Consider the following 140,361-nt stretch of genomic DNA (forward strand, 5'->3'; position numbering starts at 1 on the left):
GGAAAGGAGACAAGACTCCAACTATTAAAATCAGGAACGAAAAGGGGGGCATCATTACTGGTCTTACAGAAATAAAAGGGATTATAAAGAAATACGATAAACAGCTGTGTTCCAACAAACTAGATAACTCAGATGAAACAAGAAAAACCTAGGAAGAGAAAAACTACCCAAACTAATGCAAGATAAAGGAGAGACCTTAATAGACTCGTAATAAGAGATTGGATTAGAAATCAAAAACTTCTCACAAAGGAAAAGCCCAGGTTCAGTAGGTTCACGGGTGAATTCCACCAAATGGAATATGAATCCTTCACAAAGTCTTCCAAAAAACAGAAGAGGGGAGAACACTTCCAACTTATTTTATGAAACCAATATTGCCCTTCAACAAAAACCTCAGAAAGACATCACAAGAAAATAATTTACAGACCAATATCCCCAGTGAATTCTCTTGTCAATACCAATGAGAAAATCCTCAACAAAATAATAGCAAACTGAATCCGACAACATATAACAAGGATTACACACCACGACCAAGAGGGATTTATCCCGCGAACACAAGGTCAACTTACCGTACAAAAATCAATTAACATTACGAGAATCAAGGGCAAAAACCACACGATCATCTCAATAGATACAGAAAAAGTGTTTGACCAAATCCAACACTCGTTTGTGATAAAAACACTCAAAAAACTAGGAACAGGGGAACTTCCTCAACCTGATGAAAAGTATCCACAAACCCCTGAAGCTCACTTCACACTTAGCGGCAGAGGACTGAAAACCTTTCCTCCTCCGAACAGAAAGGAGACCAGGATCTGTGCCTGTTGCCTCTTCTACCAACATTGTACCGGAAGGTTCTACCTAGGACAACTGGGCAGAAAATGAAATAAAAGGCATTCGGATTATAAAAGAATCAAAACGATCTTTATTTGCAGACGACGGTATTACGTGTATCAAAAGTCACGAGGAATCCACAAAATACTACTATAGCTAACGAACCAGTTCGGTAGGTTTTCAGAATATAAGATTAATTACGCAAAAATCAATTGTATATCTACACACTAGCAAAAAAAAAAAAAAAAAATCCAAAAATAAAATTAACCGTTCCGTTGACAATAGCATAAAAAATAAAATATTTAGGTACAAATTTAACAAAAGAAGTGTAAGATTAGCTCACTGAAAACTACATTGTTGAAAGAAATTGAAGACAAAACAAATAAAAATATATTCCACGTTCATGGATCCAAATAATTAATATTGGTAAGATGGTAATATTCCCCAAACTGATCTACAGATTCAACATAACTCCTATCAAAAATCCCACCTGGCTTCTTTACAGAAATCGACAGACTCAAAATCCTAAATTTGATATGCAAATGCAAGGGACCCAGACTATCAGAAGCAGAAGAGTTTCAGAGAAGAATAAGGTTGGAAGACTCCTACTTTATGATTTTAAAACAGGCAAAGGAATAAAAACAGCGTGGCCCTGGTGTGGGAGCAGCTGTGTGACCAAGGGAGTAGGACTGAGGATCCAGAAGGTCATCTTCACTTTCATGGTCAACAAGGTTTCAACAAATTTCAATCACTGTATTTCCAGCACAAGTAAGTAGAGCGGTCTTTTCAACAAATGGTGTTGGAACGGCCATCTGTCCACTTGCGAAAGAACCCAGCCAGACCCCTAACTCACACTCTGACAGAATGGAAACTCACAATGGGTCATAGACCAACACGTAAGAGATAAACTATAGATATAAAATTCTTAGAAGGAAACTAAAGGGTAAGTGTTCACGACCTTGTGTCAGGCAGTGATTTCTAGGCTGTGACACCAAAAACACAAGTGACACAGGAAAAAGAAGCAAACTGCATTTTGCCAACGTTTTAAACTTCCGGCCACAGATTATACCACCAAGAAAGTGGACGCACAGCCCACACACTTGGAGAACACGTTTACAGATCATTGATCTGATAAGAGACTTGTATCCTTTTTACATAAAATCCTTACAACTCAATAATGAAATGCCAATGGCCCGATTTTAAAATAGGCGAAGGATTGAACAGACGTGTCTTCAGAGAAGACATACGAATGGCCAATAAGCATGAGAGGCGTTACTCACCATCATCACTCCCCAGGGAACGGCACGGCAAAGCCACGGCAGGAGCCACGCTCAGCAGCCGGCTAGAATAAAAAGACATAATAGCCAGTGCGGGTGAGGGTTGGAGAAACTGGAACTCTCATAATTTGCTAGCAGGACTGTAACGTGATGCAGCTGTTTTGCAAGCCACTCTGGAAGTTTCTAGAAATGGCAGACAGATTTGCCATAGGATCCAGTAGTTCTGCGTTTAAGTGTATACACCCGGGAGAAATGAAACTCACGTACGCGATCCTTACAAATGAGTGTTCCCGGCAGCATTGCTCACAAGAGCCACAAGTGGCAGCCGCTGACAACTGGATAAATGGCGCGCGTTATGTCCGTACGAAGGAATATTACCTGGCAATGAACAAGGAATGATGTGCCGATTAATGCTAGGAGGATGTGTGCGAGGATGAACCTTGAAAAGATTATTTTAAGCGAGAGAAGCCAGTAAGAACAGTTACATATTGTGGGATGGCATTTATAATCGAGCGTGCCAAGTAGTCGTGGGAGACGGAAATCGCCGGAATTAGGACGTGAGGCTGCCACGCAGCCTTGCGGATACACCAACACATTGCCTTGAACACGTTACATGGGCAATTTACATGATCTGAAATTACATCTTTAATTTTTTTTTATTTTATTTCAGAAAGTGAGCGCCAGCGGGGTCAGAAAGAGAGAGGGAGAATCCGAAGCAAGCTTCCCAAAGTCAGTGCAGAGCCCGACTCGGGACTTGAACTCACAGACCGGGAGATCATGACCTGAGCCGATACCAAGAGTCGGACGCTCAACCAACTGAGCCAGCCAGGCGTCCCTGCAGATGCTGTATTTCGAAAAGGAGAATTAACGGGAAAATGTGAGAACCAGAGGATCTCACGTAATCACGTGAGATCAGATGTCCTCTCTTTTCAGACAATAAGCATCTAGAAATGGAGAGGGAAAACAGCCTCTTCTCCATAGCGGGGAAGCCAGGAGCAGCGCAGGGGCAAGGGCAGAAGGGAAGAGCTGCCACCCCTCTCCGGTCCCTGCGGTCCAGCCCTGGGGTGGCCGTGCCCATCTGGCACTCCCTCCACCGCCCTGCCCTCCCCGCGGTGTCTCCCCTCCCCCAGTCCCCAGCATTACACGCCCTCTGCCTGAAAGACCTGGAGTGGTTCCCCCCCCACCCGTGTGAGGAGAGCGTAGCATCTCATTTAAGGACGCAGAACAGACATTCCGCTGTCCGGGTAAGAACTCTGGAGATAAACGGTGTCATTCTCCGGAGACTGATGTTCCAACGTAATACAGTTTTATTAGATCCCCAGCAGGCCTGAGGGCTTTGTTGCTGTCTTAGGTAAAAGTATTTTGAAGTTTATATGATAAGCGTCACGCGCTGAATGTTGGGTTCCCCCCTCCCCCATCCGCATGTTGAGGCCCTGACCCCTCCTGTAATGGTGTTCGGAGGTCAGGCCTTTCGGAGGGGATTTTAGACGAGGCCCCGTGATGGCGTCAGTGCCCTTGTAAGAAAGGCTCTCCCTGTCCGCCATCTGAGGACCCAGCGGAAGGTGGACGCCCGCCAGCCGGGAGCGGGGCTTCCTCACCAAAAGCCAGCCGTGCGGGCACCTGATCCCAGACTTTCAGCCCCCCCGTCTAGGGGGCAATGGCAGCGCAAGCCAGCTGACTCAGGAGTAGACAAGAGCCCCAGTGGCACAGCCGGCCAGCACTGCTGTAGGAGAAGAGGCACCACTCCACGGCACCAGCCTCACGAGAGGCCGGACGGTAACGCGAGACCAGGGCCCTCGTTCCGGCACAAGAGGAAGCGCCTCGTCACGCGTGGGGCCGGGACAGCCAGCTGCACCCAGCAGCACATAAAAGGGAGGCCGCCCCGCGTCTTAATCGAAAACAAATTCAAGATGTCTTAAAGACTCCGATGGAAAATAAAGTAAAATAGAAACGCCGCCAGGAAGTCTGGGAGGCCGCGTGCGGCACAGGCAGGAGCGAGGAGTCCTTACAACGCAGGAGGCACTTCAAAGAAATTCTAAATAGGCCGGCCACTCATGCACTGTTGGTGGGAAAGGAATCCAGGGACACGGGCTCAGGGAACACCTGAGTGTGGCCTCAGCCCCCACGTCCCCGGCCGCACCCGGCCGCCCCGCTGCCCCACACGGGTCCGGCCCAGGGCCCCGAACCACATCTACTTGTGAGTCCTGGAGGCTGGGAGCCCGAGGTCCAGGCGTGGGCACGGCTGGGTCCTCCCGAGGCCCCTGTCCTGGGCGTGTGGACGGCACCTGCTCCCCCTGTCTTCACGAGGTCTGTGTCCAGATTTCTTCCTCTTATAAGGACACCAGTCGTGTTGGATTAGGATCCACCTTAATGCCCATATTTAACATAATCGCCCCTTGAAAGACTCCGTCTCCCAATACAGTTGGGGTCTGAGCTGTCCTGAGGGTCAGAGCGTCACCGTGCGAACGTGACGAGGGCTCAGCCCCTAGCACGGCCTTGGGCTTTGCTTCCGTAGAATCGCCAACCTCGTGTGTTAAGGGCTGTTTCCGCTCGTGGCCTGGCTCATGGAGGCGGGAAAAAGCACCTGAAAACGGAGAACTAGGAGACCCACAAGGCAAGCAGTCACACGAATAGGGTCAGGTCCACTGTGATGTGGAACAGCTGCCTTTGGGAAAGAGCCTGAGCTCCGCCGGGGGGCCCGGAGGAGGGGTTTGCTTCGTCCTCCCCGGGGTTGTTGAGCTAGTCAGCAACACGTACCACTGTGCGGGTTTAACCTGGGCGCTGGGCGGGATCGGTGCTTTTATTCTGAGAACTCCTCGCCACAGTGAGGTCGGTTAACACACCCTTCGCCTCACGTAATTACCGTTTCGTTGTTGTCATGGTGGTGCTACGTCCACAGCAGCGTCGAACATACAACACAGTATTGTTAACGCCAAACACCGTGCTGTACGTGAGATCCCTGGACACTAACCATCTTAGAACTGGGGAAGTTTGTTTTTTTTTTTTAAGTTTATTTATTTATTTTGAGAGAGACAGAGACAGCGCAAGTCGGGGTGGGGCAGAGAGAGAGAGAGAGAGAGAGAGAGAGGATCCCAAGCAGGCTCCACACCGTCCATGCAGAGTCCAACTCGGGGCTTGAACTCACGAAACCGAGAGATCACCACCTGAGCTGAAACCGAGAGTCGGATGCTTCACTGACTGAGCCATCCAGGCGCCCCATAACGGGAAGTTGTATCCTTTGTAGCCACCTCTCCCCATTTCCCCCACCCCCCACTGCCTACTCTCTGCTTCTAAGAGTTCGGTTTTTTAAGATTCTACATAGAAGTGAGAACATACAATATTTGTCTTTTTCCATCTCACTTGTTTAACTTAACATAATGCCCTTGAGATCCATCCACGTTGCCTCAAATAGCAAGATTTCCTTTTTCGTGGCTGAATGATATTCCTGCATGAGTGTGTGTGTGTGTGTGTGTGTGTGTGTGTGTGTGTAATCTCACATCTTCTTTATCCATCGTTTTGTATGTTAATGTTTTGGCTAGTGAAGGTCAGATATCTCTTTGAGACAGTGACTTCATTTCCTATGGATGTGCACCCAGAAGGGAGACTGCGAGATCATAAGGCAGCTGTCCTGTTAATTGTTTGAAGACTCTTCATACTGTTTTCCACAGCAGCTGCAACAGTTTGCATTCCACCAATGAAGAGTGCCCGAGGGTCGCTACTTCTCCACAACCCGGCCAGCATTTATCCCTTTCTGGTAACAGCCATTCTAACAGATATAAGGTGAGAAAGATCTCATTGTGGTTTTGGTTTGCATTTTCCTGATGATGAGTGAGGTTGAGCACCTTTTCATGGACTTACTGGCCATTCCAATGTCTTCTTTGAAAACAGGGAGGCTTTTGCCCGTTTTAGTCGGATTGTTTTCGCTTCGTCGTTGCCGTCGAGCTGTATATTTATGTCTTTGGGGCACCAAGCCCTTGTCAGAGACGGGGTGTGCGAACATCTTCTCTCATTCCGTAGGCTGCCTTTTCATTCTGTGTATCGTTTCCTCCGTTCGATGTGGTACCTCCCGTCCTTGGTGCCTCTGTTGTGGGTGCTCTTGCTGTCGCATCCAGAGAACATCAGGGAAGCTGGACAGGAGGTCCGGGTGACGGCCGGGACTAACCCGAGTTCATCGTGGGGGTCTCCTGGGCCACCAGGACCCCGTCTGCTGAGGGGCACACCCCCGCCCCCTGCTGGGGACCCCGTTCTCCCCGCAGCCCCCAGGCAGGTGGGCCGGACAGCGGGCGGCCTCCCCGTCCCTGGCAGGCTCGTCTGGCGGGGGAGCGGGGGGTTGGCCAAGTCAGGGCGGGGGCCGGCCGGGCTCCCAGCAAGGCTGCCTTTCCAAGCTGGGTGGGGCCTGGTCCCCGAGCAGTGTAACTCGGCTGCCCTCCCTGCCCCGTCTGCCGCCCTGTCCTTCTGGACACCCGGGTGTGGCTCCCTCCACTGGGGACGGATGTACGGGTCGTCTGCACCTTACACAACACAAGTGGATCATCTCCCACTTCCCGCGCTGGGGACCTCGTGTGGGTACACGTCCTCTGCTCAGCTCGCAGGGCTGCGGTCCCTGTGTCAGGGCCGCGCTCCTTCCTGCAGCCCCGGAGGCTGTCAAGGTCGTGGTGGAGGCCAGAGGAGTCCGGTCTCCGCTTTTCTGTGGGCTGCGGGCTGAGGACCGCTGTGGGCTCCCGGAGGCGGCTACGGACTCTGCCACGTGGCTTCTGTGGGCAGCTCACAACAGCCCTGTTTGCTTCTTTCAGGCCGCAGGGGGTGTTTCTGGTTCCTCGCCTTCTACAAAGGCCCCCTGGGTAGGTCAGATGCCCCCAGGGGTGTGCACGCCAGGGCAGGACCTTGGGGTCCCTGAGAATCCTCAGTTGGGGGAAGACAGTCCAGAAGAGGGAAGAGACTGGGGACGAGGACGGCCCCCAAGAAAGAAACGGAGGCCGGGGATGCTCGTCCCTCTGAGCCTCGTGGCCTCGGAACCAGTCTCTGCCCCTCCCCCGACCCTGGGGTCCCAGCCCAGGGGAGAGGTGGGGCTGCCAGAACGGCTTTCCTGAAATGCAGCACTGACCGGCCCACCCTCGGTGTCTTCCAGAAGACGGCCAGACCCCTGACCTCGGCAGACGGGCCCCGGGCCACTCCCAGGAGCCGGCATCCGCACGTGGCCACAGGTCTCGGCCGCCGGCGCTCTCCGGGCCGTGGGTGAGGCGGGGTGTTAGCAGGTTCTTCACTTGCACAGACTTGACCAGCATCCCGTTCCCTGCTCAGGGGGCACACTGGAGGCTTTGCACCCCCCCCCCCCCATGCACGGGAGACCGCGGTGTCTCCCGCCCGGCCCCCTCTTGCAGCCCTGTTGACCGGGAAATGTCCGGGAAGGCTCTCGCAGCCAGAGGTCGCCAGGCCGCCTGCTTCCCCCAGTCACAGCCTCAGCTCCGCCGGAGACACCCCGTGCCCACCCCCGGGTCCCCTGGACCGGCCGAGGCTGGCCCCGCCAGGACACTCTCAGGGGGCCTTCAGCCTCCGTTCAGGCCAGACCCCTCCCAGTGCACGTCCAGCGTGCCAGCCTCTGGTGCCGGGGCCCTAACCGGCCTCAAAGCCAGCAGGCCTCTTCCACCGTGAGAGGGACGAGGCGAGGGGGCGCGTGAATCCAGCCCAGGCGGCTCCTCTCTGCTGCCTCGGGGGGAGGGTGGTGTGGTGCGGGTGCAGACAGGGGTTTTGTGTCAGGACAGGAGGGGTTCTTCCTCCCTCCCCCGGAGAACGGCTTCGACCCTGGGTCAGAGGCCAGCATTCAGGCCAGAACACAGGGTTCATGTGGCACCTGTGCCCCCGGTGGAGACCCGGGAGGGCTGAAGCCACGTCCACGGCAGGCCGTTCCCAACGGCCCACGGGTGGGAACGACGCAGACGATGCGTAAACAGACGGGGATGCCTCCTTGCGCTGGGGTCGTTTTCCCGGTGAAAGGAATGTGGGGTCGACACGCTGGGACGCGGATTGAAGACGTTACGGTCCGTGGAAGAAGCCGGTCACGAAAGACCACAGACTAAGTGGCTCCTTGAAGTGTGGGGAACAGGCAGGTCTGTAGAGACGGAACGTGGGTTAGTGGCTGCGAGGACAGGGTGTGAGGGGAGTGACAGCAAAGAGAGAAGGGGTTTCTCTCGGGGGTGACGAAAATGTTCTAAAATTAGATTGTGGCGGAGGTCTGGTCGCACAACCCTGTAAATATACCAAAAACTGTCTCGCCTGTAGTTTAAAAGAAACAGCAGAGCCCTATTCTGCAGACAAGAAAGCTGCGGCTCAGAGGGGCTGCGAGAAAGCCGTCTTACCCTCTGCGGACGCTTGGGAAGGGCCACACCGGCTTCGGCCGCCCACTCAGGAAGCACGTGACGGGCCTGGGTCACATCAAGCCCCAGAGCCCCGCTCCCTGGGCAGGCAGGGTGCGCCAGAGGACACAGGGAGGCACAGGCATGGCATGGGGACCCCGGACCAACCCCGGCCACAGCTGCCCTGCCTGTGCGTCTTCTCCTTGTTAAGGCGTCACGGAGACAGCGCCCTTCCAGGCACCGGGGACCCACCAGGTGGAAAAAAAAAACCCTAAAAGATGGAGCCAGAATCTCCCAGGACACTTCGTGCCAAGGCCTCTGATTTTTTCTATTTCATTTGCTCACTTTTAGGCAAATGGGCAGGATGCCGTGGGGTCCCCAGCCGGGGGCTGACCTCACCTTGTCGCAGTTACAAGCCCAGGGGGGCTGTGGCTCCGGGCTCCCCCCTCGCTGCAGCCGCAGGACGAGGGGCTGACGGCTCCCAGCTCTGGTAACGGAGGTTCCTCCGGAGACGGTCAAATCCCGCCACGGGCTGAACGAAGCCACTGAATCCCGGGGCTGGACAGCGAGCCCCGTGCCGTGAGAGATGGCTCCCCGACAGCCCTGGGGGCCTGCCTGCACCTAGACAGACGGACAGACAGACGGCCGCACCTCGGCTCCCCGGAGACCCGGAGACGAGCCACTTCCCGCTGTCGCCGCAGGTGCCCCAGGCCTGGGCAGGTGCCCTGGAGCCTCTGCCCTGTTTGTCTGCCACGGGAAGGCTGGAGGATTGGAGCCCTGAGCACGGAAGGCAGAGCTGTGCCGGGCTGCACAGCAGGCGCCCCGGGAGCGGGGTTCCCACCGCACTTCCCGCAGCCCCAGGCCCAACAGGGAATCAGAGAAGACGGGCGCAGGAGGGAGATGTGGGGGTTGGGAGGGGACCAGGGCACTCCCCAAGCCTATGCTCCCCCCTCGCGGGTGTCCAAGAGACCGCCCCAGGGGTGGGCAGGAGTGGGGGACCCCAGGGGCCAGAACAGGTGCCAGGAGAGGGGCCAAGACGGATGGGGCAGGTGGTAGAGGCGGCCACAGGCAGAGCTTCGCAGGCCAAACGGAGTGGACCCCCGACCACGGGTATATTTAGAATTCCTTCTCCGAAGGGTCCAGGGCCTTCCCTCTGCCCCCAGCGAGCGCTCAGCCGGAGAGGGGTACGCCGACCCGGGTGGATGGCCCCCATTCACGGGGTCCTCCCCGGGCTCCCCACCACCACACGGGAGCTTCTGTCTGGTGAAGAGGGAGCCGGGGAGACTCCACGAGAGCGTGGACCCCCTGTCTGCCCCTCCTTCCTCCTCTCCTGCCCGGCACTGCCCCCTCCAAGTCTCCCTGCCCTGTCTTCTCCCGGGGAAGCCCCGTGCGTGCTCAGTCCTCAGCACGCAGGCCTGGGTGCTCCTCCTGGGGCAGCCACGGAAGACTTCAGGCGGCCTCGACATGCTACCCCCTCCCGGGTCTGAGTTTCTGCCTCTATGAAAGGAGGCGGGTGGACCAGAACTCCCCAGGTCCTGCAGGGGTCCCCCAGCTGAGGAAAAGAGAGCCTCCTTGGCACGTCATGGAGGACATCCCGAGGCCAGAGAAGCCTTCTGGCAGGGCCTCGAGGCCTTCCTGGAGGAGGCCTGTAGGCCTGTCGGCCTGTCACCACGATAGGGAGAGGGCCAGTGGGGAGTGACCCGGGAGCCCCAGGATGTGGACACATCCTGCTCTCCATGGCCTTCCGGGTGTGGTTTGTCTGGCCGAGTTGTGACGCCCCACCGCCCTTACGTGTTCCTATCCGGCCCCATGGCAGAATCGGCCTCTCCGCGCCGATGGACCCGGCACGACCCATAAGTGAGGAAGGCCTCCTACCTCTTTTAACGTGGGCGCTCCTGGGGACCCAGGGTGCCACACACTTACGTGTTAGACGTGTTTAACGATCAGCCAGTACCATAATTAGGTATAAAAATCTCACTGTGCCGTCATAAAATAACATGGAACGAATAATAAAGTATCATAGTTATAAAGTCATCAAAATGTAATAAAATGGTGTTATTACAAAGGCTTAAAATTTAACGATGGTTTTTTAGTGTGCCACTTATTATATAATTAAAGTTACAAAATAGGATAGAGTAATTAAAATAGAGAGTTGAGGCTTTGTGGGGGGTCCCACCTCCCCTCAGTGGGAGCAGGGAGAAACGGTCCGGCCTCCCAGGGGCTGAGGCCTCAGCCGGGGGTCCGCCTGGGTCGGGGCTGACCTTCTGCTCATGGGAGGTGGGGGGCTTGGGGCTCGCAAGGCCCACCTGTACCCCCTCAAGCACGCTTGGACTCTCCCCTGCCGGCACCCACATTTCTTTGCCAAATGCCCCGAAACCTGTCCAGGCTGTGCTGGACATGGGGCCCACAGGCGACCAGATCTGGTCCCAGGTTCGGGTGAACCACAGGCAGGATGTGATGTGTCAAGGATGTGACAATCAGCAAATGTCCCTACCCAGCCCGGGGTTGGGAGAGGGGTGGAGGAAGGTGGCTGGCAGAGGGGTGACGTGTGCGGGGCCCAGGGGAGCAAGTTCAATGGCCTCCGAGTCCTTCCACAAGGCGGAGCCGTGGAGCCTTCAGCTGAATAACGGTGGGTTCACTTCCCGCTGAGAGAAACGTCCTGTGCACTCTGCCAGTCCTCATCCCCGATCGGGGGCGGGGAGCCTCAGCCCAGGACAGGAGGGTGGGGGGAGGCCAGCCCCCCGGACAGGGCCCCGGGCCAGGACCCACAAAGGTGCCCTCGGGCCCGGGAGCCGGCGCTGGGCACCCGCCACTTTAGGCCCGGGTAGGCGAGCATGGGCTCTCCAGGAAGAAGGGGCCTGTCGCCTCACTGTAGATCATCCTTAAAAAAGAAACCAGAGACACCCCGGGTGCCTCCCTGCGGCCCCATAAATCTGGAGAGGAGGGCGCTGCGCTCAGAGAACACAGGCTTTTGAATTTTAAATGGCCAATTTGGTCAATGAATCAATTTCGCAGGGCTGAGGCGAGCGTGCGGATGAAAGCAGTTTTAAGACCTATTTGAAGCGGTGAGGGCCTCTTTGTTCACGCTTTTCTCACACTGCCATCCTCTAATATTTCATCTGTATTCATTTTTATGGCTTTCCAAATTATAGATGTCAGCTAAAAACTGAAAAAGAGAGGTGCAGGGAGGAGGAGGAGGGGACTCGCTGCTCCTAGAAGAGAAGCTGAGTTTGGCTTGACTCACCGCCGATTCCTGTGTATCCAGCCCGGCTCCCTCATCCGCTCGGGAGCCTTGCGTGGCCTGGGGTGGAGAACGAGGCAGACGCGCCCCTCGGCAGGGTTCGCGTCCTCGGGGTAACAGAGAGAGCCCCTAGGAGCTGGCAGGACAGAGACCCTGGTGCCCAGGGCAGCACAGGCTCTGGCCGCCGGCTCTTGTCAACAGCCCTTCCTCTGTGTCCGAACAGCACCCCACGGTTACGGCTCCCATCCCCGGGAACTCGTGTTCTGCCGATTCTGAACCCTTCCGACCCAACTGGCTGAAAATTAATAGGCGCGTCACCTTTGAAAAAGAGGGTTTGCTCTACAATTCACAGTGTGAAGAGATCCCAAATACTGGAAGCCGTAAATACTTGAAAGTCAGCAAAGTTTCTCTGGGAAGGGCCGGGCCTTTGTGGGCCGTGGCATCCTGGTTGCCACCACTCAGCTGGGGTGTGGGGGTGCGAAGGCAGCCACAGACCATGCACAGCCTACGAGGTGGCTGCAAGCAGAGCTCATTCCCAGAAGCAGGCCAGCAGGCCGCAGGTTGCCAACTCCTGCTCTAAGCGCTAACGTGAACCCACTGGTTTTTCTGCCGTGTCCAATCCCGTCCCGTGAGATGCTCACTCCAGATACTCTACTTTCCATCTCTCGTAATTTACATTTGGAATTCTTGTGTCTTATTTCTTTCCTCACTCTGGTCGTGTTTTTCTTTAAATCCTTGAGCATATGGAACATATTTATAACTGGTGTTTTTATATCCTTTTCCCCCATTTCTGTCATTTCTGGGTCTGCCTCTATGAACTGATTTTTCTCCTGTTCGTGGGTCACATCTCCCTATGCCTTTGCCTGTCTAGTGATTTTTGATCGGATGCTGGACATCACCTTGGATTTTGCTCATGGAGAGCTAGATTCCATTCCCTTCCTTTAACGAGTATGGGCTTCATTCTGGCAAGCAGTTTGGTCTTGGATAACTTAGATAAGCTTCGTCCTTTGGTCCTTTGGAGGCTTGTTTGGATGCTTTGGAGACAGGTCTCGGGTAGCCCTTTCCCCAGGATCAGTTCAGCCCACTACAAAGGCAAGGCTTTTGTGGTGTCCCTACTGAATGAGTTCTTTCCACACCAGCTGGTGGAAACACAGATGGTCCAGGCCTGTGGGAGCTCTGAAAATTGTTCACCTTGTGGCATTCTGATCATTGTCCCTTCTGCAAAGTTGCTCTTAGAGTTCACACTCCATGCACGGGACAACCGTAGTCAGGCCAAGACCCATGGGAGCCCCTGTGCAGAATTCTGGAGCCCTTTCTCTGCCTATCTCACTCTTCTCTGGGTTTCTTCTCTGCAAACTTGAGACATCTCAGCTTCCCAGGTATGACTCAGGGAGCACACCAGGTCCTGTGCAGGTCCCTCCTCCCTGCCCTGCATCTGGAAACCATCTTCAGAGCACGGGAAGGCTCACTCCGTGAGTTAGGGATCCCAGTTCCATGCTGCCCACTGTCTAATGTCTGAAAACAATTGTTTATATTTTGTGTCTAGTTTTCGGGGTGTTTAAGGCAGGAGCGTAAGTCAGGATGCTGCAGTAGAGACACCATCTGTTTTTTGACATTTTTTTTTATCGTGAGAAAATATACATGACCTACAATCTACCCTTCTGGCCCATTTTAAGGGTGCATTTCAGGGGCATTAAGTACATTCACATCATTGTGCAACTGTCACCACCACCCATTTCCTGAACCGTTTTTATCTCCCTAAACTGAAACTCTGTTCCGTGAACCCTCACCCCTACCCGCCTCCCTAGCCCCTGGCGCCTCCCCCCCCATCCTACTTTCTGTCTCTGAATTTGACTCCTCTCATGTAAGTGGGATTTCATATAAGTGGAATCAAAGCACCGGTCATTTCTTGGAGGACGGCTTATTTCACTCAGCATAATGTTCTCAAGGGTCGTTCGTGTTATAGCACGTCATGAACTGTCCTTCCTTTCTGAGGCTAAATAAGACTCCATCGTATTATCTATCGCGTTTGCTTATCCACTCATCCACTGACGGACACTTGGCGGCCTCCACGGCCTGGCCTTCGTGAAGAATGCCGCTCTGAACGTGGGTGTGCAAACATCGCTTTGACATCCTGCTCCCAGTTCTTCGGGTGCCTACGGGAAGGGGTCACCTGGTAATTTTTAACACTCAAGAAGTGCTCACGTCTGGCAGCTCGCTTTACTACTTTAACCATAATTCTGGTGAGTTTGGCTGCATCAGGGTTTAGGCTGGACCTCAGCTCACAAGCCTCTGGCTCACGTCTTTTGCTTTTCAGCAAGAGAGAGGGAGACCCCGAGGGTGGCAGGGCGAGGCACTCAGCAGCCAGTGGGAAAACAGGACCAAGGCAGGCCACGTGCCCCCCGGAACCACTCTCAGTGCTGCCCGCCCACGCGCTTCCCAAGCCTGGGCGCACACGCTCACCATAGCAACGCCCCCGCCCTGCGTGTCTCCAGGCCACGTGGCTGCTTCTGGAGAAGCTCTGTCCACTTCCACGCTCCCAACGGCACCGTGGTGCTGGGCCCAGACCCCCGTGCAGTCCCGTCCCTCTTTGGGGCCACCGGAGGGGGTCTGAAGTGCTGACCCTCCAAGCCGAGGCTTCTGAGCAAGCCGCCCCTCGGCACAGCCCGGGATTCCGCGTGCTTTCCTTCCTGCGTCCCGAGGACCGAGGCAGGGCTACACAGAGGAGTGACCTCGCATCGCCAAGCCAGCCTGGGCTCTGCGTCCCAGCAGCCGCTGTCAGTCAGCGAGAGCCCCGCACACAACATGAGGCACGTTCGGGAGGCAGAGGACCCACAGACAGGAAGGCCATCCGGGGCCCGGTGACTGCCGGAGAAGCATTCGTTCACTTGCTCACTCACTCACCCGCTCCCTTGGGGCTTCTTGGCTGGCTGGCTGCCACGAGTCACGCTGGGTCCTGGGGGCTGCCACGCCCTCCTTCCATGAGCCCCTAAGGTAGGACTCCCACCCCCCCCCCCCAGCAGGGTGACCAGCTGTCCCATTTGCCCGGCACCCGGGGGTTTCCCGGAATACGAGGCTTTGCCAAAGCCAGGAAAGTCCCAAGCGAACGGGGACGTTTGTCCCCTACTCCGGTGTGGCCAGCTCAAAGACGGCCACATCCTGATCCCTGGAGTCTGTGAATGCGGGACCTTTCGTGGCGGAAGAGCTGAGCGGGGACGATTAAGTTAAGGGCCTTGCGATGGGGCATCAGGTGGGCCCTCAACGCCGTCCCAGGGGCCCTGGTGAGAGAGGCCGAGGAACATAGACAAACCGCCGGGGCCACGCTCCGGTCGGCCGCTCAAAGTCCGCCTCCCCGCCTAGAAAATGGGGATGAACGATACGAATGCCGAACCCCGGCGCTGCTGTGAGGCCGCCAGGCGAGCAGCCCTCCCCCCGGCTCCGCCACCCGTCCCTGCTGCTCCGTCGGGAAGGTGTCGGGACGGGCGCCCAGCCTGCCAGCCACGCGGAGCCCGTCTACTGCCCCTGGGCCACGTGCCCCCTCCCCCAAGCCACAAATCGATCTCAGACCCCCCCCCCCCCACCAGTGGGCTGCATGGGCCCAGGCAGCACTCGCCACCCACTCCCGCTGAAAAGGAGAGACAGAAGAGGAAGCATTTCTGTGCGGCGGACGCGCTGTGGTCGCTGTAATTTCTCCAATTTCTGTATCAAAACGCAATAGCCGCCCCCGCCCCCGCCGGCAAAGGGAAGGAGGCTCCCCGAGAGCACTCAGGACCCCCGCCTGCCCCTGGCCCCCAGCCCTCAGCACGGCCAGCCTGCGGCCAGGGAGGCCCATGAGTGCCCCGACGCGGCCCCCTCTTGCCTTCGGACGAGGCTCCGGGTCCTGCCAGAGACCCTGACACAGGGCAGGGCAGGAGAGGGGGGCCTGAGGGCCACGGCCCACCCCCCACCCCCGCAGTTACACCTGCAAGATCAGGCCTCCACGGGGGACACAAGGAGGCAGGACGCGAGTTTCTGAGCAGACTGGCCACCCCCACCCCTCCCCCCCCCGCAGCACTCCCTGTGCCCCCTTCCTCTGCCCTCTCCCTGGACAGTGTCTCCGGTCAAAGGCGTCCTGCCCACGGTCAGTTCTCGTTCTCATCTGTCAGCCCAGCAGCAGGATTTGATAGGACTTGGGTCCCCCTCCCGCACCCCTTCCCATACATGCTCCCTGCACCCGCTCCTGCACCCCCTCCCGCACCCCTTCCCATACCCCCTCCCGCACCCCTCCCATACATGCTCCCTGCACCCGCTCCTGCACCCCCTCCCGCACCCCTTCCCATACCCCTCCCGCACCCCCTCCCACCCCTCCCGCCCCCGCTCCCCCAACCCCTCCCACAGTCTGGAGTCTCTCTTTGCTCTTGGAGGCATCCCCTCCTCCCAGAAGCTCCCGGTGGGGCAGTCATTCCAAATCCAGACCCATTTCCTCCAGCCCCGGGCTCGGAGCCACCCCTCACACAGGCACCACCACGGTCAAGGTCACACTGGCTGTGTAAGGCCTTTGATGTCAATGGTGGGACGGTGACACCTCATCTAAAAGCAAGAGGAGAGTCCCCAGCTGCTTACTTGACATCTCCCCGCGTGGCCGGGGCCCCTCAGTCCACACCCCAGAGACAGACTCTGTGCTTTTCCACCACACCACGTCCCTTCCCTGGGGGTGCCCGCCTCTCCAGGGCTCGGACCCCAAACCTCAGATTGTCCTGGCCCCTCCATACCTCCTCCGTGCACCAGCCGGTGGAGGAAGGAGGCCTTGCCCACGCTGGAAGAATAAGGACAGCAGGGTCTGGGGTCCCCCGGGTCCTTGGGTCAAGGAGAGGCCCACCATGTCGGGGGTGAGTGGGTTCCTCCGATGACCTCGGCGCCACAGGCCCCTCCCGGGCCCCATCTGCTCTTGGGGCTGTGCCCACCCGAGAAGGAGGCAGGACATTCTTCTGTCCAGGGCCCGGGTGGTATAAGGGGCTGGGACCAGAATGATTCTGTGACCAGTGCACCCCAACAGCTGAGGAAGTCCCCTTGCTGCTTGGCTCTCAGACCAGAAGCCCCGGATGTCGCGCTGACCTCATCCTTCCTTCTCCCTGAAGCTCTGACCGAGTCAGCGGGGAGGTGGGACTTGCCCCCAAGAGCGTGTCCCCGGGTGGCGGGCTCCCGGCTGCCGGTGGGCAGGAGGGAGAGAGCCCACAGTGCAGCTCCTGGGTCTGGGGATGGCTTCACTCCCCACGCTCGGCACCCCCAAGCTTCCCTGTGATGTAATCCGGCATTTAGGGGAGAATAGGGTAAAGGCAATTCTACGACTGCAGTGAAACCAGCAAAGTGACCCTGATGGTTGTTAATGAGTTCCATCCTATCTCCGCAGCTGGGCAGGCAGACCGCAGCCCCACACAGGAGGTCAAGGCGAACGCCACGCAGTCCCTGGCAGACGGGTGGAGCGTCACCACAGTCTCCTAATCTTCTGCTGCAACCGACAGAAGCGATCAGAAGATACCTCACAGGAAATTATTTCCCCTCCTCGTAACCATAGCAACAGATGAGCGCTGGTCTGGCTCAACTTTCCGAGTGAGGGTCTTTGTCAACATGGAACCAAACCCTGAGAGCAAAAGCAGAGACCGTGCCCAGCTCGCTCCCAGACAGGCTGTGGAGGAAGACACGTGTGGAGGCCTGGAGGGTTGTGGGCACAGGGCTGGTGTGGCTAAGATGCCAGTCGTCTCGGAGGGGTCCACGGACTCGGCACGGTGCCCTCAGAGCCCCAGCAGACCTCTGCGTGGGAACTGGGAGGTGGGTTCTAAAATCCATCTCAAAGTGCCACGGGTCCGGGAAAGGAAGAGCCATCTTGGAAAAGACGGGCAGAGCTGGAGTCTGACCCAGCACCACCTGACCCAGGACGTGCCGCAAAGCCACAGACATCAGGGTGGCGAGGCCGTGGAGGACGGGTGGACGTGGCTGGGAACAGGAGAGGCTCCACAACCAGACCCACAAATACGAAGCCCGTCGATCTTTGACAAAGGAAAATTTCTTCTGCGTGAATGTGTGAAAATAAAAAAACACCAACCCCTTCCTCACACCGTCTACAAAAATTAGTTCAAGATGGATCATAGATCTCAATATGAAAGACGGACTGGGGAACACCCAGGTGGACACGTGGGAACAAACCTTTGCGACCTCAGGGCTGGCAGATTTTCCTTGGAGAGCACACCAAAGAGACTGGCCGGGGGAAAAAATGGTAAATGGAATTTCATCAAAATGTAAGACTTCAGATCTTCAAGACGTGGGAAAGCAAAAAAAAGAGGCAATCCACAGACCAGAAAGAAGAAATGTATACCCATCTATACACACGTATATACATCCATAGATCTTATATCCAGAACGCATAAAGGATTCTTACAAGGCAACAATAAAAAGGCAAACAACCCAATTAAAGCTGCAAAAGACCTGAGCAGATGCTTCCCAAGAGAATCCAGACGAATGGCCAATACGAGTGTGAAAAGATGCTCAACATCCTTAGTCATCAGGGAGATGCAAAGCCAAACCTCAAGGAGATGGCATTTTCGCCCAGTGGGTGTGCGGGTGGGTGTGGGGAGGCTTCCACGGGGTCTAAGCGCTCCTGCCGCTGCAGAAACACCTTGGCCGTTTCTCACATCATTAAATCTATGTGGACCCTGTGACCCGGCCATCGGACTCCCGGCTCTCAGGTATTTACCCAAAAGAAAGGAAAACATACGTCCCCCAAAATACTTGCACAAGGATGCCGACAGTGGCTTCAATCATACTAGTCACAACTGGACACTGCCCGAACGTTCGTGCACCTACAGGAAACAGCATCTTGGTGTGGTTGCGAATGGAATATTAGCCAACCAGGAAAACGAATAACCTCCGTGAGTAGACCTCAAAACATCACGGTGAGTGAAAGAAGCCAGAAACGGAAGGATGCAGGCCGTAGGATTCCATGTACTTCAAGTTGTAGGACAGGCAAGACCCCGCAGAAGAATCAGGGCGGTGGCTGCCTGTGGGGGTGGGGGGCGCCACTTCTGGGGCAGCCCGCCTTTGGGAGACCGAGGCGTGCTGCAGCTTAACGGGGACGTGGGTCACGTGCTCGGTCACACTGGACCCTCGGGTCTCTGCTTTTATTCCATAACAAACAAGGCCACCCCAAAAGAGGATGTGACAACCGCATGGAGGGGCTGCCCATCCCCTGGGACGGGGCCAAGTCCAGGAGCCGTACTCTGACCCCACCTGGGCATTCCGGCCTTGAGATTAGCGCCCCCGATGGCCCAACGGTGCCCCCAACGGCCCAGCCGGGGTAGCCTTTGTTCTGTGCGCTTGAGTGGTGGCCTTGGGGGTCATCGGGAACCAAGTGTGAATTTAGTGCTGCCACTCAGTGGCACGTGGCCTTAGCCTGGTCCCCTCCAAGCCGCGGTTTCCCCCTGTAACCAGGGACCACGGCTCACCTCCCAGTGGCCGGTGCTGGGAGCCGCCACACCCAGCGCCTAGCCCTGCGTCTGGCCTCTGGAGGGCTTCGCGGAGGGCGGTGGCCTGGGGCAAAGCACTCCTTACTCGTCTCCCCCAACACACCCCGTGCTCCCTGCAGGCCTGCTGGGAATCAACCGCTGTCCCCCTGGGAAGGGCCCTGCGCACCAGGTCTTGCCCCACTTCTGACCTTTTCTAAATGCACAGCCTCTTGAGGCCTCCGGCAGGCGTCTCCCGGAGCCCCTGCTCCTGTGGCATCACCTGTCACCTCCAGCATCTGGACGCCCCGGTGTCCAGGTCTGCCCTCCGCCCCGTGAGTGCTCGCTGCATCTGGGGCTGGCCGGGCCCCTGCTTCAGGGAACCACGGTGACACGCCTCCATGGCAGCAAGCCAGGGGGTGTCCACCCGCCTGCCCGGGCTCCTCCGTGGGCAGCGTGTAAAGGCCCCCGGTCTCCCGGCAGCCGGGCCAGCCGCGCGCCCCCGCCCCTCTCAGCCTGGTGGGCAGCCGGCCCGGGGCCAGATGTGGATGGTGGGCAATTTTCTCCCGAAACAAATGGAGAGAAATTGCTCTAACAGGCAGCAGCCTCAGTTTCAAGCTAATTTGCACATAATACAATCAAATGACTTCCCTTTCCTTTCTGCCGCTCCCTCTGCATAATGCGACAAATTGCACAAGCTATTTGATTCAGGGGCTCAAGCGTAGGGGCCGATTCTTCTGAATAGTTACGGACAAATGGTGGGAGGCAGCGGGGGAGAGAAGGCAGAGGGTCCCCACAAAGCGTGGGCTGGCTCCGCCGCCGAAGAGGACATTTCAGGGGTCCCCCGAGGCTGCTCCGCAGCCGGGACCCGGGCGTCAGGAGCCCAGAGGGCAAGGCTGCCAGCACATTCCACCACCGTTTCCCCCTGGCGAGCAGAGACCCAGCCGGGAAGGCGGCCGTCCACGTGTCTGGTGCGCAATATGTCCTGTGGGGCTTGCCAGCGGGCTCCTGGCTCTGAGCTGGTGCCTGGCGCCCCCAGCCTCAAGCCCAGCCAAGACTTCGGCTCGTGCTTGTACTGCCGATCCCGCCGCGTGGTGAGAAAGCGCTGGCCCAGCCGGCACAGGCAGCTGGCACTCCGGTGCCCGCCCGTCGAGGCCGCCAGACCCCGCCAGCTCCGCACGTTCACGGCCCCATCCCCCAGATCCCTCACACTCCGCCGGGACTCGGGACCCCCCACCGCACGGCGCACGGCCGGGCGCACGGTGGGCACGCATTCGTGCAGCTGGGCTGGGGCTGTCCTCCCGCGTGGACCCCACCCTGACGTGCAAGTCGCAGAGAGCAAAGGGGACGGTAAGGATCCACGGAAGGACTTCTATCGTCCAAGGTGCCGCCGTTAAACGCAGGGAATGTTTGTTTCGACGGTATTTATTTTAAAATTACACCAGCGCCATTCCAGGCTATTTCCGTGTGAGTCTCCCAGCCCCGTGCCCTCCCCAGCGGGATTCTTGCTGTGGGTTGGCGAACACCTTCCAGTCTCCCCAGGCATTTTTATACACATGTGCGTGTAAGAACACGCACGCATCGATGAGGGCGGTTACGGGATGGGCCCCACTCGCCCTGTGGTCCTGTGCCTGGTATTTGCACTTAACAGACACTCCATTTAAATGAGCAGAGTCACTTCTAACTTGGGAAATGCCCTACTTCCTAAGATCCCTGGGGGGGACAGTCTGCTTCCGCGGTGGGCTCGCCAGGGCGACAGGCGGCCTTCGGACCCTGATCGATCGCCCAAAGCACGGGACAGTCCACTGTGTGCAAGGTCCAGGATGGCCCAACCCACCAGTGTCCCCCGAGAGCCACGGGCGGTGCTCAGGATCAATCACCCACCACCCCAGCCCCAGCAGCAGGTGGCCTGCGGGCAGGAGATACAGAACTGTGTTTCGGGGGCTTTCTGGGGCTCTCTGGGGAGCCGGGGATGTTGAGGGAGAAAGACGAAAGGAAGTCCAAGCCCAGGGCTGGAGGGGGTCTGGGGTCCGGTGCCCCCAAGGACAGCACTGTGGGGGGGGGCAGGGAGGTGGCACGTGGGGGGGGGGAAACCCTGAACGTCAGGTCAATCAGGGGGCCACAGGGACAGAGGGCAGGGACAGGGAGCCTGGCTGGAGTGGCTCCCGCCTCCTCCAGGCCTGCGGTGACGAGGGCTGGAGCACTCTCCCGAGATGGAGACATTCTGGAAGCTGGCATATGCTTGGGGAAAGCGAACGGATTGAAATATCAGCCTGAGAGAGACATAATTAAGAAGGCAGACGTTGCCAAAACATCTACTGTGTTTCAAAGCCAAAAATGTGTGGCTGGGGGACAGTCTGCTTCTCGGTAAGTCTGTCCTCCAAGGCACGTGTTCAGTGAGTGCGTCTGTCCTCAGCGGGCATGGGCGCGCCCTGACAGCCCGCCAGGCTGGTGGGGGCGGGGGCAGTCAAAGGAAACCCTCCAAATCCTCGCTGCTGCTGAGAGCACACACACAGGAGCAGAGGTCCCCCACTGGAGCATGCTCACCAAAGCAAAAGGGGCTCAGGCCAGAAGGACCTGGGGGACAGAATGTTCTGGAAGGCCTTCTGGAGGAGGCATGCAGTTCTGCCGGACAGGAGTATGGGGTAAGCAAATGTTTGGGGGAAGGCAGTGAGAGCACAGGAGCCCAGCTGTCTGAGGCCAACTACCCCCTCTGAGGGTCCCCTCGGCAGTGCGCTGGGGCAGGGGTCAGGCTCCCCAGGGAAACCCCCAGGGTGGCAGCAAGGTCACCTGGGTTTGGCTGCGCGCCGTTTCTACGGCCCCAGGAGCGCCGATCTGGGAATTTCAGATGGGTCCTGGGACCACCCAGCCTCTGGTGGCCCCCCAGCCTGCACCCTGCCACCCCAGCGCTCAGAGGGACAGTGCCAGTGGGCGCTTCTGTGGGGCACCCAGAAGCCCAGCAACGCCTGCCCACGGGGGCCGCCTGGCCACGCGCTCCAGGCACCGCTTAAGACCGAGTGACGAAAATATCACCCTCTTGGTGGACAAGGGGTTAATTCAGCCGTATAATTGCTGGCAACAGCCTTGCGGATGATTTATTGATTTTTTTTTTTTAAATAAAAATATGTCACATTCTCCGGTGTGGATCCAGCCCAATTACGGGCACGGGCCAACTGGATGAAAACTTAGGAGTTTATACCAGATGCCGGCCCGGACCCGATGCCAAGCAGCCCCAGCGCGGCCAGGACAGAGCGCTGCTGACTGACGTCTCTCTCGGGCTCACGCGCGCCGTCCTCCAGGCCACAGCGGGCAGTGGCACTGTGCCACATGCCCGGGCACGGGGTGCGGGATGCGCCAAGGCCAAGCGGACGGGGCCTCTGCCCTGCGTGGGCTGGAGGCCGCAGAGGCCGAGGAACACCCGCCAGGAGGCCACTGCCTGTGACTCATGTGGCGGGGGCAGCGTGGCCCGGGGCCCCGGGAAGCGTGCCCAGACGGGACCTCAGAGGATGAGGACCACTGGACAGGGCGAAGGACAGAGGACGCCACCGAGCGGTGAGCGGAGGCAGAAGCCGGGTGAGTCGGGAAGGGGAAGACGGCCGCGGGTACGGAGCCCATGAGGACAATAGCCAGGGGCTCGGGGGTCCCTGTGGCTGCAGCACGTGGGGTCTTGTGCATTAAGACCCCGGAAGGCTCAAGCAGGAGAGACTCATCCCCAGCTGTGTCTTAAGAAGCTCCCTCCGGCTGGCACGTCCATCTGCAGAGGAAGCGGCCTGCGGACGTGGACCAGCCACGCGCCGGACTATCACTCGGCCGCGAGAAGGAAGGACATTTGGAGACAGGTTACAATATGCAGATGGGCCTCGAACGCCTGCGTCTGGGTGAAGGAAGTGCGCCTCCCGCATGGTTCCGCTTCTGTGAGACACGTGCACGGAAAAGAGGCTGGAAGAGAGGGGGCGCGGGGCCCCCTCACCCGGTGCTGCTGGCGCTCTGGAGCTAGACGATGGCATCTGCACAACCGTGTCAGCGTCGTGAGTGCGCTCGGCGGGGGGAGGGCGGGGAGGAGGGGTCAAGGGCAGAGTCGGTGGTCCTGGAGGCCAGGAGAAAGGCGGAAGACGGAAGCTGGGGACCTTCACAGCGGGAAGCGCGAGGCCCCGCAAAGAAACGGAGGCACAGCTCGAGTGGGGTGGGACCCCAGAGATGGTGGGTCCTGGAACCAGAGTTTCGTGGGCAGTGGGGCGGCACCGAGCGAGGTGGGGGGGGGGTGCAGAGGGCGCGTGTCAGGGGCACCGGGGGCGTGGCGGTGCGGGGAGGACAGCCGAGCACCCCAGCGCGGACCCCGTGGAAAACTAGCTGTCCTCGCCTCCAGAGTCCCCAGGCAGGTGCAGAAGAAACAGCGGCCACCGCGCCCCGCCCTCCTCCCCGGGGGCTGGTCTCCCGCACGCGCCCCGCCACCGTCCACGCCGTCCACGCAGACAAAAGTGCGCGCAGGATGGGGGCTCCGTCTTTATTGGGTGGTTGGTTTCAAAAGGGGGCTCACGGTGAGGGGTGTGGAACCACGTGGGGCGGGCCCTCCAATCTGCAGTCCGCTGGGGAAGGGGGGCAGCCCCTCCCCAGAGAACCCCCAGCGGCCCCACGACTTCCCTGCTCTGTCTTGGGGCGGCCCCGGGGTCACTTGGAGCCCCCGCCTCCCGGTGCCCATCCAACCCTGGCTTGTGAGGGGGTCTTCTTCCCACAATCAGAGCCCCTGAACCTCCCGCCCAGCTCACCTCCTGCCAGGTCCCAGCCCCACGGCCTGAGCTGCTCGCCCAGGTCTCTATCAGGGCCTGTAGGCTCCCCCCACTTCTCTCCGGCGTGGCTGCTGCCCGAGGGGGCTCCTCCCCCGCCCCACTCCCACCCTCACCCCCTCACCCCTATCCTATCCTCACCCCACCCCCCCACCCCTGTGGGGACAGGGCTCTTAGTTCCCCCGCAGGGAGGCCAGCTCTTCCCTCCTGGGTAGAAGTCAGGCCCTGCGCCCTGGTCCGAACCCCAGGTTCTCTTGACCTTGGCTCAAGTCCCGATCTTGTGGTTGGGGAGATCCACGGCCTCTGAGCTGACAAGGCGGAGCCTGCTTGGGATTCTCTCTCTCTCCCCCCCCCCCCTCAAAATAAGTATTTTTTAAAAAAGAAAAGAAAACCCCCAGGAGCTGTGCTTTACCGCCCACCTGGCGTCTCTGGAACGAATCCCAGCCGGGGTCGGAGCCTTGTGACATCCTGTTCTACGCGGTTTTGAAATCCGCTGTCGTTACTTAATGGACCCGGGGAGCCCCGAGTCGTCACGTGCGGGTTCAGCTACTCTCCGCCTGCAGCTCAGACACACAGAGACGACCTGGCTTCTTGATAGTCTGGGATGGACGCCAATCCTTCCCGCGAGGACCCCGCTGGGGGTAGGAAACAGCTCATTCCGTCAGCGTCCAGGAGGACCCTCTCACTTGGCTCTTGAGATGAACTGTTTGACTTCCGTAATATCTTTCCGCCCCACTCCCCTCAGAGCTGGGCTCTGCTGGATGGGGACCCCGTGTTGGAGGGGGGTCACAGGACAGCACCAGGCCTGTGGTCTCCATGGAGCACAGCTTGATTCCTGGTCCAACTTACCGGGAAAGAACAAGAATTGTTCACCACTTCAGAGTCGAAAACTAAGACTCAGAGAGGTTATGTCACATGGAAAGGCTCACACAGGACAGCTGGCCCCTAACGCAATTGCAGCTGGTTCCCAGGCCCCAACAGCACTGGCCTCCCAAGTGGCCCCCAGCTAAGTTGGCCTGGACTTTCTGTCCCTTCACCCGGACCGTCCCTCGTGTCTGCTGGCCCCGGGGTGGCTCACTCACGATAGGCCTACTGACTCTCTCGGGGGGGGAGGGGCAAAATACTAACCAGCATTTGAACACAAGCTGAGAGCTATCAGTCACCCAGACAACCCCAAACAGTAGCTGGATTTCTGAACTTGGTGTCGGGGAGCCCAAGCTCAGAGGGATCGCCGGGGCCATTATTAAAGCATCTCTGCAGCGCATTCCACACCCCAGGCGCCACTCCGAGCCCCCAGCATAAACCGGCTCGTTTGCGTTTTGCTCTGTTTGGCTTCTGCAGACACAAGGGGCTGCCGGTCCCAGGTCCTCCCCCCAGGGGACCTCAGTTTCCCCCTCTGCACAGCAAGGACGAGCACTTCGGGGCCTCCAGACCCCCCAGGCTCCGGCCTCGCCGCGCCGTGGCAGAGCTGGAAGCCTAAGCCTGAGAAGCCACCACGTGGAGACTCTCCGGCTGGAGTGAGCCCTCCGCCTGCTCCCGGGCTCTGCTGCCCAGAGGCTGGGCTGGAAGGGCAGCCCCGGCCGGTGTGGGTGTGCGTGCTGCCCGGCACAGGGTGTCCCAGAACCCGCCTCGGCCAGGCGAGGCCCGGAGCGGGGCTCACACTTAGCCCGGGCCCGGCCTCCACACTGTCTGGAGCACAGAGCCCCAGAGGGACAGACTCCGGGAGCAAGAGAGCAGGGGACGTGACCCCGGCCAGGGAGGGAAGGGCAGAGAAAACCCCTCCTCAGCCAGCACTGCAGCTACAGAGAGCTGAGAAGGTGTGGCCAGGGGTCCTGCGTTTCTGAGGCTGGGAAACAGGATGGAACCGGTTCTGTCGGGTCCCAAGCGGATCTTTTGGGCTAAGTGTCCAAGGGGGAGAGTTTGGGGAGCAGGAGGTGAAGGCCGAGGGGGACGGTAGGGGTCAGGGCCGTTGGCTTCATGAAGACAGTCGCCAGGTCCCCGAGTCCCCTTCTCTGACCCTCCCCTCCACCCATGCAACCACACAGAGCGCCCGAAGCTTCTCCTGACGCCCCAGGCAAGACCCCAGCTTCGCCCGCCCCTCCCCAGAAAGCTTCCTCGGGACCCTGAGACGACCTCGCCTCCTGAAGCCCGGGGCCAACGAGGGCATCACGACGTGACCCTGTCCCCTGTCGCGCACATCATGCGATGCTCCGGCAGGCCGCCCACCTGCGGGCCCGCGCCCTAGGGGGCGCCTCCCAGGCATCAGCACGCCGGCAGCTTCCAGAAAGCCCAGCGCAAGCCACCACAGAGCCTCCCCTCTCCGAGTAGCAGCCGGGGGGGTGGGCGGGGCTGGACCTCTCCTAGATCTCTCCCATTTGGGGACCCGTTGCTCCTGACCCCGTGCGTCCTGCATCCTTCAGGGTCATGCCATGCAGCGGGAGCCCCTTCAGCCAGCGCTTCCTCATGTCAGACCTCCTTCCGTCCTCGGCCGTGTGATTTCTGGCTCCCCACCGCGCCTGGCTGGCAGGGTTGGTCCCGGAGCGGGCCCTGAGGATGCGGCCCTCGAGGCGGGATCACAGACTCCATATGTGGTGCTTCGCGCTGGAGAGCAGCCCACACCCCGCTTCCTGCCCATGGGAAACTGTGCAGACGGCGGGGGCGCGACATGGCCGTCAGCCAGGCCTCCGCGCCTGTGACCGTGTGTGCCCCGGCAAGAGGAGAGGACAGCACCCAATTCAACTCGGTCCCGCTCCCGGTCCCGCTCCTAGTCCTGGTCTGAACAGCGGTCTAGGGAGAATCTGCCCCTGCAGCTGCCGGCAGGCGCTGGTGAACATCAAGACGGCATCATGCGGGGCCAGGAAGGGAGGAGGCGCCCCCTGCACAGACAGACAGACGGACACACAGACGGACACACGGGCACACAGATGGACACACAGACACGGACAGGCAGGCAGACAGACACAGACAGGCAGGCACACAGACGGACACACAGACGGACAGACGGAGACACAGGCACACAGACGGACACACGGGCACACAGATGGACACACAGACACGGACAGGCAGACAGACACACAGACGGACAGATGGACACACAGACACAGACAGACAGACAGACACATAGACGGACACACAGGCACAGACAGGCAGACAGACATACAGACGGACAGACGGACACACAGATGGACACACAGACATACAGACAGACACACAGACAGACAGACACACAGACGGACAAACAGACACACAGGCACAGACAGACAGACACACAGACACACAGACGGACACACAGACATACAGACAGACACACAGACGGACAGACAGACACACAGATGGACAGACGGACACACAGACACAGACAGATAGACACACACACAGACACATGGACACACAGACGGACACACACGCACACAGATGGACACACAGACAAACAGGCAGACAGACGGACACACAGACACAGACAGGCAGGCACACAGATGGACACACAGACGGACAGACGGAGACACAGGCACACAGATGGACACACAGACACAGACAGGCAGACACACACACAGACGGACACACAGACACGGACAGGCAGACAGATGCACAGACGGACACACAGGCACGGACATACAGGCACACAGACGGACAGACAGACACACAGGCACAGACAGACAGACAGACACACAGATGGACAGACGGACACACAGACTCACAGACGAACACACAGACACAGACAGACAGATAGACACACACACAGACACATGGACATACAGACGGACACACACGCACACAGATGGACACACAGACGGACAGACGGGCATACAGACACACAGACACAGACACACACATACAGACACACTCAGACACACAAACAGACAGACACACAGACGGGCACAGAGACACACAGATGGACCTACAGACACAGACACACAGGCACAGACATACAGACAGACAGACACATAGATGGACACACAGAGACAGACAGACAGATAGATACACAGACGGACAGACAGATAGACACACAGACAGACAGACACACAGACGGACACACGGACACAGACGGACACACAGACATACAGACAGACACACAGACGGATACACAGGCACAGACAGACACACACACAGACAGACACACACACACAGATGGACATACGGACATACAGACACACAGACAGATGGACATATAGACACACAGACACACAGACAGACACACACAGACACAGAGATGGACACACAGGCAGACACAGACACGCCCATTCAGACACACAGACACGCTCAGACACGCAGGGGGACAGACAGATGCACAGACACACGACACGCGCGCTGTGGGGCTGTCGAGGCTGCGCAGGAGCCGATGGCGAAGCTACGACAAGTTGGGCAACGAGATACGCTGAACGTCAGCCCCGAGTGGAAAAACAACTCACGCATCCACGTCGCTGCGCACACGGGAGTCCGCACACGGTCGGGAAGAAGGGACACGTCTCTCAGCAGCAGAACCCGGTGCCCTCTCCTGGGCGTGGGAGGCGGAAAGGAGCCACTTTCCAGAAGCGACCCCGACCTGACAGCACCCCTCGGCCGGGGCGCGGGCGCCAAGGTCCACAGCCGCGGGGACGCGCGCACCCGGACGTGAGGTGACGGGAAAGGAGTCCCGTCTGCGGCTTCCTCCTAAAATCACATGTGCGAGTCCAGTCGTGACGAAACACGAGACGAGCCCCTCGCGGGGATCTTCCCCCAAACTCCGAAGCAGGCGTCTCAACGCCTCGAGGTCACGGGACACAAGGACGACCCACGGAACTGCCCGCCTAGACGGGCCTAAGGAGACGTGATGAAACGAGACGCGGTGTCCCGGATGTGACCCTGGAACGGACCACAGGCGCGAGGGGGCACAGGGGTCTGCACACGCCGTGGGCCTGACGTAACAACCACGATCGCTACCGCTTCACGCGCTCTGGCCACGCGCCGCCCTCCTGTAAGACGTGAACTCCCGCGTGGGCTGCCTTCACGATTTTTCGGTAAATCTAAACCTGTCCTGAGAGAAGCAGCTTATTTCAAGAAAGCAAACCACAAAATGTGTATGTGCCGGCTGCTGACCTGTGACGCCAGTCGAATCCGGGCTCGCCATTCGCTGGGGGAGGGGCCGGGATCCCGAGGACGCGGGGCTGGACCCCGAGGGAACGGGCAGTCTTGCGCCCCCGCGTCTCTCTGAGACGGCTTTCCCTTGGAAGCGACTCGTCCGGCGTCTGGCGAGGCTCCAACCTCATCCGTCCGCAGCCCCCAGGCCCGAGCGCACCGGCAGGAACCCCCCGTGAGCGCCCCCCAAGCCTTTCCTGCAGCCGTTTGCGGAGCAACTGTGGACGGGCCGGGGGGAGGGGACACTGAGGTCTTTGAGGATCGGTAGACACCGGCCTCGAACTGATGGGAACCCTGGGAACCCAAACACGACCCCAGCGCCCCGGCCAAAGGGGGACCCGTGGAGGTCAGGTCATCGGTGGTTTCTTCACTTGTGAGACTCCGTCAGACGCCGAGCTGCCCCCCCACCCCACGCTCTGGTTACCTCCCCGGTTCCAGAACGTTGGCATCGGAATGGACGTACTTTGCAGTGGGCAGAATGCAAACCCCATGGCTTCTGGGACCTGCGGATCGGGGGCCATTACAGCGACTCCCTCACTCCCAAGGGCCGAATAGAAATCCTGGAGCCCTCCCGCCTGAGGACAGAAAGCGGGGAGCCATGCCACCTCCCTGGAGGGATGGCGGGAATCGTGGCCAGCCGCCAGGCCTGAAGGCAGAGGGGCGAGGGTGCCCGACGCTGTCCCCCCGGCTCACCACCCGGGAGGGGGCTGCCGGAAACCCCCCCAGCTCCAGACGCTCCCCACTCTCGACCACGACAGGCACCTGGTTGCCCGCACTGACGGTGTCCCGCTGCCCGTGTCCCTGGAGGGCAAGTGGGAAGGACTTTACGCGTCTCGGGAAGACACAGGCTAACCAGATGATGGTAACTAAACCCCACCAGCGCCAGGGGTCCACCGTGTCAGGGAGGTGGGCGACCCCCCCACATCTGATAATTCATCACGCGAAACCCCCCCCTTTCCAAACTGCTGAGCCGCGGCGGCGCCCGGGGGCACCTCCGTCCCGGCGCTGGGGCCTGAGTCCTCTCCTTCGGGCTCCGTGTCTTTCCCGAGGACCCCCTCACTTCCCTAGGGAAGGAAGCCTGATGCCAAATTTGTCTGAAAATGTGTTTTATCACCTGCATTCTCGAAGCGTGTTCTCCTGGAAAGAATTCCATATTTTGAGTTGTTTTTTCTCGGTTTTTCTAAGATAACAGAATTGTCTTCTGGGCTCCCGAGTCTCTGGGGAGAAGCCAGTGGCGTTTCTGTTGCCCTTGAGAAGGTAGTCCCTTCTGGCCTTAGGGGTTTCCTCCTTGTCTTTGGTTTTCCACATTTTCATATAATGAGCCTGAGGGGCCCCTGAGGGGCTGGGGGGTGGGTGGGGCTCAGGGGGCTGAGCTCGATTTCGGCTCCAGTCGTGCTCTCACGGTTTGTGAGTTCGAGCCCCACATCGGGCTCTGTGCTGACAGTGCAGAGCCTGCTTGGGATTGTCTCGCTCTCGCTCTCGCTCTCTGGCTCTCGCTCTCTGCCCCTCCCCTGCTCATGCCCATCCTAGCTCTCTCTCTCTCTCTCTCTCTCTCTCTCTCGGTCTAAATAGATAAGCTAGATGCATAAGGAGCCTGGAGCGTTGCTGGCTGGGTGTTTCCGGCTGGTCTGGCAGCGTCTCTTGTATCTGCAGCTGGAAACCGTAGTGGGTTCCCTGCAATTGAACTCGAAATCCGTTGCCCCGCGGCCCCCAGGCTCTGGCTTTCAAGGAAAAGCTCACAGGAAGGCGGCAGAAACAGGAACGCATCAGCAGGCCAGGGCCAGGGCTGGGGAGCGGGGCTGAGTGTCATCCCACCCCAGGGCCATCCCGGGGCCCAGACAAAATGGGGCGTCCCCCGGGTCAGCTCCAGAGGAGGGCTGGGCCACCGTGCTTCGTCTCCTTGGGGCAGTTGAGGCCTGTGGCCCAGGCGAGAGGGGTCCCAGCTCCCAGCTAGGCCTTCTCCTTCCTTCCCTGGCTGTGGAGCCCTGTCCCTTTGAAGCATCTGGCCTGCAGCTGTCCTGGTCCCAGGGTCGGGTTCAGGACCTGGTTCTCTTTCCCCTCCAGTGGCCAAGACCCTGCCTTTCTGAGGACTCGGGGCCTGTGCTCACAGCCCCTGCCCCCCACCCCTGCTCCCTCCATGAGTGTGCTTCAGAGGTGACGTCTGGCCTTGGAGGGCCAGGGGTCGCAGCAGGGGCAGGGGGTCCCTGAGCCAATCACTGGGAGCAGAGATACTTAAATGGGCAGAACAGACTCTGAGACCCAGGTGTGAATTCTGCCCTCCCTCCTCCTCCCTCCCTCGTTTCCCCTCCCCTCCTCCTCTCCCCTCCTCCTCCCCCCTCCTCCCCCCTCCCTCCTCTTCCCCCCTCCCCCTCTTCCCCCCTCCTTTTCCCCCCTCCTCCCCTCTCCTTCCCCCTCCCCCCTCTTCCCCCCTCCTCCCCTCCCCTCCTCCTCTCCCCTCCTCCTCCCCCCTCCTCCCCCCTCCCTCCTCTTCCCCCCCTCCCCCTCTTCCCCCCTCCTTTTCCCCCCTCCTCCCCTCTCCTTCCCCCTCCCCCCTCTTCCCCCCTTCTCCTCTCCCCTCCTCCTCTCCCCTCCTCCTCCCCCCTCCTTCTCCTCCCCCCTCTTTCCCCCTCCCCCCTCTTCCCCCCTCCTTTTCCCCCCTCTTCCCCCCTCCTTCCCCCTCCCCCTCTTCCCCCCTCCTCCTCCTCCCTCCTCCCCCCTCCTCAGTCCTGCTCATGGCTTCAGGCACAGCAGCCTGGACCGGGCTCGACTTGCACAGAGACACATAACCACCTGCTGGACTGCCAGCTGGACGTTCCCCCTGAACCACAGCGAATTAGAACAAAGGTCCTGTGGTCACACGTGGCCCCGGAAATGAATGCGCAGCATCCTGAAGCCACCATGTGCCCAAAGGACAGGCAGTCCGGGGTCCCCCCAGCCTACCCGAGGCCCCGCGAGACCAGAAGAATCACCTTTCACTCCCTGTCGCAGGCCCTGCGTGGCTCTGGGCCCTGAGCCCGGGCCCCTCCCAGCCACCGCTGCCCACAGGTCCAGGTGGGCCCCCCACGGGCTGTTTGGCTCCCCAGCGCGGGCTGCTGCTGTGGGCGGAGAGAGGACAGATGTGCCCTCTGGGCGAGCTGTAACAGCCCGGAGACTCTGCACGGAGCCCCCAGGCCAGCCCCGAGCCCCGTTTGCCCCGAGGGGCCTCCCCAGGGACACAGGGCCAGGGGGATGAGCCTTGAAACACAGAGAGGTCCTACCATTCCTTTCCCGGACTTCCCTAGACTCCAGGAGCCCTCTGTCCCCTGTCCTCGGCTCCTCGAGGGCCAGGGCGCGTGGGAGCAGACACAGGCCGGCCTCAGCAGGGCGCCCACTGCGGCAACACACCCAGCATCCCGCTGGCTCCGGCCGGCGCGGCACCCGGGACCCCCGCAAGCCCCCGTGTGCAGGAAACCCCACTGGACGAGGCAGCGGTGACGGGTCTCGAGCCCAGCCTCTGTGCTCCCGTGGGACGCACTTCTCACCCCGCGGCCTCCTCCCCACACTGGCCCCCTCTCCTCTCTCATCCCCGCTCCACCCTCCAGGGCTGCTGGGCCAGAAACTGAAGGCATCACAGTCCCTCGTCTGCGTGGGCCTGGTGGAGGGGCTCGAAAGAGACGCGGCCGGGCCCTGCGCCTGTCCCCAGGGGCTCCGGTGGTCATCCCCCATCATCTGCCGGGCCCTCTGATCGGCTGGGCCTGGGAGGCTCAGCCCGGGGGTCCCAGGGCCCACCGGCTCAAAAGTTCCGCTGGGGTCTGCAGGGGGCAGCCGGGATCACGGGGCTGGCCGGCTGTCTCCGGGTCAGGGCCCTGCGTCAGCCCGGTGGCCCCACGTTGCTAGTCTGGTCACAGCTCTCCCAGATCACTTCCTGGTGAGGCCAGCTCTGACTCTCAGCCCTCCTCGGGGAGCGAGACCAGGAAAACACCGACACTTGCTCCTCTCCCTGGGACTGTCGTGGACGGAGACCCTGTGCCAGCCGTGGCTTGTCCACTCGCAGCCCGGGGACAGCAAACAAGTCACTGGTGGCTCTGAGCCCCGGTTACCGGTCTCCCCGCTGCGCTGCCACAGACGGGCCGCCGCTGCGGGGAGGGGGTAACAGAGATGTGGTCCGGAGGGCCGCTCGCGTAGGGGGGGTATCGTTACCCGTGAGAAGGGCCTCCCGACCCCTGTCCTGTGATCCGGGCCCCGGGGAGAGCCGGACACCGTCTGCCGTGGCCCTCAGCGGGTCCCGCCTGCGGCCCCGGCACGTGCCCCTCCTGTTACCCTCGTGCCCCTGCACCCACGGGACGTGGGGCTCAAAGGAGGCCGGGGGGCCCAGAGGTTCGGAGGTGCCCAGTCGAGGCCCCGCCTCCTCACGGACCCTCGGGGCCCTTCCCGGGGCTCACTCCGCAGAGCCGGCTGGAGGCGAGGAAACGAGGGCTGTGCCCCAACAACGACGACACGGACGCTCAGATGGCTCCCAGCTGCTGGTTCACAGCGGCCGAGTCCACAGAAAACAAACACAGGCTCCAGAGCCTCGTGGCACCTCGTGGCGGCCGAAGCCCACGATGCCACGTGCTCTGCGCCCCACCCCCGCCCCCGCTGTGCACACAGCCACCTTCACGCCACACCGGCCGTGACCCTACGTGGCCCGCCGTCACCCTCAGAGCCCAGAGGGCAGGGCCTGGGGCACGTAGCGTCGCTCTGCACCGACAGCGTCACAAGTGGCCACGGACCGAGGGCTTCGGACAACAGAGATGTGTCCCCCGGTTCTGGAGGCCAGGGGTCTGACATCAAGGTGTCGGCAGGACACGGCTCCCTCCAGAGGCTCCAGGGGACGGTCCATTCTGCCCCTTCCGGCTCCTGGATCTTCCCAGACACTGCCTCCACCTTCACACGGGCCCCTCGGTCTGTCTCTCCCCCATACGCTGCAAGGACACCTGTCATTGGATTTGGGACCCATCCGGGTAATCCAGGATGGTCTGCTCGTCTTGAGTGCCGGGGAGCCAGGAGGACCAAATCCCCCTCAAAACCTGGGACCCAGGGGTGGGAGAGGAGCAGAAGCAGGCGTGAGAAGCCGTGGGTGGGGTGGGCGCCTCCAGACAGGGCTCTCCTCCCACGTGGAGAACTGCACCTTCTTGTCCCCCTGCGCTGGCCTCCCAGCCGTGCCCACCCCCCCCCCCCAGGCTCTGCTTCATCCTGGGGACCCACGTGGGCCCCTGGGCTCTGGTCCAGGACGATGGCAATGTCCAGCCGTGGCCAGGACGATGACAGATGACAGGGGGCAGACACACACTGGTCGAGGGACCGAGGATGCCCCGTGCTGCCCCTCAGAGCAGCCCCCCAGGGACTCTGCCATCACCTGGGGCCAAACCCATGGGTCTCTGTCCCTTCCCGTGCCCGGTTCCCGCAGCCCCCGGTCTCTGACGGGCTCACACCCAACAGTGACTCAGACCCAAAATGAGAGCATTTAAAAGTTTAAAATATGACCCACACATGGGTGACCCCGTCAGTGGAGCATCTGACTCTTGGCCTCGGCTCAGGTCACGATCTCACGGTTCGTGGGTTTGAGCTCCACGTCAGGCCTGAGGAAATCACAGAAAATAAGATAAAAACAAGCACAACATAAAAATAACTAGGAGAAGAGGTGCAGAGTTCGGATGGAGGGGACCCACCACGTGCATAACCGATGTTTCCGAGGAAGACAGGAAAAACCAGTCTAGGGTGCCACAAAGTCTGTGTTTCTGACCTTAAAATGGAACCAGAGGTTCACAGAGAGCTCACGTCCCGGGCGGGAGGCTGACACGATAGCAAGACATCCACCACCAGTAGGGGACGTCAAGGGTCGGGTGGTGACGGCAGGACCGTCACTTACTATCTGAAGATGGGTCTACAACGTGTGGCCCAAGGAGTCTGTGCCAGTCGGTCTGTCTGCAGGGGCGCAGGGGCGCAGGGGGCGGGCACGCAAGAACCCGGAGGCAGCCCCCTCATGGTCATTGGGATGCCCCTCGCTCTCCAAAGCGCTCTCGTGCCGGTGGGAAGAGGTGCGGTCCAGGACAGCAGCCAGAGTGTGGAATATGATGGTGTGTTAGGTAAACACGTCCCAGAAAGTTATGAAGCGGTGACCACGCTGAGGTCGCGTAGACCAATAAATCCCCCGTTCTCAGGAATCACGCGGAATCATCTAAAAAAGGGTCACCCTTGGGGCACCTGCGTGGCTCAGTCCGTTGAGCGTCCGACTTCGGCTCAGGTCATGATCTCACAGTCCGTGAGTTCGAGCCCTGCATCGGGCTCTGTGCTGATGGCTCGGAGCCTGGAGCCTTGCCTCAGATTCTGTGCCTCCCTCTCTCTCTGCCCATCCCCCACTCACACTCTGTCTCTCTCTGTCTCAAAAATAAGTAAACATTTAAAAAACATTTTAAAAAGGGTCACCCTCTGTGTCAGTTATCCTCAAGGTGTTCAGAAGTCTTAGGGGTGCTTGTGACAGCGAATAAATGATAGTGCAAATGCAATAAAGTAATAGGCGCATCTGATGAAGGGTATGCGGCTGTCCCCTGTGCTATTTATATTTTTGAGTTTATTTATTTAGAGAGAGAGAGAGTGGCACGCGCAGGGAAGAGGCAGCAAGAGAGGGGGAGAGAGAATCCCAAGTAAGCTCCGAGCAGCTCGGAGCCCAACACGGGGCTCCAACTCACAAACCGTGAGACCGTGACCTGAGCCGAGATCAGGAGTCAGACGCTCAGCCGAGGGGGCCACCCAGGCGCCGCTCCCTGTGCTACGTTTGCTTTGACCTCTTTGGTGTCGGTTTGACGCCGCTTCCGAACAAGACAACCTGAAGAGGAGACGGGGGAGGCTCCAGGTCGGACAAAGCCGCATGGCCGGCCAGCGCGCGAGGCTCCCAACAGCCACGGGGGGGCGAGACCTGTTGCCGAGCAGAGGCCGGGCTGAGCTGGGACGCGGTGGGCCCGAGCCGGCCTGGGCAGCCGCGGAGGCCACGCCCAGGACGGCGGCCAAGCCAATCACGTGGAAACACGGAACCCGGTTAACGAAGTTGGGGTGATGGACGGGTGGGAGTCGAAACGTGACTTCCAAACTGGAGGCAGTTGGTTTAAGAAAACAGCGGCTCCTTTTACAGTTCCTGGCGGGACCTGGGGGGGGGGGGGGCCGCCGACCCGGGTGGTGACACTTGTAACTTAAGCATTCCTTCAATTGTGACATTCACGTCCGTGACGCGTCATGCCCTTTCCTACACATCAGGAGCCCGTGGCTGGGCGGTTTCCATCTGCGCCTCCCGCGGTCCGTCCCCGCTGCGGCCTGAGGAGGGGGGACCTTCAGGGTGTGGACTGTCTGGAAGGGACGTGGGGGCCTGTTGGTAACTTCCTCTTACCTTGAGGACGCGCTTCCTTGAACTCAGAGGAAAGGGGCGTTTCCCCAGCACTGAACTTTAAACGCAATTCACTTACAAAGTCCACATTTCACGCAACGGGCCTTCCCGAGGGCCGCAGAGGGACTTCGTGTCCTTTCCGGCAGCCTGGAGTTTGTAGAGCAGTTCGACAGAAAACCTGAGCAGTCAGAGCACGGCCCCCGCGTGACCCACACGGTCTCCCCGTCACCGGAACCTTCTGTCCGTGCGGCCCCGCTGCCTCCATGAGCGAATCACCCCTGATTCGTTAGTGCTGACTGGAAGCCATACCCTACCCAGGTCCCCTAGTTCCCCTGCCTTCCTGTGCCCCCGGATCCCACGTCCCCCTCGTCACCCTCAGTCGGCCTGCCTCCCCGGGCCCCTCTGCACTGACGGTCACCCCGGGCCACGAGATGTTCTAGCCCGCCAGCACTGGCGTCATACCTGACTTCATGCTAATGAGGTGGCCCCGGAGTCACTAGAAAGCCCCAGGATGGGGGCTGGCGGCCTGAGGAACCAAGTGCGACCTCCAGCCCCTGACCCCGGGGAGGCGACAGTGTGGGGATTGTGGGGATGGAGTCAGTCCCCGATGGCCAGTGATTCAACCTATGGATCGTGCCCATATGATGGGGCCTCCACCCTAAGTAACGGGTTCAGAGAGTTTCCTGGTTGGCGGCCGCGTCCACGTGCCAAGAACGTGGCATGCCCCAAACTCCACAGGGCAGAGCTGGCTCTCTCGGGGCCTCCCGCGTCTTGCCCTCGGTGCCTAGTTATCTGGCCGTTTGCTCGTGCCCTTCACGATAGCCCTTCGAGTAAACCAGTAACCACGGGAACTTGCTTCCCCGGATCCTGTGAACTGTTCTAGCAAATGACGGAACCCGAGCACACGGTCGCGGGATTCCCTGATTTGTATCTGGTCGGTCGGGCACAGGCCCGCACTTGTGCCCAGGGTGTGGAGCGGGGGCGATCACGTGGGACCCGACCCTCGACCCTGTCCAGGTTATTAGCGTCAAGACTAAATCGTAGGACACCCTTGGGTGTCTGCAGAGCGTTGTGGGATTGCTTGGTGTGGAAAACCCCACACGTTTGGTGCCGGAGTTGCCCTGCGTATGTAAAAACATCCCGGCAGTGGGAGGTGTTGGTCTCAGACTCCCCTTGACCCGATGACCCGGACAATCTTGAGGAATACTGGTCAGGTATTTCCAAATTCTGCTGGAAGTTGATGTCTTGCTCATGGTGCTGGTGCTGTGGGTCTGGGAAGTTGTCGCAGAGGTGGTCACATCACGTCGAGGGAGCACACGGTCGACATGACGTGTCACTGTGGGCCTCGGTCACCAGGCTGGGGTGTGTCTGTCGGGGTTCTCCACTGGAAAGTGACTCTTTCCGCCCCATCCACACTGTCCCTGGAAGGAAGTCACTCTGTGCAGCCCACACCTAAGAGACGGGCCGTCCCTTGATTGAGGAACCTCTTTGATGCAGAGCATCTGCATAAATTATGTGGAATTCTTCTGCATGGAGATTTCTCTCTCCTCCCCCATTTGCTTACTCAGTCATTTGAATCTGTTTATACCCGAGGATATTTATGTTAGTGTTTGGATTATAATCCGTTACTATTTGTTTTGCTAGGATTGTTCCAGATTTGGCCCCTGGGCCCTGCATCACATAGCATGCCCCCTTCGGCAAAGAGCTCGTTGGTTGAAGCCCCTCCTCACCCTTCCTTACTATAGGTTCGTCCCGTGCATTTCCCGCCCCAGCCCCGGGGTCCGCCATTTCTCCAAGGAGCACTCGTTCCATTTGCTGGAGAAGAGTGCTTAGAAGCCAAGAGCCAGACCCTGGGTGTGCTCACTGCTGCTGGGGTGGCATCGCTTCTCGGCCTCTCTGCCGACAGAGACGTGCGTGTGTGCCAATCCACATATGGATACGTCTCTGTAAATAATTCCGTAGTGATCATTTGTATCTAAAGCATGCTAAACACGAGGCCATGCTGACATTTCCACCTGCGATCTACGCCCCCTGGGTCATCCTCACTCTGCTCCTGTGTAAATTCTCCCTGCGATGTGAGAAGTCTGACTCCCATTTGCCCCCGAGTTACTTACTGACCCGGTCTGTCTACACATACTGCGACATGGGACTGTGCCCCTGGACTCCCGGGGACAGAAGCTTTACCACCCAGAGTCCAGTACTTGGGGACAATGGCTCCTGCTGTGACTGTCGCAGATCCCACCCATTTCCCAAGTTACTTAGGCCAGCGCCTTCCCGCCCGCTCTCCTCCGCTGGGGCCGTCCCACATGTGTGCGCCCCAGTTAAATCCTGTCGTCATAGAGTGTAGCCCTTCCTGGGAGCCCTTCAGCCTTAAACCTAACTTGTTGGCTTTTAACTAGCGTGCATGAAGGGTCGCTCTGAGCTGTAAAGTTCTATGGGTTTTGACCAGTGCATGATGTCCTATGCCCATGGTTACAGGATCGCACAGATCTTGCCTGTACTCCAAATGTTAGTCCCCCCCTTCCCCCAAGCACCTGGCATCCACTGACCCACTTAGTGACCATAGTTTTTCCTTTTCCAGAATGTCATACGGTTGGAATCAGACAGTGTGCAACCCTTCCAGACTGGCTTCTTTCACTTGTTGATATGCATGTAAGGCTTCTCGTATTTTCATGCCTCGATAGCTCATTTCTCCTCGTTGCTGAATAATATTCCACGGAATGGAATTTATCCACTCACTGACTGAAGGAAATCTTGACTGCCTCCAGTGTGGGGTGATGATATGAAAACTGCCCTAACCATGCAGGTGCAGGTTTGCGTGGTTTGAGGGGGTTGTACGCTGAGGCTGCCGTTGCTGGCTGGTATCGTAACGTTATGTTTAGCTCGTAAGAAAGCGCAGAACTGTTTTCCAGAGCGGTTGTGCCATTTTGCATTCCCAGCAGCCATGAATAAGGGTTCTCACTGCTCCGTGTCCTAGCCAGCACTCAGTGCTGCCAGGTTCCTTTTTTATTTTAGCCATGATAATGACTGAGTAGCAGTATCTCTTTGTTTTGATTTGCAATTCTGTAATACGAGATGGGCCTGCGTCCTTCCTGCCATCTGCACATCTTCTTTGGTGAGCTGCCTGTTTAGCCCTTCCGCTCATTTGTAATCGGGATCTTTGTGTTCTGGTTGCTGAGCAAGATTTCTGTATATATTTGGGACAGAATTGAGAGACTGAACATACAAAGGGACAGACTATATATAAAAACAGGACTGTGGCCCGCAAGCTGCAGCTGCCATGGTCTATGGCAGCCGGCCTGCTCTAAGGCAGACCTATAGGAAGTCAGACCATCACCAGCAACAATCCAGGAAACCAAACTAACCCCTGTAGCCATCAACCCCAAAAGGTCCAAAGCTGAGACTTTATTTATAACTGACACTTCCTTACTTTTTGTCCCACTTCTAACTTGGGACCAATCAGAGAGAGCCAAATAGGCTTCCCTGAGCAACCCCATGGGATGCCCACTTCTAGACCCCTGCGTCCCCAGCTCGGTCAGGGTCAGCCAGAGCTGCATGCCTGACCTGCGTTTTCCCACAAGAAACTTTTCCTTCTCCTCTGTCTGCCTTCGAGTGTCTGTCAGACACGAATGATGATGTCTCTTGCTATAACAAACTTTGAACAAATCGTCTTTGCCTCTTCTCATTTAGTTTGTCTTCCTTTATTTCCACAGAGTCCTTTATCAGATATGTGTTTTGCAAAGATTTCTTTTCTCTGTCCTCAGCTTGTCTGTTCGTTCTCTTAACAGTGTCTTTCTCAGAGCATAAGTTTTAAATTTTAATGAAATCCAACTTCTATTTTCCTTCATGGATCATACTTCTGGTGTTTTATCTAAACGTCATTGCCAGATCCAAGGTCCCTTAGAATCTCCTATGTCATATTCTAGAAGTTTTTGAATTTTACATTTTAGGGGCGCCTGGGTGTCTCAGTCAGTTGAGCATTTGACCTCAGCTCAGATCATGATCTCGCGGTTCATGAGTTCCAGCCCTGCGTCAGGTTCTGGGCTGACAGCTCAGAGCCTGGAGCCTGCTTCGGATTCTGTGTCTCCCTCTCTCTCTGACCCTCCCCCGCTCACGCTCTGTCTCTATTTCTCAAAATAGATAAATGCTAAAAAATTTTTTACATTTAGGTCTATGACCCATTTTGAGCTAATTTGGGGGGAGGATGTAAGATCTCTGTCTAGGTTGTTTCTGTGTTTGTAGGTGAATGTCCAGTAGTTCCAGCACCCTTTGTTGAAAAGTCTTTCTTTTTTCCTCCGTACTTCATTTGTGCCCCCATGACAGATAAGTTGGTTATATTTGTGTGAGTCAGTTTCTGCCATTTTGTTCCATTTGTATATGTTATATATTGCTGGATCTCATTGGCTAATATTTTGTGGAGGATATTTGCATCTATGTTCATGAGTTATCAGTTTGTAGTTTTCTATCCTTGCTCTCTCTTTATCTGGCCTGGGCATTAGGATAATATTTGCCTCATAGGATAAATTAGGATGTGTTCCCCCTGCTTCTATTTGCTGGAAGCCATTGTAGAAAATCCGTACCATTTCTTCCTTAAATGTTTGGTAGATTTCACCAGTCAAGCTACCTGGGCCTGGGGCTTTTTTCCCCGGAAGGCTATTAATCATGGATTCAACTTCTTTAATAGACATAAACCTATTGATATTATCTATGCCTCCTTGTGTGGGTTTGGGTAGGTTGTGCCCTTCAAGAAATTTGTCCATTCCATCTAAGTCATCAAATCTGTGGGCATAGAGTCATCCATAGTATACTTTTAATCCCTATGGGATCAGAAGTGGTCAGTGTGGCTCAGCAATCCTTAGAATTAACAGATTGAGACCCACCTGGGCCTGGGTCCACGGCTTGTGCATTGGCCTCAGAAGATTTGAGGCCACCTTTCCAAAGTTTGGCATGGGTTACTGGGTGTGCTCTGACCTTGCCTTGTTATTGAGTTTATTTTATTCCCAACTATAGCCTCCCATTTGGAATTAGCTTCTGGTATAAAATTGGATTCAAATCTTCCCCTTCAGTTTCATCCAGATCAAGGGGGTATACTGGTGTCCCAGTGGTGCCACCTTGAATCAGAGCCATCCTCAGGATTGGGGACCACAGCCAGGAGCATGGAGATGCATGTCAACGAGGTGATAGGACTCGTCTGTGTCCCAGCTAAGCCTGTAGGGGCCTCAGAGGAAGCTGTTCTGAGTTAGTAGGATCCCCGGCAAATGATGTGGAGGTGGAAGGCTGGGAGGGCAGCCCCACCTGATGGGAAGTGACCAGAGCTTGGAGTAGTGGCTCTCAAACTTGCCTACATATTGGAACTCAAGAAAAATACTGATGTCCAGGCTCTGTGTCAGAGACCCTCACTTAATTGGTTTGGGGTGCCACCTATGTTCAGATACCTTGGATAAAGGTCCAAGCACAGGCACTGACTACATCTTGGGACATTTCACCTATATATGTGCCCAAATAATTGAAAGCATGGAAGGAAGGAATGTGTTGGGGCTCCTTGGGTGGTCACACCTTAGGAAGCCAAAGGGCTTCATTCGCCATAGGACAATGCTGCCTTCTTCACCTGTGAAGTCATCTATTGTCATCAAGAGAGCCTGGCAGAGCTGGTGTAGACCATTCCAACCCTGTGAGGTCATTGATAGAAGTTGTAACATGCTAAAGAGAACAAAACAAGCCTGATGGCTCCCACTCAGCCTTAGGAACATTTATTCCCTTAAACTTCTCAGTGGAAATTAAAGAAAGCCTCTGCCTGAGGGCCCTGGATGAGAAAGGAGTCCTCGGATGTCATTGCTGTCAGTCTGCTTGGGTGTAAAAGAAACATTGCCCGCAGGAAGGGGAAGCTATGGCTGGGTTGTTTGCACAGGGCTCGACTACAGAGGCACCTGGTTTTGCCTTTTCCTGCCTGGAGTCTGTGGTCTGGCTTCAATCCCAGATAAATGTCGGAGAGAACCCAGAACAAGCTCTAGAGTGTCTGAATGCAGCCAAACAAACAGAAACGCTACTATGAGATTAAGAGAAATGAACAGAATGTACAGGCTCGCCTGACTGAAAAGTCCAGCGGTAGTGACTTCAGACACAGCTCGATCAAGGTACTCTGATCTGCCATCAATTGGCCTCCACCTTTGCCTTCTACTCTCCTCTGCATTGGCCACCTCCTCCCCCCAGGGTTTCTATTCATGGTAGCAAATGGTTTCTGCCATTGTCAGACTCAAGTCTTCCCAGCTTGGCAGCCCCAAGGGGAAGGGAATGTATATGCTTCTCACCTTTCAATGTCCATTTCCCCTTCTCCCATTGGAATAGAATTTTGAGCAAAACCCATAAACCTAATTACCTATTGACTGTCTACCTAGGCTTGCTGGAATCTTCTGTGAGCTCCTCCAGACCTATTTGTTATAGCTCTCCACCCTGCTGTCTGCTCTACATGAGCAACAGCCACAGATTCGCCTTGCCCTCTGTATTCTAGAAAGGTCTGGTCAGTGAGAGGCTCCGGCAGGAAACTGTGGTCACATTATTTATTCCTCCATCTCCCACGTGTCGGCACTGCCTCAAGCTGGCTGTGTTACTTGTCCAGAGTTCACACTTCCTGTCACAGCAGCCCTCTCCACCTGCCTTTCCCTGTCTTGCCTCCTCCCCTCACCCTTCAGACAGGAGGGGTCATGGTCCTTGGTTGTTACCAGTTCGGGGTACAGCACTATCACTTGAGGGCTCCTATATCCCATCCACTGTTAGAATGTGCTCTCTGAATCCCCTCCCCCGGAATGCTGATAGTTGCACTGGGTGCACAAGGAAAGGCTCTGGCCGGTCAGACGTGCACAGAAACAAAGTGGGAAGCCTCCCAGGCCACACCCTGCAAGGAAGAGGTGTGCATCCCACCACTCGTCTTGTTTGGAAGGTGGATTCAACGAAAAGCCATCTTGGACCCACGGATGAGAACACCCTAGGAATGATAGCAAGACCCAGGACTCTTGCATGCTCCAGATGGCAGAGCCACCAAACCAAGTCAGATGAAGCTATTATTGGGGTATTTCAGCCATGGTGATTTTGGGCCTCTGTCCCTGCAGCTGAACCCATGTTCCGATCACACAGCAACCCTCTCTTTCTCAATAGCTTCTGTCAATGTTCCAGAATCGTCTCTCTGGCCTCGAGCCACATCTCTAATCACAATCCAATCGTTATGGCCAAGGAAACGGAATATCCTTACTGGCCAAGCCTGGGTCCATCCTTGGAGCTGGAGCTCTGTTACAAGTACAGGGGGGATAAGTGCTGGGCAAACCAAGGCAACTGTCCCTTGTAGTTGTGACCACAGCCACATTGAGCACCTCCTACGTGCCAGGCACCTGATACCCATGGTCTCATCATTGTGCTATTTTATTCTTAACTCTTGTCCTTCCACGGACTTGTCATTCAACTGGGCTTCCTTGAGCAGTTCTTGCCTGCGTCTCCCATCAGTTGCAGTAGAGGGTGAGGTTCATCTGGGCTGGCCATCCAAAATGGCAACAGTCAAACCGGAAGCACAGCTGCGGCCTCAGACCAGGCCGCACACAGCCCCTTGACGTGGTTTGGGCTTCTCACAGAAAGGTGGTCCCAGTGTAGTGGTCCCACATTTCCTACATGGCAGTGGTTTCCAAGGAGTGGGAAGAGGAAGCCATCCGGTCCGTTGAGGGCTATGCCCAGAACTGCCATGGCGTCACTTCTAACACATGCTTTCTGACAAAGAAGCCTCAGGGCCACCCAGTTTCAAAGCTGTTTAGAAATACGTTCCACCCCAAAGTCGTAGTGGCAAGTCCACACCGCAAAAGGGAATTGTGGGAAGGGAGATATCGTGGCAGCTGTCTTTGGGAAATACGGCCTGGTGCAGTCTGCCCTCTGGCCACAAGTCTCATCCCTCCCCCACACAAGATATGCTCCCCCCCTCAACCAAGACCCCAAAGTCTCATCCCATTACAGCATCAGCTCAAGGTCCAGGGTCCTACTCAGTTGGGTCTGTGTGTGCATGAGATCCCTCAAGTACAACACCTCAAATATGGTTCTTCTTTATGAAGACCTGTATGATATAAGTGATCTGCCCCCTCACACCCAACATGAAACGAGGGCATGGGATAACTGTCGCTTCAGTCCTAACCAAAAAGGGGCCTCACAACCCTAAAATCCAGCCAGGTGCATTGTACTTTGATTCAGACAAGTTCTGTTCCCTGAAAGTGACTCTCTGTGGTTCTGGCTCTACTCTTTGAACTCTAAGCTGTATTCCTAGAATGATTTCCTTGTTTTCCATAACAAATGGCCCACATTTTCAGCTGAGTCCTTTCCTCAGCCTGCTTTCCACCTTAGGAAGCTGAGGGCTCAAAGGCTTTTGGTTTTGAACTCTTTCCCTTGCAGCCTAGGCTGATATAATTTGTTTACAAATTGTGTGGTTTTCTTATATATCAACTTATAATCTCTTAAGACAGGCTCTTCTCTACCTTGGGTTGAGAATCAGGGTGTATGGGACATCACCCTTAAGACTCTACAAAACCTGATTTATAGGAAAGAGTCTACAAGAGTGGCTCCCAACTGGAGGTGATTTTGCTATTGCCTGAAGAACATGTGGCAATGTCTGGAGACATTTTTGCTTTTCACAAGTGGTGAGGAGCTGTCACATAGTGAGTAGAGAGCTCATATGATGCTAAACATCCAATACTGCACAGAAGAGCTCCCTACAAAAGGGAATTATCCATCCCCAAAAGTCAATAGAACCAAGGTCAAGAAACGCTGGTCTACAGAAATTGCCCTAAAATATTTCTAAATTCTTAAGTAAGCATCTTATAGTCACATGCTTATCTTCATTTTTACCCTGAAACATCTTGCTGTGCTCAATTTGATCTTTACCTTGTAGCCCCTCATTACTTTGAGAGTCTTTTGCTGTCTTGAGAGGCTGAAAATGAAGAAAAAACTTTATTTTCAAATCCAGTAAGTCCTAACAATAGCACATGACTACTCACTTCATGAAACTCCTTCAAATTTGCTGTTTATTATGTGATATTATAATAATAAGCCATCGTGAAATAAAAGCCAACTTAAGAAATGAACGTGGGAGTTCTTTCCCCTCCTGGATGGATGGTTAAGATGTGTTCCCGGAGCTGCTGATGCACAGAATTTGACAACGGAGCCAACACCAAAGAACCAAAGCTGATGCGTGTATCATGTGACAAGGCTTGAGAAATAAACTCATTATTGTGTACCACCAGTAAGGTGGCAGAATTGAGTTCTTACCACTATTCCCCACAGGGAATATCCATTTTGACAATTAATCATGGATGAGAGTACCTTTGTGGGAGTCCATGAGTCAAGTGGAGAAGTTCCAGCACACTACTAGAGAAAAAAATACAATCGACACATTGAAAAAGTGACCTTACCTACATCACCCCTCTGTAGCCAGTATGGCTCAATGCCAAGAGAGACCTCCCCCCAGCCAATGATTTCTCCCATGTGGTAAAGTAAGAGCATGTGAATGAGTGCCCAGGTTTCCCGGTTGTATGAGATGCTACCCAAAAAGCCCACTACTTTCTTCATCCACCCAGAATGGTGAAGTGATCTGCAAAGCTGAGGAGTTGAGGAAGGCTGGGAACACAGCAACCAGGACTCAGAACTCATCAGATCATACTCACACTTCAGGGACTCCATCAGGAAGACTGCCCACAAGCCAGTGGGTACATCTTGCTTGCAGAACCCCTCAGTGGCCCACGGGCACCCCCAGTGGCTCATGCACCTCACCTACCCTCCTCTTCTGCGGCTGGCTCCCTGCCCATCCTCCCATGGACAGCAAGTGTGAGCCTTTGCAGACAGCTAAAGAGCATGTACAGAAAACCAGCCCAATTCTGTGGGATTTGGAAAAGGCACACAAACTTGAACGTTCCAGGGCACCACCCTAGGCAAACAAACAGAAGGCTCTCAGCACCTGACTCTGCAGGATCACTAGAAAACATACAATCTCCAAACTTCTTCTCAAGAGGAAACAAGAAGTGTAGAGTGGGTGCATTCATAAGAAAGGTCTGATTAAGCCTCAGAATCCCTAGCCAGGCTGACTGGTGAAGACATCTCTTTCCCAAAGCCAGTTGGAGGTGACTGCCTCTCCAAATGTGAACACAGCAACACACAGCTTCAAGGAACCTGAAAAAAAATCAAGAAAACATTATGACATCATGAAAGGAGCACAATATATTTTCAGCAACTGACCTCCCCAAAATGAAGATCTATGAGTTACCAAATGAAAAATTCAAAACACCTGTTTTAAGGAATCTCAGTGAGCTACAAGAAAACACAAATTGACAACTCAAAGAAATCAAGAAAATAATACATGAACAAAATGAGAACAGAGAAATAGAAATTATAAAAAATGACACAAACAAAAATGTGATGGTTAACAAGAGGGGAGATGGGCAGGGGGAAGGGGGAAACAGGTGATGGGGTTTAAGGAGTGCACTTGTCATGATGAGCACTTGTCATGATGAATGGAAGTGTTGAATCATTGGATGGTACACCTGAAACTAATATGACACTGTATGTTAATTAACTGGAATCTAAATAGAAACTTTAAAAAATAGAGTATTTAGAGCCCCACCCCACCCCCCAAAAAAAAACCTCACAAAGAACCAAACAGAAATTCTGGAGCTGAGGAAAAGAATGAATGAAATGAAAAATGCAATCAAGAGCATCAACAGAAGACTAGATCTAAGCAGAAGAAAGAATCTGTGAACACAAGCATAGGTCATATGAAATCATCCAGAGAAGAAGAAAGAATGAAGAGTGGAGAAAACGTATGAGAAGGATAGGACATCATCAGATGACCAAAAGACTTATTATGGGAGTCCCAGGGGGAGGGGGAAGGGGTACAAAGCTTATTTCAAGAAATAACAACTGGAAAATTTCCAAATCTGGGGAGAGATAGGGACACCCAAGTGCATGAAGCCCATAGTTCTCCAAACAGATTCAACCTGAGGCGGACTCTGCCGAGACACGTGAAGGAAAAAACTATCAAGGGGCGCCTGGGTAGCTCAGTTGGTTGAGCTCCAACTTCAGCTCAAGTCATGATCTCACAGTTCATGAGTCTGAGCCCTGCATCAGGCTCTGCACTGACAGCACAGAGCCTGCTTGGGATTCTCTCTCACTCTCTCTCTCTCTCTCTCTCCTCCTTCCCCCATACATGCTCTCTCTCTCAAAAATAAATTAAAAGGAAAGAAAATAACTGTCAAAAAATCAAAGGCAAAGAATTTCAGAGCAGCAAGAGGAAAGAAACTCGTTACATACCCCCATTAGGCGATCAGCAGATTTCTCAGCAGCAACCGTGCAGAGTGGGGTGAGATATTCGAAATGCTGAAAGAAAAAACTGCCATCCAGGAGTACTTTTTCAGGCAAGCTGTCCTTCAGAAGTGGAAAGGTAAAAAATTTCCAGGCAAACAAAAGCTGAGGAAGTTCCTCACCACCAGACCTACCTTACAGGAAATGCCGGAGGGAGTTCTTCAAGATAAAACAAAAGGACACCAACTAGTAAACTAGGAATGTGAAAAACTACGAAAGTGTAAAGCTCACCGGTAAAGGTAAGTATATACATAGTCAAATTCAGAATAAAGTGTAATGGTGGTGTTTAAATCAGGTAGCTCCAGGGGCACCGGGGTTGGCTCAGTCTGTTAAGTGTCCGACTCTTGATTTCGGCTCAGGTCATGATGTCATGATTTGTGGGTTTGAGCCCCGCGTTGGGCTCCACACAGTCAGTGCGGAGCCTGCTTGGGATTCTCTCTCTCTCTTCCTCTCTCTCTCTGCCCCTACCCCACCCATGCTATCCCTCCCCCCCCCCTCTGTCTCAGGAATAAATAAATATTTTTAAAAAATCAGTTAACTCTAGTAAAAACGGTGAAGCAAAATGTATTAAAAGAAACATAGCTCGCACAATTTGTTAATGGATAACAACATTAAAAATGTAAATTGTGACATCAAAAATATAAAATATGGGGGCACCTGGCTGGCTCAGTCAGTTAGGTATCTGACACCTGATCTCAGCTCAGGTCCTGATCTCAGGGTTGTAAGTTCAATCCCCGTGTTGGGCTCCACGCCGGGCATGGAGTCTACTATATAAAATGTGGTGAGGAGTATAAATACAGATTTTTTTTTTAGTGATTGCAGTTAAATCGTTGTCAGCTTAAAACGGACTGTTATAACTATAAGACACTTCATGTCAGCCTCACGGTAACCACAAAGCAGAAATCAATGGTAGATGCACAAAAGGTAGAGAAAGGAATCAAAAGTCGACACTGCAGAAAATTATCAAATCATGAAGGAAAACAGTAAGGAAGAAAGGACCTACAACCCACCCAGGAAAAAAAAAATTGGCAAGATGGTAATAACAAGTGCTTACCTGAATAATTGTTTTCAATGTAAATGAATTAAATTCTCCAATCAAAAGATGCGGAGCAGCTGAATTCATTTGTTTTCAAAAACCCAACTATATACTTTCCTGAAGAGATTCAATTCAGCTTCAAGGACACACATAGGCTCAAGGTGAAGCGACGGGGGAAGATATTCCATACACGTGAAAACCGAACGACAGCAGGTTATCCTTAGACAAAACAGACTTGAAGTCACAACCTGGAACAAGAGACAAAGAAAGTCACTATATGGCGATTACGAGTTCAGTTCACCAAAAGTTTGTAATGACTGTAAATGCATATGCGCCTGACATCGGAGTGCCTAGGCACATCAAGCAAATAACAGATCCGAAGGGAGAAATAAACAGCCGTGTAATGGTGGTAGAAAACATCAGTAGCCCGCGTTCAGTAATAGAGAGCTCATCCAGACAAAACACAGACGCTGGGCTTGAACTACACTTCAGACCAAACGGACCCAACAGGCACATACAGGGCAGTCCGTCCACCAGCAGCAGAATGCACATTCTTCTCCGGGGTCCACATAACATTCTCCAATATAGATCATGTGTGAGGTCACTAAACAAGTCTTAGCAAACTTAAGAAGATTGAAATCGTATCATGTATCGTCGCCGACCATGACGGTACGAAACTAGAAATCAATCACAGGAGGGAAGGTAGACAGTTCACAGATGTGTGGAACTTACACAACCTACACAATTGGAGAGGTATTTGCAGACCACTTAGCCGACAGGGAGTTAGTACCTAAAATATACAAGAAAATCATACAACTCAATAGAAGAAAACAGAATCCAATTTTTCAATGGGCAAAGGACCTAAACAGACAAGTTTCCAAAGACACAGAAATGGCCCACACGAAAAGGTGCTCAATGGGGCTAATCATCAAAGAAATGCTTGCAGATCAAAACTACGGTGAGATACCATTTCGCAACCACTAGGACAGATGGTCCAGAAAGACAAGAGGTAACAAGCGTTGGCGAGGATGTGGAGACTCTAAGTTGGCACAGTCGCTCTGGGAAACAGTATGAAGGCTCCTCCAAAAATTCAAAATGGAGCTACTCTATGACCCAACAATCCCTTCTGAGTGTGTAGCCAAAGGAAATGACATCAGCATTCCCAAGAGGTATCTGCACCGCACCACCATGTTGATGGCCACGTTATTTACCGCAGCCAAGATTTGGAAACAACCTAAATGTCTATCAACAGATGAGTGGATGAAGAAAACATTCTATGCAGTGGAATATCTTTCAGCCGTTAAAAAGACAGTGAAATCTTGCCCCTGTGATGACATGGGTAACCCTAGAGGACATTATGCTAAGTGAAATGAGCCAGAAAAATAAAGAGAAATACTGTGTGATCTCACTCATATACGGAATGGTAAAAAAAAAAAAAAAAAAAAAAAAAAAGCCACGTTCAGAGAAACAATGTAGAATGGCAGAAATAGGCAGGTGTTGGGCAAAGGGTACAAATTTCCAGTTGGAAGATGAATAAGTTCTGGGCATCCGGTGGACAGCACGGTGACTATGTATTTCATGCCTGAGTATGCTTGCTAAGAGTAGAAGTTAAATGTTCTCACCACACGCACGCACGTTCGCACACACACAAAGGTAATTATGTGAGTTGATAGATCGTGTTCATTGCGATAATCATTTCACAGCGTGTGTGTATATATATATCAAATCATCACATTGTATACTTTAAATATATACAATTTTATCAGCCCAATAAAGCTGGGAAAAAGGAATAAAATGACCAAGACCGTTAAATCTACCTGCATACCCCATCCTTACCCCATCACCCCGTCGACCCCAACGCCAGGCCCCTGGATAAGTAACTGTCATCCGAATTTGTGTTTACCATTCCCCTCGCTTTGCTGTAGAATTTTATCACACATGTATCCTTAAAGGCACATTGCTTTATTTTGGTTTGGAGGTCTATAAAAATAATATCATGGCATGAATATTTTCCAGAACCTTCCTGTTTTTACCGGGCATCGTTTCTAAGACGATGCTGAACCTGACTATATTTCGTTTCTTATTGCTATATAATATTCCACTGTATTGCTATATCACAATTTATGTATCCACTCTTTTGCTTATGGGAATATGAGTTATTTCCAGATTTTTGCTCTCATGCACAGTACTGCTCTTAACGTTCTTGGATATAGCTTCTGGCACACATACGCCAAAATGTCTCTAAGCTCTATTAACTAGGACTGAAACGGGTGAGTCATAAGCACGCTTATCTTTAACTCCACAGGATATCAAACCGTTTTCTCAAGTGTGGCACCAACCCGACCAGATGGGCAACTCGGGTCTCACAGTCCCAGGTTGGGCAGCGCTCTAGGAGGATGGTCAGGTCATGCATAACCCCACCCGAGCTGCGGTGACTTGGGATGAGGGTCCTGCCAGGTGGGCAACCCTCTCTGGTAGCCGGCAAGCACTCCTTAATGTGGAGCCTTGGCAAATCACGGCGCCTGACTTAATCACTTATTGTGGGGGCCTCCGCTTCAAAGGCTCTCTCTCCCTCTCCCTCCAACCCCCACCCCTAACCTCGTTTTGTGGCCACACCGGTGCTGTGTAATTCCCAGGCCTTGCGTTTTGAAAGTTGTTCAAACTTTCCTGGTCCTTGTAGCTGAAGGGCGTCCTGTGAGCCTAACGGGAGCCACCAGGGCGGGTCTGGGCACAACACGGTTGTTAATAAGCCGAGACCCGCACGAGACAGGTAAAGAACGGGCAGAGTCTCCAGGGCGCACCCACACCTCCAAAGAGGCAAGTGGGGTAGCTGACCAGGCCTGACGTGAGCGGGGGGCGGGGGGGGGGGGGGGGACAGGAAGCTCCCCCTACCTGCCGGCCGCCCCCCTGCCCTGGCGTAACCTGACACTCCTCATCTGTCCACCTTCCTGGTACCCAGCCAGCTCACCACGTTTGAAAAAGCCAGGAAATAAAGCTTTGCAGAAACCTAAACTTCTGGGGAAGAGTGGACCCAGAGCAGCCTCCGGCATCCGGACCGCAGCTGCTCGAGCGTCTTGCACCATTCCCAGCCCTTCGTCCCCGGCTCCCACGCTAGTGTCCCCCCCAACCCGTGAGAAGCTCCAGGAGGGGGCTCGAGGTGCCTGTACTTGGGGCGCCCCGAGCTCGGCTCCCGTGGGGACCTCCACGATCAGACACCCGCGGCGAGACCTCTGCACCCAACCACGCGGTCTGGTCCCCGTTCGACACAACCTTCCCGAACGGGCGCTGCCCGGGCTTGACGGCATCCGTCCCCTCCACGAAGTCTAGGGACGGGAAGGTGGTGGGCGATTTGGCCGGGGCCCAGGGCTACGCCTCCTCTGCCAAGTGGCTGGGCATCTGGGCCCCGGTCGTAGGCCCCCCCTTCGGATCATCGCCTTCATCGTTATCTTCACCCCTGGTTCACGGGTGATTTTCCGAGCAATTTCAGAGATCATAAAAGGTTATGGAAGTTACTAGTAGCTGCCCGTGGACTGAGACTGTCACTCCCCTCACTGCATTTTATGTACACGTCAGTCTGCAGTTGTATCTTCTAGATTTATTCTTTTGATGTTGACTGACTACTCCTGCTGCCTCCTCCATTAACTAGTCTGTTGTCCATTTTCCTCTTGGTTTGTTTTCTTATTGAGTTTTTTTATGTGTTAATAACACATGTTATTAATCCTGTGTTGTTTGTGGGCTGCTTCCGTCTTTTCCCAAATTCTGACCTGTCTTTTTACTTTATGGAGTCTTTGGGGAGAAAGTTTATAATTGTATAAGTCAACGTCTAATGTCTAATAAAATCTCTGAAAATTCTTCTCCACGAATGTCACGCCCACTCCTAACCTTCTCTATTTTCATAAGGTTTTTGGAATGAGAGGTCTGTTGAGAGGGCACCTGGTGGCTCAGGAAGTTAAGCGTCCAACTCTCGACTTCAGCTCACATCATGATCCCAGGATCATAAGATCGAGCCCCCCCATTGGGCTCAGCGCTGGGCGCGGAGCCTGCTTGAGATTCTCTCCCTCTCCCTTTGCCCCTCCCCTGCTCACACACATTCTCGCTCTCTCACTCTCTCTTTCTCTCTAATTTAAAAAAAAAAGAATTAGAACTCTACGAGGAACAGACATTCGTATGTCTCATGCAATTCAATTCACAAACACGGTACACTTCCCCACTTAACTTCTTTTTTAAACATCTTCCAGAAGATAAACTTTTCTAAAACTTGCTCTTTTTTATTCAACTTATTCCTACGTCTATTTGGTGGAGTTTTTTAATTGTATACTTTTAATCTTTTCATTGCCAGTGTACAGAAATACAATTAACGTTTGCTCGTTGATCTTGGATGGGACACTTCATTCAACCTTCATTATTAATGTATCTGTAGAGCCTTTTGAATTGTGCTATATACACATCATGATAATGTCTTACTTTCCAAAGAAATTCTTTCTTGCCTTATAGACTAGGGCCTCCAGTACCAGGCTGATAGAAGCAGCGATAGTAAATATATTTTGTTGATTCTTTTGAAGGCAATGCCTCTGGTGCTTCACGGCTAAGAATTACGTTTGCTGTAAGTGAACAATACCCTTTATCAAATTAAGTTAGCTCCCTCTTATTTCTAGTTTTCTAATAGAGTATTTTCCCCCTAAAGAGATGTAAACATTCATCATTTTATTTTCTGTGCCTACTGAAATGATTGTATGTACTTTCTCCTTTACTAAGTTAGGGTGAGTGAATTCGATTTATAGACATTCTAATGTTACATGACCTTATATCCTCGGGATAAAGCCTGGTTGTATTTGCTTAGGAATTTTTGTGTTTTTGTTCTTTTCCTTTTTTGTCGTACCTTTGTTTGCTTGTGATATCAAGGTTATTATTGCCTCATGAATAAGTTTTGTGACCAACTTTCTAGTCTTTGAGTTTGTGAAAGACCAGAATAATTTGTCCTTGTACATTGCAATAGAACTTTCCTGGAAAACCAGCAGGCTACACTGTTTTTTTAAGAGATAGGTTTTAGCCCTGATTTGATTTTTTAATTGTTGTAAAATTGTTCAGATTTTCTTTATTCCTGAGTCGGTTGTGGTAACTTACGTTCTTCTAGAAATTCAGCCATTTCATCTAAGTTTTCAAATATATTGGCAAAAGCAATATTTATAATATTCTATGACCATATCTTCTGTATATGTTATTTTATCTTTTTTATTCTTAATTTTTTTTTTTTTTTTTTTTTTTTTTTTTTTTGCATTTTAGCTCTTTTCTTCCCCCAAGGAATCTGGCCAGATATTTGTCTGTTTTATTTATATTAAAAAAAATTTTTTAATGTTTTATTTATTTTTGAGACAGAGGGAGACAGAGCATGAGCAGGGGAGGGGCAGAGAGAGGGAGACACAGAAGCCGAAGCAGGCTCCAGGCTCCGAGCTGTCAGCACAGAGCCCGATGTGGGGCTTGAACTCACAGACCGTGAGACCATGACCTGAGCCGAAGTCAGATGCTTAACCGACTGAGCCACCCAGGCGCCCTGTTTTATTTATATTTTAGTAAACATTTGGTTTATTTGAAACTTTCTACTGTTTGTTTGTGTCCTAGTCCATTCATAGTCATATCTTTATTTTTATCTCCCTTCGACCTTTTTTTCCTTTTCTACTTCTTTACTACTATTTTTATTCTTTGTCTTATCTAAGGGCTTAACTCATTTTCAGCCTTTATATTTTTCTAATATAAGCATTCAAGGCCATAAATTTCTTTCAAAATACTATTTTCATGGCTTCCCACAAGTTTGCCATGTAATATCTTCATTATTGTTCAGATCAAAAGATTTTCAAATAAATGTTATAATATTTTATTTAACTCATGATATATTTAGAAGTATGGTTATTAATTTCTTTGAGGGATTTTAAATTTACCTCATTACTAACTTCTGACTTGATTACATTATGGTGACGGAAAGTGATCTGTATAATCCCAGTTCTTTGAAATTCATTGCAATTTGTGTCGTGGCCTAAATGGTCAGTACTCTGTTCCGTGTTTTTGGGTTTTTTTTTTTTACCATTTTATGTATGCTATAAAGAAATATGTATTCTTGAATGGATGAATGCAGAGAAAGATCCCTTACCATTTTTATCATTTTAGTATTTGTAAGTGATGTCACCTTTCTCAGTCCTGATATTTGGTGCTATCAATTGCCCTCTGCATACTGCCTTAGTAGTGTGCAACAAATTCTGATATGTTGTGTTTTCATTTTAGCTAGATTAAAATACTTCACAATTTCTCTTTGAATTCCTTCTTTGACCCATAGGTTATTCATAAGCGTGTTATATTTAGTTAAGTATTTGTGCATTTTCCAGATTTCCTTTTGCCGCTGATCTCTGACTTAAATCCGCTATAGTCGGATAAAATGCTTTGTACCATTTGAATACTTTTAATTTACTGAGACATTGACTTACTGTGGACGGTCTTAGTGAATATTGTGTGCACTTGATGACAAGGTACCTTCTACTCGTTGTGCAGAGTATCTTAGAAATATCAACTAGGTCAAGTTGGTTGATAGTTTACAAGTCTGCCTTTGATGGGTCTTTTTCTTTTTTTTTTCTATCAATTATCAAAAGAGGAATAAAATTATGGATTTGTCCATTTCTTCTTACAGTTCTACCAATGTTGGTTTCGTGTATTTTTAAGCTTTGTCATTAGGTTCATGGACATTTAGGATTGTTATATCTTCCTCATTAATTCATACCTTTATCACTATGAAATGGCCTTCTTTATACCTAACAATAATCATTGTTCAGAAATCTAGTATTAATATAGCCACGTGGTTTTCTTTCAACTAGTGTTAGCATGCTAGGTCTTTTCCCCATCTATTCTAACTTGTGTCTTTATATTTAGTTTTTGTTTCTTATAGGAAGCATACACTTGTGCCTTGCTTTTTTCTGAACATCTTTGTCTTTTAATTCAGGTGTATAGACCATTTTCATTTAGTGCGAATATTGATACAATTAGGTTCTAACCTTTCATCTTGCTATTTGTTTTCATCTGTCCCAACCCAAAGGGGACTCTGGGGAAGATCAACAGATTTGAATGGACACTTAACCGAAGATGATAATTAGAGTGACAGATAATGAAAGCATATGAGAAGATTCTCAGCATCACTTTTCATTATGAAAATGCAAACTACAGCCGCAAGGAGGCACCACTGCAGACTTATTCAAAGTCCTCATCCTTAGCTAGTGCTGGTGGGGATGTAGATGAGCTGGAATTCCCACATGCCACTGGGGAGAATGTAAACTAGTACAAACACATTGGAGAACAGTTCCCAGCCTTTTAAACAGGTAAGCATACCTACCGTATGACCCAGCCATCCTCTCCCAAATACTTACCCGAGAGAAAAGGAAGCCTTCTTACCCGAGAGAAAAGGAAGCCTTATGTCCATACAAGTGCCTGTACGTTTATGTCCCTATCAGCATATTTGTCACAGTCCAAACCTGGAAGTAACTAAAATGTCCACCAACAGGGGAAGAGATAACTTGGAATGGAATGCTAGTCAGCAATAAGGAGGCATGAACTGTTGATAGATGTTACAACAGGGAGGGATCTCAAAACGATTATGAATGAAAGAAACCAGACACAAAGAGTACATACTTTATGATTCTATTTGTAGGAAATTCTGAATATTCAAACTAATCTGCAGTGACAGAAAGCAGATCAGTGTTTTCCTGGGGAGGGAGGAGTGAGGAAAAAGGTAGAAAGAACAGGATTTAACAAAGGACATGAAGATACTTTTGTTCATCTTCGTGATTGTAATGGTGGTTTCATAAACATATATATGTCAAAACTTATCAAATTGTACACTTTAAATATGTGCAGCTAATTGTATGTCAATCATATCTCAATAAAGCTCTTTTTAAAATACATCTTAAGCTTAGAATTTATCACCAAGAGAATACAAACAAGAATGAGGTCTTCCAAAACACTAGAGAAAATAAAATAGTAAACAGCTCACAAAGCCAAAGATGGGGAAAGAACAAGGAAAACAGAGCATAAATAACAGATGTCTCAACAAACATGTCTGTTTTGACAATACTCTAAATAAAACAATCCAAATAGGCACTCTTTGCCCAAGGTACACCTAAAATAAAATACTTGAATGTTCAAAAGGAAAGGATAGCAAAGACGTGTTGTGAAAACCACAAGAGAAAGGGTCAGTAAAATGAAGGTCAGGGAAGGCTGAAAAGGACAGACAATAATTTGGTTTGAGGAACTATTCAAGACCCAATGAAGGCATAACAGTGATTAACTTTTAAGCGGCAAATAACTCACCATCAAAACCTATAAAGCAAAAACTGTAAGAAATACCACAGTAAATTAATAGCTAAAATGTGAATGTGAAGTCCTGAAAATGTTAACCCCAAGGCCCAAGTTACATAAATCATGTTTTGTTTAGTTCTTTCGAGGGCTGGTAGCTGCATACCTGTAGGAACTTGACCCAAATGGCCGAGTCTTCCACAGATTTGCCTAAGAGGGAATTAGCATGCTCTGCAACTCAAATATTTTTCGCCAACATAAATGCCTGTATTAAAGCAGTCAAGAATAAATATCCACACCTGCCATTGCAGTGTGGTGAGACTATAACAAGAATGCTGACGATAATGAAGCCAGACATCAGCCGAGCCCCACCACTGTTTGCAATTTTGTTAGCCTCGGGCCCTGCACAAGCTCCGTGATCCATTAAAAGTCAGGTGGGTGCCTCTCACCCTTCTGCAAATCCCCAGGGGGTTACGCCCAAGGCCGCTGACCCCAGTCCTTCCACTGCTCCCGATACTGTTCTCCTCCCCGAGTCGAGGCAAACCCAGATGCAGAAATGCAACCCTTTTCCTTGTTTCTTCAAACCCTCCTCCCAGAGCCCCTGTGTGGCAGCCAAGTCCACTAAGGTCTGGGGAAGAGGAAGGAGTTTGAAGCTCAGATGGTCAAATGCCTCACACATCTAACCCCAGGATCCACCGAGCCCCCGTGTGTAGGGCCTTTCCCTGTGGTCAGAGCTCCTGCTTCCTTCCCGCCAAGCCTCGTCCAGCTGAGCCGAACGTCTCCCATCCCTCCCATCCCTGTCTCTCTCTCCAGTCTTCTCCTTTGGCAGCTCTTTGGGCCTCCTCCCTGAACAAGGATGACTCCGGTGCAGGAGGTAACAAAATGGCCCTCGTACCTGCTTCAGAAAAAGTCCGTAAGACAACACTTGGCCTCTGCCAGGTCCTGGCCGCCTCCGGCTTCCTTACATCACGGTGTTGAGCCCTGTCCCAGCTCTGGAGGCACGTGTACTGCTGTCAGCCCCGATCAAACGGGGACACTGAAGCTGGGAGAAACTGAGACACATGACCGAGATCACAAAGGCAGTGTGCAGCCAGGATCCAAAACGGGATTCTCCTGCCTGCGGACGCCGGGGGCAGGAGGCTGGATATTTAAAGATGCAGATTCCTGAGTATTTTTGCAGCACCCCCAGCACCACGGCAGCTGCTCCATCTGGCTCGGGGTCGCTCTGTGTTTAAGCACACCACACCAGGCTTGACTCAAAGGAGAGAGAGAGAGAGACAGAGTGTGTGTGCACGTGCGAGAGTGTGCATATGCATGTATGTAAAAGTGTGTGCACACGTGTTGTGTGTGTGCGTGTGTCCACGAACACTTAGGTCTGGGGACTGAGGTCCCCACCCTCGCCCCCACCTCGATGGCTATGTCATTCCTCTCAGGCAGCCCAAGGGGAAGGCGGGCCCCCCACAAGCCGCACCCCTGCTGAGTGACTCTCCCCTCGACAATGAGACGGGGCGGTCTCAGAGGTGATCTGGGTTTGTGCCTTCCCTCGGACTGTAGGCACGCCACCAAGGCTGGGATGGCACTAACCCCCATCCCTCAGGTTGTGGGAGGGGGAGACGGATGAGTCTGAAACAGTAAGTATGGCTTTGGAACCAACTTGGCTCTTCTGATGACAACGTGCCTTGTTCCAGATGGTTCCTGTGCATGTTCTCCTTCGTTAGCATGCTAATTTATTCTGACTCATCGCGAAACTGCTGCAGGCGGGGCTGGCGCACACCTCAATGCCACAGCAAGACCCGGGGGCCCGTGATTCCCAGCTGGAACAGGAGCCCTCCCTGGGGGCTGTCACCAACACCGGGTATATAGAGAACAGTTGGGGACAAGGCCTCAGTGGCAGCCTGAGCAGGCTGTAATTTCCCCTCCGGTGGCCCTGACATTCTGCGACAGGATCGGGAGGGCAAGGCTGGAGACACAGGCTCTGCGAACGTTCACGCCAGAAAGTTCCAGATAGCGCACAAACGTAAGTTCAAACATAACGGAGGCATCTGAAACAAAGACCCGAAGCAGAGTCGGGAACCTGACATCTCTCGTCCGTCAGCGCGGGCGAGAGTCGGGCGGGGCAGAACCTCCAGTGTGGGCCCAGGCCCCGGGGTGACACCTTTGTCCTCTGGTCCCAGGGGTCCCACTGGGGCACGCGGGAGTGCCACCACAGACCCCCACTTCCCACTGTGCAGGCCACGGCTCAGCCCAGAGACATTTCCTGGTCACCAGGATTGGCCCAGACTCTGCAAGGGGCACCCGGGGACGCGGTGTGACCTCTCAGAGCAGCCCTGCAGCTGTGAAGTCCGGGCAAACACCTGGCCTCGAGCAGGACAGCCCTCGGCCCGGGAACCAGGCCCCCAGCAGTCAGCTGACCCGGGACAAGCCTTCCCTGCCTTGCCCCCACCGCACCCTGGGCACTGCTGGGATTGTCCCCAGGGCTGGCTTGTCCCCTCACCCCATCCCAGGGTCAGCTTCTGGGACACCCAGCCTACTGTCCCGTCCTACTGGGCAAAACTCACCGACATGGCCACCCTGACCGCTTGGGCCTGGAAAACAGGTATCCATTCGATCCTGGCCCAGGTTCCCAGGTAAAACCCCAGGTCCCCCACGGCTGGCTTCCTGCCCAGACCTCCCCAGGTCCCCTCCCACCGAGGGCTGCTGGCTGCCCTCCTCGACCTTGGGGCTCCCTGCCCCTCAGCCCTCCGCGGCAAGGAGTTCCCGGCCCCCTGGGAGACAGAGTGACAAAGTTGCCAGGGCACGGTGAGCAGACTTCTGGAATCCCCCAGGGCTCCATCGCATTGTCTACAGCTTCCTGGCAGTGGGAAGGGCCCCTTCCGTGAGGGGGAGGGAGTCTGAGCCGGGCGCTGGGGGCCCCCCCAGCGGGGCCGCCCTCGGTGCTGGCGAGGACTCTGGAAGGTGAGCACGGCGCAGGTCCTGAGACCCTCCCCCCCAACTCCTGGGAACGTGATGCAGGCAGAGGGCCGTGTGCGGGAGGCCCCAGGGACCAGGATGCCCGGGGCGGGCGGAGGCCAGAGCCCGTTGGCGTCCTGGGTACTTGGCGACCCTTGAGGCCCGGCCCCGCCTGCACTTCCTGCTGGGAACAAGCATGTCCAATCAGGCCACGCTGCAGGGCGGCCGCTCGCTCGGGTCTGTCGCCAGCCACTGGCATCCCTCGGGAGAACCCCCACCGCCCGGGGCCGTAGGAGCGGCCTGCCCTCGGCTCCAGGAAAAAAGGAGACGGACGGACGAGCAGGAGGCTGTGCTGTACCCTGTTCTGTCCACGGCACCCACACAGAACAGCGTCCCTCCTCCGGAAAACAGGCGTCGTAGGCGGAGGGAGCGTGACCATCCACCCCCGCTGGCCGGGGACAGTCCCGGGCGCGTCTGGGGCCCTTAGTAGTTGTTGGAAGCACCGCTGTCCCCCGCTGTCCTGCCTGCACAGGACACCGTCTCCCAGCTCCCGGCGAGCAGCCGAAGGCTTAGTGTGGGAGGAAGGCGGGGGAGGCGGGAAGCAGCCTGGCTGGGGTGGCAGACTGGGCGGGACCCCCGTGCAAGGTGGTTTCCGAAGCGCAGAGGCTTGGACCTCGGGGCCCCGGGAGGGAGCCACGGAAGGGGCAACACGTGACATAATCAGCAAGGTCTTCCGGTGGGACCCACCAGCCAGCCACGGGGATACCTCCTCCTTGCAGGGGTGGGGGAGGGGGCTGTCACGTCGTGGGGTGACCTGTCCTCACCCCAGCTGCTGCACCCCCAACTCTCTGGCAGGAATCCGCGTTACTGCTCGGTTAACGCACGTTAAGCGGAGCACAGGCGCTAGACGATGAGCCACGGCCACCGACCGGCCACAGAGGAAGTGAAGGAGGGACGTCCGCACTCACCGGTGCCGGGGGAAGTGCCAGGACACGGGGAGACCGTTGACCACAAGGCTTCCGGGAGTCAGGTCGGGGCTCTGTGGCTGCCACCCAGACGCTGTGCCGGCGGGAGGGGCTCGCACACACGGCCCCCAGGCCGCACGGCCGAAGCCCGAAGTTCCGCCCCCTTCCTGGAGGGATTTGGGGACAGAGGCACGACCCCCGGGTCTTTGCCCCGGGAGCGCACTCACCGGGGGCGCAGCTGGTCACCCGCAGGTGGACGTGGGCATCGAAGCCCCCGGTCCTCGGGCGGGAGACAGCCCGGCACCTGCCGCCCCGCGTGCAGGCAGATGGGGGCAGGGCTTCCTCCCTGCGCTTGTCTCAGGCACGTGCCACAGGCTGGCCCACAGAAGTCCGGATTGTTCCACGGTGACCCGGGCCACGTGCGGACTTCCCCGTGCGGCCCGTGGTGCCTGCCAGAGGGTGGGAGATGGGCCCCATTAGGAGGCTGACCTCCCCGCGGGGCTGTGTGTCCGGGGGTCTGGTGGCCTGGGACTTGTCAGGACATCCCTCCTTGTCCCCCAGCTGCTAAGAGAGACGTGGCAGGCTCAGGGGCCTTTGTGGGCGCGGAGGAAAGGATGCACGGAGGAGTGCCCCCAGCTCCACGCGGCGCAAAAGCGGACCCCACGGATGGTCTCCGGTGACCAAGGGCGTCCCCGGAGCCGGATAGGTGGGGCCGATGGGAATTCGGTGCAGGCCACTGCCGGGGCCCCTGTGGGCCGTGGGCGCCTGACGGTGGGACACCGTTTGCCGAGGTGGCCCAGCTGCCCGGGGTGGAGGGCGCTGTCCCGGCCACCGTGCCATCGGCCCGGCTGCGCCCACTCTGCTCCATCACCAAGCAGGTGTACCGTGTGCCCTTCAGGAACCCGCTGCCGCCCCTGGGGCCTCCTCCACGGCCAGCGGGGGAGGGGGTCCAGCCGGAAGGGGCCCAGTTCACAGATGGCCCTATGTGGTCTCAGGCTGTGCCAGAGTCAGCGAGGGTCTCCACCTGTTGCCTGCTCCCCAGAGCCCCACGGGGCCTGTTACCCGTCCACGGACCCAGCGCCCTGTCTCGGGTCTGCTCCCGCCATGGCCCGCACGGCCCCCAGGGTCTGCGGGCCCCTAAAAGCCTCCAGCAACACCACACGAGATCCTCGAAAGCCCATTTAAAGCTCATGGTAATTACTTCCAGGGGGTTTATAGCCCCAGAGAGTCTCGTAGCCACGCCCCGCCGTCCAGGAAGGCGATATTTCACCATCAAGGACGCGACCCTGGGTATTTACAGACGGTAATGAGACTGTCCACTGCTCGATGTTGCCATAAATAAGCAGGAAAGTGCTGAGTTTCACGCAATTCTCCCTGATTGCCTGGAAGGCGTCATTATTTTAATAAAAAAACTAATCAGCAGCCTCCCCAGATCTCGGGCTCGGTGTTAATTACAGAGGGGCTGGCGGGCGGGACCAGCGCCTCGATGTCACGGGGGTGGGGGCTCTCTCGTGTTGAAAGGAGGGAATTCAAAGAAAGAGGAAGAGTGTGCTCGCCTTCAAAGTAGCGGTGACGATGCAGGATGTCCTTGTGAGCCCCGGCACGGACACCATTACCCCCACAGGGGGTTCAAGGCAGCCACACGCCTTTCTCCACGCCACGGTCCCCCGGGGTAGCCGGAGAGGGCCCCGCGGAGCCGTGTGGCCAATTCCACGGGAGCAAAGTGCCCGGCTGGGCTCCTCAGAAAGTGCAGGGAGGCGGGGAGACTTGGTTGTCAGGCTTCCTTCCCTTTTTCACTCCCCTCTGTGCTCTGCCCTGCTCTTCCCCCTGCTGGGAGCACAGGTGCGATGCTGGAGGTGCAGCAGCCCTCTTGTGACCATGAGGCTGTAAGCAGGACAAAAGCTGCATCGGGGACCGCTGAACAGAAAGACGGAAGGTATCTGTGAGCTGGGTTTGGAGGCCGCCTGCTCTGCTCCATGCTTCTCGTGCCACAAGAGACATAAAGCCCATTTCATGAAACCGTTGTAAGTTGGGTTTTATTTAATCCCTAAGCGGTGTGTCCAAGAATAATTGTTACTAAAAAAAAAAAAAAACCCAAAAAGAAACAAACAAACAAACAAAAAACGGGGTATCTGGGTGGCTCTGTCAGTTAAGTGTCCGACTTCAGCTCAGGTCATGATCTCACGGTCCGTGGGTGGGTTCAAGCCCCACACTGGAATCTGTACTGATCGCTCAGAGTCTGGAGCCTGCTTCAGATTCTGTCTCTCTCTCTCTCAAAAATAAACACTTAAGAAAATAATAAGGCCACTGGAGAAGTTTTAAGTGGACTCATTTGTAACTGCACCGCTCCAGGTACCTGGACCCCACGTCTTCCTGGGCACACGGAGGTCGGGGGCGGGGCTGGCTGTCTGACGTGGCTGGGCCGGTGACGTCGGGCAAAAGTGATGTGTCACTTCTGGGAGGCACTCTCTTGTCCTGTTTCGACAAACGTGAGAACGTGTGCTGCGCAGAAGTCCCCCCTGAGCCCTGCTGGGAGGGCAGCCGGCCCGGGACCCTCTCGGGCTGTGCGAGGGTGAGGGCTCAGCTTTCCGAGTCCCTGGGGCTCGGGTTCCGCTTGTCAGCCTCTCCCGACTAACACAAGCAGAGGCCCCGTGTCAGAGAAGGTCGCGGGGAAAGGTAGGGGCTCTTCCTCCTGAGAAGTGAAGCCAGAAGAAAGTTCTCTGTTGAGCAGAGGCCGAGGCTTTCACGGCAGCTCTGCCCTGAGTTTCAGAAGGAACAGAGAATTGCACCCTCTGATTCCCGTCACTAATTTGTCCCAGTGCAAGTATTTGGTGGCAGGGCTCGCCCCGTGGCCCGCCGCTGGCCCTCACCACAGGCCTGTGTCCCGCTGTCCCCGGAGGCATCTTCCCCCGCCCCCCCCCCACCCCCGCCAGGCACCACCGCGGCTCCTGGACAGGAGCCCGCAGGGGCCAGGGCGTCCAGGCTCTTCCCGATATCTGGGCCGTCCCTGCCTGCATCTTCGTCAACCCCAGGAATCTCCACACGTCCCTGCGTCGGGGTCACACTGCATGTTAACGGGGTCCCCAGATCCGGCCACCGATGAGAGACCGACCGAGAAGGGCGGGGGAGAGGGATGGCCTCACAGGCGCCTTGAGCCCTGTCCTTTCCCGGGGGTCCCGGGGCTCCAGAGGAGGCCCCAGCCCCCCCCCCCCACCCCGCCCAATTTGCAGACCCTTTACGTCTTTTCCAGTTAGCGGGCCCCCCACTGACAGCCAGGGCCAGGCCGCAGCCACACGGAGCCTTCGAGGGGTCGGCTGATGGAACTGGTGGCAGAAAATCTACTTGTAATAAAACTGTTCATAAAAGTGAAATGTCATTCAAAGACTCCGTGTCCACGGGGAAACAGTTTTTACGTCCCCGTGTGTCTCAGAGAGCAGACATCTCTCCGCTCACCGTCCGCCGGGGACCAGCATGGGGTGTGGGGCCCAGGGTCTTTGCAGGGACCCTGCCTGGTGGGGGGTCTCTGGGAAGCGGCTGTTTAGACAGAAGGCCCAATGCCTCTGCTCCCCTGCCCTCCCCCAACGGCAGCAATGGGCCCCAGCGGGATGGGACCCAAACAGCGGGCCAGGGGCGGGCAGGGGACAGCGGGGCTAATCTCTCGACGACTCTGGACTCGGCGGGTCTGATGGCACCGGGTAGGCAGGGAGGCCCCTGGCCGCGGGTGAGGTGGCCCTGACACAGCACAGAGGGACACCCATGTGGCTGCGCTGGTGGCACCCGAGGCTGGAGATGTCACGAGTCTTCCTAACTCACGTGGCCGGGACGCTGAGTGGCTTCCCGTGCGGCCCAGGTGTCCTCACGGCGTGGAAGCCGGACTCCGAGGCGGAAGGTGACCTTGGGGCCGAGATGTCCCACAGCGTCACTTCCCCCGTGTTCTGTTCACCTGCCCAGACCCACCAGGACCCACGGAGACTGGCCCCATTCAGGGAGGGAAAGGAGGCTTCCGGGTGGGCGAGGGGAGCACATTCGCGGGCTTGGGGGAGCCAGAGACACCCCCCCCAGCTGTGTCTCTATCTCCCTGTCTCTCTGCATGTGTCTCTGCCTGCGTCTCTTTCTCTGTCTCTGTCTCTCTGCCTCTCTCTGTCTGTCTCTGTCTCTCTCTCAGTCTCTGTCCCTCTGACTCTCTCTCGGTCTTTCTCTCTGCCTTTCTCTGCCTCTGTCTGTCTCTGTCTCTGTCTCTGTCTCTGTCTCTGTCTCGGTCTTTCTCTCTGCCTCTCTCTGCCTCTGTCTGTCTGTCTCTGTCTCTGTCTCTGTCCCTCTGACTCTCTCTCATTCTTTCTCTCTGCCTCTCTCTGCCTCTGTCTGTCTGTCTCTGTCTCTCTCTCAGTCTCTGTCCCTCTGACTCTCTCTCAGTCTTTCTCTCTGCCTCTCTCTGCCTCTGTCTGTCTCTGTCTCTGTCTCTGTCTCTGTCTCTCTCTCGGTCTTTCTCTCTGCCTCTCTCTGCCTCTGTCTGTCTGTCTCTGTCTCTGTCTCTGTCTCGGTCTTTCTCTCTGCCTCTCTCTGCCTCTGTCTGTCTCTGTCTCTCTCTCTCTCTCAGTCTCTGTCCCTCTGACTCTCTCTGTCTCTCTCTATCTCTCTCTCATCTCTCGCCACCCCACACCCCCCTCCCCCCCGGGAAGAGCCAGCTGTCACAGCCGTCACATCACAGGCAGTCCTGGGGAGAAGCCCACATGACAAGGAACCCGTGTCCCCGGCCAACAGCCACGGGGAACGTGAGGCCACCTTCCGAAAGGCCCTCAGTGGGGGGCTGGCAGCCGCGACTCGGGGGGCCAGGGCGCTGCGCCGGACGCTCACGCAGACCCCCCAACTCAGCCCCGGCGGCCCCCACGGCCCCCGCCACGTCGCCCCTGCAGGCCACGCCACGGACTCCAGGCCAGGGCCAGAGGAGGCCCCCGCAGCATCCCTGCACGGCTCCGGCAGCCCAGCCACCGGGGCGTCTCCTGTCCCTCACACCACAGGCCAGGCGGGACCCCTTCCCACCCCCCCACCCCCACCCCCCGGAAACAGCGCCGAGGGTGCTCCGCCAGGCCCGCCAGCGCGGACCCGGTGTCCCGCTGCGGCTCAGAGATGGCGTGGAGACACCCGCTCTGCACCGCCCGTGGGGACCGAGCATCAGGCCCGCCCACCCGGGAAGTCTGCTCCCCCTGGCCCCGCCCACAGCGCCCCTACAAGCCCCCCCCACCACAGACGCCCAAACCACGTGGGGGCGCCCGCGTGTGCTGCCCTGAGCCTTGACCCGCAAGCCCGCGTGCGCTGGGTCCCCACTGCCCTGCTCTCTCCTCAAAGGGGAAACGTCTGCAGAGATAGACGCCACAGGCGGGCCACCAGCCCCAGCACGGGCATCCGTGGGCCGGTGGGCCGGCCCGAGACCCGCGGGAACCCCGAGCCCCCTGCACCAGGCCTGCCAGGCCGTCCCGGGCACACGGCCGGGGCCGGCCCCGGGCAGAAGAACCCGATTCCTGCCCGCCCCAGCCCCAGGCCTCACCTGGCGGTGTTCGAGCCCCGCCCGACGGCCCCGACCGTCTGCTCTCCAATATGCTCTCCTTCCCGGCTAATCCAGCTGGAGACTTTCAACCTCGTTGTCATTTACAAGGCAGCTGGAGCACAGGATATTTTTAATAAAAATTAGGTACAAGCAGATACAGGGGATTAATAGTTGTATTATGATTTTATAGTTCTCCATATACAGCGGCAAGGCAAAGACAATCAGAGAGCAGAGCCATTTCAGGCAGATAAAATGGGGCATTTATTTTTAATGGAAAGAGAATTTCAGGACTCACCCAGCCGTGGAGAGAGCTGCTGATGGCCCTCACCGGGTGAAACAAAGAGGAGGCTGGGGGTGTGGCGGCCTCTCCGGAGACGCCCCCTCCGGGTAGGGGGAGAGCCCCCCGCTTTGCGGAGCACAGGAGGGAGTCGCCAGGTGGGACTCTTCAGCCCCAAATCGGAGGGATCAGAGGGAATGGAGCCCTGCAGGCTAAGCCTCTCTCAGCCTCAGCGTCCCCATCGGCCCAGCAAGGACCAGGTGAGCTCTTCGGAAAAGTGGGTGCCCCTCAGAGCCCAAGGGAGGTTGACATCGAAGCTGCCACCCACAATCACCTCTGCTCTTTGCTGGGGGAGCCAGCACATATTGGGCACCTACTGTTCTCCCCAAACTCACAGCCGGGCCTTAAATTCACCCCACCCTGCTGGCCGCCTGGGCCTGCCTCAGCCAGGGGTCTGGCCCCAGCTCAGGCCTGGGGACAGCTTTCCCCCGAGCTCCCCCAGCAGAAGCCACGTCTCTCCAGGAACCACCAGGCGGCTTCAAAGCTCAGAGCTCGGGTTGGAAGGGATCCAGCGGGAGCCCACGGCAGCCAGGAGGCCCCACGGCAGCACGGGAGGCAGCAGCTGGCCCGGTGGGGGGCAGCAAGGGGGAGGAGCTTTGCAGACCCAGGGCTAGAAGGGGGGACAAGAGTGCCTGTCACCACCTTCCCACCTGGTCCGTCCCGAAGCCCGAGGGGAGCAGCCCTCACAGGAAGAGATTGTCTGGATGGGGACCGGCCTTCCCCGGCCACAGGGCTGCTGACCGCTGGCCACCTCTACCCAACCCCTGGCCTTCCGCAGAGCTCCACTGCCCACCCAGGGCCTCCCTTCAAGCCCACGAGGTGAGCGACGGGCAGAGCTCACGGGACACCCAGGCCAAGCTGGTCCCCACCGTCCCATAGCCACCGCCTGATGGGACGCGGGACGGCCTCCAAAGACGGGCTGGGGGCCAGCTGGGTGGCACCCCTCCGGGATGCGCTGTGGTCCGGGAATCCGGGGCTGGGAAGGACCAGGGCCCCTCCGTGCTTACCCCGACTCACCCTGAGGACCCTCACCGTCTGGTCCTGAAACCAGTCGACCGACTGACCTCAGAGCCCGCAAGGACGTGCCCGCGGCAGCCGAGCACCCCGGGGCCCCCCAGGCAGCCCTCCCCGCCCCCCCCCCCCCCCCCGCCAGCCCAAAGGGTACCCGGCCGGTCTTAGAACCCGCCTCCCAGGACGCAGATGAAACTGAGCCCACAAAGCTCAGATCACAACAACTGACTCAGCTGGGAGCGGGGCCCCCAACACTCGGAACGGCCAGGGCGCACGGGGCGGAGGGCGTCGGTGGGGGGGCCCGTGGAGGGAGGAAGCCTCCATCCATCCATCCAGGAGAACAGAGGAAACTTCGCACGGGCGCCAGCAGAGGCCCCCCGACGCCGGGGCCCTCCGGAATGGGGAGGCGGGTGTGGAGCGCCCACTTTCTAAATCACACAAATTAATTTAGAAATCAGAGCGGCTCCCGCAGCTCGACTACAGATTTCAAAACAGCTTAACAAATTACCAGACCCCCTTTAAGAAGACAAATTATGCCGCTCCTCCGCCTGCCTGGTTAATTATGCATGCACTTTTGTGAGGCCTCGTTAAATATTCACCAGCCACCGGTCTGCACTTATGACTCACAGCCTCATTTCTGTGCGGGGCCCGGGCACTTGTGCCCCACTAGCCCTGGGACCCCAGGCCCCACGGAGGCCCCCACTCCCTGACCGCGAGGCCTGTGGGTAACCGCGTCCAGCGAGAGGCGCCGGCCCTTGCCAGGCCCCCCACTCCTCCCCACGCTCAGCGTCTGTGTCGCCCCAGAGGAGACAGGGCCTCCTGCCTGCAGTGCTGTCTTCCTCACCCTGAGTACTCAGGGGAGGCCCCAGAGCACGTCCCCACCATCCAGTGACGCCTTCCCTGGTGATGGCCGTGGCCCCTGCCTCCACGGGCAGCTGGAGCCCCTGCGCCGGCCTCGCTCGAGAACCTTTGAATCGCAGGCCCTCAGAGCCAGAGGCGCCCCCAGCTGCCACCAAAACGGCCTGCCCTGGACAGACCGGAAAGAGGAGGCCCCCCCAGGACAGCCCGTCCCAGCCGCGCCCCACCCTCCCTGCCCCACGGGCTCCCGTGACTCAGATGGGGTGAGACCGTCCCCCAGGCGTCCCTCACAGGTGTCCCGCCTGGTCAAGTCCACATCAACAGGACGGCGGCCCTCGTCCACTGGCACCCACTCGGGACTGGGGGGCACAACGTGACCTGCTCTTGGCCTCGAGTACCCGCGGGCCCCACGCTCACAGAGGGAAGGCCGGCCCTGCTGTGCACACACCCACACACGCCCGCGTGCACACACCCATGCGCACGGGCACGCACGGGTCCACCTGCTGCTCCTACACGCAGAAGCCGCAGAAGCCACTGACAGAAGCGCCGTCTTGTGGCTCCCGTGTGGGGCCCAGGTGGGGAGCCACGGGCCAGCGGGGGTCATCTGCTCACGTCCAGAGGAGCTGAGGCCAAGAGAGGGAGGGGGACTCGTTCAGGGACTCCCAGCGAGCTGGCGGCCAGCCTGCACCAGGCTCCCCTGAGGGCTGGACCAAGCAGATCACGCAGGGGCAGGGGCCCCAGCAGGTTTCCTGTACCTGCCACACGGGGGCGCCAGCAGGGCCCGTGTCCCCGCCACACACGGGGGGGGGGGGGGGGGGGGCCCACAGCCCGGCCTCAGGGTGGTTGGGCCCAGGCCTGTCTTCCCTCCCTCTGCTGCCACCCTGCCCCCAGCCCTCCCGGGGCACCTGCGCCTGAGCTGGGGACAAGCCACGCCCCCTGGGGCCCGCCCACCCGCGCCTCCACCCCAGGGCACCTCCGGGAGGCCGGAGCACCCGCAGTCAGATCGGACAGCCTTGGCTTTCTCTGCAAGGAAAAGACACGGTAATTCTCTCCGGAGGGAGGCGCGGGCCTGGCGTGGGGGTGCCGGAGAGCCGCCGCGCGCCTTTGCGCTCACTTTGGAAACTGTCAGTTCAGCAGTCTGGCTAACTACCTGCTCGGCGGTGGCCTTAAAACTGTCCACGCTCATAAATCACCCCAGGATTTAAATAAGCGCTGGTGGCAGGTAATTTTTCAGAACTCCCCCACACTCACGCCCAGGACCGCGGGTGGAGTGGACAGAAAACGAATTAAGACAGGGCTGAGAGCGGAGGCGCGCGTGAAGGAAGCCGGGTGCCTTGTGTGCACAGCAGGGGGGCCTTGGGAGACCGAGGAGGCCGTCCCTCCACGCTCTTCCCTGCCGAGCACCCCCCCCCCCCACACACACACACACACATCGGAGAGGCCACCAGCTCGCAGCCTGCCCACAAAGAGCTCTTCACGCGGGTCTGCCCCGATGGTGTGGCACCCTCCTCCCTCTGGGTTGTCTGGCTGATGGCAGGAAGCCTTTACTTAAGGCAAGGAAGTGCCGAGGGGATCAGGCGCTGAGCAGGGCACCTCCTCTGCCCCCGCACAAGCCGCAGGGCATTGGTCCCAAGACAGTAGCCAAGACTGGGAAGCGAGAGAATCAAATGTCTCCTTGGGACATTTTCCAAGACCATTCCCCCCCCAAAGCAGAAGGAGTGTGGCCCTCCATGTCTGCCCCGCTGCTCTGACGCTCACTCATTCATTCAACAGACTCTCAGACCCCTGCCTGAGGCCAGAGTCTACACTCTGTGATCTGAAGTCAGGACTCCGTGTAAGCTGGGTGTGGGCTGGGATGTGGGCTCGTGTGAGCCTAGGACCAGGGCTCAGTGTGGGCTGGGACCAGGGCTCAGTGTGTGCTGGGACCAGGGGTCAGTGTGGGCTGGGACCAGGGCTCAGTGTGTGCTGGGACCAGGGCTGAGTGTGTGCTGGGACCAGGGCTCAGTGTGTGCTGGGACCAGGGCTCAGTGTGTGCTGGGACCAGGGGTCAGTGTGGGCTGGGATCAGGGGTCAGTGTGTGCTGGGACCAGGGCTCGGTGTGTGCTGGGACCAGGGGTCAGTGTGGGCTGGGATCAGGGGTCAGTGTGTGCTGGGACCAGGGCTCAGTGTGTGCTGGGACCAGGGCTCGGTGTGTGCTGGGACCAGGGCTCGGTGTGTGCTGGGACCAGGGGTCAGTGTGTGCTGGGACCAGGGGTCAGTGTGTGCTGGGATCACGGGTCAGTGTGTGCTGGGACCAGGGCTCGGTGTGTGCTGGGACCAGGGCTCGGTGTGTGCTGGGACCAGGGCTCAGTGTGGCCTGGGACCAGGGCTCGGTGTGTGCTGGGACCAGGGCTCGGTGTGTGCTGGGACCAGGGGTCAGTGTGGGCTGGGACCAGGGGTCAGTGTGGGCTGGGACCAGGGCTCAGTGTGGGCTGGGATCAGGGGTCAGTATGGGCTGGGACCAGGGCTCAGTGTATGCTGGGATCAGGGCTTGGTGTGGGGCTCAGTCAAAAGTCTGTGGCACAGGCTCAGAGCGGGGGTCTGACATGCTTCGGTATCACAGCTGGTGACAGGAGTACTGGCGGACCCCTCTGTGCTGCTGTCCCCCACCTGAGGACAGTGGAGCCTGGTGGAACCTGCCATCTGACCACCACGGGTCATCCCTTCCCCCTCTCGGCCCCAAGGGTTTGCAGACCCCGAGGAAGGCAAAAGCCGCCCACCTCCCTGTATCCTGTGTCTGGAGTGTGGGTCCTTCTGAGCTCCCGGGACACTGGCTGATGGAAGGGCCGGCAAGAGCTCACTGACCACACGGGAGGATTCTGGTGGACACCAAGGCTGTGGCCACCACCGGAGGTCACTCCTCCAGGAAGGGCCCCTCCCCGTTGCCCAGATGGAGAAGGCCCCCTGCCGGGTCCAGGCTGCCCCGGAGTGGGGAAGAGATTGGGGGTCCTCCTGACTCCCCAGCCTGGAGCTTTTTCCCAGGGCGGCCTCGAGGCACCTGTCCCAGCAGGAGCGCCCCATGCTTCCCATCTGCTGCCGGGCACTCTTGGGAGGGTGGTCCGTGACCCTATGACGCAGCACCCACGCTGCCCCTCCGGGGCGAGACCATGAGAAGGGCGCCGGGCCCTTACCCAAGATGCATCTGGCTCCCAGCATGGCAAAGAAAGATGGGGGCAGTGCAACCCTGAGGCCGGGCCCCGTGGGGACACACCACGTGCGGCCCCCACTGGACACCAGGACCGACGGCCGGGCCCCTGGAGCCTGGGACCCACTCCCCTTGCCCGTGGGCCCCCCATAGAGCCCCTGCCTGCACCCCGTTCCCTCCAGGCCCAGCCAGGTGACTCTGGTCACACATGGGCAGGAGGGCCAGCCGAGGATGGGGTGCCCTGAGGAGGGCTGTGATTCCCCGGGGGTTCCCGAGACCCCGAGAACACTGCCTGCCGTTGCCCGTGAAACCACTGGGGCCTGCCTTCGGGAAGTGCGCTGCCCTCACGGGCTCCCCCTGGGACTCGAGGCTGCTGGCCCTTCGTGACACTGAAGGGCCCCTGTGGCAGCAGCCCTGCGCTGCCAGTCCCTGCGTCCCTCCAGCAGCCTAGGACACGGCTGCCTCCTGGCCGGTCCTCCAACGCCACCTGGTGGCCCGTCTGCCCGCGTCAGGGGCCTCCTCCAGCCTCTCCTGGGTGACCCGGGACGACCGGCTGGGGCCTCACCTGGCCGGACGTCCCGAGCAGAGGTCGGTGTCCAGGGGTGTCCGGCCCCCCCCCCCCCGTCCCGGCTGGGGCGGCGGATCCAGGTCTGAGCGTTTTGCTGGAGCGGCACCCTTGGTCTTGAAAAGGGGTTTTGCTCATCAGAAAGAACTCCATCCCCTGAGGGGAAAGGCAATAAAAAGCAAATAAATGCAAGAAATTAGAGCTGGCCCAGGCCGAGAGGGGCCCGTCCTGATTGCTAATCAAATTCCCATTCCTGAAGATCTTTAAAACCCTTCCTGTGCCGAGTTATTGTCTCCAAAGAGCTGTTATGACTCGTATAAAAAAAACTTATAAAAAATTCTAATCAACACTGGGTCTTAAACCGCAGCGCCCCGCACCCAGCACGGCAGCGTCAGCGAGGATGTTTATGAGGCATTTCACGCCTCCGGCTGCCCCCTCAGCCTCGCAGCTTCAGTCGCCCATCAAAGTGATAAAGAAGGTGTTTTGTGACTCAAAAGTTATTTATTAACACCCAGTGTTTTCCACACGAGTCTCTCGGGCAGTGAGGGCAGGCCTCCCTGACAGGCTGGAGAGCTGTCACCAGGCGGCCCCGCTCCCCCGTCACTCCCTGCTGCCCCAGGCCACCTGGAAAGGCGGTGACACAGCCTGAGCAGCACAGCAGGACGGGGTGTCTGAGGCCGCCGGGCGCCGGCTCCTGCAGGCGCCGTCCGAAGAGCCTTCGCACCCGTCGCACACCCGGACACAGCCGTGAGCCCTCGGGCCCCCCACAGGCGAGCCGGCGGGGAGCTCAGAGCGGGACCCAGCGCCCCGCGGGACCTTGCCTGCTCACCCCATCTCAGTCCTCGGTTTCCTCGTGTGCTGACTCTCAGCACAGACCCGGCAGCCTGCTCCCCTGAACACAGGCCTGGGGCCACCCACCCCCACAGGGCCCCTTGTGGCTGGGGCCGGGCTCTCGTCCCCGCTGCTTCCTGACCCTCCCGCCAGGTGCCAGAGGGCCCGGGGTGATGGAGGGCCCTCGCTGGGGGACACAGCCGGCAGCAGTCCACCCCCGTGGCAGCCATCGGCAGCCTGAGGGGACCGGCCGGGGGCCAAGGGAGCGGTGTCCCCGCTGCCCTCTGCGGCTCCCTCCCTCCGCAGCCCTGCCCCCGCTGTGGGTCCACTCTGGCCCGCACAGGCTTGCAGGGTCCCCAACCCGGGCGGTATGGAGGCTGTGGGAAGACCCCACCCTGGCCCGGACCGCAGAAGAAGGCCCGGGGGCCTGCACACAGGGCCAGGCCAGGCCGTGCCCCCTGTGCGGGGAGGACCGCCTTGTTGGGGCCTCTGGACCGTCAGCAGATCCTCATCTCAGCGTCTGAAGGGCCCCTCCTCCCTCAGCGGGGCCTGCAGGGGGCCTTCCCAAGGAGCCTTCTTGCCCCCATCCATGAGTGCCCCCTGAGGAGGGGGCCAGATGGGGGGGAGGCTGTGCACGCAGATGTACAGGGACGGCCAGCAGGTGGGCACTGCCCCGTGGCCCCGAGGCTCCAGAAACTCCCAGTAGAGAACCCACGTTGTGTCCCTCTGGATCACCCGGGAACCGCCATAACGTGAACCCCTGGACCGTGACGGAAGGGAAGTCTGTGTAACACCGCTGTCTCTGGGGCCTTGCCCATCTCCCCAGGGCCCAGAGAGGCCAGTCTGCTATCCAAGGACCAGCCGGAGCCGGGCGTCCCGCAGTTCAGGCCGCTTCCCAAGCCAGAGGCCGACCTGGGGTGATCCCGTGTGCCCCTTCCTTGCTTCCCCCGTGCCCACTGGAAAGCCTGCGTCTGGGATGGGGGGGTCCCTCAGAACATGGGGCTCCGGGCTTGAGGCCCGTGATCTTCCCAGGGAGGCATGGAGTGAATTACTTTGCCCCGCGGGCCCCTGTTTCTTCCTCTCCAGCGGCGAGCAGACGGGCTCCCACACAGAGGCATTTGCTCCTAAAAGCTTCCAGCGGCCCCCAGATGCCCAGGTCCCCCTCAGAGCCAGGGCTGGTGGGCTGGGGGTACGGACAGGCAGAGGGGCCTCGCCCACCTGGAGCCCCCCACCAAGCAAGACTTGTCAAGAAGGAAGCTCAGAATCCCTGCCCCCATGGAGGCAGCTCTGGGCAGGTGCTGGGGCTGTGCGGGGGGTGGGGTGGGGGGGCAGGTGCTGGGCCTGGAGGGCAGGTGCTGGGGCCAGGGGGACAGGTTCTGGGGCAGGGGGACAGATGCTGGGGAGGGGGGCAGGTGCTGGGGTGGGGTGGGGCAGGTGCTGGGCCGGGGGGGCAGGTGCTGGGGTGGGGCAGGTGCTCGGCCGAGGGCAGGTGCTGGGGCCAGGGGGACAGGTTCTGGGGCAGGGGGACAGATGCTGGGGAGGGGGGCAGGTGCTGGGGTGGGGTGGGGCAGGTGCTGGGCCGAGGGGACAGGTTCTGGGGCAGCGGGACAGATGCTGGGGAGGGGGGCAGGTGCTGGGGCGGGGTGGGGCAGGTGCTGGGGAGAGGGGCAGGTGCTGGGGTGGGGCAGGTGCTAGGCCGAGGGCAGGTGCTGGGGCCAGGGGGATAGGTTCTGGGGCAGGGGGACAGATGCTGGGGAGGGGGGCAGGTGCTGGGGCGGGGTGGGGCAGGTGCTGGGGTGAGGGGGCAGGTGCTGGGGAGGGGGGCAGGTGCTGGGCTGGGGGCAGGTGCTGGGCCGGGGAGCAGGTGCTGGGGTGGGGTGGGGCAGGTGCTGGGCCGGGGGGCAGGTGCTGGGGTGGGGCAGGTGCTAGGCCGAGGGCAGGTGCTGGGGCCAGGGGGATAGGTTCTGGGGCAGGGGGACAGATGCTGGGGAGGGAGGCAGGTGCTGGGGTGGGGTGGGGCAGGTGCTGGGCCGAGGGGACAGGTTCTGGGGCAGCGGGACAGATGCTGGGGAGGGGGGCAGGTGCTGGGGCGGGGAGCAGGTGCTGGGGTGGGGTGGGGCAGGTGCTGGGGAGGGGGGCAGGTGCTGGGGTGGGGCAGGTGCTGGGCTGTGGCAGGTGCTAGGCCGAGGGCAGGTGCTGGGGCCAGGAGAACAGGTTCTGGGGCAGGGGGACAGATGCTGGGGCGGGGGGCAGGTGCTGGGCCGGGAGGCAGGTGCTGGGCCGGGGGCAGATGCTGGGGAGGGGGGCAGGTGCTGGGGTGGGGTGGGGCAGGTGCTGGGCCGGGGGGCAGGTGCTGGGGCCGGGGGGCAGGTGCTGGGCTGTGGCAGGTGCTAGGCCGAGGGCAAGTGCTGGGGCCAGGAGGACAGGTTCTGGGGCAGGGGGACAGATGCTGGGGCGGGGGGCAGGTGCTGGGGAGGGGGGCAGGTGCTGGGCTGGGGTGGGGCAGGTGCTGGTGCTGGGCTGGGGGCGGGTGCTGGGGCGGGGGGGCTAAGTCTCAAGGGAGGAGGTCGGCCGGGGGAGGGGGCGGTGGGGAGCAGCGGGGGGCACCCAGGCCCAGGGCAGGGAGGAGCCCTCTCTGCCCATCTCCCCACGTTGCCTGCCATCCAAATACTGGCACTTTTCCAAGCCCCTCTGGAGGGCGGGTCGTGGGGTGTCAGGGAGGCAACACCCCCCCGGGTGAGGCAGCGGCTGGCAGATACGATCCGATCCGGGAAATCCATCACCCCTCCACCCTCCCCGGGACTCTGCCGAGATCACAAGCCTCGATCCCTTGAATCGGGGGCTGGAACGAGAGCTCTCCCTCAGCTGCAGAAAGCGAACGTAACTCAGCCAGCAGCGTGCAGATGGCTCCCCAGAGGGGCCCTGAGAAGCCAGAGCGCTGACAGGGGCTCTGGACGTCCCGCAGGCCCCTCCCCTAACAGGCACTGGGGGGGAGTCCCCGCCTCGGGGTGTCCCCGGGCCTTCGTCCACCTGGACTTGCCGTCCCATCTACAGAAGGGCAGGCCAGCCGGGTCAGGGCTCGCCCCGCTTCGCCACCCCAGGCGAGGACAGGACCCTGCCCCCCCCCACCACCCGCCCGATGACCCAGCACAGGGGTCGCGGCAGCACCAACATCAGTCACCACAGATGCTCGAGAAACGCAGGCTCATCAGGTCTGCCCGGACCTCCGGACTCACAACCTTCCCGCAGGATCCCACACAAATCGCGCAGGTGCACGCGGCCACGGGACACCTCCTGTGTCCTCAGTCTGGGATCCCCCGCGTGTGAAGTAGGGTGTGCCGGGTCCTGGAAGCTGTGAGGTGGCCCTTCCGTCCCTACAACAGGAGCCCCCCTCCCCAGGCCTCTTGACTACACCCTCTCTTCCCTGCCCCCGGGGCCTTTGCACGGCTGTCCGACCTCCCACCCCAACCCCCACGCCAGCCACCCCCAGTGGGGGCCTCTGCCCGGCGTTAGAAACACGGCCCCGTGGCCCCGGATCACCGCCACGGCCCCTGCCTCCTGTGGGCCCAGTCTGGTGGGGAGGTCCCCTGACTATTGTCTCCGGCCCCCACCTCCGCTCTGGGGACCCTGCCTGGGCCTGCAGAGCAGAGGCACGAAGGTGCTGGGTGGACAGCGGGCAGCAGAGGGCAGGCCGTGCGACCCCACCGACGCCTCCTGCGGGAAAGTGCCTGCGGGTCTCGGCCTCCCCCGACCTGCGTGCCTGCCTCCTCTCGCATCTGGAAACAGTGCGGCTCCTTAAACCGTTATACAGAAAAGGCTGCACAAAAGCTCTATATAAGCTCCAAAAAGGAAAATAAGCCTGTTTTACCACGGAATCAATTCACCACTAATTTTAATGCTCTGAAAAGGTATTTTATCTTAATGACTCCATTATTTGATCGTACGGAGAGCAATAAACTCCCCCCACCCCGTTTCTTTGCCTTGTGTCCCCCCTCCCCCGCCCCCGCCCCCAGAGTGTGCCGGGCTCGGAGCGTTTACGGCCAGCCCTCCTTGCAGGCTGATTTTATAGAAGATGCCACCGTTCCATCCACTATAAAGTCTGGCACTTAATCAGCCTCCCTCAGCCCCGCAGGCTGCCTCGGCCCGGACACGGAGCAGGGCCGCAGCAGGGCCCAGAAGCAGAGCTCGGGACTCAGACGGGGCCCCCTGCCTCCTGCGCCCGAGCAGCCCGTGGCGGTGGGGGGTGGGGGGAATACCGGCGGCCCCCTGACGTCCTTCCCGCCCGGGGACTGAGGCGCCTCCCGCCCGGAGGTCTCTGTTCCGGCCGCACCCCAGCGTGCGGCGTGCACGCGTGTGTGTGGAAGTGTGCACACGGGGGGGGGGGTATGCACGCATACGCGGGCGTGTGCAGGCACGTGCACGCGTGTGCGGATGTGTGCGGACATGCGTGTCGGCGTGTGCACACGTGTGGGGCCTGTGTGAAGGCTTTGTGAGCGCGTGCACGCGTGTGCGGGCGTGGGCACGCGTGTGCGGGCGTGATCCCGGGAGGGAGCCGGCAGTCACGGGAATGACCACCTGCTGGGTGCCATAGGGCCAGGGGGGACGGCCCAGCTGACCAGGCTGCTTCCCGTCCCCTTCGTCCGAGCGCACGGGGCTGGTGCTGGGGGGCTGCAGGATCACAGAGGGTAACTACAGGTCCCCTCACGTGCAGGGCCATCGGGGGAGCCGGGCGTGCTGACCACGGGACCCAGCACGAAGGAGGGGAGGCCCGCCTCTGCTCAGGCCTACGTGGTCCCTGAGCTCATGCTGGGCACCCCAGACCTGTGTGAATGGAGAGAAGCTGGGGGCAGGGGTGAGGGCTGGTGTGCAGAAGGGACGCGCACGGGTCCTGCTGAGCACGGCCCCTTCTGTGAGAGTCCTCGCATACTGGACCTTTGACTTCCCAACCCTCTCTTGGGTCCTCCGTACTCTGGAAGACGGGCAGGGCTGTGCCTCGCCTCCATGGCGTCTCCGCCCCTCCGGCAGTAAATCTAAGTTGGCTCCTCATCTCACAACCTGGACAACGGCACATGGCCACCACCCAGGGGTCCCGGAAACAAACTTCCTCGTCGACTGAGGACGGGAGCCGTGTGCCCTGACTGGGCTCAAGCACGCCTCTTCTGCTCCGCCTGGCTGTGCGCGCACACCCACCCCGCGCCCAGCCACGCTCGGGCAGAACCCAGTGCACACCTGTCCTCCCCCGGTAAGGTGACCGTGCACGAAGGAGGGTGGGAGCTGGCAGGAGCCAGGCTGAAAGAGCACCAGGGCAGGAGAGCGGGAGGGGGGTGTAACCCAGGGGACACCCACGGGTGCGGGCTTGAACATGGCTGCGGGGTGCACCGTGAGGTGGGAACCCCCGGGCGCCCGGTGCACCGGCCAGCACCACGGCCAGCAGCACTCCCTGGGGGCGGCCCGGGCACTTCCACTAAATGGCCATTTTCGGGCCCCCCGTGGCTGTTCCCACGGACCCGACGGCTCTGTGGTGTGAACACGCACCCTGGCCCAGTTCGGTCTGCAAGGCTCGGATCTTCTTGAAGCGATGCCCACATGGCCCGTGGGTGCGTGGACACCAGGCCACCTGAGGAACCTGAGGTCACCGGGATGCCCAGCCTGTGTGTGGCTGCATTCAGAGGCAGGGACACGGCAGTCCTCGCCTTAGCGTGAGGCGAGGGATGCGGAGACCCAGGGAGCGGCCACGGTGGGGGCTTCTGCCGAGGGAGCGGGGATGCTCACTGTCCTCGCCAGGATGGGGAGGCCGGGATTCAGGCGTCTGCTGAGGGTCTCCTGGCTGAGGGCTTCCCGGGAGTGGCGGGCGTAGGGAGAGACCCCGCAAGTGTAACCCCAGCACCGGCCCCGACCCCCTGAAGACCTCACACTTCGGGCCAGACTTGAAATACCTGGGTGCAAGTCTGTGCCTTTCTCTGTCAGCTGCTACCGCTGCCCCTTGGTCCGACCCTGAGCGGGCCCGTCCCCCCCGGCCCTCCCTGGTACTGTGTCCCCAAAGCGCTGTCCCCCGGCACCAGGTCCCCCAGCTCCTGACGGTGATTTCTCAAGGGCTACTTTTAAATTACTTCTTCACTGAAACTTTGCGGCTGGTTTCATCAGGTAGAGGCAGAGAAACCCGAAGCCGGGAAGTTGTCATTGAAATGCAAATGACGGAGCCTGTGGCACATCCAATCAACTCTGTCGCTAATAGGAAATGGAAATGGGGCCACAAGGAGAAAGCAGGACTCCAGCCTCCTTCCGGGCTTCCGGATTCCGCTCTGGCCACTCTGCACACAATCCCCAGGCCACGGCGTCGATAGGTTCCAGCCTGGCTGCCGGAGGGGGGCCCCTCCCCGAGAGCTCAGCCCATGCCTGCCCCCCTCAGCGGCGCCCCCCCCCAGACTCCGAGCCAGGTCTGGCCCCGGCGCTGGGGCAAAGCTCAGGAGCCCAGGAAGCGGCCCTCTGCTCCCATCCCCCGGGGGTGGGTCCGGGGCCTGGGGGGCCACACGGAGGCGGGGAGGCAGGCGCAGCCCCGAAGGGGAGCCCTCTCCCTGTCTCCTATGACCTGCATCAGACCCCAACGGGCCTGTCTGCTCAGTTCTCTCCAGAGCCCCACGCTGTGTGCCTGCCCCACAGACCCAGCCCCCACCTGCTCCAGACCCCTTGTCCCCAGGCTCCCGCGGCCCCTCCCAGGCCCCTGACCAACCATCCCGGCCACTTCCAGGGTCCAGCAGCCCCCTGCCGTCTCTCCCCGTGCAGAGCGGGACACCAGGTCACTGCTTGCAGCCGTGCCCCCTACGATGCTCCCTGTGCCCATCGGGGACCCCTCCGGGACCTAGGCCCATGTTTTCCTCCGTCATCAGCTAATCATCGAGGACCCGCCACCACGATGCCCCCAGCATGAGTTGAGGGAGTGTTGTCGAGGTGACGGAGGCTAACGGGTCTGGGCCACCCATCTGTGTGACCTACGGGCGCCCTCCGGCTCTCGCAGGCCCGCCTGTAACTCCCGGTGTGGTGTCTCCTGGGTGCCACGGCCACCAGGGCGACTTTACAAACAGGGAAGTTCCCCACCCGGGAGGCGTGTGCTGCCCAGGTGCTCCCGTGGAGCCTGCCGGAGACCCCCCCTGGCCACGGACGGCATCCACCGCGGGTACCTCGGCCAAGCCACCCGGCCCGCGTGCGGGCCGGCCGGCCCCGCAGCTGTCGTCCTGGCCCACAGACGCCTTCCCAGGAGACCTCCAGGTCCGTTTGGCTTTTGCGGGGGCCGCAGGGTGAACCGAGCGGGGACAGGGTGGGGACCGCCAGCCCTGCATCCCCTGAGTCTTCGGGGACCTTGCCTGTCCGTAACCACCCTGGGGTCTGGAACGGCTCCCTGCCAGGATGGGCGGTTTTGGAAGCTCCCGCTGGTTTCTTTGGGGTTCATTCCACCCAAATGGCTTTCCCTGCACACGCCAGGGAACCCGTGAGCGGGCAACGCCAGCGGCAGCATGGGGCCCAGGCGCGCGCCAGGAGCTGGGGCTCTAACCTCACGGCGGAACGCACATCCCTGGGCCTGCCATCAGGAGGGCTTGTGCCCGGATGCACTTGTCCCGGCCCCCCTAAGCCTCACTGACCAAGGCAATGTCCGGTGCCCCCGAGATCGAGGCCCACCCGGGCCCTTTATCCGACAGACAGGCTCTCCCTGCCCACCGGCCTGGGGAGGCTCCCGCCTGCACGCGGCGTCACTGGGGAGGGCAGCGCCCAGGGACGAGCGCGCCCGGGCCGGGCAGGTGGTGGGCACCTCAGCCGCTGCGCCCACCCGGCCAGCCCCGCCTGGTGCCGCAGCAGCCCCCGCAGGGGAGGGCTCAGCGGCTCTCCGACGGGCAGTGACTGGCCCCAGGTCACGCAGCCAGGAGAAGGGGGACGGGGGCGCCCCGGCCGTCTGGCCCCAGGGCCAGCTCTTTCGAACGTTCCGCACCAGACGTCCAGGCAGCGATGCAGCATTGGCTGCGAGGGAGGTGCCAGCGGGCCCACTACAAACCTTCACCCTGAGCTGCCTCCTCAGGCTCCCTTGCGGGGCAGTCTCCCCGCAAAGCCCAAGTCCTCGTCAGCCAGGGAGGCCAACCCTGGCTCCTACCCGCCGGGCTCGGCGAAGGTCGACGGGGGCTCAGCTACGGGAGGGCTCAGCGAGGACGCGCAGCGAAGGCGCCCACACACGAGTGACGCGGAAGGCAGATCACGTGTGAAGACATCGGGGCACGTGTCACGGGTGTGAATACTCAGCCCCGGGGCCAGCCAGGGCCACGTGCCTGCAGTGGGTTCTCAGGGTCCCAAGACCGAGGACCAGAAGCCGGCCAGCGGCACTCCCAGGGCAGGAGCCTGGCCCACACCGGATGGCTCTGCGCCGGAAACCCGCGCCCTGGGGCCGTGCGGTGCCCCCACAGAAGCCCGAACACAGCCCCTCGGCAGGCCGGGCCAGTGGCGAGGCCCCCCCACCTCCGCTCGGTGCCCCCGCCTCTGCAGCCAGCCCCGAGACCTTGCCGGAAAGCCAGCTGTGACAGGCAGATTTCCACGGCCCCTATCTCGGTTATGGCTTATGTACCGCCCCCCAGGCAGCTGGCTCGCGGGAGGGACCGGCTTTATAAATAAAATTTATCATTGTAATTATGGCTCCTGGAGAGAGCTGAGGACTTTTACAGCCTCTTGGAGGTCATGAATAATTTAGGAGATGGGAAAAGGGACCGCTTTTGTTAGCGCACAACGGGGCCCAGAGCCTCCCGTTATCACAGCTGTGGAGACAGATGCCTGGGGCCCCACGTCCCGCGGTTCCGACTGGAGCGGACCAGCCGCACGGTGACCCAGGGCCCCGCCAGGCTGGGGTGGGAGCACCACCCAGGCAGCCCGTCCTCCGAACAAGGGCTCCGGCTGGGTGGTAGGGTGGGCACGCGTGGCCCTAACCTCCCGAGCGTCCGTTTCCGTCCGAGAATGACAAGCCGTGGGCTCCACAGGAAGGGGCGCTGACCTTGCACGGGGGCCTGTGACCCCACCAACATCTGCACTGGAAGAGAAGTCTTTCGCCGGCAGCTGTGCGTCAAGAGCGCCCTGGCGGGCACACAGGCCACAGGCTCACCGCTGCCCCCCTCCCTCCCTCGGTGCTGTCCCCACCCCAAGTGTCGTAGTGGAGTCGTGCGGAGTCCTGGAGAGTCCCCAGAGGCACAAATCACCCTTTGCTTTCCTCCAGTAATGGGGGACTCACTACCTCACGGTCAGCTGTTCCTCCCTTGAACAGAAACCCCCCCCCGCCCCACCCCACTGCCTCCCGCGAGGGGCAGCCTGTGCCCGGGGACCCCAGCCTGGTTCTTACCCAGAGCGCACGCCAGCCCCTCCAGTGTGAAGCCTGTACTGCCCCTGCCCCCGCCGCCCCTCCGTTCTTTGCCCCTGAGCCCTCCCACTCTGGCTCTGCTCTCTCCAATCCACGGAAGAGCTCCGGCAAGTTCAGGGGGCTCTTCCCACTCCCCTCCTGGCCCTGCGGTGGCGCTGGGAGCCCTCTGCCTTCTCCCCACTGCCCGGCCCAGCCCCAGGCCCCCCAGGCCCCACACTCCTCTGAGCGCCCAACTTCTCACACTGGGGGCGCCCGGGGCTCACCCTCGGGCTCGTCTCTGTGCCTCCGTCCTGGGTGCCCGGGGTCACTCCTCCAGCCCCGGGGCTTCGGCGCCCGCGCCAAGGCGTCCGGTCGTTCGCTGCAGTTGCCATAACAAAGTGCCCCAAACAGGATAGTCGAGCGGCAGGAAGCAACAGAAATGTATTCACTTACTCCCCGCAGGGGACGCAGCCCCGTGACCAAGGACCCCGTGGGCTGTGCAGGGGTGAGTGGGGCAGTCTTCAGGCCAGTCTCCCACAAGCCCGGCTGGGTGGCCTGCCCACGCTGGACCTGGCCCTGAGGCTGGGCCAAGGTGGGGGACCACACACGGGCCTCGGCTCCCACCTGCCCACCGCAGGGTCCCTCATCCAGCAGGACCTTGGTCCCAGGATGGCCCAGTAGTCGGAGTCAGTGCTGGGCCACAGGCAGGCGCCCGGGCGCTTGACCAAAGACAGAGGCCACCGCGACGCTCCCAGGCCATGCCGAGTCTCTGCGGTGGCTGCATTTCAGAGCCTCTGCAGTCCCCCCGGAACTCCAGGTGGAAACCAGCCCTGCGATGGCTCGTCTTACGCGTCAGCGTGGCTGTGCCGCAGGGGCCCGGGTATTTGGTGGAACGTTACGCCCGGCATTTCTGGTGAGACAGACATCTGACTCGGCGAACTGAGGGAAGCGGAGGCCGCCCAATGTGGGTGGGCCTCGTCCGATCAGTTGGGGCCTGAAGACGAAGGCGGAGGGGGAGAACCCGCCCCCTCTGCCCGTCTTCCAGCTGGGACACGGGTCTCCTCCCGCCTTTGGGCTCAGAGCGGGACCCACGGCTGGCTCTCCTGGGTCTGGTCGTGGGGCTTTGTGGCCAGCACGAGCACGGGAGGACCCGTCCCTAGAGTGACAGCACGCACACGGGGGGACCCGTCCCTGAGAGTGGCAGCACGAGCACGGGGGGACCCGTCCCTAGAGTGACGGCATGAGCAGGGGGGGATCCCGTCCCTGAGAGTGACAGCATGAGCACGGGGGGACAAGCCCTAAGAGTGGCAGCACGAGCACGGGGGGGACACATCCCTAGAGTGACAGCACGAGCACGGGGGGACCCGTCCCTAGAGCGACAGCATGAGCACAGGGGAACCAGTCCCTAGAGTGACAGCACAAGCAGGGGGGACCCATCCCTGAGAGTGACAGCACGAGCACAGGGGGACAAGCCCTGACAGTGAAAGCACAAGCATGGGGGACCTGTCCCTGAGAGTGACAGCATGAGCACGGAGGGACCCGTCCTTCGAGAGACAGCACAAGCAGGGGGGGAACCTGTCCCTGAGAGTGGCGGCACGAGCACAGGGGAACCAGTCCCTAGAGTAACAGCACGAGCACGGGGGGACAGGCCCTGAGAGTGAAAGCACGAGCACGGGGGGGACCTGTCCCTAGAGTGACAGCACAAGCAGGGGGGGACCCATCCCTGAGAGTGACAGCACGAGCATGGAGGGACCCGTCCCTTGAGTGACAGCACGAGCACGGGGGAACCTGTCCCTAGAGTGACAGCACGAGCACAGGGAGACCCATCCCTAGAGTGACAGCACGAGCACGGGGGGACCCATCCCTATAATGAATCTCTTTCCACACGCACATGCTTCTGTTTCTCTGGAGAAGCCCACTGATAAAGACACCTGTTCTCTCCTGGGCCTCACAGCTGTTGGGACCATAAGTACTGGGACATCCCGCCTGCCTGGGAAACGACAGGCAAAGGAGGGCACGGGCCCCGCACGAAGCTTTGCCTGAGTTCCCGACAGAGACGGGAGGTGGGGGTGGTCTCTCCTCGGGCCTCACCCCTTCCGGGCGGCCATATGTGCCAGCAGATCAGGAGCCAGCTGGGGCGAGCTGGGGCGGCGGCGGGGGGGAGGGGGGCGGCACTGAGACCCCGCCCGGCTGCCACCCCTGGGCTGTGTGGCTTTGGGCAAGTTGCCTCCCCTCTCTGAGTGGCACTTCCTCATCTGCTAATGTGGGACGGCTGCCGCTCAGACACAAGGAGCCCCCAGCCCAGAAGGACCCTGGGAAACGCAGGTGCCTTCACCCCTGCTGCCCCCCTCTGACCTGAACACCAGCCCTGCCTGCTGGGCCAATATGGGGCTCAGCCAGTGCACCCCAAACGGCAGCATGGGGTCCATGCTTTGCCTGCTCTTCCTGGGACCCCAGAGCAGGATGCAGGGGCGCAGGGGTGAGAAGCAGGGTGGGCGCCCTCCGCCTCGGGGCCCCACTCTGGGGCAGGGTCAGGCAGGGGCCGGACTCTGTTCACCCCAACCTCCTGCAGCCCCCACGTCACCCCACCCTCCTGCCGTCCCCACCCCCACTCCACCTCCGAGTCCAATCCACGTTCCCAAGGGCTGCCAGGCTGGAACCCACATGTGGGCCAGCAGGGTAGGGCCGGGGCACCGACCCCATATCTTGTCCGTAGGCCTGTGTTCAGGGCCTGGGACACCAGTCCCTCCTCTTCTGCCAGCGGCCTATCCGCAGGGTCACTGCTATTTCTGCCAAAGGGGAGAGGTAATTATAGCTCAGGCGGCCTGACGCAGGCCGGCCACAGACCGCCCCGCAGCGGACCAGCAGCGGCACCAGGCCAGAGCGGCAAGAGGCTGGAGGGACCGTGTCTCTCTGGGGGAAGGTGGCGGGTGGGGGGGGTGGGGGGGGCGCTACGGCCAGGCCTGGGCCGGGACCACACTGACATCCTGTCACTGGAGACGCCACAGAGCCTGGCTTCACGGCCCCAGGGGGAGCCAGGTGAGATCCAGCTCAGGGGGTGAGTAGAGGCTCACTTCCCATTTGGGAACGAAGCTGCTAGAGAAGATTCCCAGCCAGAGAAGCAGGAGAGAACCTGCCATGGGCAGGTGGGCAGGCGGGCAGGCGGGGAGGTGGACCAGCCCCCTCCGAACCCCAAGTCTTGTCTGAAAAGTGCGGGTGGTGGGTGCTCTCACTCCCTGGCGCTCTGAGCCCCCTCCTCTGTGGCCTGGCCTGACCCGAGGACCCCGGCCAGCCCTCCCTCTACACTCCTGCTTGAGGCGCAGCCGTCTGTGGGTCAAGCGGGGGACTTGGCCAGTTCCCACCACAAAGTTGGGGCACGGGTCTCTATGAATCTCCCCTGGTGATGAGCCAAGCACGGTCCTTTCAGAAGCCACCCGTGGCCAGAAATCTTGTCATTTTGCAGGGGCAGCAGGCTCAGGCATAGACGCCTGCCCCAAAGGCCCCCAAGGGTGCTGCTGAGGATAGGTCAACGTGGGCACAGCCAAGCTGAGCAGGGAATGGTCTCTTACTCGGGTCATCGAGCCCCAGCCCCAGCATTCGGGACCCTCAGGGAACCGGCCCTTTTCTGAGCTGATCTGATCAGAGGAAGTCCCCATCCTGGCCCACTGTGCACGTGGGTCACCCCTCCAGTTCAGAACGTGCCGCTCACTGGGCACCTACTCTGTGCAGGCATGTTATCTCCACCTTTACAACATGCTGGATGGCTTGCAAACGCCCACCATTGTACGGGGGCCTGGAACTCGGGCTGGGTGACCCCCTGGGTCTCACTGTGGCCAGGGCTGGGGTCCACCTGCTCCCATGTGCCTGGGGCTCTCCAGGCCAAGGTCGGCCATTCCAGAGCACCCCACTGCACCCGGCAGGCACCCGGCCATCACCCTGAGCTGCTGTTGCCCCACGTCCTAATGTGCAGAGACTTGGGGGAGGGTCCTTGGGGACTGTCAGGACAGCTCCCGCTCCCCATGCCCCCGACCCCAGGCAGGAGAGCCCAGTGAGCGAGAGGCCGGCCCCGGGGGCGTCCCCAGGGGTTCTCCCCTTGCTCACATCAGAAGTGTGTGTTATCTGGGGATCTGCCAGCCTGTTCCGCGCTGTGAGTGCTGGGCTGGGGGCGGCCAGCCGGGCCCGGGAGCCCCCGCCCTCCCGCGGGGAGGCCGGCCTCAGGGTGTCTGTGGCCTCCTGTCCGCTTCTCCGGCCGGAAGAAGGTGCGGCTCGCATCTTGTGCGCTCGGCCCCCCGCCCCCGCCGTTCGGCCACGCCGCTCGGGGGAGGGGGAGGGCACACGGCACCCACGGCCACCGAGCCCCGCTGTGATGGCCTCCTCGGCGGCCAGACCGTCCAGAGGCCACTGCCCACTGCTGTAATGGAAACTTCTCAGCGGGCTCGTGAGCCGCGACAGCTCGGGTTCCCGCTCGGCTCCGGGCTCCGATCAGCCGCGGGTGGGGGGCCGGGCAGGTGGGCGAGCCACCCGGAGGTGCGGCGCCTGCAGGAGCCCAGGTGGGCATGTGTACGCGGTGTGGGCACGCACGGGGGTGTGGGTGTGTGGCGCGCACGTGTGGGGAGCCGTGCGTGTATGTGGTGTGCGCACGGGGGGGTGGGGGGGGGGCTCGTGGCTCCGGCCTCTGTGCGGTGACGTCCTGCCACAGTTCTCCCACCTGCACCAACCCCGGGGGCCCCTGGAGGAGGTGTCTGTCACCAGCCCCAGGTGAGCGGGGGGAGCCCAGGCCTCTCACTGGAGATGGGCCGGGGCGCGAGGAGACCCTCAGCTTGCCCAGGGCTACGGGACCCGGCCAGGTCCTCCGTGGCCTGAACCCCAGGGTCCAGCGGGTGGACCCCAGGCACGGCGCGGGGTGGGAGGGGTGACAGGGAGCCAGCGTGGCTGCTGACCTGGCCGCCCGCCACAAGGTCAGAGCTGAGGAAGGCCCCTTCCCCACGCAGGACTGCACTACACGGGGGGGTCTCAGAGGGACCCCCGGCGAGGACGGAGACACCTGCAGGCAGTGGGTGGTCAGTGGGCGTGGGGAGGAGTGGGGCACAGAGTGGGGCGCACGGCCCGGCCCCGGGTTGTGGGGGGAGGGAGTGACAAGCCTACCGGGTGGTCACAGAGCAACGGCAGGTCAGGTGGCCCAGCCCGGGGGGCTCGGTGCCGTCGGAGGCGTTGGGCCAGGCTGGAACTGGCCCGGCCCGCCTCACACACGCCCGGAGGTCGGCGGGAGAGGCGAGCCGGGGCCGGGTGCAGAGGCTCAGCCCCTGTGGGCCAACCCCCACCCTCTGCGGGGACTTGATGCACAGCCTCGGCCAGACCTGCGCTCCTGCAAGGGAGGGCGGGAGGGCCTGAGGCTCCCCGCTCAGCACCCCGGGGCCCACCTGGCCTGGAGCAGGAGATCCGGGGACTCAGCAGGAGATCAGCGTCCTGCGGCCCACCTGTGCCCAGCCAGGCAGGCCCCCACCAGAGACAAGGCTCCAGCCACCGGCAGGCCCCGTCCCAAGGGGGCTCTGAGACCTGGCAGGCCTCAGTTTCCCCACCCCCAGGGAGAAGCAAGTGTGGCCTCAAGAAGGTCAGAGGCTGTTGCCCGAGAAGGCCCGCCCTGACGGGGCGGGGGGAGGGGAGCGGCGGTGACACACTGCAGGCCCAGGCCTGAGCTATTTTCCACCCTTTATCACCCATCTGTCACGAGCGGCCTCAGAGTGGAGAGCACTCGTGTTACACACTGTCGCTGCCAGAGGCCCGAGGGTGGGGGCCTGCCGGGCGGCCGGAGGAGGCCCGCGGTGGGGCAGGAGGGGGTACCAAGAGCAGTCTTCGCCTCCCCCTGTGCTACGGGGTAGGGAAACTGAGGCCCAGGGCAGTCACGCTGTTGAACAAGGTCACCAGGCCAAAGAAGGACAGAGCCCAGGACTCCAGCAAAGGCCCCCGCTTCCTCTCGGAGGAAATGACATTTAAGGGGGAGCCGGAGCCGGAACAAGACCGCCCGTGGGGCGAGGCCAGCGGGGCAGGGGCAGCGGGCAGCCGGAGGGCAGGGGGACCGCCCAGCGGCAGACGGCGGCCCAGGCAAAGGCACTTGGCCAGAGAAGGCCCAGCGCCCCCGAGAGCCGCAGGGAAAGGGCACATCCCCCAGAAAGTCCTCGCTGCCCTCGTGGGGGTGGGGCGGCCCCAGAGGCAGGGACCCCCACCCCCGGTGTCCGGGTGGCCAGGGAAGCCCCGCGTCCATTTCCCCATATATCCATTTCCTGCCCGGGCCCCCCGCTCCCAGTGCCCTCAAAGGACTAATGCTCGATGCCTGGCTTCACCTGCACGGGTGCCTGGCGGGGTCTGTGCCCGGAGAAGGGCTGGGGAAGGTCTCAAAAGTCAAGAGCCCTTCAAAGTCTGCAAAAGAAAACCCACGCGAGAAGGGCCACAGGTAGGGACGACAGGTGCTTAGCGATCACAGGCTCACAGGTGGGAGCGGGGAGGCTCCCACCTGACACCTGATAAGTAAGCGAGTTAAACCTGGGACAGAGAGGGAGGGACAGAGAGGGAGGGAGACGGAGACAGAGTCTGTGCAGAACCGAGGGGCCGCCCCACCAGCCCGAACCCCTCAAGGAGGACGGGACCCTCCGGAGCAGCGCCCCCAGCCCCACGGAACCCCAACAGTGCCTGCCCTTCACTCACCCCCAGAGTCTCCCCCACGAAAGGGGGAAGCAAGAGCTTTATTGCAACTTTACCCGAGGCCTCAGAGCAGTGTGAGGACAAGAATAAAATGCAAACTTCCTGCCCACCCAGTATCGGAGGCTGGCTGTAAATTACGGACGGCAGCCTGTGGGACGTTAGGCAGCTGTGAAAGCTGACGATGAGGGACCCTGTGGCCACCGGGGAGGGTGCAGCCTCGTCTCCTCGTGGGCGGGGCTGACAGGAGAATCCCCTCCGGAATTCTACTCCTACCAGGGTTGCTTGTACAATAAGCAACGTCTTCGCTTGTCTTAGGACCATGCTCCGATAAATGAGGACTGCAGGGCAGACCTTGAGCCCCGACTCCCGGCCAGAGACACGACATCAGACCAGAAAGAATGAAGAGGCCGCTCCGAGCTCGACGCAGCCAGGGGCAGGGAGGGTAAGGCAGGGTCCCGGACAAGCCCCCATCCCAGGCTCAGCCATCTGGGCTTCTGCTGGGGTGGGAAGGGGGAGCAGGGGCGGGAGGCTCGGTCCCTGCCCTTGCCCTGAGCTGTCCCCGGCCCCAGGGGAGGAATCACCGGGGTGGGGAGTTCTCCAAAGGTGTGGTCTGGCAGAGAGGGCTGGAGCCTCGCAGGGTGGGACACGGCAGAGGTGCACGGCCAGGGCGGAGGGCGGCGTGCAGTCTGCAAGGGCAGGGAGGGCGGGCCGGGAGGTCTGCACAGGGAGAGACAGCGGATGAGGCAGAGGAAGCAGGAGCCACGGAGGGCTCTGGAGCGAGGCAGCAGCAAGTCTGGATGCTTCCCTGGCAAGGTCCCCTCGCAGCCCAGGGAGGAGGGTGTACGAGTAGGGGAGGAGGGGGTGGAGAGAGGAGGGCCAGGGTGTCCTGTGAGGGTGCAGGTGTGGAAGCCCAGGCCAGGGCAAAGTGGGAACCAACTTCAGACCCGGGTCCTGACCTAATGTCGGTGCTCACCGCCAGGCCGGGCAGGCCGCAGGCACAGGCGTCCCAACCGACGAGAGGGGACAGCCACGAGCTGGGCCAAACCCCAGGACTAGGTGGGTCTCGTGTGCCCCCCAGAAGGCCGGCAGCAGGCTCTGTGCCGCCAGGGCCCCTCAGCCGGGAGCCACTGAGCAAGGGGCCTGCCTGGGCTCAGAACAGCCTGTTATGGCCAGTTTACAGATGGAAACACTGAGGCTCAGAGCAGTCCGGTAACTCTACTTTCCAAACTCATTGTGGGTGGGAGGGTGGCCCCTGGGCGGGCCCCTGTGTCCAGGCTCCGTCCGTCCCCAGCCCCGGTCTCATGCTCAGATCCGTCACCCCGTCCACGGGGGAGTGACAGAGGCCCGCTGTGTGACCCACGCCAGGTACTGACCTCGAACAGGCCTGGCTCGGGGCAGGGGGACAGCGGCGGGCATGAGCGTGCTGGGACTCCGTGAGGTTTTGTGTGGGCGGCTCGGCCGTGAAGACAGGCCTCGGTGGATATTCAGTTACCGTCGTCCTCATCACGACCGACCCGTAAAAGTTGTTACAGACACCATCGGGACTGGTGACCAGGAGACACGGGCCTGTGCGGACACGGACCACAGCCGTGGCACCACTAAAGCCTCCGTCCTTTGGGCCGGCCCCGATGGCTTTGTTCCAGGCCCCACCGGTCACCCGGGGGGCTGGGGCTGGGGCTGGAGGTGGGGCGGTCCACAGGGGGCACCTCGTCTCCCGCGCCCCGGGGGCTCACGGCTCCCCTCTGCGTCCCCCCCCCCCCAGGAGGGCTACAAGAGGTGTCCCCCCTCCATCCTGAGGCAGAGCCGGCCGGAGCGCCGCAGCCGCGGGGCCGAGCCACAGAAGACCGCCAGGCACGTGCGGTTCCGGGAGCCCCCGGAGGTGGCCGTCCACTGTAAGGGCAGAACGCGGCCAGCAGGCCCGGGGACAGGTGGGGCGGGGGGACACGTGTCCTGGGACCCGCAGAAGGCCCTCTGAAGGGACCCCGATGACCCCAACGAAACCCGGGCCCACGGGTCAGTCTGCACACAGAGTAACAGTCAACAGAACAGCAAGTGGCAGGAAAACAGTAAACCCACAGCTGCCCAAATCGCTACCGTCCTCTGGAGGGAAGGCCGGCGGGCGGGCGTCCCCAGCGGCCCACCCGCTCCTCCCTGCGGCGCCCCTCAGCTGCTCCCACCGCCGTCCGCCTCCCAGCCCCAGCCCCAGAGCCCCTCACCGCCGCCGCCCTCCCCGCCCCCGGCCCACCTCACGCCTGCTTCGGCCCTTCCCTCGGGACCGGCCCCTGTGTCCGCTGGCTGCACCGGGTGGCCACGGACTCAGAGGCTTCGAGCAAGCCACAGTGATTATCGCAGTGACCCCACGGGTCAGGGGCGTGGACCCGGTGTAGCCTGTGCTCTGCTCAGGCCTGGCTCTCCGGGCTGCCGTCCAGGTGTGGCCCGGGACTGCCTCTCATCTGAGGCCTGCGTCCGTCCCAAGCTCACTTGCCGTTTGCAGAAGTCGATTCCTTGCAGCTCTACAACTCAGCAGCTGCACCTCTGAGAGCAGCACCAGGCCCTCCCTCCGCTCCTGATTAGGTCGGGCCCACCCAAGATAATCTCCCTTTGGAGGGGACTCCAAGTCAGCTGACCGGGGCCTGCATCTCAGCTGCAGAATCCTTTCCCCTTCGCTTTATTCTCTTGGGTAGAAGCGAGTCACGGGCCCCAACCGGGGAGGGAACGACACAAAAACGGGGACAGTAGGGAGCTAGGAATCACGGGGGCGTCTTACATTCTGCCCACCACAGCCCCCCAGGCAAGACCTCACTTCCTGAGACCTGCCGAGCTGTGGATGAAACTCTCTGCCCGACACGTGTTAGGGTCTCCCTGGATGGCCCGTCACGAGCATCCCGGCCCGGCCCCATTCCTCTCCCGATGCCGGGGGCCTCTTGCAAGGCTCCTCCTGCCTGCTCTTCGCCCCCAGCCCCCTGGCCTCCGCGCTCACCCCCAGGAGCCTTCCAACAGCTCTCTATGGATGGGGCACCGGGGCCCAGGCGGTCCGGGGGTGGTCGGGGCCCCCCCCAGGAGACTGCGCAGGATGGGAGTGAGGGTCCTCTACAGGCTCTCCCCCCCCCAGCCACCCGTGGGGTCACCACACCCCACACTGCACAGGCCATGAGAACAGCGCCCAGCCTCTCGGGGTCCCCGAGCCCCGGCAGCTTGAACCTGGGGCAGCGAGGCTGGGACAGACCCTGGAGGGCCCTGCACTTTCCCCTTGTGAAACGGGGTGGCTGTGTCCGACCCGGCCCTTCTCGGGCTCCTTTGGGGGGTGGGCGTGGCACACGAGGCCCTGAGGGCGCGGGGCAGGCTGAGGTCGTGTGCGCCCCCAAGCCGGGGCCTGCCCGCCCAACCGCGTCTCCATTCTCCTCCGCAGACATCGCCAGCAGGGAGTCCACTACAGCCACCAAGGGTGAGTCTGAGCCCTCCCCACACCCCCACACCCCGTGCCCAGACCACGCTCGCCACACCCCCGGTGCCTCCAGCAGGTCCCCCCCCCCCAGCCCCTGACACACACGGTTGGCAACAGCACCCCTCTGGGTCCTGCCCCCTTACTCCTGTCCCAAGGGAGGGTGCCAGAGGCAGGGCCAACAGAGGCCCCAGGCAGGGGTGGGAGATGGACGGCAGGGGGGGGGGTGCTCCACACCCCATGGGGACCACAGGGGGCACCCGGGGACCCACCACCCTCCCTGCAGCCTCCCCGCCAGCCCCGCAGGAGCAGGGAGCCCCAGGCTCACCCGGGGCCCCCTCCGCCCCCAGTGCTCGGCCGGCCCAGGTCCCGCGGCGGCTCCCTGCTCCTGCGGCTGTCCGTGTGTCTCCTGCTGGTGCTCGTGCTGGGTCTGTACTGCGGCCGGGCCGAGCGGGTGACACTGGCCCTCGAGGACCTCCGGGCCCGGCTCCTCGTGCTTGCCCTGCGCCTGAGGCACACGGCCGTCACCTGCTGGCACCGCCTGCTGCAGCTGTGACCGCGGCCAGATGCTCGCCCCCACCCCCCACGGCCCCCCGTCGTGCAGGGCGGGAGCCCCCGCTGGGGTCTGGGGGCTCCCGGGGGGTGCGGGCCCGGAGCCCTGGCTCTGGAGCAGCAGGCAGCCCACCCATCCAGTCAGGGCCCCGCTTGCATGTGTTGGGGTCCACCGTGAGGTTCTACCAGAAAACCGATTCCTCTGCCTGCTTCGGGCCCCAGAGAGCCCTCACCCCAGTGGGAACTCTCCGTATCCTTGGGCCAGGCCCGGAGGCGGACGCGTGGGGCCCCTTGAAGACAGGGACACCGGCCCTGTGCCCGCGAGACCCCTCGGAGGTAAAACTGGACCTTGCTGCTTGGGGCTTGTGGGGCCTGGACCTCAAAACCCCGCGGAGGCACACGGGTCTGGCTGTTGGCGTGGGGCCCTCCCCACTGCGGCCGCGTGCGTGCAGGGCGGGGCCTGGCCTCTCCCCTTGGTGCTGGTGGTGGGGCCCCAGCCTCTGGGCCCAGGTCTGACCCCGAGGCCTCAGGGACCCTCTCGTGCCCCGGGGGAAACATGTGCCGCCCGCGACCTCCGCCGTCCACCCGGAGCGGCCGAGAGGCAGCCCGCTCTGCCCGGACCCCCACGGCCTCCGGAGCACGGCGCGTGCGCCCGGACCCCAGGTGGTGCCACACGCCAGCCACAGTGCCTCTGAGTCCCGTGACCCTGTGCAGACACCGTGCCGTCGCTCGTGCTGCAAGGCCATGGGGACCCGAGTGGTCCGGACCCCCGCCTGGAGGGGGGCCTGGGAAAAGCGGGGAGGCCCGTGGTCAGACACCAGGAGGGACTGCCAGGAAGACGCCATCTCCCGCAGCAACCCGCAGACAAGCGTCCACGGGACGGCCAGTGCCGTGCCGCTCCTTCCCGGGGTGACGCTCGAAGTGCCTGTCCCCATTACCAAAGTGGGGACACACTGGTTTTCTATTAAAACGCACTGCCACCTCTTTTATTCGTCTGGGGGTTTTTACCCAAAGGAGCGAAACGGGGACCATTTGCTATGGAATTGGCTTCATCGGCTAAAGCAGAGGTGGGGGCAGTGGGGAAGCCTTTTCTGCCGGGCCTCAGGGCCTGGGGCGGTGGTTACAGGGTTCGGGATTCAGGGGGCCCGGGTGGAGAGGAGGGGCCGGTCTCCAGAAGCAGGAGCCGACAGGGGCCATGGTGGGGGGAGGACCCCAGCCCTCAGGGACCATCCGGGGTCACAGCCGGTTCTAGCACGACCAGGGTGGTTACCACCTCCCGCAGCAACCCAGCCCTCCCCCCAGGACCCCACCTCGCCTCACCCCAGCCCCCGAAGAGGACGGGCAGATTACTACCCATCTTCCAGATGGGGAAACTGAGGCTCAGAGAGGCAGGTCACATGTCCAAGCCCGTGGGGCGGCCACAAGCCTCAGGGTCAGCCCCTCAAGCCCTGGTCCCGCCCTGGGGCAGTCCCGCCATGAGGCGTGAGGCAGCCCCCTCCTCACAGCCACTGCTCTCGGCCAAGAGCCCGTGACGGCAAAGACATCCCGGGTCCGGAGGGCCCACAGGCCGTGAGCACCTGCTTTGGGGAGACCACTGCTCAGGCTGTGCACACCCTGAGAGGTCCGAAATCCCGCGTCCAGCCGTGCGCCCCGGGAAGCCCCGGAGCCCGCGCGGACGCGAAGGTCCGAAACCGGAGAGGCCAGGCCCTCATCCCGGCAAGGTTCTGAAGCGACAGGAACAAACACAAGGCAGTTTTTACATCGTAGGAGCGGACGAAACACCGGAAGCCAGGACGCTGAAGGTGGATGGAGGTTGGGGCCGGGGGCGCAGAGGCTCCATTGTCCACAACAAGGCTCAGGACTTTGTGTTTATTTGGACGTTGAACAACAGACACACCAGGCTTAAGAATCATTACTTTCGGTTTTCGTCAGGAGTGGAGTTAAGACAAAGATGTCTGTTATCCACGCGCAGCTGGGAGAAGCAGAAGCGATCGGGGGGGCCCTTCCTGCCCAGCCCTGGGGGACCCAGCTGTCCCCTCCCTGGAAGCCCCCCGCTGGCCTGACACGGGTCTGTGCCAGCGACAACCCCACTCTACCAGTGACACCTGCAGGTAAGTGGGCGCACGTCTCCCCTAGCCTGACCGAGGGGAGGCCCCAGACCGGGCCGGGCGCTCCAGGAGCGGCAGCTGCCAAGGGCGGGCACAAACCTGCCGTGGACCCTGGGGCTCCAGGAGGCCACGTCCCGCCCCTCCTCCTCTGCCCCGGGGCCTGGCTGTTGCTGGGAGCAGAGCGGAGCGCTCAGGGGCTGGAGAGGGTCCCCTCAGCTCGTGCATGAGGGCGGAGCTGAGACCAGATGGGCTTGGGGGCCTCAGTTCTCCCAAAACAGCTCCCCCAGCAACCCAGCTGCTCTGTCTGACATTCTCGGCCGGGCCGAGCGCCTCTGAGATGCCAGGAGGTGACGGGAGGCCTCCCTTCCCTGGCCCAGGCTGCCTGCCCCACTCGGCACCTCGCCCCGGGCCCGCGTCCGTGGCCTCGGGAGATCCGTGCCCCCATGTGGGAGACCAAACCAGCCCCTGGCAGCGCGAGGCATGGATGCGGGGAGCCAGGCGTCTCCTTCCCTGGAGGGTGGGGAGCAGCAGGAGGGTCAGCCCGGGAGACGAGAACGGGGTGCCCCACTCCTGCAGAGGAGCACTGCGTGCAGATGTGGAAGCCGGGGAGCCCGCGAGGAGGGGGGTCCACAGCCCAGCAGCGCAGGTGGCTCATCACTGAGCTCTGGGGTCACGGGTCCGCCCGGCTCCTCCACCTGCCCCCGTGTGGACGGGGTCATGCCCTCTGGCGGCCTCAGTGCTCCAGGCTCCGTCCATCAGACGGGAAGGCAGCCCCTCCACCGGGGGGGGGGGGGGGCCGGGGGCACAGGGGGCGTCCCGGTGGACGAAGGCCAGAGGAGCCGCTGTGTCCTCACCAGCCCTGACGTCTGCTCACACCTTGCGGCACGCACGCACTCACGCTCACGGCTGTGCACACACATTCCCATCCATGCTCACACACTCGTGTGTGCACATGCACGTGCTCACATTCCTGCGCACACTCACTCACACTTGTGAATGTGAGCTCACGTAGAGCTACACGCTCACACACTCACACCTTCCCGTGCACTTCCATGCGTGTGCACACGCTCGTGTCACACACGCACTAATATCACACAGACACATCCACACGCTCACATGCACTCACATGCACGCTCACATGCACTCACACGCTCACCCAGACGCCTACAGTGGCACCTGCCCCACCCCATCCTCCCTAGGGGGCGCTGTGCCCCTCAGCCCGTGTCCCCGCCTCCCCCACCTCCCCACCCTGTGACACACACGTTGGGGCCCGAGGAGCCTCCAGGCAGGGCCACCCGGGGCTCCCCCGGCAAGTCCCATGGCAGAGGACGAGGGGCACCGGGCGCGGGCCCCCGGCCCTGACACCACGGCCACTTTCCAGGACACCCACACAGCCACCACCTGACTCAGGGCAACACCACTGCCCTATGCTTTTGACGCTGAGACCAGGCCTGGCCACCTGAGCACCACGAAGCAGGAGCACAGGGAACCGGGCCCTGCGGCAGGGGCGGGGGGTGCAGGGCCAGAAGGTGGGGAACACACTGCCGGAGAGCTCCCTCCTGCACCCACCCCCCAGCTCCCAGGCCACAGAAGTCTTGGCCCACGCACTGCTCAGGAGCAAGGGACAAGAGCGACACGTGGTCCTCGTGGGCTGGGGTCACTCTGGGGACGCAGGCTGCCCGACAGAATCGCACACAGAATCACACCCGGGCAAGCCGGCAAGGTGACGGAGACGGCTCCCAGCCGTGGCGTGCAGGCGAGCCCTACGGCAGAGGTGCCCTAGAGTCTGGACCCCCGCTCAGCAGGCCTGCCCGGCCAGCGCCCCCCGGAAAGGCCGGCCGTGCAAGCACGGAGCCCGGAGGAGGCCCCTGCGTGGCCCTGAGGGCCGGCGCCCACCCGGGGCAGCCGCCACGCTCAGGGTGGGGGTGGGGGGCTCGGTGAGCGGGCTCACTCACTTTGCACGGTGCCGAGGGGGGACATGCAAGGCGAGGGGCAGGTGGGGCCAGGCAGGGCCCCCCGCTGCTCCCCCAGGTGGGGCTGTGAGCCCCGGGGCGAGGCGGGGGTTGGGGGGGCATCTGGGGGCCGGGCTCCCCCGCCCGCACCTAGATGACCGCGCTCTTCTCCTCCTGGAAGGAGGTGCGGGGGGTCGGCCTGGCCAGCAGCAGCTCCTTCTCGTGGACCAGGCTGTCCAACAGGTCCTCCTGGCGGTAGTTGTGGTAGACTTTCAGGAAAGCCAGGATGGTGACGGCCAGCCAGGCCAGCCACGAGGCCCAGAGGCCGAACTACACAGAGGGCAGAGGCAGGGTCAGGAGGCCGGCCGGCCCGCAACCCCCCTGCCCCGGGGTCCGCCTCGCCTCCTCCCCCACACGCCCATCCCTCCCTGGCATCTGGCGGCCTGCCCTCTGAACCCCGAGCTGCACGATGCTTCTGGGGGTCTGCCCACCCTCGCCCCCAGGCAGCCCAGCCCACCCGGCCCCAAGGAGAGCCCGCCCATGACAGAGCCACCTCCAGCTGCTGGGGTGAATTGACCTTTATCGGCTTCTCCCAAACAGCTGAAGGAGAAACAATTTAACGGAACCAGGCCTGAGCCACAGGCAACAGATCCTCATGTGAGGTTGTCACCAGACTCAGCTCGCGCCTTCCTAATCTAATTGGCACAAGTAGCCCCGAAGCATTTTCCATTCCATCTTCGTGAAGGAGTCTCTGGTGCTTTCAGCTCATGTCAGCAAAGAACCTTGGACCCACCAGATGTGCCACCCCCCAGCGGGCTCCTCTCCAAAGGAAGAGTCCTCAGATCAGCCACGGGCCCATGTGAGCCCTGAGAGGCCAGTCTGGGGTCCAAACATGGACCTGGATGCCAGCAAGCCCTGCCCAGGGCTGGAAGAAGCCAACCCCACCTGCGCACCCCGCAGCAGCGTCGTCTGCCTAGACACAAATGTGGACTCAGACACAGGCCCTCACTGACCCCTGACAAGCCCCAACACACCTGTATCCCAGCCAATGGGTCCCCAGAGAGGCACCGGGTCTCCTGGAGGCCAGGCAGGGGGAGGGTCTCTGCCCCCCCACACCGTTCCTCAGACATGGCATCTGCTTCCCCTGGCCAGGCAGTAACCACAAGCCCCCCAGCATCTATCGGAGGGTCCCCGCTCCAAGCGCCCTGCCCCGGACTGCAGACCAGGGATCTGATGCCTGGTTTCCTTTCCTGGCACACAGCCACTCCCTCACCCCCTGAACCTCACTTCCGCAGTTAGCTCACGCTGGCCCCTCCTCCTAGGAGCCCAATGCCTCACCCCTCTCCACATCCACCTGCGAGAACCCTCACTCAGTCTCTGAGATCCAGCTCTTCCAACCCCTCCTCCAGGAAGCCTTCCCGACTATACCACTCACTCAGCTGTATCTCCGTTGCTTGGCCCCATCCTCGACCTCCCCTGGATGAGAGCGAGAGCGTTTGGAGACAGTCTGTGTATCCGGTGTATTCAGCAGTGAATGGAATCCTCCCCACGATGCATGCTTCCCTGCCTAGCAGAACAGCCCCGCCTACCCGGCACCCCCTCCCACCAGAACAGCCCCGCCTACCTAGCAGCCCCTCCTACCTGAACATCCCCGCCTACCCGGCAGCCCCTCCTACCAGAACAGCCCCGCCTACCCGGCAGCCCCGCCTACCAAAACAGCCCCGCCTACCTGGCAACGAGTCTCTCCTACCTGAAAAACCCCGCCTACCAGAACAGCCCCGCCTACCCGGCAGCCCCGCCTGCCTGAACAGCCCTGCCTACCAGAACAGCCCGCCTACCTAGCAGCCCCTCCTACCTGAACATCCCTGCCTACCCGGCACCCTCTCCCACCAGAACAGCCCCGCCTACTTGGCAGCCCCCACTACCTGAACAACCCGGCCTACCCAGCAGCCCCTCCTACCAGAACAGCCCCGCCTACCAAAGCAGCCCTGCCTACCTGGCAACCAGTGTCTCCTACCTGAACATCCCCGCCTACCCGGCAGCTCCTCCTACCAGAACAGCCCCGCCTGCCTGAACAGCCCTGCCTACCAGAACAGGCCGCCTACCCAGCAGCCCCACCTACATGAACAGCCCCGCCTACCCGGTAGCCCTACCTACCTCAACAACCCCGCCTACCCAGCAGCCCCTCCTACCAGAACAGCCCGCCTACCCAGGAGCCCCTCCTACCTGAACATCCCCGCCTACCCGGCAGCCCCTCCTACCAGAACAGCCCCGCCTGCCTGAACAGCCCTGCCTACCAGAACAGCCCGCCTACCCGGCAGCCTCGCCTACCAGAATAGCCCCCGCCTACCCAGAAGCCCCTCCTACCTGAACAACCCCGCCTACCGGGACAGGCCCGCCTACCCAGCAGCCCCACCTACATGAACAGCCCCGCTTACCCGGTAGCCCCACCTACCAGAACGGCCCCGCCTGCCTGAACAGCCCTGCCTACCAGAACAGCCCGCTTACCCGGGAGCCCCGCCTACCAGAATAGCCCCCGCCTACCCAGAAGCCCCTCCTACCTGAACAACCCCGCCTACCGGGACAGGCCCGCCTACCCGGCAGCCCCACCTACCTGGGCGATGGCAAACTGGTCGTAGAAGGCAGAGTTGTCCACGTTAAGCTCCAAGTTGATGTCCTGGAGCTCTTCGCAGCTGAAACACCAAGGCGCAGGGTGGCAGGTGACGCCAGGACACGGGGCATGGGGAGCGGCATGCAGCACCCCCAAACGGTGAGGCAACTGTCCTAGCCCCAAAGGCTTCATCCCTGGCCCCCTCCAACCAGAAGCTTCTGCTCCCGCTCCTCCCCATCCCTATCGCTGTCTTCCAAACCCTCCACGACCAAATCCGGCCCAGCACTCAGCCCAGGCCTCTGCCCGCGAAGGCAGCACAGGGCGGGATCTCCAGGGCCTGTGCTGTGTAGCCATATCCGGCCCTCCAGGGTCGAGTGCGCTGGGCCTACGTACCCCCTCCCCCCACACACATTCGGCCTGGATCCACCTCCAGGGTGTGGGAGGTGCCCTACTTTCACTGAAGGGGGTATTGAGGCCAAGGGGGCGGGTCCCAGGAAGTCCCTGGCCAGGTGTGCACAGGTGGGGGCACAGGCAGGAAGGACAAAACCCCGAGCTCAGAATGGGATTCATGCGCCAAGACGCCGGCTGGGGGCAGTGGGGGTGGGGCGGGGCCCAGGCGCACCTGTGGGACACGGTGCCCTTCTCGGTGATGGCATCACACCACATGGTGAAGCCCACGCTCACAATGGTGCTGGCGATGAAGACGAGAAAGACCACAGAGGCGCTGACCAGAAGGTTCAGGAAGGCGTAGAGGAAGGAGCTTCAGCAAAGGACAGGAGGGGACAGTCACCGCGCGCCACCACCAGGGTCCCCATGACACCCCAGCAGTGCCAGGAGACAGCTGGCGTGTGGGCCCGATAGGGTGACGGGGCCCTGTGGGGCCGCCAGGGCCACTTTCCCGTCCCTCACTGTCCCTCACCCCGAAGTCCCATGCTGACCCCAGGCTGCCCAGCCCAACCTCCCGGAGACCCAGCGTGGGGACACGTGTCAGCACCGCCTTCCGGAGGAGGCAGAGCCAAGACTGAACCCCAGGACGTTTGGTCCCAGAGCGTCAGGACCAGCGCATGCTGACAAAGCAGGACGCCCTTCCCAGGCCGTTCCTGACGCGGCTGCCCTGAGGCCACGTGCCCACGTGGTCATCGACGCCGCTGGCCTGCACCTGCGTCAGGGGCTTGTGGTGTGACCCCGCCCTCATCTCCCCACTGCATCCTAAGGCCCAGCTGTGCCCGGGGAGGGGGTGGGGGACGCAGGAGGCAGGGCCAGGAGGACAGAGCTCACTCGGGGTCCACACGACACGGCCCCACCAAGGTGCCTACACAGGACACCAGCGTTTGCTCTCCGGCCGAGGGGGGCGTGTGGCTGGGGCACGGCAGCCCACCCCGCCAGACGCCCCTGCCCCACTACCCGCCATCTCCAAATCGCCCCCTGGAGACTCAGAGTCCCGGGTCTGGCTGAGCCTGGGGACCTGTAGGGTGGGAGGACAGGGACGCCCTCAGGGGGGACGCCAGCCCCGGCCACACCTACCGCGTGGACATCTGTCCATCGACACATGGAGTGTGAGGGGCGAGATCGACCCAAACTGGCTTCACAGAGAACACATCCTAGAGGTCTCAGCCGGGGCCCCAGCCAGGAAATCGTGAAAGCTGCTGTCGGATGCGGTGGCTTCCCCCGGGACGAAGCGGGATGCACGCACCGTCCATTTTGCATTTGTCCCCGCCTGCACCCGCCACGCGCTGACTGAGCACCCCCTCACCCTGTGCTGGGCCCTGAGGACAAAGAAATAACCATGCCCCGGTCCTGGCCCCGGGAGGCACCCCAGCCTTGGGCGGGCGATCAACCGCGGCCAGCAGCACGTCCAGCAGGGCCAGGGCTGGGGGCGTGAACAGGAGGCCGGAGGCCCGAGGCTGCAGTCCCAGAATCATAGCCAGCGGGTCTGCGCCCACGTTCACACGGATGCGCGGCACGTCAGCACCACTCCCAGCTGACCAGGGCCATCGTCAGGGCCGTGACCGGACAGCTCAGTGTCCAGGTCACGCGTGTTTGCGGCGCAAACCTCCCTGCGTTCGACTCCCGGCGCGGCCTGAGCCGGCCGGGCGTTTCGTCATGGGTGGGTGGGCGCCGTGCCCCCTGCTCACTGCAGACGGCCCGAGGGCTGCTGAGTTCCCCGACTCTGCAGATCATTGCCTCTCCATCCTCTGCCCAGGGGGCTGACCCAAGTAGACCACGGCAATGACCCCTCTCCCCGGCTCCTGGTTGAGCCCAGCCAGTGGGGACCGGGCAGGGGTGGAAGGAGAGGCAGTGAGTGTTCATCCCCAGGCCTCTGCTGGGGGGGACGTGGGGAGGGGGGATGCCCCCTGGGTGGCCGTCCCTCCACTGAAGGTCACCACGTCTCTTCCGGTGCCTGCAGCCAGAGGAGGTGACAGGGCCGTCACAGGGCCCAGGCCTGACCCACATCCTCGTCTCTGCCGACCGCCCTCCTCAGGTTACCCTCACGTGCGTGAGCCTGAGCATCTGTTCCCAGCTGGGACCCCGACAGACAGCTCCAGACCGCAAAATCCACCTGGCCCTGGGCGCTCTGAATAAGAGGCCCGGAGTTACAAAGAGGGGTACGTTGGGGCCAACCCCACCTCCGAGGCTGTCACTGGGGACAGCAGCGTGTCAGCTCCAGCCACCTCTTTGCCAGCGGGGTGACCTTCAGCAAGTCACTTTCTGCGCCTCAATTTCTCCCTCTGTAAATTGGGCAGCAAGAGCCCCCCACTGGGTCACTTTGGAAACTGAGGGAGCCTGCGTGGGCAGGGGGCTTCCTCCTGAGCATGAGCACCCCCTCCCTCCCCGGGACAAGCCTCCACCCGCCGCCAGAGCCCTGGGCTGGCGCACCTGCAGCCCTGCGCGTGGGGCTCGGCCTGTGGCTGCGGAGACGGAAGCATGGGAGCAGCATCAGCCACCAGATGCAAGGAGCCGATGGCTGGGGGCCAGCTGTGCCCCCTGTGGACCGCGTGGGGCTAAGCAGGGCTGGGAGAGTCCACGGGGGCCCTCCTTCCCAGGAGCGAATGCTCCAAGGAAAGCAGAGGCTACCCAGAGCCTACACCCCGGCTTTGGATGGCCACTCCGCTCCAGCCCAGGAGAACAAAGGGGTCCCGGGGGGCCAGGACCGAGCGTCCACAGGCGGAGCAAAGAAGCCGCCCGCCTTGGGCATGAAGGCCGGCTCCCTAGGTGCCCGCCACCTGCCAGCAGCCTTCCGCCATCACGCCAGGCACCCTGCCCTGCAGGTGCCCGGCATCCTGGATGAGCCAGCTGCTGCCCTCAGCAGGACTTCCTGGAAGAGGGGGGTATGACCAGGGTGCAGAGGATGTGTTTGCTGGGCAGTCCCCAACCTCAAGTCCTGCTCCCCCTCATGGGGGGGGGGGCGGCATCCCCCATGTCCGGCACCAAATTCTAGAGAGGCACACCCGGCTCCATGCTCCCTCTGTGGCCAAAACCACCCCCAGGGAAGCCTGCTCAGCCTGAGACACAGCTCCCACTCCCTGGGGGGCGGGAACAACATAACCTTCCGTAGCCAGAAACTTCCAGCCGCATCCATGTTAAACAGGCACAACTGGGGGCTCTCCTCCCATGACAGGAACACGGAGTCCCCGAGCCATCAGACAGGGGAGGGTGTGGGGCTGCGGTCATCCCAACAGCCTCCTCCTACTCCCCAAGTCCATCTCTGGCTCCTTCCATGGAACCTGTCTGGGCTGCAGAGTTCTGAAGAACTGGGTGTGTCCAGAGCCTCATTCGACTCGGCCCTCAGAGTCCACAGTGCCCCCCCCCACCCCGCCCTGCTCCCCAAGGACCCATCAGCCTGCGGCCCTAAACAGGAAGCTCGGCACACATGGGGTTAAGTCCATCTTTCTCCCACGACCACCACTGCCTCTCAGGGTGCCAGGCCGGATGTGCTGTCTCCATGGTGACAGTTATCCGGAAAGCCCTGGGAGCGACTGCAGGCTGGGGGACAAGTGTGGGCAGGCAGATGGGTTGTTCTGACCCAGCACTCCCCAGCCGTGGATCACAAACCGAGGCCACCTGTACCCTCCACTGCCCTGGGCCCCCCCCCAGGCCTGTGACCCACCCCGGCCTCGCCCAGTGTCCCCAGCCAGCAAGCACCCGAGGAAGCCCCAGAGGCCTCTGTTTCACAGGCCCATTACTTCAGCCACAACCAGGATGACGCTTCCTGCAAGCTGTCCCCACCCTTAGCCCCTTATTCTCCTGGGCACAAGCTGTCCAGGGCCCCACTCTGTCCAGGGACATACCGTACGTGAGGGGGGAGCTGGCACCATGGACAGGGTCTAGCTCAGGCGCCAGGGACCCGGCCCCGAGCCCTTTCACACAGCCCAAAGGGCAGGGCTCTGCCCTGGGTCTCGGCAGGGTCCTGGCTGGTCTCTGAACGTGGACTCAAGAGAATTAGTGTGCACACAACCCCGAAGCAGACCCCAAGGCTGACAGCAGCAGTGATGTCCTTGATGAGCTGGACACCCGGAGGGCCCTCACCACCCCACGAGCTCACTCTAACCGCCCTTCCCGGCCTCCTGTCTGTCCCGAGTCCCCTACTGTCCCAGCACCCGCTCGCCTGCTCTACACGGCTGGACCGACACCTGAGCCGGGACCGGCTTCTCCAGGCCCCCATCTTGCCTGCCCATGAGGCAGGCCCAACCTTTCTGGGGGCCCAGGACTTGGCCCGGCAGGCCTGCAGGGCTGACCCCTCGGCCAGACTATGGATCTGAAGACCCCAGGGCTGGGGGAGTGGCTGCGAGGGAGCAGACCTCACACGCAGGCCTCCTTTCCGTCTTCATTCAACAAACGCTAATCTGTGACTCCCAAGGTCAGCCCTGAGCACACAGAACCTGTCTTGGGTTCATCCAGCCCGGGGGGGGGGGGCCCCTCAGACGGAGCCACTCCTGGGTATCCATCAGGGGGAGCTCTGGCCTCGTCCTACCACCAGACCCGGATGAAGGCTTGACCCTTGGACAGATGTCACAGCGGGCTGGCTGCTGAGGGCACCTCGTCCCTATAAGACAAATGGCCTAAAGGTGTTCAGGGTCTAGCCGGTGAGGGCCTGCAAGCAGGCAGGGCCCGGCCTCTGGGGCTCACAGCAATGTGGGGCTCCAGAGCCCCAGGGACCCCCAGAGACTGGGAGCAGGGCAGGGAGGGCTGAGAGCCCCAGAGCCTGTGGGAAAGAAATCTCGGTCACTCAGACGGGGCAGCAAATCTAGGGACAGCAGTAACAGCAGCTTCTGTCCTTTGTCAACTCACAGCTGTACCAGGGGGGCCTCCTGAGGGTGCTTGTCTTACAGGGACGAGGTGGGACGATGGGCCTGTGCCCACTGCCCCCAGCCTCCCGGACGGCAGGGACCTCGGCTCCCCTACCCTGCTGGCCGTCCTCTCCTCCTCAGACCCTGTCTCATATGCAGAGAGGCTTCCCCTGTCCCCATCTGCACAGGGACACTGACTACGGTAACACCCAAGGTCGGCAACATGCATGCACGTGACACCTGAAATCCCTCCTGGGGACACCAGCCGTCGAGTGGGCTGAGGGAAGTAAGAGGCCTGTGGCAGGGCAGGATGGCCCCCTGGACTGGCCTGGGCTCACCGGGGCAGAGTTCCAGCCCCACAGCGCCCCCCCCCCCCCCACCGCCCCCAGAGGCCTGCCCAGGCTGACATGCGGCTTCCCGCAGACCCTGAATCCAGAAACAGTGATGCGCTGAGCTGTGCCCTGACAACGTATGTCCAAGTCTTCGCCTCAGGACAGATGCCTGTGACCTTAACTGGAGACGGGGTCTTTGCACGTGTCATTCAGCTAAAGACCTCAGGATGAGGTGCACCTTAAATCTAATGACTGGTGTCTTTATAAGAAGAGGGGAAGAAACAGAGAGAGAAAAGAGGCCATGTGAAGACAGACAGCGACAGGAGCGGCAAAGCCCCAGCCAAGGAATGTCAAGGGTTGTGGGCAGGCACCAGAAGCTGGCCTGGAAAGGATTCTCCCTCCAGAGGGAGCCTGCCCTGCCAGCCCCTTGATCTCCGACCCTCGGCCTCCAGACCCGTGGGGGAATAAATTGTTTACGGCCTCAGTGTCTGTGATCTTTGCTGCACCAGCCCCGGAGACCCACACGTGTGTGTGTTGCTGGACCTCACCCTCCTCCGAGTGTGTCAGCCCCCACGCTGGGCTCTGCCTCGGCTGCTCGGGTCCTCTTTACCCTGCCACCCTGTCATTCCTCCCTGGCCCCTCTGAGGGCTCTCCAGAGTCCCTGCTTGAGCCTTCTACCCGCTCGGCCTCTCAGAGCAACAGCTTCTCTCTCACATCCCCAAAAGAAGAGAATAGGCCCCCAAACTGCCAAAGAGTGATGTGTGGAGGCCAGTGGGGGGGCAGAGTTTGGGAGAAGGCCCGGATCTCCCCTGTGGATGTGAGGGCAGGCAAGGGCAGGATGGCCTCCTGGGAGCACAGCACAGCAGTCCACGGCAAGGGGCGTGGTGGGTCCACAGAGGGTCCCACAGGCTGGAGGTGCACGGAACGCTACTGGCTGAGGACCCCAGGTGAACCACATCCCACTCTCTCACAGAATTGTGCCAGGGCAGGGAAAGGCGAAGGGGGATGCGGAGGCCAGGAGGGAGGGAGGCCTCAGGGACCTGAGGCTCCCGTCTTACAACCCCAGCCAAGGTCCGAGCACTGGCCGTAGACCCAGAGAGGGTTCCCTCTGGCCTTTGCCCCACCACCATCCTTCCCAGGAGGATGGGGGTGAGGGGAGGACTGCCCCGTCTGCCTGATCAATCACCAGCCTGGCCTGGTCCCTCCCCTCCACCAGAGGAGCACCCAGGCCCAGACCTGCTAGGGGCTGTGCAAAGCACTGATGGGTGTGGGCCCAGCTGAGCCAGCAAGCCAGGGAGGGCCCAGGGCTGCTCCCAGATGACAAGGCAATATTTGCGCCCCAGGAGCAGGGGAGGTAAATGCCCAAAGCGAGAGGTGACGCACACTCGGGGAGGGAAGCACTGGCCTTGTAGGGAGTGCGAGTGACCCTCGGGGTCCCGGGTTCTGCGCAAAGGGCAGTTGGCACGGAGGAGGGGAGCTCCGAGGGCTGACATTTTAGGGCCCGCGAGCTCCCGGGGAAGAGGGAGGGGCCGTGGCTCCTCCTCGAGGGGGGAGGGCCTGGGGGGCGCTGCGGGCACGGCAGGGACGCCGTGCGGGGGCTGAGGGCTGCGTCCGCCAGGCCCCCACTTACCCCTCGTGTCCCTTGCACAGGAAGAAGAGCGTGCGCCAGGCGTGCGCGGCGGCGAGCAGCAGGGAGAGGAGGCTGGCGAGCAGGCTGAAGCGGCAGGCGGCCGGCGGGCCCCACTCCTGCACCGTGAAGCGCTCGCGCTCCTGCACCGTCAGGTTGGCGCTCAGCCACATGCCCTCGGTGAACAGCAGGCAGCGGCCGCGGAAGTCGTGGCCGTTCTCGGACAGCGGCACCACCACCACGAAGCTGAAGAGGAAGGCCAGGAAGTAGCAGACGCACTGCGCGAAGAGGAAATTGTTGAGCGCCATGGCTGGCCCGGGCGCGCCCAGGAAGCGGCCGGCGGAGGCCGCGGGGCCGGGCAGGCGGCGCGGGGCGCGGGGCGCGGGGCGCGGGCCGCGGGCCGGGCCGGGGCCGCGCGGGAGACTGCGCAGTGGCGGCGCCGGCGGGTCCCGCGCGCCCCGCCCGGGACGCGTGCGCAGCGGCCGGGCGCGGGCGGCGCCTGCGGTCAGCACCACGGACAGCTCCGGGCGGCCCGCGGGCCCAGGGGACCGCGCGGGGCGCGTGCGGACGCAGGGATGCGGGCGCGAGGACGCTGGCGCAGGGATGCGGGCGCGGAGCGGTAACGCAAGGGGGACGGGGCGTGTTGCTAGGTCCGCGTACGGGAGACTGGACTGTGCCATTACTGGCACCAGGAGCTACCTGGGTGGGCCTCACATGGGCTGCCTGTGTCCCCAGTCCCCCGTGAGCCTTAAGGAAAGAAGGCTGAGAGGTCCAGGAGGGATGTGTCGGAGATGCCCACAGTGCTGGGTGGGAGTCAGGTTGCAGTCCAGGCCGGAATGATTTTATTTTTTTATTTTTTATTTTTTTTTTATTTTTTATTTTTTATTTATTTATTTATTTATTTATTTATTTATTTATTTATTTTGCTCCAGGGCCCGGGAGTGACAGAGGTCATCTGCGGAGAGGTGGGGGATGGTGAGGCCTGGGGGTAGGGAGGAGGGAGCAGTCTGTGAGCTATATTTGCGTTTCTCCAGCACCTCACCCTCACAGGGCACATCTGTTATACCACCTGACACAAGTAGGGCCCTGAGTTGATATTTGTAGGATAAATAATGAATGCCCCGAGCACCTCATTAACACAGCCTTTGCTGAGACGGAATCTGCTGATGCATTAATTAATAGAATTAATGCCTTGTCTGCTTCCCTTAAAGACTAAGTCACGTTTAGTCCAATTCCCAGAGTGAGGAAGCTCTAGTCTTGCTCTTTCTAAAAGAAATTGCCAAATGGTTTAAATTACATCAGCATTTTTGTTGCAAGCTCTAAAAAAAGTCTCTTTTATTGCCAAAGTAATATGTGCCTTTTTTTTAAGTCAAGCAATATAGATATAAATTAAGTAAGAAGATAAAGTGTCCTCATCCCTGCCACACTACCAGGAGTACCCACATTTCTAGAGATTTTGCTAGGCAGCTAAACGCACACAAACACACACAATTTACACACATGCTTCATAGTATACATGCCGTTCTGCAGGCCGACCCTTTTATTCCACAATACGTCATGGACATTATTCCCTGCTTGCACATAAAGATCTATTTTATTCTTCTTAATAACTGCATAGCCCTCTATAATAATGATGATTCCACAATTTGCTTAACTATTCCTCTTTGAATGGGTGTTTAATTCTCCAATATCTGCCATTTCAAATGCTGCTGAGTGAACGTTCTTACGTATATAGGCTCGTGTACTTGTGCAGGTATTTCTTATAAAGGAAACTCCTGGAAGAGGAATGGCTACATCACAGGGTATGCACGTGTTAAGTGTCGACAGAAATTGCCAAACTCTGAAAATGTTGTGCGAATTTGCTCTCATGTCCGTGTCCTAGATGCCTTCTCCAAAACTGAGAAATACCAGTTGTTTTAAAATTCTGTCAGTGTTACGTGGAAAACAATATCTCATTGATTGTACATAAACTTGGATTCTCCTTATCGTCATGAGGTTGAACATCCTTTCTTATGCTTGCCACCATTTGTAACACGTCTTCTGTGAATTGCACGTTCCATTTGCATTCACTTTAATTTTTTTAAAGCTCATTTATTTATTTTGTGAGAGGGGGAAGGGCAGAGAGAGAGGGAGAGAGAGAATCCCAATCAGGCTCTGTGCTGTCAGCATAGAGCCCGATACGGGTCTCGAGCCCGTGGACCATGAGATTATGAAACCAAGAGCCAGACGCTTAACCAACTGAGCCACCCAGGCGTCCCTATTTACGGTCACTTTACAGCATACATTGAAGACCAGCCATGGGCTGTGACAGCAACCCTTTTCCTGGAGAATTCACTCAGGGTTTCTGCTATGATGGAGCACCCCAATCCAAGCAAAGGGAACCCACTTAGGAAATTCAGTTCCCACACACCCACACGCACCTGGGGCAAGAGTAGAAATCCCATCCGTCCGTTATCTGGTGGGTTGACAGATTTGAACATATCTGTTACACTTGAGGGTTTGGCCAAAACAAATGAGAATATGACAATGAAGAAGGAAATGGCCCATGGGAAAACTCTAGGCTAAATTGTGAAGATTATTAAGTTTCTACATTTTAAAAGGTACAAGACCCTGGCATTTTTAGAGATGAGTTCTATTTAACTTTCAAAAGTCAAGGAATTCTCTTGTTATTGAAATAATTTGAAGCTATAAAAAAATACAGAAAACTCATTTTTTTAAAAATTCACTTCTTAAAAGTTGGCATTACATTAATGCTAAACCCTCATTAGAAGAGTGAGCCAAAGAAAGTAGCAAGAAATTTTAAAATATTGGCATATTGAATACAACTTGACATGGCAAGAAAATTTTAAACACGAACCAGTTACATTTATCACAAACGCAAGAATAGCTTGACTTTATGAAAACTATCCACAGTTTATCACATCAACAAATAAAGGAGAAAAATCCAGGGTTTTTGTTTTGTTTTGTTTTGTTTTTTGTTTTGATTTTTTTTTTTTTTTTGTCAAGAGATACCTAAAAGGCATTTCATACAATGGAATGGCTATTCATTATTTAAAAAAAAAAAAAAAAAAAAAAAACAAAACTGTGTAAGACAAGAAGAAAATTGCCTAAATATGATAAAGACTACCTTAAAATAGTATCAAAAATCTGCAGCTACTTTAATAAGGAAAAAGGATGAGAATTCTCACTATTACAACCATTACTGACAATTTGCTTGGCAATTCTACCTAATGAAACAAGTCAAGAAGTTAAAATATGCAGTATATCTAAGGGGTGCCTGGATGGTGCAGTCAGAGCATCCGACTCTTGATTTCAACTCAGGTAATGATCTCACAGTTGTGAGTTCAAACCCTACATCAGGCTCTGTACTGACAGTGTGGAGCCTGCTTGAGATTTTCTCTCTCTCTCTCTCTCTCTCTCTCTCTCTCTCTCTCTCTCTCCCCCTCTCTGACCCTTCCTATGCACTCTCTCTCTCTCAAAATAAATGAACAAACTTAAAAAAAATTTAAAGATACTCTCCATAGAATTTGCAATTTTATACAATGACTAGACATAAGATAAACATACAAAACTCAACCCCCGGGTGCCTGGGTGGCTCAATTGGTTAAGTGTCCGACTTTGGCTCAGGTCATGATCTCATGTGTCGTGGCTTCGAGCCCCGTGTTGGGCTCTGTGCTGACAGCTCGGAGCCTGGAACCTGCTTTGGATTGTGTCTCGCTCTCTCTCTGCCTCTCTCTCTCAAAAATAAATAAACATTAAAAAAATTCAACACCCTTTCTCTGGTATCTTAGGTCAGGTTCTCTGGGAAATTGACTCTGCGACTCTGAAATTTACATGCAGCAACACACGTGATGAAGCAGGTCACAGACCCGGGCGCAGGGAGCAGCTGTACCAGAGGCCTCAGCCACCACCACGGGAAGTTCTGAGAGTCAGACGGTCCCTGGGAAAGGTCCCAAGCTGAGGCAAGGAGGCCATGTCTATTCTCTCACATTTTCCGGTGAAGGGAAGTGGCCTTGGGGAGGATGAATTCTGTTGGGTGAAGCGGCTGTCTTTGGCAGAGGGCAATTTCTAGAGGGAGTTGTGGTTGTGGGCAGATGGCAGTCAACATCTCTGGGGGCCGAGGAGTAAGTGCCTCTGTCCTGAAGGGGGGGCTAGTGACACACCGCGGCGTTCACTACAGTCCTCGGGCAGCCCAGGTCTACCAGCGGCATGTAGGAAGTTCCCCTGGTTTGGGAACAGCTTCTCTCAAGCCCTACTCTTTGGGAACGTTTCCTGCCGCCTCCCCTTAGGGGCCAGAATCAGAGGTGGGGCTCTGCTCCCACAAGCCTTTCTTTTGTGACTTTTCTCAGGTAAAGGCCAGCAGAATCCTGCTCCTGCGGCTCACCTGTCACTTTCTGCTGTGACTGTTCCTGACCCACTTCTCTGTTCTCACTGGCGGCCATGAGCTTGTGCTTTACTGGGTCAGACCCGCGGTTAGGCGCATGCCCGTACAGGGCGCGCTGGCCAGCCGGGAGCTGTTACGTAGGTGACATTCAATTCTCCTCTGTAGCCGGCAGGGTCTTGCTCCAGAACCCTAGTGTCTACACTGTGATGATCCCACTGGCTTTATCTTCAACTCCACACAGCATCTTCCCCACTATAAACACTTCTAATACCGCAGGCATGAGATCTGCCCATTTGTATGTCCCAAGGGCTGTTTGTACCATAGCTTTGCATTTCTACGGGGTCTTGTCCTGCTCTGGGACCCGATCTGGGACTCTGGCAGCCCTCCGTGTCACTCAGATACTGAGAGGTGGAAGAAGCGGGCTTCAGAGCCCAAAGAGCTCTCTTCCTTCTTGGTGATGGCAGGTGCAGAATGCGGTAATTTGTGCTTTTCTTCATAGACAATGTCCCAGCATGCTAGCGACCTGAAAGATGCCGGTGTGGTGGGATCCTGAGTCCTGTAGAGCTCTCGCATCTTAACGAGGCCTCCAACATACTTGCCACTTCTCGTCCTGTCCACTCAGATTAGAATATTGTCACTGATACGGTGGCCGGTGTGACGGTGTGAGGCATGCCCAGATGGCTGTGTCCTTTCAAGTACATCATGACAGGACAGGAGAGTTAACACAGCCCTGGGGCGGGACTGAGTGAACACTGTTGTTCCTCCCACACGAATGCAAACCGTTTCTGGTGGGGGTGGAAATGAACATGTGCCAGATCGACCGCCCAATGTCGTGTATGGGGGCGGCGGGGGGGGGGGGGGGTATGTTATTCTGCTCTGCAAAGACAGCACATCTGGAAAGGAGGCTGCATTCAGACTTCTGCTTGGCTGTGCTTGTGGGCATCCCCCTGTCCCCCTGTAGAATGTGCCCAGTTCATGCAGGCACCAGGCTGGTGACGCTGGTGACTCAGGTGGGGATGTGGGACCACCCCCTGCCCCCTCTTGGTCTTCAAAGTGGCTCTCGGCTCTGCCCCTCCCTCCAGGATTTGAGATTGCTTTCGGTTTACTCTCTCGGTGGGTGCGGGAGTGACTTCCAGATGCTTGGCTGGCCTTTCCCTCCAGGAAACAAAGTGCAGTTTCTTCCAACTATGTGTGTACATTTCCAACCATTTATACTCTCGAGAACCTAGTAAATGACCACAGGTGACTCACAGCCCAGAAGTCTCTCTACCACCTGGGCGTCTGCCAGAGCAAGCAGGCCAAGATGACACTGTGCCCCGTGGGCATTAGTCTCAACCCAAAGCCCGTGCCAAACCGTCCTGGAAATGTGTGGCCATGTCCTTTCCCCTCGAAGGTGCCTGAGCAAACGGCTGAGATACTGTCAGGAAAGGACGGGGAGTCGGCACCCAAACGTGGGTCTCAGTGTGGCCGGCCCCGTCCTGCTCCAGCCAGTGGGTTCTGCTCTGTAACCTGGCTCAGGTCTGGAAAAGGGACCTTTCCTGCAGCGGAACGTGACGTCGTGTGGGGGAGGGGCTGCCTCGGGCTCATCCGCTGTCACTTCCCCGGAGGCCGTCCGTCCCCGGGGACACCAGACAGATCACCTATCTCTGTGGCTCTCTGCCACCAGGACACGGCTGCCCTCGCCCGCACACACCCCATCCCACACCGGTGCGTCTTCTCTGCGAGCCGCGGGTCCCCAGGGCACGCTCGCTCTGCACAGCGGTCCCACTGCCCGCGGGGGGAGTGCGACAGACCCCCTCCCAGGGGCTGTGTGCCCCTGCAAGGCAGGGATGCCACATCACCTCCAAGCAAGACGCTAAGGGCTGAACCAAAGATGTAGTGCAGTTCTAAGCCCCTGGGCCCTCAAAACATGACTTTGTGTGGAAATAGGGATGGCCTTTACGGAGGTGATCAATCAAAATGAGGTCACCAGGGTGGGCCCTCGCTACCACGACCGGTGTCTCGTCAAAGGTAGGAACTGCAGACAGGCCCGCGCGCAGGGAGCCGCCTTGGGAAGACAGAGGCAGAGGTCACCTCGGTGCAGCCTGGAGCAGCCCTGCCCACACCCTGGCCTCCGACTTCCTGCCTCCAGAAGTGGGAGCCAGTAAACGCCTGCTGTTTACGCCTGCTCTTTGCGCCCGCTGTGGGGGACTTTGCTTCGGCAGCCCCGGGACGCTGATCGATCCCCCAGGGAGGCGCCTGCCTTTAACGGGTGGGGGGCACTTCCGTGGGGTCGCGAGGACCTGGGGCTGCGGTCTCTGAGCTGGCGCAGGTCTGGCCCCCGGGGAAGCGGTTTGGGCCGGGTCCCTGCAGGGAGGGCTGTGGGTGCTGTGCTCAGTGGCTGGGAAAGGAAAGGAGGAAAGCAAGACGGGCAGAGGGGTGGCGACCTCCACTGACCCTGCGAGCCTCCGGCCTTCACGGCCACGTGCTGACGGGTCACAGAAGCGGCCACCCTGGGACGGGGGCTGGACCTCGGTTAGGGGCCTGAGGAGAGGGCAATGCCCGGGGCCACTAGAGGAACCAGTACTTCCCTTCTGAGGCACAGCTGCTACCGAACCGGATGCTGGGGGTGGGGGGGCTTGCCAAGGTCGAGACCCGTCTCCTCAGGAGCTCTGCTGCCCTCAGAATCAAGGCCTGGGCCTGGACCCCGCTGTCTCTGCCCTCCTCTCCTAGGCTGCCGAGAAGGCCCTCTGGCTGTCACGCCCGTCACACACATGCTCTGTGTGCACGTCCTTCTCCGAGAGCACCTGCCCCGCACCAGCATCTGGTCCCACCCTCCGTACTTCCTGTGCCTCCCACCTGTCCAGCTCCCGAGTTGGGGCACCAACCAGCGCATTCCTTCCCCTGGTGCCCACCTGATGCGGTGGGGCTGTCACCTCTCCACCAGCCACCAAGATGGAGACGCTGGCAACCAGCCCACCGGTGGCCCACGGCCAGAATCCCACGTTCGGTCTGCGTCCCAGGACTCCCCCCACCCCAGGTCAAATTCTGGGAAACAGACGCTGGGCTTTGAGGTCCGCGGGCAGGAGGACGGAGGGCAGGGGGAGGGTCCTCTTGGAACAGCACCTGTGAAGTGACCAAGAACAGCAAGACTGAGTCACCTGATGACACAGCAGCAGCAGAGAACTGATCCCACGGCGACGACCCTTCCAGATCGTCCCAAACTGGGGCCTGGATCTTTGTATCCCCAAGTTGGCTGCCTCCCCTGGGAGGAGTCAAAGCCTGAGAGGAGGTAGTTATCTCCCGGAATCGCCAAGGGGGTTGCAGCTGGCGGCCAGCAGCAGGGGAGGGAGTGGGCACCTGGGTCCTGCCGGGGCTCCGCATGGGTCTGCCCAGCATCCCCGGCAACAAACCCCCGCAGGAGGCGCAACCCACTCACTCTGCCCGCAAGACCCGTGAACCGGAGAGAGTCGCACGTGACGGGCAGCCAGCACTCCAGATGGAAGGGACACAGGGTCGCCGGGGCACATAGAGCAAGACAGCGCATGGTGAGAAACCCAAGGTCGGGTGACGTGCCTGGGTGACGTGTCTAACTGCCACCGAAGCGCCAATCTTTTCCAAAGGAAACCGGCCACGTCCTGTTTTTAATGAGCAGATGTAACTATTTTAAGGTCTAGTCATAAAAGTGGATACACAATGATTGCTGGAAATTTTTGCAAAATGTTAAGCTTCACCGTGAAGCCATGCTGACTAGCAAAGACGTGGTGAACAGGAGAAAGCAGCACAATGGACCAAAACCCAGTTCAAGTGCACATGGGAACTGGTCTGGGACAAGTGGCCTCTCTGTCCTGAGGGAGGGAGGGCTCCCTTCACAAGGCTGGGGTGCAGCAGACCCACCATCGGACAGAAAACACCTTTAGCCCATACCTCAAACCGATACAAAAATAAACTCATCATGTTTTATATTTTAATTTTTTTAACGTTTTATTTATTTTTGAGACAGAGAGAGACAGAGCATGAATGGGGGAGGGGCAGAGAGAGAGGGAGACACAGAATCGGAAGCAGGCTCCAGGCTCTGAGCCATCAGCACAGAGCCCGACGCGGGGCTCGAACTCATGGACCGTGAGATCGTGACCTGAGCTGAAGTCCGACGCTTAACCGACTGAGCCACACAGGCGCCCCGGAAACTCATCATGTTTTAAAAGGCCAGGAAGCGAAACAAACAAAAAAAATTAATAGAAAAAAAATGTAAGAGTCTATTTGCATAACTTTAGGTAAGGGTGACCCCTCTAAGCAAGACAGGGAGCCCAGTAACAATAAAGGAAAAGACAGAAAGACCAGACCATATACAATCGTAAATCCTCAACGGCAAATAAAATATGTGAGTGTCAGAGTCACAAGACAAACAGTAGATAGGACGAAAATATTTGCAGCCCACGTAAACGGGCATGCTTTAATCCCCCAAAAGTACAAATGAGCTCTGGCAAATTGACACGTAAAGGGAGAGGGATGATTCACGAAAGTGGAAACGCAGGCATGAATATCAAAGATGCTCTGTCTCTGTAGCAGAAGCAAATCGAAATTGAAATGAAACGCAGAAGCTTCACAAGGTTGGTCATGTGTGCTCCTGGCCGGGAGGCGCCGTGGTGGCTGGGCCGGGGACCTCGCTGTCCCTCCGGAGGGCAAACCGTGAGCCCCTGGACACGTCCCCTGACCCCGCTCTGACACTTCTCAGAAGCTGTGGTTCAGCAGAAAATCTTCCTTCGTGAGGACATACGTACACGAGTGCTTATTACGAAGATCTGTGTATGCAAAAAATGGGAATAACCAGCACGTTTATAAACCAGGGAGAGGAGTGCCTGGGCGGCTCCGTGGGTGAAGCGTCCAACTCTTAGTGTCGGCTCAGGTTCCTGAGATCACGCCCCACGTCGGGCTCCGCACTGACCGCACAGAGCCTGCTTGGGACTCTCTCTCTCTCTGTCTCTCCCGCTCGTGCTCTCCCTCTCTCTCTCAAAATAAATAAATAAACAAACAAAACTTTTAAAAAATTACTATAAATCAGGGAGAGGTTGAAGAAATTCTAGTAGCTCCTTATGAGATGGGAGATCACACAGCATCAAACAGGAGGCAGGGCTGTGGGTACTGGCTTGAAAGATTGTCACCGAGTTAAACCGTTTCAGTTTAGTGCAGTGTTTCAGCAAAGTGCAAAGTAACGTGTGTAGTATTATCCTATTTTTGTACACAAAAAGTATGGCTATGTGTCTCAATGCGTATGCAAGAGCCCAGACAGAGAGAGAAGAGCCACTTGCTGCCCCTGGGGGACAGCAGAGACAGCGGCTGCCCGTGTCCAGTTTGTTTCCACGACTTTGGCCCACAGCTACCCAATACTGCTGTGATTTGAAAGAAGGCTCTGGAAGTTAGAGACGGTCGGCACGGCGTTTACGTCAGCAACTGGACTCCCGCGGCAGCTGCCCAGGCACCGCGAGGACAGGGCCAGGACGCTGTGTGGCGTGCACAAAAGTCCGAGAGCCCAGCCTCATCCTGGCCCGGTGGCCGACTGCCGGGAGCACTCACCTCGCTGGGCCTTGGCTTCCTCATCTGCAAACTGGGACGATAACAACCCCCACACTGGGCCGGGCGTCCACCGGGGGCTGCTGCAGAGCTGTTCTGAGGTGATGGGAGGTACAGGGGCTCCTCTGTCTCCCTCCCGTGGGCCATCCCCGCACGGCTGCTCCATTACAGGCCCTGAGCCAGGCACGGGTCCTGCCCTCCAGGACCCCCAGGACTTCCAGCTACACGAAGGCCATGGGAACCGCAGGTACTGATGGCAGAGGCAGCAGAGACTCCGAAAACAAGCCCAGACCATCACGCGTCTGCTTCGTGCCATTTTCTCTGCTGGTATTGAGGATGCACAGAAGAAAGGGTCATATAGGAAAGAAGATGTCTTTCCTCCTGAAAGTTTGCTGAGGACACAGTGCTTATTCATCATCCCACTCACTGTGTAGCAGCTGAGTACTGCCTGACAGACACCTCTCAGCATAGGGAGGGAAACAAGTGTATCACTCTGGAAGGGCTGCTGAGATGGTGGATGGAGGGGGGCGGGGGCGGGGGCATAAGGAGCCATCCAGTTTTACATGGATGAAATGAACTGATGCATCAGTAGGTGGTTTGACAAATGGGTCAGAGGGTGGGCAGATTGGTCAGTGGATGGATGGATGGATGGATGGATGGATGGATGGATGGATAATTGATTGGTTGGATGACTGGATGGATGGATGGGTGGATGGGTTGATGAGTGGATGGATGGATGGATGGATGGATGGTAGATAGGTAGGTGGATAGGTGGATGGATGGATGGACAGATGGACAGGTAGATGGATGGGTGGATGGATGGATGGATAATTGGTTGGATGGATGGATGAATGGATGGGTTGATGAGTGAATGGATGGATGGATGGATGGATGGATGGATGGATGGATAATTGATTGGTTGGATGACTGGATGGATAGATGGGTGAATGGGTCGATGAGTGGATGGATGGATGGATGGATGGATGGATGGATGGATGGATGGATAATTGATTGGTTGGATGACTGGATGGATGGATGGGTGGATGGGTTGATGAGTGGATGGATGGATGGATGGATGGATGGATGGTAGATAGGTAGGTGGATAGGTGGATGGATGGATGGACAGATGGACAGGTAGATGGATGGGTGGATGGATGGATGGATAATTGGTTGGATGGATGGATGAATGGATGGGTTGATGAGTGAATGGATGGATGGATGGATAGATGGATGGATGGATGGATGGATAATTGATTGGTTGGATGACTGGATGGATGGATGGGTGGATGGGTTGATGAGTGAATGGATGGATGGATGGATGGATGGATGGATGGATGGATGGATAATTGATTGGTTGGATGACTGGACGGATAGATGGGTGAATGGGTCGATGAGTGGATGGATGGATGGATGGATGGATGGATGGATGGATGGTAGATAGGTAGGTGGATAGGTGGATGGATGGATGGACAGATGGACGGGTAGATGGATGGATGGATGGATGGATGGATGGATGGATAATTGATTGGTTGGATGGATGGATGAATGGATGGGTTGATGAGTGAATGGATGGATGGATGGATGGATGGATGGATGGATGGATGGATAATTGATTGGTTGGATGACTGGATGGATGGATGGGTGAATGGGTCGATGAGTGGATGGATGGATGGATGGATGGATGGATGGATGGATGGATGGTAGATAGGTAAGTGGATAGGTGGATGGATGGATGGACAGATGGACGGGTAGATGGATGGATGGATGGATAATTGATTGGTTGGATGGATGGATGAATGGATGGGTTTATGAGTGAATGGATGGATGGATGGATGGATGGTAGATAGGTAGGTGGATAGGTGGATGGATGGATGGACAGATGGATGGGTAGATGGAAGGATGGATGGATGGATGGATTGATAATTGGTTGGATGATTGGATGGATGGAAGGATGGATGCTTGGGGGATGAAAGTGGATAGGAGAATGGCAGGAAGAATGAAGGATGAACAAAAGTATTGAAAGAGCAGTAGGGGTGGATGGATGGGCGGGTGTGTGAATAGGCAAGTGGATGAGACTGCAGATGAAGAATGAGTAAAAAATTTGGGCGGCCACACTTTGGTTCTGAAGAGCTCTCACAGAATGATATTCATGGCCTTTTGAGTTTGCTATTTTGGGGTGTGGACTTCAGCACTGCCAGCTCAGAAACACATATTTGTGGGTTCACCATGAGTGGGGCCAGTAACCACATCATAACCAGACTCAGATGGCTGACATAGTAAACCAGAGTGTCAATGTACGAATATTCCCAGACAGGGGACTGTCAGCAGGACGAGAACACCAGGCATCCGTCCGCAAAGGGCGCTGGCTCCCAGTCAGCAATCCCACGGGAGAAGGCGTCTTCAGAAGGCATCTTGTAGAGCACGGACTCCGATGGGGAGTGAGATCACCGGCGTGATCATGAGCTCGGGCTAAAAGGGGCTGATGCCTGCGTGTCCCAGTAGTATCCACCTGCCCAGGTGACTGGAACATTCGAGCCCAAAATGGGGCTGCAGGGGTGCTCCCTCGCCCTCGACCATGCCGGGAAGGGCACAGCCGACGTGAACCTCTAGGTCTGCTTCTGTGGCTCCAGCTGCCTTTCTGCTAACACTTTACTCTCTGAGCCCGTGTTGTTCTTTTGCTGGCTCTGCCCGTTAAGAATCTTAACGCATCGACTTTCAGTTTTAAAAAATGACCTCAGCCTGTCCATTTTCCTCTTGGTAACACTTTTATAGCCCATTTGCTTCTTTGATTTCTGGGGGGCATCTCCTATCACGACTACGAATTTATAAGTTTCTCTTGGCTTCGCGTATGTTTTCATCCTGTTTCACTCCATGACCCGTGTGCCTTCTTTAGGAGCTGTTCTGTTTGCCAAGTTGAAACCCCCCGTGCTTTTCATCCCTTTTAAATATTTTGCCTTGAACTTTATTTTCTACGACGTAAATGTAATGAGGACTGCTGACTCTGTGGTGGCATTTTTCACAGATTTTCTTCAGCCTTTTAGTTTGTAATACCCTAGCTTCCTTTAACGTTTTCACAATATTTTGTTTAGAATTTGACATTTATTTCCCTTGAATCTGAAAGCCTAACCCATCGGCACGTATCATCATTACTGGTAAAAGGAAATCTTACTCTGTATTTTCTATTTTATCTGTTTCCAGTCCCCTTTCCCACATTATTTTAGAGAAAAGGTTCATCTTATTCTATCGTTGGCTTAACTGGCTTTGAAATACTTACATCCCGTCTCCAATCTTCTCTTGGTTCCCGACAGGCTCACCAAACACAGACTTCAGCTTGTGTTTTCCTGATGGTGTCAAGCCTCAGTCAGGACGTCCTTCCAACGAGACGATCACATACCCTCCTTCCTTCCGGTCCTGGAATGTCCCTCAAGCCCCCCACGTTCCTCCCACCAGGGCGTCGGTTCCAGGGTGTGAACCATCTTTCACGAGCGATGCTGGGGCTTACACTTCCGCACCTGCACGACTGGAGGCACAGCCCTGCCACAGCCCTGCCACCAGAGGGTCCACGGAGAGAGCCCGCAGACGGCACGTCACAGGTCCCAGGGATGACATCGTCACCGTCACCGCCAGCTCCCAGCTCCCCTCTCTTCCTCCCAGGGAGCGTCTTCCAGGGACCGTGGGAGCTAAGTGTCTTCACTTTCCGTTCACACATAAATCACAGGTTGTCTGAGGATTTCACCTCTGAACTGGGAAGATTCTGCTGTCCTGATGTGTCCCCGCCCCCCAACACTGGGAAGACAGGTGTCCATCGGGTCCCTGTTCCTTTTCAATAATCTGGGTGTGCCCTCCCCACCCAGCCCACATCGGAAGCCCTCGGGATCTTCTCTGTAGCGGGGATGATCCACGTTGCGCTCTGATGGGTCGGGGGGCCAGTCTGGGTTCTGCTGGTCTGTATTTATCTGCATGGCATCCGGTGGGGCCGGCGTCTGTGTTTAGCCCCGGAAACGTCCATAAAGCCCTCCCGTACCTCCCCCTGGAATCCGAGTAGATGGGTACAGGGACTTCGGGGTCTGTCCTCACAGCTCCGGGGCACCTGTGCCTCCCCACTCCTCCCTGCGTGCCACTCCCAGCTCACCGCCCCCCCCCCCCCGCCATGGCATGCCCGTCCTCCATGAGCCCATCTGCGAAGGCAGTAGATTTCTAGACCTCTCCTTGTTTCTCTGGAACGCTGGCTGCCTCACTCCTCTTGAGGACGCCGGCTCCTTCGGTTCTGATTCACTCTCTCTCCTGGTGGGGATCGTCCCGGAAACTGGGTGACGCCTGGCCGTGACACCAGCTTTGCAGCGGTGCTGCTTCGGGAGGGCACCCGCTGTGTCTGTTTGCCATGACCCTTGGGAGTGACAAGGACCCCCCTCCTTGACCGAACTTGAGTCGGCCTCCTCCGAACCCAAGCCTCATCCTTGGCCAGCTGAGTCCAATTTCACAGAGACTAAACCCGCGTCTCAAGAACCCCCCACCTTAGGTGCCAGTCAGGCCCTTCTTCCTCCCGGCAGTGCTCCACTCATCCCCTCCCCCGCCGGTCTCTGTCTCGGCAGAGTCCAGCCCTCTCTCCCCTGCTGCAACAGTCTTGAACAAAGTCTTCCCTGGCTCTTTCACAGTGTCCAGTGTCAAGTTACGAGGGGCAGGCGACACTTTTGGCTGAGACTTAACTTCCTTGTGTCTTTGCTCAGTAGGAGAGCAGGCCGGGCCTGGCCGGCACTCTTTCCTTCCGGCTGGGGAGGGCTGTTCCTGCCCCCAGGGCCACCAGAAGCCAGGACAGGCCCTGTGTCTTTGAACTAAGACCAGGCCAGGGAGGAGAGGCAGGTGGAGAGCAGCCCAGTGGGCCGGCACTGCAGGGGTTCTGTGCCCCTTCTGCGCCCAGAGTGCCCCACACCCAGGGACGGCCGGCTCCCTGTCCCGGGGACCAGATGTCCCCACTCGCTCTTGGTACCCGCAGCCACAGAAGGGGTGTGGAACCCATCTCCCATCTCCAGCTGTGGGGGCATCTGGCCCCGGGGAGGGGGTGGGTACAGGGCTGAGGGCAGGGAAAGCAAGTTCGGGGAACTTCTGCCTTTCATCTGGCACTTCCTTTTTAGAAGAAACATGTTATTGTCTCAGGAAAGCAAGAGAAGAACCAAAACCAACAAATTATCACGCCCTACTATGCGAAGGCCGGTTGCAAGGCAGCAAATTTGTGCACACAGGCAAAGAAATTGTTCCTGAAAAAACGTGCAAATTGCTACGTGGCTGCATGTAAATGAACCGCTAATTGCTTTCTGCAAACAATATTTATGCAAATGGCCCCACACTCTGCAAAGCTGCACACGCATTTACATTTGTCACCACCCTGCTTTGGTCAGGACTGCGCACCAGCCCAGCGAGGGGAGCCCCGCCCCACACGTTCACACCTTGCCCTCTGCGCCCCCTCCTGGGGCCTCCGCCTGTGGCAGCGCCCTCCCCTGCGAGGAGAGCTCCGGTCGAGTCCCGCCTCCTGCGGGAAGGCCCCGTTCTGTTCACTGGCCCTGCAGTCAGAGCTGGCCACACGCCCCCATCAGCGAATTCAGTAGACGACCTCGAACTTGGGGAAAGTCTGGCGTGTCCGGATTTTTCTAAGATGTAAGGGCGTTCTGAGAATCGGGAAGAGAAGGAGGCCCGCAGGTAGCAGAGGAAAACTCACAAGCAAGATGAACAATCACAGAAAACACGATGGGCTGATTCCGACGCATGTGAGAAGGAGCTTAAAATCACTCATAGTGAAGAAACACACGTGGAATCGGCCCTAAGGAGCCCTCTGGGCACCCAGGGAGGGGGGATCCTGCCTGGGCCTGCGTCACCCGTCGCCCGAGTCACCCGAGCGGCCGCCAGAACCCGTGCTGAACAAGAGGGACAAATAAAGCCACACGGAAGCAGATCCGTCTGCATAATCAGAAGACGGGGAAAGCCGACTTCAAAGCAAGGGTAAGAGAGGAAAGAACAGAAAAAGGATGAACATCCCAGCAGGTGGTGCCTCACACTCAGAGGAGCCCAGGAATCATCACTAATTCCGAGAAACAGGCGGGGGAGGGGGGAGCTGCTGGGCAGGACAGCTGCCTGCGGCCTCGGCCTCATCCTCAGGGATCGGGGCACTAACCACACACACGCTTAGGAGCATGTGCAACTTTCCCTGGAATCTTGCAAAGGCAGAGCGTCCAGAGGAGAAGGACACAGGACAAGGCAGAGGCGCTTTTCTAAAGGGATTGGGGGCAAAGGCAAAAAGGAGTGAAAAGGGGGAGTTGCAGGTCCTGTTAGGAAAAAAGGAACCACAGATCTGGAGGACGCACAACCCCTCCTGCTCCCACCGCCAGAAAACACATCCCCACGGGATCCGCTGGAGAAACCAGGCCTCGCTACACACATGAACCACAAGTCCCGTAAAAGCACCCAAATCCGCAAAGTGAACAGAAGGAAATTAGGTCTAAGTCACCACAAAAATCAGAATGTGAAAATCAACACACTCAGCCCACACAAAACCCCTTCCTCCACAACAAAAAAAAACTGGGCATTAAAAACTGTGAGACGCTGGGGGGCGCCTGGGTGACTCAGTCTGATGAGCCTCCGGCTCTTGATTTCAGCTCAGGTCGTGATCCCAGGGCTGTGGGATCGAGCCCCGTGTCGGACTCCAAGTTGAGCGTGGAAACTGCCTGAGATTCTTTCTCTCTCCCTCTGCCCCTCCCCCTGCCAGCCCTCTGTCTCTCTAAAATAACATTTTTTTCTTTGAAAAAAATAAAAATAAAAAGTGTAAGAACAGAGGGAATCATGATTGTAAAACTACAAATACTTTAAGAAAAACAGCCAAAACAAAAGAGCAAAGAACACGCATCGCATAGCAAACATTACAACACGCACATAATTAAGGGCTTTTTCATGCGAGAAGACACGATTCCCAACAAAAACAAAAGTTACAGATCAAATAACACAGGGACCACCTTATGAGGCAAAAACTCGCACCTTACAAGGAGTCTGGAAGTGTGCTGATCACGGAGACGGTGCCCCCCACCCCCAGGGCCGGACAGACCGAGGGAACGAGGGGAAAAGGACTGCTCCAGCACGGGTCCCCCAAAAGCAGCAGGAGTTGGAGTCAGGACCACAGGAGGCTTACTGGGGGCCACTGTCAAGGACGAAGGGAAGGACACAGGATTGGACAGGAAGAGCCTCAGACTGGGAGATGCGCGTCAGACAGACTCCACCAGCCCCGGGGGGGGGGGGGGTGTTGAAACCCACACATCCGGGGTCCCGTGTGGGGCAAAGCTGGCCAGGTGCTGGTGCCCCCCACCCCAGCACTGTCATCGTCAGGGACGCCCAGGAGCGACGTGCCCTCGGTGCAAACGTGTGCGGGTCCCACAGGTGCTACAGCTGGTCCATCGGCCAACTGCTGTCCTCACAGCCCAGCAGGTTCTTCCTTTGAGCGACACGCCGCAGGGCCACCAAAGGAGGGTAGAGAAGAGCCACACACATGGCCGGTATGTGGAGCTTAAGGACGTAGCTGATATTTGCACACACACAGCTTTAAGCCTGGAGGATTCCAGAGGCACCTTCTCTTTTTTGTTTTCAACGTTTATTCATTTTTGAGAGAGAGAGAGCACGAGCTGAGGAGAGGCAGAGAGAGAGGGAGACACAGAATCCGAAGCAGACTCCAGGCTCCAAGCTGTCAGCACAGAGCCGGACGCGGGGCCTGAACTCATGAGCTGTGAGATCATGTACTGAGTTGAAGTTGGAACTTAACTGACTGAGCCCTCCAGGCGCCCCCAGGCGCCCCCAGATGCACCTTCTCAAGCATTTGTGGAACATTCACAAAAAACTGATCTTGTACAAATTGATCCAAAAATCAGTAAGTTCCATAAGGTAGAAACATTACAATCAATTGTCTCTGATCACCATCCAATAAAACCAGAAATTGTTGACAAAATGAAAAACAAAAAGGCCTTTCCACTTGGAAAGAAAAATTTTTTTTTAATCTGTGAAACCATTCTTGGGTGAAAATGGAAAATACACGGAGACAACTTACTTTAAAAAAATAATGATAGTGAAGATATGTAACATTGGCTCTGTGGGATATACTTAAAGCAGTGATCAAAGGAAAATTCACAACTATGAACACTTTTATCAATAAACATGAAAGAATGAAAAAAGGAATAAAATTCCCAGCTCACGCAAGTAGGAATGGAACCACAGAATAAACCAAAAGAAAGCTCAAGGAATTAAGTGGAAAGATAAAAGTAGAAATTAATGAGATAGAGGAACAGAAAAGCACTCAACCTAATTAATAAATCAAAAGCGTAATTTCTTTAATTAACAAAATAGGCAACCCGCTAACTAACCTTATCATAAAAAAAAAGGAGAAAACTCAAACACACAAAATAAGAAATGACAAGAAGAAGCAACCAATGGAGAAGAAGAAATTCTTAAAAGTCATGGGACTAGTTTGCACACTTCTCTGCAAATAAATTTGAAAACATTGTTGTTATGGGTTGAATTGTGTCCCCTGTCCAAAAAAAAGATATATTGAAGTCCTACCCCCAGCTCCTCAGGACATGACCTTATTTGGAAATGGAGTTGTCGTCAGTACAATTGGTTAAGGTGAAGTCACCTCAACTCACCTTAACTCCTTGGTGAGAGTGAGCCCCTAACCCAATATAACTGGTGTTTGGTGAGAAGAGGGGACTCTGGGGCAACAGAGAAGGAAGATGCCGTGTGAATACAGACAGAGAGGGGAGGGATGCATCCATGAGCCAAGAAATGCCAAAGATTGTCACCAACACCGGAAGCTAGGAAGAGGCCAGGAAGGGCTCCTACAGGTTTCAGAGGGAGGTGGCCCACCTGATATCTTGTTTCAGACTCCTGGCCTCCAGACGGTGAGACAATAAATCTTTGTTGTTTTACGCCCTCCAGTTTGTAGCACTTTGTCACAGAAGTCCTAGGAAACCAACACACATGATAAAAGAGATAAATGCCCACAGAAATACCTATTACCAAAACTGACCTAAGTGGAGACAGGAAACATAAACAGAATAATTTCCAGAGAAAAAATGGAGAAATTGTCAAGGAACTTCCCCACGAGGAAAGCACCAGGCCCAGATGATTTCACAGGGAAGTGCTACCAAATTTTCAAAGACCAAATAGGTCCAGTATCTCATAAATTGATCCAGATCGCTGAAAAAGAAGGAGAACGTGAAAATATAACATTGAAACCTCAATCTTATAAAAGCAGTATAAACAAAAAGAAAACTACAGAACAATATCATTTATAAATATAAATGCAAAAGTACTAAGGGAAGTATTAGCAAACAGTGCGCAATACCACATAAAGAAAATAATGTAGCATGACCAAGTGGAATTTATTCCAGGGATGCAAAGTTGATTCACTATTAATAAATATGTGCACCGTGGTGCACGTGTACAGGGAAGACTCCATGTGAAGACACCTATATACGTACCTTGTCCTAAAGCCTGTATCTCACTAAATGTAGAAATAGTAAGGAATTTCCTCTCAGATTAAGAAGAAGGCAGGTATATCTACTATCTCTGCTGCTATTCAACATTGTACCATAAGTATTAGCCAATGCAATTAGATAAGAAAAATAAAATCGAAGCATAAGTATTAGAAAAGAACTAAAACTCTGTCAATTTACAAATGATATACTAGTATTTCTTGAACACTGTTAAGAACCAATGATAAAACTAACTCATACCATAAAATGTTCCAGTAAGGTAGCAGGAGAAACCAATAGCCTACTTATACATAAAACACTGACCAGTTAGAGGACATAATGGTACAGAAAACCCCAATTACAATGACAACAAAGAAGATTAAGTAGTTAGAGATAAACTCAACAACAACAACAACAACAACAACAACAAAAATGTGTGAAAACCTATGTGAAGAAAACTTTAAAATGTTCCGGAAGGACTGAAGCTCAAGGAAAGACAACTCTGTTCTTAGATAAAGCGGCTCATCACAAAGATATCAGTTCCCTTTCAGTTAATTGATAAATTTATTGGAATCCCAATAAAATACAAACAAGGTTTATTATGGAGCTAGAAGAGTTAATACTGAAGTTGTTATGGAAAAAAATATATACAAATAGTGCCAGGAAAACTCTGGAAAAGAAAAGAAAGCTATGTGGCAAGACTCTCCGCACCAGATCTTCAAACATACGACAAAGCCGCTTGTGGAATGGAATAGAACGTCCAGAAAGAAACACATGCATATATGAAAATTTAATATATCATAAAGATGACAGGTCAATTCACAGGGACAAAGATGGAGTCTGTGTGTGTGTGTGGCAGTTCTGTGCTCTTCCTCACATGTTCCATGCACATGTCCATCTGCCACCACAATCACTCTATAGCCCCCCAACCCTTCTACCTCCAAACCCTAACCCCTGACAACCACTAATCTGCTCTCCACCCCTCTTACTGCATTATTCCAAGAATATTTTATAAATGGACTCGTATAGTTGCCTACCTTTTGAGATTTTCACTTGGCCTAATTCCCAGTTATTATGTGTTATCAATAGCTTGTTCCTTCTTATTACTGAGCAGTACTCCCTGGTTTGGCTGAACCAGTCTGTTCAACCATTCACCTGCTGAAGACCATTTGGGGGGTTTCTAATTTGGGGGTATTACAAACATGGTGGCTGTGAGCTCTCATGTACAGGCTGTTGCACAAACTTAAGTTTTCATTTCTCTGACATAAAAGCCAAAGCAATTGTTGGGTCAGAGTAAGTGCGTCCTTAGTTTTAAGAAGACGTTGCCAAAAAATTGATAAACTGGACATCATCAAAATTTAAACCTTTTTCTTTAAAAAATCCTGTTGAGAGAATGATAAGACAAATACAGACAGGAAGAAAGTACTGGCAACCACATATTTGACTAAAGGCTTGTATCTGGAATTTGTAAAGAACCGTCAAAACTAGGGGCACCTGGGGGGCTCAGTCGGTTAAGCGTCTGACTTCAGCTCAGGTCACGATCTCACAATTCCTGGGTTCCAGCCCCATGTCCGGCTCTGTGCTAACAGCTCAGAGCCAGGAACCTGCTTCGGATTCTGTGTCTTCCCCTCTCTCTGCCCCTCCCCCCGCTCATGCTCTGTCTCTCTCTCTCTCTCTCTCCCATAAATAAACATTTAAAAAAATTGTTTTTAAACTGTCAAAACTAAAAGGTAAAAAAATAATTCTAGTCCAATTTAAAAATGGGCAAAAGACACAGACATTTCACAGAAAAAGACACGCGGACAGCAGACAGGAATGCAGGAAGTTGTTCAATACAATTAGTAGTTAGGAAATTGCAAATCACAACCACAAGTTGCTGAGACTACACACCTATCAAAATGGCTAAAATAAAAAAAAAAACTTGATAACACCAAGTGCTGACAATGTTATTGGATCCCTCATATAGACATTGCTGGTGGGAATGCAAGCTGGTGCAGCCACTCTGGAAAACAGTATGGAGGTTCCTCAAAAAACTAAAAATAGAACTACCCTACGACCCAGCAATTGCACTACCAGGCATTTATCCACGGAATACAAGTGTGCTGTTTTGAAGGGACACATGCACCCCCATGTTTATAGCAGTCATATGAACAATAGCCAAAGGATGGAAAGAGCCCAAATGTCCATCGATGGATGAATGGATAAAGAAGATGTGGTATAAAAATACGATGGAGTACTGGTCAGCAATCAAAAAGAATGAAATCCTGCCATTTGCAGCTACGTGGATGGAACTGGAGGGTATTATGCTAAGTGAAATGAGTCAAAGAAAGACAAAAATCATATGACTTCACTCATATGTGGAACTTAAGATACAAAACAGATGAACATAAGGGAAGGGAAGCAAAAGTAATATAAAAACAAGGAGGGGGACAAAACATCAGAGACCCTTAAATACAAAGAACAAACTGAGGGTTGCTGGAGGGATTGTGAGGGGGGCATGGGCTAAATGGACAAGGGGCATTGAGGAGGACACTTGTTGGGATGGGCACTGGGTGTTATAATAGGGGATGAATCACCGGAATCTACTCCTGAAATCATTGTTGCATCATATGCTAACTAACTGGGATGTAAATTAAAAAACAAATAAATTAACTTTAAAAAATACATAAAAGGGGCGCCTGGGTGGTTCAGTTGGTTGAGTGACCGACTTCGGCTCAGGTCGTGATCTCACAGTTTGTGAGTTTGAGCCCCGCGATGGGCTCTGTGCTGATGGCTCGGAGCCCAGAGCCTGCTTCAGATTCTGTGTTTCCCCCTCTCTCTGCCCCCCTGCTCATGTTCTGTGGCTCTCTGTCTCTCAATAATAAATAAACGTTAAAAATTTTTTTTAATAAAAAATAAAAAATAAATAAAAGACGGACTCTTTTACAAAAGGTTGAAGCAACAGGGCAGCCATTTAGGAAAGACAATGAGGTCCTTCCCTCACACCACACACCCGCCCGAGGTCCACATGGCTCAGGGATCTACATGTAAAACTCAAACCACACCAGTGCCAGAAGTAAATAGGGGTGAATCCTTGTAACTTGGGTGCAGGGAAAGGATTCCTAACTATGACTCAATATTCAGAGACAAAAAAAGACTGATAAATTTTATAAACTTAAAATTTTACATGGAAAAAACACTGTAAAGTCAAAAGATGACTGGAAAATTGGTAAAGAAAAGAATATTTACAATTCATAGCATAGACAAAAGGTTAATATTCCTAACACTAAAAATTCTTAAATATCGAAGATGGAAGAACCCACTAGAAAAATGGAGAAAAGACATGAACAGGCAATTCCCCAAAAGAGGTAAAAATGGCCCTAAACACATGGAATGATGTTCAACCTCACACATGACCCTCAAATGAGAGAATTAGAATACAAATCGCCAAAGAACGTGACTTAAAACACCATCAAAACCCACAGATTCAAAAAGAAAGGACATTCTGACATTGGCTACAATGTGGAGGAAGCTTGAGGACGTGATGCTCAGTGACATAAGCCCATCACAGGGGACAACAACTGTGTGATTCCACTCTCACGTGGGACATAGCAGAGTCACCTCCACAGAGCCAGAGAGGAGATGGACGCATCAGGGGCCGGGGAGGGGGACGTGTGTGTTTGGTGGGGACAGAACTTAGGTTTGAAGAAGAGGAGAAGGTTCTGGAGATGGACGGTGGTGACACTGCACAACAGTGTGAATGTGCTTCATGCTGCTGAGTCAAAGGGGCGCCTGGGGGGCTCAGTCGATTAAGCGTCCAACTCCAGCTCAGGTCATGATCTCAAGGTTCGTGGGTTCGAGCCCCACGTCGGGCTCTGTGCTGACAGCTGGGAGCCCAGAGCCTGCTTCGGATTCTGTGCCTCCCTCTCTCTCTGCCCCTCCCCCGCTCACGCTCTGTCTCTCTCGCTCTCAAAAATAAATAAACATTAAAATTTTTTTTTTTTTAAAGTCAATACAAGGGTCCAGGGCTTCTTGGAGAAATGGCCGGGAAGAGAAAAAACAAAATAATCCTGGAAATACAGAAGTGGTCAAAGAACAATGGAGACAGGTCAAAAGAACACAGCAGATAACTCCAAGGAGGCCCCACCCCCGCCCATGGCAAAAGTGTTGAGTTAAAGCAGATAAAACCAGAATTCATGAGTTTATACTGATATCCATATGCAATATTTATAAAATCGGAATTATTGGGGCGCCTGGGTGGCGCAGTCGGTTAAGCGTCCGACTTCAGCCAGGCCACGATCTCGCGGTCCGTGAGTTCGAGCCCCGCGTCAGGCTCTGGGCTGATGGCTCGGAGCCTGGAGCCTGTTTCCGATTCTGTGTCTCCCTCTCTCTCTGCTCCTCCCCCGTTCATGCTGTCTCTCTCTGTCCCAAAAATAAAAATAAAAAAAAAAAAAAAAAAAAAAAAAACGTTGAAAAAAAAAAAAATAAAATAAAATCGGAATTATAATACTGATATAAATCAATAATTTAACAAGTGCCTGTATGTATCATTAAACGATTACAAATAAAGCCATTAAAATCAACAATCTTTAAATCGATGAATAGATTCACCAGGAGTTCAGACACAGCTGGAGAGAAAACCGTTTTCCGTGTCCCCAGAACGCAGAGCGGAGGAAACAAGTTTTCCCCACCATGAAGGAATCAGGAAGGTTCTACCGTGCTCTCACGGAGGCTCCGGAAAGGGACTAGAACGGGGGTGGCGTCTGCAAGACTGTGGCGGGGTCCCCGGGCCCACCCCTAGTTTTGGCAGCTTACCAGGAGGACCCACAGGACTCAGGACGTAGCCGTGCTCACGGCTGGGATTTGCCGCGGTGAGAGGACGCAGGGCTGTGTGGGACGAAGTCTGAGGGCACCAGGCACCAGCTTCCAAGGGTCCTTCCCCGGCGGGGCCGCGCAGGACTCGGGAGCGAAGACCCAAGGAGAAACCATAAACCCCAAACTGGTTTCTGCCCGGTGGCGGCTCCAGTGCTGCCTCCCAGGGTTCCCGAGCGGTCACCGTGCACGTGGAAGCCGTGCCTGTCCCCCTAATCTCTCCTCTGGGGACAGATCACTTAGAAGGGCTTTTCGTTTCAAAACTATGGGTTTTGTGACTTGTTGATTTCTACGCTGACCCCGGTGGGATCAGAGAACGCGGCCTGCGGCACCCACGACTAGGCATTCGGAAATGTGGTTGGTCCGCGTCGCCGCGGCCCCCGGGGGCACTTGACAAGGAGGCACGGCCTCTAATGGAGCCCAGCCGCCACCTGTACCCGCGCAATTAAACGGCCTAATTGTTTCTCCCGGCTTTCCTGTCCTTGCTCATTTTTATAATTGTTTGCCAGTCACAAGTGACCATCGAGCACTTGAAATATGGCCAGTCCAACAGGCCTGAGAAACCGAGTTTTGCATTTTATTCGATGTTAGTTAGTTTAAATTTAAGCAGCGACACCACTGTGTTGCGTGGGGATACAGGTTAGTTTGTTTAACAAATGACGCGGGGTGGGGGGAGCGCCTGGGTGGCTCAGTCGGTTAAGCATCTGACTTCAACTCAGGTCATGATCTCACGGCTCATGAGTTCAGGCCCCGAGTCTGGCTCTGTGCTGACAGCTCGGAGCCTGGAACCTGCTTTGGATTCTGTGTCTCCCTCTTTCTCTCCTCCTCCCCCACTCACACACTCTCTCTCTCTCTCAAAAATAAATAAACATCAAAAAAATTTTTTTTAATTTTTTTTAACGTTTATTTTTGAGACAGAGAGAGACAGAGCATGAATGGGGGAGGGGCAGAGAGAGAGGGAGACACAGAATTGGAAGCAGGCTCCAGGCTCTGAGCCATCAGCCCAGAGCCCGATGAGGGGCTCGAACTCACGGACCATGAGATCGTGACCTGAGCTGAAGCCGGACGCTTAACCGACTGAGCCGCCCAGGCGCCCCCAAAAAATTTTTTTTTAAATAACACCGGAACGTTTGCTTTCCACGCAGGAAGGTCTCAGCTCAGTTTCGAATACATTAAATTCCAGATGGATGAAAGGCAGAGAGTGAACAGCAAAGATGTGAAGCCTTTAGAAGAAAACAGACAGAATACGCCGTTGGGGGAGCAGCAGACCCCCAGCCTCACAAAATACACACACGATAAAGGAACGTGTTGATAGGCTTGCCCGGCTTCACGGTAAAACCTCTGAATGTCAAGAGCAGACCACAGAGGAAGCCAGCACAGGCTTGGAGCACGATCTTCGCCGGGGACCTGACTAACGAATTATTAGAATCCGGAATATATAAAGAACTCCTATAAACAGCGACTTAAGAAGAAAAACAGACACGCATCCCAGTTGAAAAGTGAGCCGAGGATATGGTTAAGGGGCCCTGGGTGTCTGTCGCCTTCGGTTCCTACTCATGGATCCTTGCTGGGGCAGGCGACTCGGCCCTCACCTGAGCCCCCGCCCTAGCCGTCACCCCCTCAGTGGCCAGCCGCACACCGGCTGTCACTCACTCACTCACTCACTCACCGGGCACTCAAACCCTCCGCCTGGTTCCTGACAAACTCAGTCCAATCCGCCTTCCCTCCCGGCGGGAGGTTAGAGGCGCCCGGGACACTGGCCCTGATGAAACGCCTCTAATGGCCAACCTCCACCTGCCCGTCCCTTTGAGTTCTGCAAGAGCGAGGTGGCTGCGGGCCCAGGGTCCGCCAGCCCGGACTGGACCCCGGCCCCAGGCCGCCCCTGGCTGGAGGTCTCCTCAGGTCTCCACAGAAGGAGGGGGATGAGCGGGGCCAGCTCGGAGACTGCCCAGGCAGACCGCGGCCAAGTCCACACGGATCCACGCTGCGGGGAATGGCTTGGCCCCGTGGGGCGACAGGGACCCTCCCTTCCTCTCCGCTCCTGGGTCCCTCCCCCACACAGTCCAGCCAAACGCAGCCAGGACTGGGGCCTGCCCTGTTTTCTGAGCAGCCGGCCGGGACCCTCCCGTGCAAGGATTGCCAAGGCCAGCACCCTTCTGAACTCATTAACCATAATTACTTCCCATCTCCAAATACAGCCACACCGGGGGTTAGGCTTCAACAGAGACACCCGCGGGGACACAATTCAGCCCTCAGCATCCTCCCAGCCCGTCTCCCGACGCCTCTGTAGGGCTCCCTGCCTGGTCCTGGGGGTGGCTCAGCCGCCCAGCCGCTGCTGGCAGGAAAGCAGGGCGGGCACCCCCGGGACGGTGCCTGTGGCCCAAGCGCACCCAGTGACAGAACCGAGGCCGTGATGATGCTCACCCCTTGTTGTGGGGCCAGGGAGCACCCCCTCTGAGCCTGCGTCCCCACCCCCCCGGACAGCCAGGGCCGCCCGACCTACCTACCGCCTCTGACCCCACGGCTACGTCAGTATCGTGTACACATTCCAGACCCCAGCAGTGGTGGCCGGGCAGGAAAGCGGAAACTGCCAGGCGCCCACACCTCCGAGCCAGTGCTGCGCCCCCTCCCGCGGACCTGCATTCCCGAGCTGGAAGCTAACTTGCCGGCCTTCGGGACAGACCGGGCTCGTGACTCTTCTAGGCCGATCAATAAAAAGCCTGTTGCGGTTCATTTAAATCACCGAGTGACTAACCAGACTGGGCCCACCCCCCATTCTCTGCAAAGCCCTGGAAGTGGAGGGGCCCGGGCTCAGGGTCAGCAGCGGCCAGGCAGCCACCCCAAGCCCACCGAGCGGGCGGTCCCACCCGTGGCCTGGGCCACACTGGGATGGGCGGTGGCTCTTCCGGGAAGGGCGTCGGGGGGGCAGGGGTCCAGGGAGCTCTGCCTCCTCACCCAGCAACGTGCCCTGTGGGACCACCCTCCTCCGGGATGGGGGCCAGCAATGACCTGAGCCAGCCCCATTATGACCCCTGACCTTGACCCAGAATGACCCTCCCCTGGGTCTCAGATCAGCACAGAAAGGAGGGGTGTGGCAGAGGGCTTGCCCACGAGCCAAGACCCTCACAAGGCCCATTAGAGCGCCACCCCTCCACCTTTCACCCCTGCGCCCCTCCACCCTCCGATCTCCACCCCCCACCCCTGCGCCCCTCCACCCTCCACTCCTCACCCCTCTACCCTTCACCCTCACCTTCCACCCTCTACCCCTACACCCCCTACCCTGCGCCCTATACACCCTTGCCCCCCACCCCGACCCCACGCCACCTACTCTACAGGGGAGACACCCAGGCAGCCCCAGACACCAAGTGGTCCCAGCTGCGGGAGGCTGGACTGCTCCTGCGGCATTTCCCTCCACCGTGAACTTGGAGCTGTCGTCCTCAGGAGGGTTCCGGGACCCATGGCCAGGCCAGCTCCCTCCTCACCCCTGCCCCCACAGACCCTCGCCCAGCTCCAACCTCCCCCTGCCCTCACAGACCCTCACCACTGCACCCTGCACCCACACACCGCCAAGGGTTCTAGCACTCTCCTGCTTTGCAGGTCAGACTCCAGGCAGAGAGCCACTAAGCGGCCAGTGGGAGCCTCCAGGCCTCAGCTCAGAGCCCGCTCTGCACATTCCTGTTGAGGAGGGAGGTGGGGGGGGCGAGGGCCGTGGCCTGCCGGTGACCTCCCCCCTCCAGGCAGGGGAACAGCAGAAACACCGGCAGCGGTGTGAGCGTGCGTGGCCTGTCCCCATGGTGGACACACCCTAGGTGTTTGGGGCATCTTGGGGAGAGGAGGATGGAGAGGGCAGCCGGGACCAGAAGGAGGGCCTTGTCCCCAATCCACTCCAGCCTCCACAGCACCACAGGCAAGGCGCCTGAACACAGACATCACGGTTCCGAAGGTGCGGGTCTGAGATCAAGGTGCAGGTGACAAGTGCCCCGTCTCCTCGCACAAGGGCACTGACCCCACACAGGGGCCCCACCCTCCTGACGCATGTAACCCCACCACCCCCACGGGCCCACCTCCAAAGCCCATCACACCAGGGGTACGGCCTCCACATGTGGATCTGGGGACACATTCAGGCCACACCGGGCTGAGCAGTCACCCCGCCTGCCTCGTCTCAGGGCCCAGATCAACACGGCAGGCACAGGTGCAAACCTCCCTTTAGAAATTCCCCCGCAGAAAAGACAAGGGGGTGCAGCCGTCTCCCCGCTCCTTGCTGCTTCCCCCGGGGTGATCAGCCTGGGGGCCACAGCCTAGTGGGGCTGACCCCACCCCCCTGTCACCAGCTGGACCCCAAGACCTGAGTTTTACTGCCCACCTGCCTGTACCCGCCGACCTTGGCCTCACGTTTTTCCTTAAGCTCTTCTTCCCAGCTTATTTCTTAACTCAGGCAAAGGACCGGAAGGGCGTCACATCCCCGACGAAACAGAAACCGCCCCTCAGGCAGTAACTACTGCCTGAAGCTCTGCGGCCGCCAGACCCGGGGGAGCTCAACCCCCTCACGCCTGCGCAGACGCCCACGAAGTGACTCACCGAGTGACCCTCATTACAAAGTGAACCCCCCCCCCCCCGGGAGGGGCACAGGAATGCACCTGCAGGCCTGTTTCCTTCAGGATACGACTTTGGGCCGCCTCTCCAGGAGGACGAGGCTCCCTTTCTGGATGCTCATCCTAACCCTGAATGAAAAGAATCCGCCCACCCTGGTTCGGGGAGTCATGGTTTTGTGAGCTCTTCTCCCGGATCCCATTTGCTGCAAATAAAGTTTCCCTTGTGCCACCACTCACCTGGCGTGCTTTCTCTCCGTGACTGGCCGAGGAGCGAACTGGCCTTGCCTCCAACACACCTGTACCACCCACCTGCTTCCGCGGGACGCACGGGCCTGGGGGCCTGCTTGGCATCCCTCGGGCCCCGCAGGCCTGTGAGCTGCCTGGCCCACGGACGGTGCCCACGGAGCACGGGCTCCCCCTCCCTCCCCCGGGGGGCTCTGGGGCGCCCCTGCGAGCATCCTGCAGTCGTCCAGGACGGCTCCCCGTTCCACACACCCCTCCCTGTGCCCCGGCCCCGCCCTCGGTGCCCAGTTCCTCCCGTCAGCTCGCCCACAGTCAAGGGAAAGACACTGGTTCTGCCATTCAGCTTTGAACAGCGCTGGTCCCGGAATAAAGGGAGGTCGCCTGAACCCAAGAGCACGCCTCCGCCCTCCTCCACGCCCCAGCTGCGCCCGCCGCTCCCGCTTCAGGGCAGCAAAGGGTTCGTCTACCGGTGGTCAGGCTCCTGGAGGGGCTTCTAAAACGCCGGGAGTCCCTGCGGACAGGGGTGTCTTTGGAATTCAGGAGACCTCCGACCCCACCTGCGCTCACGCGAGGGGCCGGCCACCAGAGAGACCACGGGGCGGGGGGCAGAGGGCGGCCTACAGAGGGGAGGCTTGGGGACACTTCAGTAGCACAGCCAGTGACGCAGTCAATCAGGCCCACGTAACGAGACCCCAAGGAAAGCTGGGCGCCGGGCTTGGGTGCACCTGCCCGAGGTGGACCCAGGAGCGTGCTGGGGGGGCCCCTTCCTGGAGTCCACAGGGACAGGCCACAGACGCTCAGGGCTGGCCCGTGTGTCTCCTCACGGAGGAGGAGACTGCCCCCGGCCCGCGTCCCTCCTGATAACACCTCGGGGCTCGGTGAGTCTGTCCCCCGGATCGCAGAACCGGGTGCGGGGCGGGAGGAGCGCACGGGCACCCCGGCTGGGTAGCCAGTTGGTCAGAAGCGCAGCGGCTCTGCGTCCCTCACAGGTGGCTGGCGTGTGAGGTGGTGGCACTGCTGTTGGGGACCTGCCCCCTCACCCAGTGAGGTGTGCACCACCCGCAGGAGGTCAGTGAGGAACTGGGCTCAGTACCCCCGCTGGGGGGCAGGACGAGGCGGCTTCCTTCCGGGGCGGGACGGGCCCGCGCAGGGGACGAACGCGTGCAGGAAGCAAGGACACGGAAGGGCCCGAGTCAGAGAGCGAGTCGGGGCCGCCCTTTCTGAGAGCGAGGGCACTTCAGGACCAGCGAACTCACCTACTCGGCTTTTATTTTCTTCTGTACACATGCAGAGAGTGCGCCGTGACCAAATGCTGTGATGAAAGGGGTCTAGGGAGCCCCCGTGTGAACGTGAACCACAACTTCTGCACGACAAGGCGCGGGCATAGTTTCACACGCAGCGTTCCGTCTTCCCTAGAGGCGCGTAAAGTAGCGGTGACAAAATGTGGGTACGGACAACACGGTCCAGAGAAACGCTCGCCCTGGACAGTCCGCTGGGGCCTCCCGGGCCTCCCGAAGGGACTAGAGGAGCAAAGCCCCCCTGGGAATGGCCTCGACAGACACCGGGAGGGACTGCGTAAAGTTCCGCTCCCTTTACAATTTCTAAAAACTCTCAGAGAACCTCCTCCGCTGGATAAAATCTATTTCTGGGGCGCCTGGGTGGCTCCGACTCTTGGGGTTGGCTCAGGTCATGATGCCAGGGTCGTGGGACTGAGCCCCACGTCAGGGTCCGCACTGAGTGTGGAGCCTGCCTAGGATTCTCTCTCCGTCTCTGCCCCACTCATACTCTCTCTCTCTCTCTCTAAAATAAAATATTTTTTTTCTCCAAAAACTCTCTCAAAATATCAGACGTAAGACAGAAATCCAAGACTCGATCTCTCCAGGATCAGCTGTAAGTCAGGATGTCCCTTGTCGCACTGGTTAACGGAACCCTCAAAGTCCCAGAAACGTGCAAGCCAAAAGCACGATGAAGTGACAGGTGTCAGGGTTGGGAAGGAGGAAATAAGACGGCCACTGCCTGTGGCTGACGAGGCCGTCCTCGTGGTCCTCGTGGGTCCTCGTGGCAGACGTAACCGGATCAAACAACTCCTAGAACTAGTAAGAGTTACGAGATAAACCTACCGGAATCGGTACCAAGACTCCGCCGGCAGAAACCGCCCAGAAAATCAGACACCGCTCCCAGCAGCCACCGGGACCACGGAGCGGCTAGGCATCCGATGACACAGAGCGCCTGGAACCCCAGCGCCGCCGCCAGACGTGCGTGACTCACCACAGACGGCTGTCCCCAGGTCGGTTTCCAGATCCACATCACGAAGATCGCGGTTCCCGCAAGCTTTTTAAAGACACTCGGAACCCGCCCCCTGAAGTCACCGAGGAAGATCCAGGCCCAGGAGCAGGGGCGCCAGGCGCAGAAAGAGCAAAGAGGCGAGGGCCGCGGCCCCCGCGCGAGGACGGACGGGAAGGCCAGGACCAGCACGGGTGAGTCGATGACGAGCCGGTGACGAGCAAGCTGGCCCTGGACAGGCCTGCGGCCTCGCGGCCTCACAAGGGCAGAGGGGCCGCGGTGCAGGGGGAAGAGGGCTCGTCACCCGGGAGCTGTGCCCGGATTCCTACGTTACACCCTATAAAAAGCCGGCTCCAGACGGGCTGGAGGCAGAAACGGAAAGCGTGTGAGAGGAGCCGCGGGGGCGGCCGCGTGTGGGGAAGAGTCCCTTCCAACGGCCCACGGAAGACAGTCCGAGCTAGCAGCTCAGAAAATACCCGTGGCAACCTGAGCTCCCACCGCTGCCCACCGGCCCCGCCGAGCCGAGGGGTCGGACACGTGGAGGGTCTGCGAGGGGTCGTGTGGCATCACCACCTCAGGGCCAGGGCACCTGTGCCCCATGGCCCGGCCGTCCGGAGGGGCAGATCCAGCAGGGCCCCCACCCCCCGGGCTCAGAGGGCACCGCGGGACCCCGCCACGGTAAGGAGTCCAGGCCCGCCCCAGGGAGCCCCGCGCAAAAGCCCTACCCGTGGGGCTGGACGCTGACGCCCACCGAGCCCCTCCCCCGCCTTGAACGGGGTCCAACCCGGGGCCGAGAGGGGACACGGAGAAGGGGGTCACGTGGACAGCCTGCTGGAGCTGGGGCCCTGAGGACTGCCAGTTACCGCCCCCCTGGACTGGCCCCCCGAAACCAAGAACAGAAAAGACACCCCAGAGGGGAGGACAATGGGAGGGCAGCCTGGAGACCCCTGCCACTGTCCCCTGGAGTCTGCCACCGCCAGTGGGAGGTCATCGCCAGCCTGGGCCTGAAGGGGGACCCCCCCCCCAAAAAAGCGCCTGACCTCAGCCCACTCTGGGCACTCCTGTGCCAAGTAAATCTTACTGGCGTGTACATGACTGATAGATTTCAGGGGGCAACACCAGCTCAAGACATCGATTTTGCGGCCTGATTCCAGCGCCCTGACCGTGGGGGTCTTGCCAGTGCCCGGAGCAGTCCGCCAGGGCCGCTCTGTGCGGCTGGGCCTGGCGGCGGGTGCTGGCTGGGCCCCGCTGTCACCGGGAGGCCCCTCTGCAGCAAGCCCAGGTCACTGCTTCCAGCCCCCAGGCCCTCCCCGGAGACCCCGCTGCCCACACCAACACAGCCCCGACTTCAAACAGGTTCCTTGAGGGGGAGGAGAACCAACCGCCTTCATATAAATGTTTCATTGCGAATTAATATTTATGAGGCTCTTGAATGACGGGGCTGAGGGCTTCATAAATATTAACAAGGGATGCGTCTCTCCCCCACCCCGCGTTAATACCTCTGTTTGCGCGGCATC

The 140,361-nt window shown here is 58.2% G+C and overlaps 2 protein-coding genes and 3 long non-coding RNA genes across 10 annotated transcripts; 2 read left to right on the forward strand and 3 right to left on the reverse strand.

Moving 5' to 3' along the window:
- Positions 1-45,526: 45,526 nt before the first annotated feature.
- On the reverse strand, positions 45,527-48,938 carry LOC122221466. The gene is made up of 3 exons (XR_006203239.1): positions 48,906-48,938; positions 47,801-48,010; positions 45,527-46,663 (listed from the first exon to the last, which is right to left on the reverse strand). It is a non-coding gene; the product is annotated as an uncharacterized LOC122221466 (long non-coding RNA).
- A 9,990-nt stretch (positions 48,939-58,928) lies between these two features.
- On the reverse strand, positions 58,929-59,974 carry LOC122221465. The gene is made up of 2 exons (XR_006203238.1): positions 59,777-59,974; positions 58,929-59,260 (listed from the first exon to the last, which is right to left on the reverse strand). It is a non-coding gene; the product is annotated as an uncharacterized LOC122221465 (long non-coding RNA).
- Positions 59,975-60,083: 109 nt separating this feature from the next.
- On the forward strand, positions 60,084-63,151 carry LOC122221467. The gene is made up of 3 exons (XR_006203240.1): positions 60,084-60,173; positions 61,023-61,197; positions 62,975-63,151. It is a non-coding gene; the product is annotated as an uncharacterized LOC122221467 (long non-coding RNA).
- A 22,617-nt stretch (positions 63,152-85,768) lies between these two features.
- Positions 85,769-94,507, forward strand: CB3H14orf180 (chromosome B3 C14orf180 homolog). Of its 6 annotated transcripts, none has more exons than XM_042940721.1 (5): positions 85,769-85,885; positions 89,842-89,968; positions 91,289-91,418; positions 92,936-92,971; positions 93,319-93,612. In XM_042940721.1, exons 2-5 carry the CDS (start codon positions 89,858-89,860, stop codon positions 93,522-93,524), a joined length of 483 nt encoding a protein of 160 aa, XP_042796655.1. In that variant the 5' UTR covers positions 85,769-85,885; positions 89,842-89,857; the 3' UTR covers positions 93,525-93,612. The 6 variants fall into 6 exon arrangements, with proteins under 6 accessions (XP_042796655.1, XP_042796654.1, XP_042796656.1 ...); XM_042940720.1 differs by having other exon boundaries at positions 85,769-85,866; XM_042940722.1 differs by lacking the exon at positions 85,769-85,885 and adding an exon at positions 87,191-87,377.
- Positions 94,508-97,501: 2,994 nt separating this feature from the next.
- On the reverse strand, positions 97,502-107,746 carry TMEM179 (transmembrane protein 179). Its single transcript, XM_042940726.1, has 4 exons — positions 107,442-107,746; positions 100,814-100,951; positions 100,195-100,273; positions 97,502-97,910 (listed from the first exon to the last, which is right to left on the reverse strand). Exons 1-4 carry the CDS (start codon positions 107,744-107,746, stop codon positions 97,731-97,733), a joined length of 702 nt encoding a protein of 233 aa, XP_042796660.1. The 3' UTR covers positions 97,502-97,730.
- Positions 107,747-140,361: the final 32,615 nt, after the last annotated feature.

The sequence above is a fragment of the Panthera leo genome, chromosome B3 (assembly GCF_018350215.1).
Source record: "Panthera leo isolate Ple1 chromosome B3, P.leo_Ple1_pat1.1, whole genome shotgun sequence".
Lineage (NCBI taxonomy): Eukaryota > Metazoa > Chordata > Mammalia > Carnivora > Felidae > Panthera > Panthera leo.

Excerpts from the sequence above, each read along its gene's own strand:
- TMEM179 (XM_042940726.1), bottom strand. The coding sequence starts at position 107,746 with ATGGCGCTCAACAATTTCCTCTTCGCGCAGTGCGTCTGCTACTTCCTG. Across the intron at positions 100,952-107,441 it reads CTGTGCAAGGGACACGAGGG|CTCCTTCCTCTACGCCTTCC; the intron begins GTAAGTGGGGGC and ends CCTTTGCTGAAG. Across the intron at positions 100,274-100,813 it reads AAGGGCACCGTGTCCCACAG|CTGCGAAGAGCTCCAGGACA; the intron begins GTGCGCCTGGGC and ends TTGGTGTTTCAG.
- CB3H14orf180 (XM_042940719.1), top strand. The coding sequence starts at position 89,925 with ATGAAGAGGCCGCTCCGAGCTCGACGCAGCCAGGGGCAGGGAGG. Across the intron at positions 89,969-92,935 it reads CGCAGCCAGGGGCAGGGAGG|ACATCGCCAGCAGGGAGTCC; the intron begins GTAAGGCAGGGT and ends TCTCCTCCGCAG. Across the intron at positions 92,972-93,318 it reads GTCCACTACAGCCACCAAGG|TGCTCGGCCGGCCCAGGTCC; the intron begins GTGAGTCTGAGC and ends CTCCGCCCCCAG.